Genomic DNA, 144,179 nt, shown 5'->3' with positions numbered 1-144,179 from the left:
TTCTATTGCCTAAATGTAACCGATCTATCCCCTTAACTTGAAGTAAATGGGATTGGTTGGGGTGATATTTGCGAAAATGTCTTGCTAAAGGTTTTAATTTTGATATAGCATTAATATCACTCATCTCAATCTTTTCTGCTGCTTTGATATCCTTAATATGCTCCAAAACTCGGACACGCAGTTCTCTTGTCGTCATACCCACATATATGCGGTCACAAGGACAAGTGGCTTGATAGATCACCATTGACGTACGACAATTTAAATGATGTAAGATTTTATATTCACGAGATCTCGTTGAATTATGAAAAACGTCTGTTTTTGTTATATATTTACAGGCCTTGCAGGAACCACAACTAAATGAACCCCATTTCGGACCTTTCGAATTGAAGATGAAATTGGACACTGGAGGAACATAATGACTGTGTACCAATGATTCACCCAGAGTCTTGCAACGTCTTGCGACGATAAGAGGTTTATTGGGTATCAATTTAGATATGGTTGGATCCTGCAAAAGAATAGGCCAAAACTTTGTAAATATACCAGTCATTTCTTTCCATCTTGAATGATAGTCAGTAACAAAGCGTATTTGTCCATCTGTTTCCTTAATTTTCTTCCGGGACGTAACTAAGGTCTGTCGATCAGTATTTTTTGCTCTAACATAAGCTCTATGTACAACATCATTCTTATATCCCCGTTTCAAAAATCTATTAGTAAGATCTTTGGCTTGTTGTTCAAACATTGTATCTTGATCACAAATACGCCTTGTTCTGAGAAATTGTCCCGTAGGAATTGCTCGGATGACATGCGCAGGATGGGCAGATTGAGCATGAAGTAGTGCATTAACACTGGTTTCTTTTCGATATATAGAAGTATGAAGATGACCAAATTCATCAATTCTGATTCCCAGGTCCAAGAAATTGATGGAATCCTGCTTCACCATCCAGGTAAGTCTTATATTGTTATCATTCCTGTTCAAGTATTGAAGGTACTTGTCCAGTTCATCTCGTGGACCCTGCCAAATAAACAAGATGTCGTCTATAAATCTCATCCACAGTATCACTGCACCAGTCATAGTATAATCCTCATTCTGAACATAATCATGTTCCCACGATCCCATAAAGAGATTTGCGTATGACGGCGCAAAAGCTGCCCCCATAGCCACGCCTCTTTTTTGTAGATAGAATCGGTCTTTGAAGACGAAATAGTTATAAAATAATGCGTACTCTAAGAGTTCCATCAAAAATTCAATAAGTGATCTATCAAGATTGCGACTAGACAAATATCGTCTTGCTGCTATTAGGCCAAATTTATGTGGTATTGACGTGTATAATGATTCGACATCACATGTAATAATGTGCATGTCAGGATTCATATGTACACCGTCTAACCTCTGAAGGGCCTCAGTGGTGTCCCTAATATATGATGGTAGTTCTGCCACAATCGGTTTCAAATAGAAGTCCAAAAATTTAGAAATTGGTTCCAACAAGCTCCCATTCCCAGATATTATAGGGCGTCCAGGAGGGTCGACCATACTTTTGTGGACTTTTGGTAGTAAATATAGCGTTGGGACTGTTGGTGACTCGGTCCTTAACCCCTCCCAAATTGACTTGGGGATTATACCATCCTCCAATGCGGAATCTAAGATATCAAATAACTTCTTCTGATATAAAGAAGTAGGATCCTGTGGCAAGCGTTCGTAACATAAGGGGTCATTTAATTGTCTGAATGCTTCTTTTTCATATTGTGTACATGGCCATACAACAATATTGCCACCCTTATCGGATGGCTTAAATACAATCTCCTTCATCTTAGTCAGCTCATCAAGTGCCCTCCTCTGTTCATATTGAAGGTTATCATATGGTCTTTTTGCAGATATTTTAGTAACCTCATCGCATACCATCTTAACAAACACTTCAATTGAGGAACTTTGTGACAGTGGAGGAAAAGTTTTTGATTTTTTCTTAACAAAATCAGGAAATTTACCTGGTGTATCCTCCTGTTCTGCAATTAAGGCTTCAAGCGCCTGTAAGGCTTCCAATTCCTCTTCTGTGGAGAAAGTATTGGACATCAATTTATCAGTATGGAATTTTTTTAAAAGAATCTTACGGGCGAATAAGAAGGTATCTTTAATAACCGAGAATTGTTCCAGTTTTGCTGTGGGGCAAAAACTTAATCCCAAAGATAATACAGAGACTTGTGCAGGTGTTAGTTGTATTTCTGATAAATTAATTACCTTTAACGTGCCCTCATTAGCAAAATCTTGATCTCGATGGTTCTTCCTTTTAACGCCCATAAATCTAGTATTGTATCCACTAAATGCCTCTGATGAGTCTCCAATTGAAGTGTTCGTTGCACTTGACGAGCTAATACTTGCCAATGATGCAGTTGATCCAGACCTTTTAACCCCCGGTTTGATACGCCATTTGTATATTCTCCCATTCTGATAGTCATTTAAATCTCTCTGGAACTTTGTCACCTTGAGTTTTTGGACTTCTGACTCCCATTTTGTAAAAGATGCATTAAGGTCATTATCAAAATTCGTAAGTTGTTCAACAGATAAATTTTTCTGAATCTTCTCTTGAATGGACTTAATGTCCACCTCTAGTCTATCCACAGTTCTCTTATCTATTTCAATCAATATTTCCATAAAAGTACGTGAACAAGTGTTGCACGCATCTTCCCATTTTTTCAAAAGTGCTTCATCATCCAATGAAAATGACGGGAATACCTGTATACGAAGACCGCGTGGTATCAAATTCCGCTGTACATATTGTTCAAGTGAACTTTTGTTCCACCAGGATTTGGTCCTTTTGTATAATAATTCCTTCAGGTGCGTCTTGTCCTCCTGAATATTGTCAGGTATCCCATCACATGTGTTCCTTCCCACTTCCTTAAAAATGGTATTTAATTGTGACAGCCAATTGGTGTCTCGATTCTTATAATCCATATCAATTGGTCTTTTCAACAAAACAAGCAAAGAAATCCTATATAGAAAAGAAATACCAAATAATATTGAAAAATATTCAAAAAAGTAAATATTCCACACTACGCAAATACCCAAAAGAAAATATTTACTGACCACAAATATCAAGACAATTTTTCAGAAATTCAATAAATTTTTATTATTATAAAACAGACATAACACAATCAATAGCATTTTTATTAAAATATATCCATATGTTTGGAATTTGTATACTCTAAAATAGAAAAACATACATATGCATGTGCAATATAGATCAGCATGTGGGGGGGCCAGGGCGTACAACACCTGATCGGTAAAAGTAAACCAGTATAAATAATATCACGGCTTCAACAACCATTCACATTAAAATGTATAAACACTATATATATATATAATTAATATTAAATAAATAACATTTCATGTGTTGGTATAAATAAATAATGAATTAAATAATTTGTGTAAGAAACAAAAAATAAAAAATAAAAAATAAAAAATAAAAAAATAAAAAAATAAAAAATTATAAATAAAAAAAAAAAAAAAAAAAAAAAAAAAAAAATCAATAAAGATTATCCAATTATAACTATGCGCATATCCATATGAAATGAGTCTGTATCCGATGCATGATTGATGAATTGACAGAAAAAATAAATATAAACCAGTGATATGTGTAATTGATTAACGTGATTTATAAAAAAATATATATATATTACAAACTATATGAATTAATTAATGTGCAAAAAATATATATATATAAATAAGTGTCAAAAAATGTTTGTCAACTAATTGAAGAAAAATTAATGAACAAAACGTGAAATAAGTGTATAAGTATTTGATATATGTATATATATTGTATATTAAAGTGATAAATTTAATGAAATAAAATGAACAATATGCATATAAACAGAATTAAAATGTGAAAGACTATATATGGATTATATCATTCATCAACCATGCATCAAACACAAAACATGTGACAAACGGTTTTAATTCACTTTGACATAAGTGTCACAATGGAACTGCACATAGGTATCCAAAGGGATAAGTGATGGATAATGCTCAGAGAAACAATAATAAATAAATAAAATAATACTAAACCGTGAATACCGACCAGGAGTGCGCGCCTCAGCTCCCCCACACACCACTCCAACGTACGTTTCGCAACCGCTTCGTCAGGGAGTGGTGTGTGTAGGGTGCGACCGCATTATATAGTGTGTTCACAGCTGCAGACTATTCCATAATCCGGGACGCCATAATTACATGGCGCCGAGACAAGGCACACGCCCGCTTCCATCACAAAAGCCGGAGACCGGAAGTGCGTCACCGAGTGCGACCGTGAGGTCACAGTCAGCGACGCACTGAGTCACCAGCTTCAGGACGGAGCGCGCGCATGCGCAGTTCGGCGCTCGACGTACCCACAGCCATGTTAGTGTAGGGAACAACTCCGGGCACAGTGAAATAATAATATTGATTGCAAAACCTGTTGGTATCCCACCTATCTAAAACATACTCTTATAATAAACATATTGTGCTGTAAAAAATTACCAAAAAAATTACAACATAACATGAATAATATATAAAATAATTAATAATAAATAACTTATACAAACACAGTTTATATATATATATATACAAAAACATATTTAAAAATAATATTTAATGCCGCCATTCATATATAATTAATCTACTATCAATAAAATAGAAAAAATTAAAAACAAATACTGAAAATAAAAGATAATGCAAAATATTTTAGCACTTAATTTATGCATAAAGTTTTATAATTAAAAAAGTATGTATTGAAAAAATTATTAAAAAATTTATTTATAAAATATAAAAATAAAAATAATGGAAACAAAAAAGAAAAAAGAAAAAGGGACAAGATATATGAGAAATAAATCAGAAAAGGAGGGGACAAAAAAATATATATAAAGAAAAAAATTTTTTTATTTTTATATTATTAATTTCAGCCAAAAAAATCCTAAATAACTGTATTTATTATAAAGTAATATCCAGAGGTCACAAGAAAAAATATGCAAATAAATGTTGTATTAATGCGATAAAAAGCAAAAATTGACCCTACAAACATAGGAAGGACACAGAAAATATTAGCAGTTTATTAAAAATAAAAATAAATAATGAAAAAATAAAAAAATAAAAAAAGAAAAAAAGGGGGAAAAGGATTTTTATTTATGTTAAGAAGGAAAATAAAATGAAAATAAATAAAAAATAATTAATAAATAATAAAAAATACAAATATATATACAAAAATAATGAAATCAAAAAACAAAAAAATAATAATATGTAATGTAATAGAAATTAATAATAATAAATAATGATAAGGGAAATAAGAGAACAAAAAATAAAAAATAAAAAATAAACAATTAATTAATATTAATACTAAATAAATTGAATAAGTAAAAAATAATTAATTAAAAGAAATCAATAGTGTAAATAGATGGGTAAAGATGACGGAGGAGAAAATCCAAACCAAGAGGTATATAGATGATGGGAGAAACTCTACTATCCCTAGAAACCAATAAGGGCACTGGTATATGTAATAATATACAATATCATCGATATTAAAGGGATCCAAAAAGAGAGATTATTAAAAAATTTATCCAACCAGAAGATAAGTTAAATAATATGGGAGAAGGTCCACAAATCAAAGAGACCCATGAAGGTAATATGTGGGAACACTATATACTAATAATAATAGATTACTGATGGATCAAAGCCAAAAAATCCTAAAAAATCATCCATCTAACTGATATGGAAATAAGTCCATGGAGACCAATAAGAGCTATACGGGATCTAAACAGAGAGATGTTAGGAGAGTCATAAGAAGGCTATAGAAAGCTGGAAAAACCCCATTGTTCATTAAGGCCTATGGGATTCATACTCTGTAATAAGGTGATCCATTTACACTCCTTCTGTGCGAGTCTCTTACTGGCATCCCCCCTTCTATTGCCTAAATGTAACCGATCTATCCCCTTAACTTGAAGTAAATGGGATTGGTTGGGGTGATATTTGCGAAAATGTCTTGCTAAAGGTTTTAATTTTGATATAGCATTAATATCACTCATCTCAATCTTTTCTGCTGCTTTGATATCCTTAATATGCTCCAAAACTCGGACACGCAGTTCTCTTGTCGTCATACCCACATATATGCGGTCACAAGGACAAGTGGCTTGATAGATCACCATTGACGTACGACAATTTAAATGATGTAAGATTTTATATTCACGAGATCTCGTTGAATTATGAAAAACGTCTGTTTTTGTTATATATTTACAGGCCTTGCAGGAACCACAACTAAATGAACCCCATTTCGGACCTTTCGAATTGAAGATGAAATTGGACACTGGAGGAACATAATGACTGTGTACCAATGATTCACCCAGAGTCTTGCAACGTCTTGCGACGATAAGAGGTTTATTGGGTATCAATTTAGATATGGTTGGATCCTGCAAAAGAATAGGCCAAAACTTTGTAAATATACCAGTCATTTCTTTCCATCTTGAATGATAGTCAGTAACAAAGCGTATTTGTCCATCTGTTTCCTTAATTTTCTTCCGGGACGTAACTAAGGTCTGTCGATCAGTATTTTTTGCTCTAACATAAGCTCTATGTACAACATCATTCTTATATCCCCGTTTCAAAAATCTATTAGTAAGATCTTTGGCTTGTTGTTCAAACATTGTATCTTGATCACAAATACGCCTTGTTCTGAGAAATTGTCCCGTAGGAATTGCTCGGATGACATGCGCAGGATGGGCAGATTGAGCATGAAGTAGTGCATTAACACTGGTTTCTTTTCGATATATAGAAGTATGAAGATGACCAAATTCATCAATTCTGATTCCCAGGTCCAAGAAATTGATGGAATCCTGCTTCACCATCCAGGTAAGTCTTATATTGTGGGGGTTAAAAGGTCTGGATCAACTGCATCATTGGCAAGTATTAGCTCGTCAAGTGCAACGAACACTTCAATTGGAGACTCATCAGAGGCATTTAGTGGATACAATACTAGATTTATGGGCGTTAAAAGGAAGAACCATCGAGATCAAGATTTTGCTAATGAGGGCACGTTAAAGGTAATTAATTTATCAGAAATACAACTAACACCTGCACAAGTCTCTGTATTATCTTTGGGATTAAGTTTTTGCCCCACAGCAAAACTGGAACAATTCTCGGTTATTAAAGATACCTTCTTATTCGCCCGTAAGATTCTTTTAAAAAAATTCCATACTGATAAATTGATGTCCAATACTTTCTCCACAGAAGAGGAATTGGAAGCCTTACAGGCGCTTGAAGCCTTAATTGCAGAACAGGAGGATACACCAGGTAAATTTCCTGATTTTGTTAAGAAAAAATCAAAAACTTTTCCTCCACTGTCACAAAGTTCCTCAATTGAAGTGTTTGTTAAGATGGTATGCGATGAGGTTACTAAAATATCTGCAAAAAGACCATATGATAACCTTCAATATGAACAGAGGAGGGCACTTGATGAGCTGACTAAGATGAAGGAGATTGTATTTAAGCCATCCGATAAGGGTGGCAATATTGTTGTATGGCCATGTACACAATATGAAAAAGAAGCATTCAGACAATTAAATGACCCCTTATGTTACGAACGCTTGCCACAGGATCCTACTTCTTTATATCAGAAGAAGTTATTTGATATCTTAGATTCCGCATTGGAGGATGGTATAATCCCCAAGTCAATTTGGGAGGGGTTAAGGACCGAGTCACCAACAGTCCCAACGCTATATTTACTACCAAAAGTCCACAAAAGTATGGTCGACCCTCCTGGACGCCCTATAATATCTGGGAATGGGAGCTTGTTGGAACCAATTTCTAAATTTTTGGACTTCTATTTGAAACCGATTGTGGCAGAACTACCATCATATATTAGGGACACCACTGAGGCCCTTCAGAGGTTAGACGGTGTACATATGAATCCTGACATGCACATTATTACATGTGATGTCGAATCATTATACACGTCAATACCACATAAATTTGGCCTAATAGCAGCAAGACGATATTTGTCTAGTCGCAATCTTGATAGATCACTTATTGAATTTTTGATGGAACTCTTAGAGTACGCATTATTTTATAACTATTTCGTCTTCAAAGACCGATTCTATCTACAAAAAAGAGGCGTGGCTATGGGGGCAGCTTTTGCGCCGTCATACGCAAATCTCTTTATGGGATCGTGGGAACATGATTATGTTCAGAATGAGGATTATACTATGACTGGTGCAGTGATACTGTGGATGAGATTTATAGACGACATCTTGTTTATTTGGCAGGGTCCACGAGATGAACTGGACAAGTACCTTCAATACTTGAACAGGAATGATAACAATATAAGACTTACCTGGATGGTGAAGCAGGATTCCATCAATTTCTTGGACCTGGGAATCAGAATTGATGAATTTGGTCATCTTCATACTTCTATATATCGAAAAGAAACCAGTGTTAATGCACTACTTCATGCTCAATCTGCCCATCCTGCGCATGTCATCCGAGCAATTCCTACGGGACAATTTCTCAGAACAAGGCGTATTTGTGATCAAGATACAATGTTTGAACAACAAGCCAAAGATCTTACTAATAGATTTTTGAAACGGGGATATAAGAATGATGTTGTACATAGAGCTTATGTTAGAGCAAAAAATACTGATCGACAGACCTTAGTTACGTCCCGGAAGAAAATTAAGGAAACAGATGGACAAATACGCTTTGTTACTGACTATCATTCAAGATGGAAAGAAATGACTGGTATATTTACAAAGTTTTGGCCTATTCTTTTGCAGGATCCAACCATATCTAAATTGATACCCAATAAACCTCTTATCGTCGCAAGACGTTGCAAGACTCTGGGTGAATCATTGGTACACAGTCATTATGTTCCTCCAGTGTCCAATTTCATCTTCAATTCGAAAGGTCCGAAATGGGGTTCATTTAGTTGTGGTTCCTGCAAGGCCTGTAAATATATAACAAAAACAGACGTTTTTCATAATTCAACGAGATCTCGTGAATATAAAATCTTACATCATTTAAATTGTCGTACGTCAATGGTGATCTATCAAGCCACTTGTCCTTGTGACCGCATATATGTGGGTATGACGACAAGAGAACTGCGTGTCCGAGTTTTGGAGCATATTAAGGATATCAAAGCAGCAGAAAAGATTGAGATGAGTGATATTAATGCTATATCAAAATTAAAACCTTTAGCAAGACATTTTCGCAAATATCACCCCAACCAATCCCATTTACTTCAAGTTAAGGGGATAGATCGGTTACATTTAGGCAATAGAAGGGGGGATGCCAGTAAGAGACTCGCACAGAAGGAGTGTAAATGGATCACCTTATTACAGAGTATGAATCCCATAGGCCTTAATGAACAATGGGGTTTTTCCAGCTTTCTATAGCCTTCTTATGACTCTCCTAACATCTCTCTGTTTAGATCCCGTATAGCTCTTATTGGTCTCCATGGACTTATTTCCATATCAGTTAGATGGATGATTTTTTAGGATTTTTTGGCTTTGATCCATCAGTAATCTATTATTATTAGTATATAGTGTTCCCACATATTACCTTCATGGGTCTCTTTGATTTGTGGACCTTCTCCCATATTATTTAACTTATCTTCTGGTTGGATAAATTTTTTAATAATCTCTCTTTTTGGATCCCTTTAATATCGATGATATTGTATATTATTACATATACCAGTGCCCTTATTGGTTTCTAGGGATAGTAGAGTTTCTCCCATCATCTATATACCTCTTGGTTTGGATTTTCTCCTCCGTCATCTTTACCCATCTATTTACACTATTGATTTCTTTTAATTAATTATTTTTTACTTATTCAATTTATTTAGTATTAATATTAATTAATTGTTTATTTTTTATTTTTTATTTTTTGTTCTCTTATTTCCCTTATCATTATTTATTATTATTAATTTCTATTACATTACATATTATTATTTTTTTGTTTTTTGATTTCATTATTTTTGTATATATATTTGTATTTTTTATTATTTATTAATTATTTTTTATTTATTTTCATTTTATTTTCCTTCTTAACATAAATAAAAATCCTTTTCCCCCTTTTTTTCTTTTTTTATTTTTTTATTTTTTCATTATTTATTTTTATTTTTAATAAACTGCTAATATTTTCTGTGTCCTTCCTATGTTTGTAGGGTCAATTTTTGCTTTTTATCGCATTAATACAACATTTATTTGCATATTTTTTCTTGTGACCTCTGGATATTACTTTATAATAAATACAGTTATTTAGGATTTTTTTGGCTGAAATTAATAATATAAAAATAAAAAAATTTTTTTCTTTATATATATTTTTTTGTCCCCTCCTTTTCTGATTTATTTCTCATATATCTTGTCCCTTTTTCTTTTTTCTTTTTTGTTTCCATTATTTTTATTTTTATATTTTATAAATAAATTTTTTAATAATTTTTTCAATACATACTTTTTTAATTATAAAACTTTATGCATAAATTAAGTGCTAAAATATTTTGCATTATCTTTTATTTTCAGTATTTGTTTTTAATTTTTTCTATTTTATTGATAGTAGATTAATTATATATGAATGGCGGCATTAAATATTATTTTTAAATATGTTTTTGTATATATATATATATAAACTGTGTTTGTATAAGTTATTTATTATTAATTATTTTATATATTATTCATGTTATGTTGTAATTTTTTTGGTAATTTTTTACAGCACAATATGTTTATTATAAGAGTATGTTTTAGATAGGTGGGATACCAACAGGTTTTGCAATCAATATTATTATTTCACTGTGCCCGGAGTTGTTCCCTACACTAACATGGCTGTGGGTACGTCGAGCGCCGAACTGCGCATGCGCGCGCTCCGTCCTGAAGCTGGTGACTCAGTGCGTCGCTGACTGTGACCTCACGGTCGCACTCGGTGACGCACTTCCGGTCTCCGGCTTTTGTGATGGAAGCGGGCGTGTGCCTTGTCTCGGCGCCATGTAATTATGGCGTCCCGGATTATGGAATAGTCTGCAGCTGTGAACACACTATATAATGCGGTCGCACCCTACACACACCACTCCCTGACGAAGCGGTTGCGAAACGTACGTTGGAGTGGTGTGTGGGGGAGCTGAGGCGCGCACTCCTGGTCGGTATTCACGGTTTAGTATTATTTTATTTATTTATTATTGTTTCTCTGAGCATTATCCATCACTTATCCCTTTGGATACCTATGTGCAGTTCCATTGTGACACTTATGTCAAAGTGAATTAAAACCGTTTGTCACATGTTTTGTGTTTGATGCATGGTTGATGAATGATATAATCCATATATAGTCTTTCACATTTTAATTCTGTTTATATGCATATTGTTCATTTTATTTCATTAAATTTATCACTTTAATATACAATATATATACATATATCAAATACTTATACACTTATTTCACGTTTTGTTCATTAATTTTTCTTCAATTAGTTGACAAACATTTTTTGACACTTATTTATATATATATATTTTTTGCACATTAATTAATTCATATAGTTTGTAATATATATATATTTTTTTATAAATCACGTTAATCAATTACACATATCACTGGTTTATATTTATTTTTTCTGTCAATTCATCAATCATGCATCGGATACAGACTCATTTCATATGGATATGCGCATAGTTATAATTGGATAATCTTTATTGATTTTTTTTTTTTTTTTTTTTTTTTTATTTATAATTTTTTATTTTTTTATTTTTTTATTTTTTATTTTTTATTTTTTATTTTTTGTTTCTTACACAAATTATTTAATTCATTATTTATTTATACCAACACATGAAATGTTATTTATTTAATATTAATTATATATATATATAGTGTTTATACATTTTAATGTGAATGGTTGTTGAAGCCGTGATATTATTTATACTGGTTTACTTTTACCGATCAGGTGTTGTACGCCCTGGCCCCCCCACATGCTGATCTATATTGCACATGCATATGTATGTTTTTCTATTTTAGAGTATACAAATTCCAAACATATGGATATATTTTAATAAAAATGCTATTGATTGTGTTATGTCTGTTTTATAATAATAAAAATTTATTGAATTTCTGAAAAATTGTCTTGATATTTGTGGTCAGTAAATATTTTCTTTTGGGTATTTGCGTAGTGTGGAATATTTACTTTTTTGAATATTTTTCAATATTATTTGGTATTTCTTTTCTATATAGGATTTCTTCACAGATGTGGGCTGAATCTAATCATGAATGGCCTGAACCTTAACCGGATCCATTTCTATAGATGAGGGAGAAAAAATGAAACCCAAAAAAGAAACCCTCTGCACTCCAAAGAGGCACTTTGACCCCTTCAAAAACAAAGCATTATTACGAAGGATCTGAAATACCATCCTGACCTGTTTCACATGAGACTCCCAATCATTGGAAAAAATCAAAATATCATCCAAATATACAACCATGAATTTATCAAGATAACTCCGAAAGATATCATGCATGAAGGATTGGAACACAGATGGGGCATTAGAGAGTCCGAATGGCATCACAAGGTATTCAAAATGGCCTTCGGGCATATTAAATGCAGTTTTCCATTCGTCACCCTGCTTGATACGAATAAGATTATATGCCCCTCGAAGGTCAATCTTAGTAAACCAGCTAGACCCCTTAATCCTAGCAAACAAATCAGTAAGCAAAGGCAAGGGGTATTGAAATTTGACCGTGATCTTATTCAAGAGGCGATAATCAATACAGGGTCTCAAGGAGCCATCCTTCTTGGCAACAAAAAAGAATCCTGCTCCCAACGGTGAAGAAGATGGCCGAATATGCCCTTTCTCCAAAGACTCCTTAATATAGCTCCGCATGGCGGTACGTTCAGGCACAGACAGGTTGAAAAGTCGGCCCTTAGGGAACTTACAACCTGGAATCAAATCAATAGCACAATCACAGTCCCTATGCGGTGGAAGGGAACTGGATTTGGGCTCATTGGATACATCCTGGAAGTCAGACAAAAACTCAGGAACTTCAGAAGAGGGGGAAGAGGAGATTGACATCAAAGGAACCTGATCATGAACCCCCTGACAACCCCAACCAGTCACAGACATGGATTTCCAATCTAACACCGGATTATGTAGCTGCAACCATGGAAAACCCACCACAATATCATCATGCAAATTATGCAACACCAGAAAACGACAATCTTCCTGATGGGCTGGCGCCATGCGCATGGTCAGCTGTGTCCAAAACTGAGGTTTATTTTTAGCCAACGGTGTAGCATCAATGCCCCTCAAAGGATTAGGGTTCTGCAAAGGCTGCAAGGGAAAACCACAACGTCTGGCAATTTCTAAGTCCATTAAGTTCAGAGCGGCGCCTGAATCCACAAATGCCATGACAGAAAATGATGATAATGAGCAGATCAAGGTCACAGATAACAAAAATTTAGGTTGTATAGTACTGATGGCAACAGAACTAGCGATTCTCTTAGTACGCTTAGGGCAATCAGAAATAACATGAGCAGAATCGCCGCAGTAAAAACACAACCTATTCTGACGCCTGAATGTTTGACGTTCTGCTCTAGACAAAATCCTATCACACTGCATAGGCTCATGGCTCCGCTCAGAGGACAACACCACAGTGTGCACAATTCTGCGCTCGTGCAAGCGCTGATCAATCTGAATGGCCAGAGACATAGAATCACTCAGACCAGCAGGCGTGGGGAACCCCACCATATCATCTTTAACGGATTCAGAAAGACCCTTTCTGAAAATTGCCGCCAAGGCATCCTCATTCCATTTAGTCAGTACAGACCATTTTCTAAATTTCTGGCAATACAATTCTGCCTCTTCTTGACCTTGACAAAGGGCTAACAAGATTTTCTCAGCCTGATCCACAGAATTAGGCTCATCATACAACAACCCCAATGCCTGAAAGAACGAATCAACATTAAGCAAAGCAGGGTTGCCAGATTCCAGGGAAAATGCCCAATCCTGTGGGTCACCACGCAGCAGAGATATGATGATTTTAACCTGCTGAATAGGATCACCAGAAGACCGGGGTCTTAATGCAAAAAACAGTTTACAGTTATTTTTGAAACTCAAAAATTTGGATCTGTCACCAAAGAATAAATCAGGAGTGGGAATCTTAGGTTCTAAGGCAGGAGTCTGAACAACGAAATCTGAAATACCCTGTACCCTAGCAGCAAGCCGGTCCTTCTGAGAAACTAACTCCTGAATATTCATGTTAATACTAGACTCCGTAGCCACCCAGAGGTTAAGAGGGAGGAACAGACCAAACAGGCTAAGGAAAAAAAATGGCTCAAAATCTTTCCACCCTTCTTCTGAGATGCAATTAACTCATTGTGGGCCAGTTATACTGTTATGATCTGGTGGCCTTGGAGCAGCATGAGACGTACTCTGCAGAAGGTGGTCCCTGTACTGACCGCAAACCCTGAACCTAGCAGCGCAACTAAAAGCAGCTGTGGGGGGTACCTAACACTCCCTAGACCCCTCGGCACAGCCTAAGAACTAACTACCCCTAAAGACAGAAACAGGAAACCTATCTTGCCTCAGAGAAAATCCCCAAAGGATAGATAGCCCCCCACAAATATTGACTGTGAGAGGAGAGGGAAATAACATATGCAGATATGAAATCAGATATTAGCATAGGAGGCCATACTAGTTAAAAAGAAAGAATAGAACAGAGTACTATGCGGTCAGTATAAAAACACTAGAAAATATCCACCGCAGAAAATACGGATCACCACATCTGAATAAAGACATGGGGGGTATATCTGCATCTCCAGAGAAATAGCTAGGCTGCAAAAAATCCTTCACAGACCAAGCTGAACAAAACAAAAACATGAAAATGCACAGAACTATAAGGTCCACTGCAGGTGGACAGCAAAAACAAAGCCAGGACTTATCTTTGTAGAAAAACACAGCAAACTGGAGAGACCAGCAGGGAAGTGAATCCTTCAAGAACAATGGACAACTGGCACTGACTAAAGGATCCAGCAAAGCTATATACCCCAGTCAGTTTTGCAATCAGCAGATACACCTGTCCACTCCTGCAGCCCAGGCACAACTGCATTACCCTCCACAACCACCGGAGGGAGCCCAAAAGCTGAATTCACAACAGGAGACTGCAGCAAAAAACAGGCCCTGTGTATTACACTACACAATGTAAGTGGCAGAACGTGGCTGGCAGATATTCGACAAACAGAACTGACGTATAGAAACTTGTTGTCAATTTAAATCTCCCTTTTTTTGGGGGGGGGGGAGAATGCAGCAAAAAACAGGCCCTGTGTCTTACACTACATAATGTAAGTGGCAGAACGTGGCTGGCAGATATACGACAAACAGAACTGACGTATAGAAACTTGTTGTCAATTTAAATCTCCTTTTTTTGGGGGGAGACTGCAGCAAAAAACAGGCATAGTGTATTACACTACACAATGTAAGTGGCAGAACGTGGCTGGAAGATATACGACAAATTAACAGAACTGACGTAGATCCACTAAGTGCCAATTTAAATCTCCTTTTTTTGGGGGGGAGACTGCAACAAAACTCAAGCATAGTGTATTACACTACACAATGTATTTGGCAGAACGTGGCTGGAAGATATACGACAAACTAACAGAAATTGCGTAGTTCTACTTAGTGGCAATTTAAATCTCCCTTTTTTGGGGGGGAGTCTGCAACAAAACTCAGGCCCAGTGTATTACACTACACAATGTAAGTGGCAGAACGTGGCTGGAAGATATACGACAAACTAACAGAAATTACGTAGTTCTACTTAGTACCAATTTAAATCTCCCTTTTTTGGGGGGGGAGTCTGCAACAAAACTCAGGCCCAGTGTATTACACTACACAATGTAAGTGGCAGAACGTGGCTGGAAGATGTACGACAAACTAACAGAACTGACATAGATCCACTTAGTGCCAATTTAAATCTCCCTTTTTTGGGGGGGAGACTGCATCAAAACTCAGGCCCAGTGTATTACACTACACAATGTAAGTGGCAGAACTTGGCTGAAAGATATATCAAAAAATACAAGGGCTGTAGTAGGGTTGAGCGAAACGGATCATTCATTTTCAAAAGTCGCCGACTTTTGGCAAAGTCGGGTTTCATGAAACCCGACCCGACCCCTATGTGGGGTCGGCCATGCGGTACGCGACTTTCGTGCCAAAGTCGCATTTCAATGACGCGAAAAGCGCCATTTCTCAGCCAATGAAGGTGGACGCAGAGTGTGGGCAGCGTGATGACATAGGTCCTGGTCCCCACCATCTTAGAGAAGGGCATTACAGTGATTGGCTTGCTGTCTGCGGCATCACAGGTGCTATAAAGGGGCGTTCCCGCCGACCGCCATCTTACTGCTGCTGATCTGAGCCTAGGGAGAGGTTGCTGCCGCTTCGTCAGAAGCAGGGATAGCGTTAGGCAGGGTCCATTAACCACCAAACCGCTTGTGCTGTAGCGATTTCCACTGTTCAACACCACCTTTTGTTTGCAGGGACAGTGGAAGCTACATTTTTTTTCCCTCAGCGCTGTAGCTCATTGGGCTGCCCTAGAAGGCTCCCTGATAGCTGCATTGCTGTGTGTACGCCGCTGTGCAAACCAACTGCTTTTTTCAAAGCACAAATCCTGTTGTTCCTTCCTTTCTGCACAGCTTTCTTGTTTGTTTGTCCACACTTTTTATTTAATTTGTGCATCAGTCCACTCCTTATTGCTGCCTGCCATACCTGGCTGAGATTACTGCAGGGAGATAGTAATTGTAGGACAGTCCTTGTTTTTTTTTTTAATTCTCCCTAAAAAAATAAGTTGTGGGAGATTAAGATTGGCATTTCTGCTAGAGTGCCATCCCTGTGTGTGCCATCTCTCTCACGTAGTGGGCCATAGAAAGCCTTTTTATTTTTCTGTTTTTTTTTGTGGGGTTTATAAATTCTCCCTGATAAAAAAAAAACAGTCGGAGATTAATATTGGCCTTTGGGCTTGTGTGCCAGTCCTGAGTGTGCCATCTCTCTCTCAAATAGTGGGCCATAGAAAGCCTATTTATTTTTTTTTATTTGGTTTCTAAATTCTCACTGAAAAAATAAAAAAAAATCAGTGGGAGATTAATATTGGCCTTTCTGCTTGTGTGCCACTCCTGACTCCTGGGTGTGCCATCTCTCTCTCTCTCAAATAGTGGGCCATAGAAAGCCAATTTTTTTTTTTTTTGGTTTCTAAATTCTCCCTGAAAAAATAAAAAAAAATCAGTGGGAGATTAATATTGGCCTTTCTGCTTGTGTGCCATTCCTGACTCCTGGGTGTGCCATCTCTGTCTCTCAAATAGTGGGCCATAGAAAGCCTATTTTTTTTTATTTGTTTTCTAAATTCTCCCTGAAAAAATAAAAAAAAATCAGTGGGAGATTAATATTGGCCTTTCTGTTATGATAAGGTAATTCAGTTCCACAATGGACATAGAGGTCAGAGCACATACAGTGACCTGACAATAACCCAAAAACATAGAACGAGCTCTGAGACGTGGGAACTCTGCTGACCGCAATCCCTAATCCTCTCCAACCACACTAGAGGCAGCCGTGGATTGCGCCTAACGCTCCCTATGCAACTCGGCACAGCCTGAGAAACTAGCTAGCCTGAAGATAGAAAATAAGCCTACCTTGCCTCAGAGAAATACCCCAAAGGAAAAGGCAGCCCCCACATATAATGACTGTGAGTTAAGATGAAAAGACAAACGTAGAGATGAAATAGATTTAGCAAAGTGAGGCCCGACTTTCTGAACAGAGCGAGGATAGGAAAGGTAACTTTGCGGTCAACACATAACCCTACAAAAACCACGCAAAGGGGGCAAAAACACCCTCCGTACCGAACTAACGGCACGGAGGTACACCCTCTGCGTCCCAGAGCTTCCAGCATGCAGAAAAAAACAAATAGACAAGCTGGACAGAAAAAAACAGCAAACAAAATAGCAAAGCAGAACTTAGCTATGCAGAGCAGCAGGCCACAGGAACGATCCAGGAGGAAACAGGCCCAATACTAGAACATTGACTGGAGGCCAGGATCAAAGCACTAGGTGTAGTTAAATAGAGCAGCACCTAACGACTTCACCACATCACCTGAGGAAGGAAACTCAGAAGCCGCAGTACCATTTTCCTCCACCAACGGAAGCTCACAGAGAGAATCAGCCGAAGTACCACTTGTGACCACAGGAGGGAGCTCTGCCACAGAATTCACAACAGTACCCCCCCCTTGAGGAGGGGTCACCGAACCCTCACCAGAGCCCCCAGGACGACCAGGATGAGCCATATGAAAGGCACGAACAAGATCGGGAGCATGGACATCAGAGGCAAAGACCCAGGAATTATCTTCCTGAGCATAACCCTTCCACTTAACCAGATACTGGAGTTTCCGTCTTGAAACACGAGAATCCAAAATCTTCTCCACAATATACTCCCAACTCCCCCTCCACCAAAACCGGGGCAGGAGGATCAACAGATGGAACCATAGGTGCCACGTATCTCCGCAACAATGACCTATGGAATACGTTATGTATGGAAAAAGAATCTGGAAGGGTCAGACGAAAAGACACAGGATTAAGAACCTCAGAAATCCTATACGGACCAATGAAACGAGGTTTAAACTTAGGAGAGGAAACCTTCATAGGAATATGACGAGAAGATAACCAAACCAAATCCCCAACACGAAGTCGGGGACCCACACAGCGTCTGCGATTAGCGAAACGTTGAGCCTTCTCCTGGGACAAGGTCAAATTGTCCACTACATGAGTCCAAATCTGCTGCAACCTGTCCACCACAGTATCCACACCAGGACAGTCCAAAGACTCAACCTGCCCTGAAGAGAAACGAGGATGGAACCCAGAGTTGCAGAAAAACGGCGAAACCAAGGTAGCCGAGCTGGCCCGATTATTAAGGGCGAACTCAGTCAAAGGCAAAAAGGACACCCAATCATCCTGATCAGCAGAAACAAAGCATCTCAGATATGTTTCCAAGGTCTGATTGGTTCGTTCGGTCTGGCCATTAGTCTGAGGATGGAAAGCCGAGGAAAAAGACAAGTCAATGCCCATCCTACCACAAAAGGCTCGCCAAAACCTCGAAACAAACTGGGAACCTCTGTCAGAAACGATATTCTCTGGAAAGCCATGTAAACGAACCACATGCTGGAAGAACAATGGCACCAAATCAGAGGAGGAAGGTAATTTAGACAAGGGTACCAAATGGACCATCTTAGAGAAGCGATCACAGACCACCCAAATGACTGACATCTTTTGAGAGACGGGAAGATCTGAAATAAAATCCATAGAGATATGTGTCCAAGGCCTCTTCGGGACCGGCAAAGGCAAAAGCAACCCACTGGCATGAGAACAGCAGGGCTTAGCCCGAGCACAAGTCCCACAGGACTGCACAAAAGAACGCACATCCCGCGACAGAGATGGCCACCAAAAGGATCTAGCCACTAACTCTCTGGTACCAAAGATTCCAGGATGACCCGCCAACACCGAACAATGAACCTCAGAGATAACTTTATTCGTCCACCTATCAGGGACAAACAGTTTCTCCGCTGGGCAACGATCAGGTTTATTAGCCTGAAATTTTTGCAGCACCCGCCGCAAATCAGGGGAGATGGCAGACACAATTACTCCAGTAGTGTATAATTCAGATGTTTCGTCAAACTCAATCTGACAGGTGCCCCGCCCCCTATCAAAGTGTATCAAAGTGTGTAACCCCTCCCCTCCCCTTGTCTGACGGCTGGTATCCAGCTGTCCCTCCTTGTTTGATTCCCCCTTTTGATATCGTTTAATATAGTTTAATTTGTTGTAGTTTTGATATTATTCCCGTATTTTGTGGAATAACACATGTTTATAATTATAGCCTAGTCGTGTATTTATTTTACACGTGGTTTATAACACCTTTCTCATTTGTTTTATATTAGATTTTATACGTAGCCCCGAGTTTGATTCTGTAAGCTTTGTTTTATTCACAGTGTATTCATATAGTCCAGAACTTAAAGCTGTTTATATGTGTCTCTACTGAACACTAGTACTAAATGGTGAACATTAACTAAATGTTTATTTTCACAAACAGAGAATCTGCTGTGGGTCAGCGGTTTATAACACCTAGGTCAATTGTTGTTGTATTTGCTATCCCTTCATGCTGTTTGGCGATCTTTGTGAAGCAGAACTTTGTTTTATAACACATTTGTACCTGTATTGTACCTGAAGGTTATGTAGGCTTATCTGCGGTTCAGAGGTTTAAAGAAAAGTTATTGTGTCCTGTAGCTGTCTATTTGTTTTTGTATTCGCTTCCTTAGAAAACTTATGTGTTTCGACGGATCATTAACAGTAAATTGTAAGCTGTGTTTATTCACAGTGTAGCAGATTTTCTCCTTGTGTCTGTATATATATACAACACACGCAAGTAAGAAGTGGTGTGTTTTATACGAATAAAAACCAAAGACACGATATTGTAAAAATGTAAAAAATTTTATTTCTCACAATAAAACAGCATCTCAAAGACATTTCAATACTATAAAAATTCTTACAGAATATAAAAAGTAAAAAACATTAAATAGTACAATGAACATACATCATTACACTTCTTACAAAATAATTAATATAGCGTTACAAGGCGAGTACAGCATTTTAGCCAGTACATTCTTTACATCGTGAGCCACATGGTTTGTAGCATCGGTAGAGACCTTTTTTTAGGTAGCAAAGTTCCACGTGTGGTACCTAATGACGGGGAATGTAAAGATTGAATTGTACGGGGTGCCGCCGCTAACTTCAGCGGTGTAGATACAGAGCGTGTCTCACTGTTGGTAATTTTTAATTCATCTAAAAGCTTCCTAAATGAATCCCAACCTGGCGGTAAATTTCTACTGTTCAGAGCATGACTCTGCGTTGTACTACGTACCAAATCCAGTAAGTTAGACCCGGGTATTACGGATCCTTTGAAAATAAATTCAGCATTATTATTCCATGCTGTGACATTTTTATTCTGCAGCAACCTGTTTAGTAAAAATTCAGCATTCTTTTTATATCTTTGGTTTATATGTCCGACAATTTCAGCGATCTCATGATTTTTATCAGAGTCGGTTTTTGTCTATTGCTGCTGACCAGGATCAGGAGGGCTAACGAGATTTAAAGCCATTACTTCTTTTGAGCTGTGCCTCGTATGTACCAAGTAGCGTTGTAGCACAGAGCTATACATTTTAATTTTCACATCATCGGGAATGTCACGACGCTGTAAAATGTCGCTAATTTCACCATCAAGGCGTCGAATAACACTGTCGCGTATGTTATCTGTAGTACCGGGTCTTAGTTTGTCTAGCTCCTGTTTGGGGACTAGATAAATTTTCGTTGCATGCTCCATTATCTTCCGGCGATCAGGCTTGTTAATATTGGAATTGCAAAAGCTAAAAGAGGGCCGATAAACCCGCCGGCCTGTTTTAGTAGGCGCTTCTTTTTCTTTATGGGCTGAGATCTGTCGCTCAGGGTTCTTATAGCTTTACGCCACTTCTTTAATATACCTTTTTGGCGCTCTTTCAGCGGAATCCTGCCTTTTAAGACATTTAAAGCAATCTCGCCTATGGCTGTAATTAAATCATTGCTTGCATCGCGCAAAATAGACTTTCTGACAGCGGGGGTTGCTTTCACTAGGGTTTTTAAGAGAGCCCAGTTACGCCGGAGCCTCTCAGACATCTTTACAGCACAACGCACACAGCGTAGAATGTCTGATACCGGGTAAAATTCACTTTTTAGAAGTGTTTTTCTTCTGAACATAGACAGCGGGCAACGCGGGTGGAAACAACCCAGTCCTTAAACGCAGATCCTCAGGAGTATTAGCTCTCAAATCTACAAGCAAATACCCGTAAGGCTCCCGCGTGGCATCCTCAAAAGCTTCTAGGAAAAAACGTGTTTTTCCGGGATACATCTGACGAGCTAGAGTTAAAATTTGTAATTTATCTCGGGGGTTATTAAAAAGCACCATGTACTTTGTGTTTAAATTTATCGTACGGCTTTTCTTACCCTGACAAAATATGTTTTGCACCAGGTAGAAAATGCTGAGATTTCTGTGGTGCACATACTTGGTAAAGGCTTTTTCTATCTCACAATTCTCACTAGCACTCTCCATGAGATCATCAACAATCGCCAAATTCACCTTCTCCGGTGGGAATAATTCGTCATCTACGAATGTATTCGGCAGACCCTCCACAAATCTGGCGTGGGGAAAAGAGAGAGAGATTTCATCATATAGTGTTTGCCAACACGAATAAAACCATACAATATTATCAGGTTTCTGAGAAAAATTAGCTTCAATATTATATAGCAGCTGTTTTACAAAATAGCTCTTTCCAGAATTAGACGGGCCTGCTAGAATGCACGAGAACGGGTGTTGCAGACGCGTATCCATCACAATACTCGACTAATACCCAAAAGGTAATGTTGTGAAATCGTCTAATAGTCGCCGCTTTGTATAAACGCACTTTTGTGTTTTGCGTAATGGCCTTGTTTCAATATCCCAGTACTTTTTATTTCTCACAATGGACGCCTGCTGTACGACAATACGTTTCTGAGTTTCTGCGGCAGAATTGCGCGGGTAGTCCAGAACTAGATCTTTCAGACTGTTGAAATTAATAGATTGAGAGTTACCAACATTTAGTGTTATCCCCTTAACTTTTAAGACAGTTTTACCGGTGTTGAGTTTGTAGCCGTAAGTTTTGGGGCCCGCGGATACAAATTCTGTGATGTGTGTACCATCGGGTATTTCACTGGTCAGCTCCCCCAGGTAATCGCCTAAAGGCGGTTGCCACTCAGCATCTCTCTGAAGAAAAATAACTGAATCTGTGTCGTGATAAAGGCACCTCTCCTGCAGCCGGTCCAGCAGCGAATAGAGCTCTAACCGAGCATACGCTGTTGTAAAACACGCTATAAAAATGTTTGTGTTTTTGTTGAGTGTGTGGTGGCCTTTTGCATATTTCCAGTTAATGGTTGCGGTGTCATCATCAAGGAAATGTAACATCGAAATGTCATAGTAAGGCAGGAACAAATACTTAAAAAGCTCATCTGGATCCCTAACAATGCTGGTACATGATAGATTAGATCTCTGAGCAAACTTTCCCCATAAAGAATTTAAGAAAAGCTTGGAGATCTGTCGCTTAGCAGGGTTGACAGCTATATTTTCAGACCGTAATTGGACACCTTCTTTTTCAAGAAAAGAGTCAATGTACTGCCGTTTCTTGGCGTCATCAGTGCACCAGCTAGGATAACCAGAGGCTTCCTGCTTATCCCTAAGATGTAATTTAATGTAAGGCGCAAACAGATCATCAGTGGTTTTAGGAAAATGCCATATTTCGTAGATGTGAGCGATCCGATACCCTTTTTCTATAGCCATCTCGAGCTCTATAGTGCACCAGGTGCCTGTCAGCGCCCGTTCTTCATCACTGTGGGCACAAATATCTGCCTGGGAATTTGCAGCGCATGTGTAGCAAAGGGGAAACATTAATTTTTTGTTGAGTTTTACCGGTAGAACTGGAAAAAATAAATCTCTCGGCAAGTAGACCTTGACTCTAGCAATGCTAAAGTATTTTTTAATGAATCCAAAATTGTCGTAGATGATGTCTGGATGGCCTACAGGGTATGTTTTAGTTTTGTTTACAAAGGGGTACAGACTGGTGAAATCGTAGTAGTGTAAAGTCTCCCCTTCTTCCAGATGGTGATAGAGCTTAATGGCGTTAGTTCGCCCGCCATAAAGCGCATCACGGGGGTCTAAAGGAACGGGGAATTCCATCTGGCGAAGAAATGTTTGAAGGTTAGAATCATTTTCAACCATTTCATTCCACTCATGTTCCCACATCAGTCTTACTCTGTACCCGGAGCACTGTAAGTAACGCTTTTTAGCTAAAAAGGTGTAATATAACTGGCCGTAGGACGTACTCGTGACCTTATTCGTGTCATTTTCATTATAGCACACGGGACAGCCGTGGTAAAAACACCCCTGAAATTCAAAGGCTATGTGCTGGCCGCTAACATAGGCATAGCCATCTAGAAAATACTTCCCAACCTGTTTTTCACCGCCTCTCAAAGCGTGCTGTATGTCGATGTTCTCAGAGTGGGCTACATACATGAGCCACTGTATAGCGGGTGTCGAGTAGCGCTTTTTTGCCTTGTGATAATTATCACCAGGTAAAATGGCGATTGTCTTTTTTGGAAGAAATTTAAAGCGGTACATTGTCATACACACCGAGGCCAGGGTGATGAGCTGAAAAGGATCAACACATCTGCTCACTACAATCCTTTGCTTTTGACGCTTACAGTATTTTTTAACATTTTTCTGCGTCATCTGCATAATACGCTCTCTATAGATCTCGCAGGCGTGTCTCAAAATTTCAACATCTTGTTTGCAATAAGATTTTAGCTCGGCCTTGAAGTCAAAAGTTGTATTTACCTGTGTCTCATACCACTCCAGGAACTCTACCTTCTCACCAGGTGACATGTACTCCAACCCATAATATTTTACATCAGGTATGGGACCTACATAGTTTTGGTTTACTCGGGTATTGAAAAAGTGTGGAAAATGCCCTTTGCCTCCTGAAAAGCCCATGGCCTGTGGTAATTTACTGAGTTTCATGGGGATAAAATTTAGAGAGTCTATGAACCTTATAGACAAATCGGGTAGCGACACACACAAGAGACAGCCACCTTGGGTTATCAACTGTACTTGTAGTTTTTCAGAAATCAGTTCCTTAACAATAAAGTATGAGTCGTATCTTCCACCATTGTGGGCAATAAATGTATGATCTGAAAATTTACCGCTTGTAAAGAACTGTACAAAGTCATGTGTACAGGTATCGCCCTCAAACTCCCAGGAGGGGTGGCCATACAGCGTTGTAGCATAAATGTAATTCGGGACGTGTGTGCCTGTCTCCTGCATACATTCAAAATCATAAAAGATATAACAATCTGACTCATCCTGTGCTACATAATAATAATAATAATAATAATTTTTATTTATATAGCGCCAACATATTCCGCAGCGCTTTACGCTTACGTTCCGCATGTAACAAAGATGGGCATCGAATTTATTTATATGTCTGCGACATACAGGACAGCGCAAACCATTACATTTATGCTCTGTTTCGCTATTTCTGGGGACAAAAAGGTTGCATTTATCACAAAATGTTTTAAGTCTGCAGAATGCCGGGTCGCCTAATCCCAATTGTTTGTGATAATCTAAGCACACGCTCGAGCGGCAATAAACTCTGCAAACAGGACATCTGGGCTGTTGGTCGGCACCGCTTTCTTCGCAATTCTCTCTCTGACAGGCTTTACAAAAATACTGGCAGGAGTGGTTGTTTTTGTGGTGAAACACTGAATTGCAGAGCTCACAAAAGTAATTAGCACCGATAAAACCCTTCATATTTTTGATACCGTAGTAGTGATTATCATGGAACAATATGAATACTGTTTTGCCATTAGGTGTATTACCGCTCTGAAAGTAACGCCAATCGCCCTGTCTATAGTACAGTACTTTAATGGTTACCCCCAAATATTTTTCAAATGCAGGGATGTCGCTAAAACTCACTAATTGATCATCAGGGATGCCCAGTGCTGCGTGTATGTTTTTAGAGCGGCTCAGTAAAACACCATCAGTGACATCCGTGTCGTCCATCAGGGCGCACACACTAGCAGCCAAACACAGATTTGTTGTGTAATTGTTAAAATCATACAGCCATTGTCTCTTTTGTTTAATGATCTGACTGCTCGCTATAGATTTCAAGCGCCTTTTTACACCACCGCGTCGGTTTTTAATGATGGTGACGACTAGCTTTAGCGAATTGGATGATATGCATTCACTGTTACTTTGAAGTGCGCGGGCAACAGCATTTAAAAAAGATTCAGAATTAAAATCTTCACGGGTTTGTTTTGTAGTGAAAATAGGGTCTAAAGTATCGCCGGCATCAAACCTTAACTGTACAAAGTCGCCAGGTTCAATGTCCCTGATGATTCTATCCAGTAATGCCTGAATGCCCTCATGAACAATATTCAAGCCCTCTTCAAATGATCGTACACGCTCTAAATTTACAAATCTAAAATGATCTGTATGTATATGGCCGTTGAAATTGCGGAGGGCTCTTTCATGATGATGGATGTGTTGCAAAAATACTGTATGATCGGGGCTCCGCACATTACCAGCAGCGTCAGCGTCTGAGGCTTGTGAATTTTGTGTAGATGCATGTGCGGCATCTGCAGAGCTGCCTGGACTATGTGTGTGTTGTTCTGACTCTTGTGACGACGTCTGTGGTGTCTGTAGAGGCACTGCATGACACATGCCACCACGACGCCTCCTAGAGCATAGCGCCCGTCTAGCGCTGACCAACAATTTTAGAGCCCTCTTTATAACTCTAGCCCTATTATACCTGGGTAGTGTTAGTTTAGGCGGTTTATGCATGCCGTAGCCGACCATATCTAGTCATAATGGGGTCGCTGTAGTTGTTATCTCGCCATCCAGCAGCAGGCTCCGAAGTGCGTATAGTTCGGACTTATTAGCCTGTGTTGGGCTTCGTGTTGATAATAATTTTTCAAAAGTATCGCAAAAAAACATTATTTTGGGGAGCCAGCGTTTGTAGCGTAAGTAGCGGACGAAGTGTTCCTGAAACACAAGCATTTCAACGGGGCCCCAGCTGCGGGATTCATGCGGCAGATCTATAGCTGGCGCATGAATCCGTGGCTTTTTACACACCTTAAGCTCTTTACACACCTTAACATCAGCCGGTCGCGACCTCTTTGACCGTTTCTTAACATTAACAGAGTTAGATACACAGACATGAGATATGTCACCCAAATTAGAGGGTCCTGAGGGTCCGACCCCAGAGGCATTAGCAGGCCCCGTTACACATGGCGCTGACGGTTGCATAGTGTGGGACATACGTATAATGAGCGGTTCTACGGATGGTTGCTTACCATCAGCGAGCTGATCAATCTCGCGATCATACTCTTCACGAGTCATCGTGGCTGTTGCACCCACGGCGCAGGATGCGGTTGGTGGCTCTGTAACATGTTTTGTTTTTCGCTTATGTTTTCGGGGTGCCTCGACCACTTCTGGATATAGTAGCGCGGGGTCATTCACACGGATTGTCGATGGCTGGCCGGTGCTTGAATGGGGTATTTCACGATGGTCCGACGGCACAGGGTTTCCTGCGTCCTGAACCACGCAGATCGGTGATAGCGGAGATGTTCTAACAGCTCCATTAGCCGTCTGTATCGCCGACCACGCTGGTGCTGCGCCATTCTCGGTGATCTGTAGCGGCTGTAGAGGTGCTGGAGGTGTTTTTCTCATGACTTTGCGCTTAGCTGCAGGAAAGATTATACATGTGTCAGATATGTGTGTGCCCTGGATCTCAATTGGTGAAGCACGTGTATCATTGATTGTACGGAGACTGTGCATGTATACCAAAATATACACTTACGGGATAGCGATGTGTGGTGAATGATTGCCGTGGCGTCTTCTGTAGCTTCTGCGAGGCTCTCCATTAGCTCCGGTATATTCTCTTTTGTGAAAATTCTTCTAGGCTTCAGTTTACAAGCTATAAATAAAGATATAGGCCTTAGTAGAGGCGTGGTGGATTTTCTCAGAGCGGTTGTGCAAAAACTTTTCATACGATTCTTATCTTTTCCTTTCCGGCACACCGGTCCGAGCTGTTTTTTAGGGGCTCTAGAAACAGGGCTGTTTCTCGGCGTGGGGTTCTGGTACATCAGTTCCTCAACAGGCAGCTGATTGTGTTCCGTTGTGGTTGGTTCTGGAAACATGTCGACATCTGTAAAGAATTAATATATATATTTACACGTCTAAATACTTAAAAGCTATATACACACACACACACATACATACACGCAGACACACAACGCACCTATGATGTCCTGAGTCAAATCCCACACAGCAGCGGCACCTGCATTAGTGTTACTATACTCAGCTCCAGGTGTATCACACTCCAGAGTAGGCACGCTGAAGCCGTTTAAAAAATCATCGCTGTAGTTGCTGATAAATTCATCTACAGCATCGGGGGTGTTCCTGGTAAATTCATTTAGATTATCGGGGAGGGTCCTGATTAATTCATCTTATACAAGAAAGAATAAACAATATAAAGATAATAAATAAAACAATCCTTACTTAGAATGGGCCACTAACAGATACATGTATATAAATCTTGCAACATACCTATTACAGAATCCTCAAAAACAGCTGCTATATAATATTGAAGCTAATTTTTCTCAGAAACCTGATAATATTGTATGGTTTTATTCGTGTTGGCAAAAACTATATGATGAAATCTCTCTCTCTTTTCCCCACGCCAGATTTGTGGAGGGTCTGCCGAATACATTCGTAGATGACGAATTATTCCCACCGGAGAAGGTGAATTTGGCGATTGTTGATGATCTCATGGAGAGTGCTAGGGAGAATTGTGAGATAGAAAAAGCCTTTACCAAGTATGTGCACCACAGAAATCTCAGCATTTTCTACCTGGTGCAAAACATATTTTGTCAGGGTAAGAAAAGCCGTACGATAAATTTAAACACAAAGTACATGGTGCTTTTTAATAACCCCCGAGATAAATTACAAATTTTAACTCTAGCTCGTCAGATGTATCCCGGAAAAACACGTTTTTTCCTAGAAGCTTTTGAGGATGCCACGCGGGAGCCTTACAGGTATTTGCTTGTAGATTTGAGAGCTAATACCCCTGAGGATCTGCGTTTAAGGACTGGGTTGTTTCCACCCGCGTTGCCCGCTGTCTATGTTCAGAAGAAAAACACTTCTAAAAAGTGAATTTTACCCGGTATCAGACATTCTACGCTGTGTGCGTTGTGCTGTAAAGATGTCTGAGAGGCTCCGGCGTAACTGGGCTCTCTTAAAAACCCTAGTGAAAGCAACCCCCGCTGTCAGAAAGTCTATTTTGCGCGATGCAAGCAATGATTTAATTACAGCCATAGGCGAGATTGCTTTAAATATCTTAAAAGGCAGGATTCCGCTGAAAGAGCGCCAAAAAGGTATATTAAAGAAGTGGCGTAAAGCTATAAGAACCCTGAGCGACAGATCTCAGCCCATAAAGAAAAAGAAGCGCCTACTAAAACAGGCCGGCGGGTTTATCGGTCCTCTTTTAGCTTTTGCAATTCCAATAATAACAAGCCTGATCGCCGGAAGATAATGGAGCATGCAACGAAAATGTATCTAGTCCCCAAACAGGAGCTAGACAAACTAAGACCCGGTACTACAGATAACATACGCGACAGTGTTATTCGACGCCTTGATGGTGAAATTAGCGACATTTTACAGCGTCGTGACATTCCCGATGATGTGAAAATTAAAATGTATAGTAACATAGTAACATAGTAACATAGTTAGTAAGGCCGAAAAAAGACATTTGTCCATCCAGTTCAGCCTATATTCCATCATAATAAATCCCCAGATCTACGTCCTTCTACAGAACCTAATTGTATGATACAATATTGTTCTGCTCCAGGAAGACATCCAGGCCTCTCTTGAACCCCTCGACTGAGTTCGCCATCACCACCTCCTCAGGCAAGCAATTCCAGATTCTCACTGCCCTAACAGTAAAGAATCCTCTTCTATGTTGGTGGAAAAACCTTCTCTCCTCCAGACGCAAAGAATGCCCCCTTGTGCCCGTCACCTTCCTTGGTATAAAAAGATCCACAGCGAGATATTTGTATTGTCCCCTTATATACTTATACATGGTTATTAGATCGCCCCTCAGTCGTCTTTTTTCTAGACTAAATAATCCTAATTTTGCTAATCTATCTGGGTATTGTAGTTCTCCCATCCCCTTTATTAATTTTGTTGCCCTCCTTTGTACTCTCTCTAGTTCCATTATATCCTTCCTGAGCACCGGTGCCCAAAACTGGACACAGTACTCCATGTGCGGTCTAACTAGGGATTTGTACAGAGGCAGTATAATGCTCTCATCATGTGTAGCCAGACCTCTTTTAATGCACCCCATGATCCTGTTTGCCTTGGCAGCTGCTGCCTGGCACTGGCTGCTCCAGGTAAGTTTATCATTAACTAGGATCCCCAAGTCCTTCTCCCTGTCAGATTTACCCAGTGGTTTCCCATTCAGTGTGTAATGGTGACATTGATTCCTTCTTCCCATGTGTATAACCTTACATTTATCATTGTTAAACCTCATCTGCCACCTTTCAGCCCAAGTTTCCAACTTATCCAGATCCATCTGTAGCAGAATACTATCTTCTCTTGTATTAACTGCTTTACATAGTTTTGTATCATCTGCAAATATCGATATTTTACTGTGTAAACCTTCTACCAGATCATTAATGAATATGTTGAAGAGAACAGGTCCCAATACTGACCCCTGCGGTACCCCACTGGTCACAGCGACCCAGTTAGAGACTATACCATTTATAACCACCCTCTGCTTTCTATCACTAAGCCAGTTACTAACCCATTTACACACAATTTCCCCCAGACCAAGCATTCTCATTTTGTGTACCAACCTCTTGTGCGGCACGGTATCAAACGCTTTGGAAAAATCGAGATATACCACGTCCAATGACTCACCGTGGTCCAGCCTATAGCTTACCTCTTCATAAAAACTGATTAGATTGGTTTGACAGGAGCGATTTCTCATAAACCCATGCTGATATGGAGTTAAACAGTTATTCTCATTGAGATAATCCAGAATAACATCCCTCAGAAACCCTTCAAATATTTTACCAACAATAGAGGTTAGACTTACTGGCCTATAATTTCCAGGTTCACTTTTAGAGCCCTTTTTGAATATTGGCACCACATTTAGTATATGTATATATATAGCTCTGTGCTACAGCGCTACTTGGTACATACGCGACACAGCTCAAAAGAAGTAACGGCTTTAAATCTCGTTAGCCCTCCTGATCCTGGTCAGCAGCAATTGCCAAATACCGACTCTGATAAAAATCATGAGATCGCTGAAATTGTCGGACATATAAACCAAAGATATAAAAAGAATGCAGAATTTTTACTAAACAGGCTGCTGCAGAATAAAAATGTCACAGCATGGAATAATAATGCTGAATTTATTTTCAAAGGATCCGTAATACCCGGGTCTAACTTACTGGATTTGGTACGTAGTACAACGCAGAGTCATGCTCTGAACAGTAGAAATTTACCGCCGGGTTGGGATTCATTTATGCAGGCTATGGCCGAGCTAAATATGCCGTCTACAGTTGTGGGTAACCCCGCTACTAGGAAGCTTTTAGATGAATTAAAAATTACCAACAGTGAGACACGCTCTGTATCTACACCGCTGAAGTTAGCGGCGGCACCCCGTACAATTCAATCTTTACATTCCCCGTCATTAGGTACCACACGTGGAACTTTGCTACCTAAAAAAAGGTCTCTACCGATGCTACAAACCATGTGGCTCACGATGTAAAGAATGTACTGGCTAAAATGCTGTACTCGCCTTGTAACGCTATATTAATTATTTTGTAAGAAGTGTAATGATGTATGTTCATTGTACTATTTAATGTTTTTTACTTTTTATATTCTGTAAGAATTTTTATAGTATTGAAATGTCTTTGAGATGCTGTTTTATTGTGAGAAATAAAATTTTTTACATTTTTACAATATCGTGTCTTTGGTTTTTATTCGTATAAAACACACCACTTCTTACTTGCGTGTGTTGTATATATATACAGACACAAGGAGAAAATCTGCTACACTGTGAATAAACACAGCTTACAATTTACTGTTAATGATCCGTCGAAACACATAAGTTTTCTAAGGAAGCGAATACAAAAACAAATAGACAGCTACAGGACACAATAACTTTTCTTTAAACCTCTGAACCGCAGATAAGCCTACATAACCTTCAGGTACAATACAGGTACAAATGTGTTATAAAACAAAGTTCTGCTTCACAAAGATCGCCAAACAGCATGAAGGGATAGCAAATACAACAACAATTGACCTAGGTGTTATAAACCGCTGACCCACAGCAGATTCTCTGTTTGTGAAAATAAACATTTAGTTAATGTTCACCATTTAGTACTAGTGTTCAGTAGAGACACATATAAACAGCTTTAAGTTCTGGACTATATGAATACACTGTGAATAAAACAAAGCTTACAGAATCAAACTCGGGGCTACGTATAAAATCTAATATAAAACAAATGAGAAAGGTGTTATAAACCACGTGTAAAATAAATACACCACTAGGCTATAATTATAAACATGTGTTATTCCACAAAATACGGGAATAATATCAAAACTACAACAAATTAAACTATATTAAACGATATCAAAAGGGGGAATCAAACAAGGAGGGACAGCTGGATACCAGCCGTCAGACAAGGGGAGGGGAGGGGTTACACACTTTGATACACTTTGATAGGGGGCGGGGCACCTGTCAGATTGAGTTTGACGAATAATCTGAATTATACACTACTTACTCCCTCTTTGAGGATACCCGCCGGCTCAGATAAACCCGGAGAGTCGGGCACAAAACTCCTAGACAGAGCATCCGCCTTCACATTTTTAGAGCCCGGAAGGTACGAAATCACAAAGTCAAAACGGGCAAAAAACAGCGACCAACGAGCCTGTCTAGGATTCAACCGCTTGGCCGACTCGAGATAAGTCAAGTTCTTATGATCAGTCAATACCACCACGCGATGCTTAGCTCCTTCAAGCCAATGACGCCACTCCTCGAATGCCCACTTCATGGCCAGCAACTCTCGATTGCCCACATCATAATTTCGCTCAGCAGGCGAAAACTTCCTGGAAAAGAAGGCGCATGGTTTCATCACCGAGCAATCAGAACTTCTCTGCGACAAAACAGCCCCTGCTCCAATCTCAGAAGCATCAACCTCGACCTGGAATGGAAGCGAAACATCTGGTTGACACAACACAGGGGCAGAAGAAAAACGACGCTTCAACTCTTGAAAAGCTTCCACAGCAGCAGAAGACCAATTGACCACATCAGCACCCTTCTTGGTCAAATCGGTCAATGGTTTAGCAATACTAGAAAAATTGCAGATGAAGCGACGATAAAAATTAGCAAAGCCCAGGAACTTTTGCAGACTTTTCAGAGATGTCGGCTGAGTCCAATCATGGATGGCTTGGACCTTAACAGGGTCCATCTCGATAGTAGAAGGGGAAAAGATGAACCCCAAAAATGAAACCTTTTGAACACCAAAGAGACACTTAGATCCCTTCACAAACAAAGAATTAGCACACAGGACCTGAAACACCGTTCTGACCTGCTTCACATAAGACTCCCAATCATCCGAGAAGATCAAAATGTCATCCAAGTACACAATCAGGAATTTATCCAGGTACTCTCGGAAGATGTCATGCATAAAGGACTGAAACACTAATGGAGCATTGGCAAGTCCGAATGGCATTACAAGATACTCAAAATGGCCCTCGGGCGTATTAAATGCAGTTTTCCATTCATCGCCTCGCTTAATACGCACAAGATTATACGCACCACGAAGATCTATCTTGGTGAACCAACTAGCCCCCTTAATCCGAGCAAACAAATCAGAAAACAACGGCAAGGGGTACTGAAATTTAACCGTGATCTTATTTAGAAGGCGGTAATCTATACAAGGTCTCAGCGAACCATCCTTCTTGGCTACAAAAAAGAACCTTGCTCCTAATGGCGACGATGACGGGCGAATATGCCCCTTCTCCAAGGACTCCTTCACATAACTCCGCATAGCGGCGTGCTCAGGCACAGATAAATTAAACAGTCGACCTTTTGGGAATTTACTACCAGGAATCAAATCGATAGCACAATCACAATCCCTATGCGGAGGTAGGGTATCGGACTTGGGCTCATCAAATACATCCCGGTAATCAGACAAGAACTCTGGAACCTCAGAAGGGGTGGATGACGAAATAGTCAGAAATGGGACATCACCATGTACCCCCTGACAACCCCAGCTGGACACAGACATGGATTTCCAATCTAATACTGGATTATGGACTTGTAGCCATGGCAACCCCAACACGACCACATCATGCAGATTATGCAACACCAGAAAGCGAATAACCTCCTGATGTGCAGGAGCCATGCACATGGTCAGCTGGGTCCAGTACTGAGGCTTATTCTTGGCCAAAGGCGTAGCATCAATTCCTCTCAATGGAATAGGACACTGCAAGGGCTCCAAGAAAAACCCACAACGCCTAGCATACTCCAAGTCCATCAAATTCAGAGCAGCGCCTGAGTCCACAAATGCCATGACAGAATACGATGACAAAGAGCAGATCAAGGTAACGGACAGAAGAAATTTTGACTGTACCGTACCAATGGTGGCAGACCTAGCGAACCGCTTAGTGCGCTTAGGACAATCAGAGATAGCATGAGTGGAATCACCACAGTAGAAACACAGCCCATTCAGACGTCTGTGTTCTTGCCGTTCAACTCTGGTCAAAGTCCTATCGCACTGCATAGGCTCAGGTTTAAGCTCAGGTAATACCGCCAAATGGTGCACAGATTTACGATCACGCAAGCGTCGACCGATCTGAATGGCCAACGACATAGACTCATTCAGACCAGCAGGCATAGGAAATCCCACCATGACATCCTTAAGAGCTTCAGAGAGACCCTTTCTGAAAATAGCTGTGAGCGCACCTTCATTCCATTGAGTGAGTACGGACCACTTTCTAAATTTCTGACAATTTACCTCTATCTCATCCTGACCCTGACACACAGCCAGCAAATTTTTCTCTGCCTGATCCACTGAATTAGGTTCATTGTACAGCAATCCGAGAGCCAGGAAAAACGCATCGATATTACTTAATGCAGGATCTCCTGACGCAAGAGAAAATGCCCAGTCCTGAGGGTCGCCACGTAAAAAAGAAATAATGATCCTAACTTGTTGAACTGGGTCACCAGAGGAGCGAGGTTTCAAAGCCAGAAATAGTTTACAATTATTTTTGAAACTCAGAAATTTAGTTCTATCTCCAAAAAACAAATCAGGAATAGGAATTCTCGGTTCTAACATAGAATTCTGAACCACAAAGTCTTGAATATTTTGTACTCTTGCCGTGAGCTGATCCACACATGAAGACAGACCTTTAATATCCATCGCTACACCTGTGTCCTGAACCACCCAAATGTCTAGGGGAAAAAACCGGCAAAACACAGTGCAGAGAAAAAAAAATGGTCTCAGAACTTCTTTCTTCCCTCTATTGAGAATCATTAGTACTTTGGGCCTCCAGTTCTGTTATGATAAGGTAATTTAGTACCACAATGGACATAGAGGTCAGAGCACATACAGTGACCTGACAATAACCCAAAAACATAGAACGAGCTCTGAGACGTGGGAACTCTGCTGACCGCAATCCCTAATCCTCTCCAACCACACTAGAGGCAGCCGTGGATTGCGCCTAACGCTCCCTATGCAACTCGGCACAGCCTGAGAAACTAGCTAGCCTGAAGATAGAAAATAAGCCTACCTTGCCTCAGAGAAATACCCCAAAGGAAAAGGCAGGCCCCACATATAATGACTGTGAGTTAAGATGAAAAGACAAACGTAGAGATGAAATAGATTTAGCAAAGTGAGGCCCGACTTTCTGAACAGAGCGAGGATAGGAAAGGTAACTTTGCGGTCAACACAAAACCCTACAAAAACCACGCAAAGGGGGCAAAAAGACCCTCCATACCGAACTAACGGCACGGAGGTACACCCTCTGCGTCCCAGAGCTTCCAGCAAGCAGAAAAAAACAAATAGACAAGCTGGACAGAAAAAACAAACAAAATAGCAAAGCAGAACTTAGCTATGCAGAGCAGCAGGCCACAGGAACGATCCAGGAGGAAACAGGTCCAATACTAGAACATTGACTGGAGGCCAGGATCAAAGCACTAGGTGGAGTTAAATAGAGCAGCACCTAACGACTTCACCACATCACCTGAGGAAGGAAACTCAGAAGCCGCAGTACCACTTTCCTCCACCAACGGAAGCTCACAGAGAGAATCAGCCAAAGTACCACTTGTGACCACAGGAGGGAGCTCTGCCACAGAATTCACAACACCTTTCTGCTTGTGTGCCAGTCTTGACTACTGGGTGTGCCATCTCTCTCTCTAAATTAGTGTGCCATAGAAAGCCTTTTTTTTTTATTTGGTTTCTAAATTCTCCCTGAAAAAATCATTTTTTTAATTTGGTTTCTAAATTCTCCCTGAAAAAAATCATTTATTTTAATTGGTTTCTAAAGTCTCCCTGTAAAAATAAAAAAAAAACAGTGGGAGATTAATATTGGCCTTTCTGCTTGTGTGCCATTCCTGACTCCTGGGTGTGCCATCTCTGTCTCTCAAATAGTGGGCCATAGAAAGCCTATTTTTTTTTTATTTGGTTTCTAAATTCTCCCTGAAAAAATAAAAAAAAATCAGTGGGAGATTAATATTGGCCTTTCTGCTTGTGTGCCAGTCTTGACTCCTGGGTGTGCCATCTCTCTCTCTCAAATAGTGTGCCATAGTAAGCCTATTTTTATTATTTGGTTTCTAAATTCTCCCTGAAAAAATCATTTTTTTTTATTTGGTTTCTAAATTCTCCCTGAAAAAATCATTTTTTTTAATTTGGTTTCTAAAGTCTCCCTGTAAAAATAAAAAAAAATCAGTGGGAGATTAATATTGGCCTTTCTGCTTGTGTGCCATTCCTGACTCCTGGGTGTACCATCTCTGTCTCTCAAATAGTGGGCCATAGAAAGCCTATTTTTTTTTATTTAGTTTCTAAATTCTCCCTGAAAAACAAAAAAAAAATCAGTGGGAGATTAATATTGGTCTTTCTGCTTGTGTGCCAGTCTTGACTCCTGGGTGTGCCATCTCTCTCTCAAATAGTGTGCCATAGAAAGCCTATTTTTTTTTAATTTGGCTTCTAAATTCTCCCTGAAAACCCATGTGCCATTCCTGACTCCTGGGTGTGCCATCTCTGTCTCTCAAATAGTGGGCCATAGAAAGCCCATTTTTTCTTTTTTTTTTTTGGTTTCTAAATTCTTCCTGAAAAAATCATTTTTTTTTATTTGGTTTCTAAATTCTCCCTGAAAAAAATCATTTATTTTAATTGGTTTCTAAAGTCTCCCTGTAAAAATAAAAAAAAAACAGTGGGAGATTAATATTGGCCTTTCTGCTTGTGTGCCATTCCTGACTCCTGGGTGTACCATCTCTGTCTCTCAAATAGTGGGCCATAGAAAGCCTATTTTTTATTTATTTGGTTTCTAAATTCTCCCTGAAAAAATCAGTGGGAGATTAATATTGGCCTTTCTGCTTGTGTGCCAGTCTTGACTCCTGGGTGTGCCATCTCTCTCTCTCAAATAGTGTGCCATAAAAAGCCTATTTTTTTTTTTATTATTTGGTTTCTAAATTCTCCCTGAAAAAATCATTTTTTTTTATTTGGTTTCTAAATTCTCCCTGAAAAAAATCATTTATTTTAATTGGTTTCTAAAGTCTCCCTGTAAAAATAAAAAAAAATCAGTGGGAGATTAATATTGGCCTTTCTGCTTGTGTGCCATTCCTGACTCCTGGGTGTACCATCTCTGTCTCTCAAATAGTGGGCCATAGAAAGCCTATTTTTTTTTATTTGGTTTCTAAATTCTCCCTGAAAAACAAAAAAAAAATCAGTGGGAGATTAATATTGGCCTTTCTGCTTGTGTGCCAGTCTTGACTCCTGGGTGTGCCATCTCTCTCTCAAATAGTGTGCCATAGAAAGCCTATTTTTTTTTAATTTGGCTTCTAAATTCTCCCTGAAAACCCATGTGCCATTCCTGACTCCTGGGTGTGCCATCTCTGTCTCTCAAATAGTGGGCCATAGAAAGCCCATTTTTTCTTTTTTTTTTTTGGTTTCTAAATTCTTCCTGAAAAAATCATTTTTTTTTATTTGGTTTCTAAATTCTCCCTGAAAAAAATCATTTATTTTAATTGGTTTCTAAAGTCTCCCTGTAAAAATAAAAAAAAACAGTGGGAGATTAATATTGGCCTTTCTGCTTGTGTGCCATTCCTGACTCCTGGGTGTACCATCTCTGTCTCTCAAATAGTGGGCCATAGAAAGCCTATTTTTTATTTATTTGGTTTCTAAATTCTCCCTGAAAAAATAAAAAAAAATCAGTGGGAGATTAATATTGGCCTTTCTGCTTGTGTGCCAGTCTTGACTCCTGGGTGTGCCATCTCTCTCTCTCAAATAGTGTGCCATAAAAAGCCTATTTTTTTTTTATTATTTGGTTTCTAAATTCTCCCTGAAAAAATCATTTTTTTTTTATTTGGTTTCTAAATTCTCCCTGAAAAAAATCATTTATTTTAATTGGTTTCTAAAGTCTCCCTGTAAAAATAAAAGAAAATCAGTGGGAGATTAATATTGGCCTTTCTGCTTGTGTGCCATTCCTGACTCCTGGGTGTACCATCTCTGTCTCTCAAATAGTGGGCCATAGAAAGCCTATTTTTTTTTATTTGGTTTCTAAATTCTCCCTGAAAAACAAAAAAAAAAATCAGTGGGAGATTAATATTGGCCTTTCTGCTTGTGTGCCAGTCTTGACTCCTGGGTGTGCCATCTCTCTCTCAAATAGTGTGCCATAGAAAGCCTATTTTTTTTTAATTTGGCTTCTAAATTCTCCCTGAAAACCCATGTGCCATTCCTGACTCCTGGGTGTGCCATCTCTGTCTCTCAAATAGTGGGCCATAGAAAGCCCATTTTTTCTTTTTTTTTTTTGGTTTCTAAATTCTTCCTGAAAAAATCATTTTTTTTTTATTTGGTTTCTAAATTCTCCCTGAAAAAAATCATTTATTTTAATTGGTTTCTAAAGTCTCCCTGTAAAAATTAAAAAAAAACAGTGGGAGATTAATATTGGCCTTTCTGCTTGTGTGCCATTCCTGACTCTTGGGTGTACCATCTCTGTCTCTCAAATAGTGGGCCATAGAAAGCCTATTTTTTATTTATTTGGTTTCTAAATTCTCCCTGAAAAAATAAAAAAAAATCAGTGGGAGATTAATATTGGCCTTTCTGCTTGTGTGCCAGTCTTGACTCCTGGGTGTGCCATCTCTCTCTCTCAAATAGTGTGCCATAAAAAGCCTATTTTTTTTTTTATTATTTGGTTTCTAAATTCTCCCTGAAAAAATCATTTTTTTTTTATTTGGTTTCTAAATTCTCCCTGAAAAAAATCATTTATTTTAATTGGTTTCTAAAGTCTCCCTGTAAAAATAAAAAAAAAACAGTGGGAGATTAATATTGGCCTTTCTGCTTGTGTGCCATTCCTGACTCCTGGGTGTGCCATCTCTGTCTCTCAAATAGTGGGCCATAGAAAGCCTATTTTTTTTTATTTGGTTTCTAAATTCTCCCTGAAAAAATAAAAAAAATCAGTGGGAGATTAATATTGGCATTTCTGCTTGTGTGCCAGTCTTGACTCCTGGGTGTGCCATCTCTCTCTCTCAAATAGTGTGCCATAAAAAGCCTATTTTTTTTTTATTATTTGGTTTCTAAATTCTCCCTGAAAAAATCATTTTTTTTATTTGGTTTCTAAAGTCTCCCTGTAAAAATAAAAAAAAAATCAGTGGTAGATTAATATTGGCCTTTCTGCTTGTGTGCCATTCCTGACTCCTGGGTGTACCATCTCTGTCTCTCAAATAGTGGGCCATAGAAAGCCTATTTTTTTTTATTTGGTTTCTAAATTCTCCCTGAAAAACAAAAAAAAAAATCAGTGGGAGATTAATATTGGCCTTTCTGCTTGTGTGCCAGTCTTGACTCCTGGGTGTGCCATCTCTCTCTCAAATAGTGTGCCATAGAAAGCCTATTTTTTTTTTATTTGGCTTCTAAATTCTCCCTGAAAACCCATGTGCCATTCCTGACTCCTGGGTGTGCCATCTCTGTCTCTCAAATAGTGGGCCATAGAAAGCCCATTTTTTCTTTTTTTTTTTTGGTTTCTAAATTCTTCCTGAAAAAATCATTTTTTTTTATTTGGTTTCTAAATTCTCCCTGAAAAAAATCATTTATTTTAATTGGTTTCTAAAGTCTCCCTGTAAAAATAAAAAAAAAACAGTGGGAGATTAATATTGGCCTTTCTGCTTGTGTGCCATTCCTGACTCTTGGGTGTACCATCTCTGTCTCTCAAATAGTGGGCCATAGAAAGCCTATTTTTTATTTATTTGGTTTCTAAATTCTCCCTGAAAAAATAAAAAAAAATCAGTGGGAGATTAATATTGGCCTTTCTGCTTGTGTGCCAGTCTTGACTCCTGGGTGTGCCATCTCTCTCTCTCAAATAGTGTGCCATAAAAAGCCTATTTTTTTTTTTATTATTTGGTTTCTAAATTCTCCCTGAAAAAATCATTTTTTTTTTATTTGGTTTCTAAATTCTCCCTGAAAAAAATCATTTATTTTAATTGGTTTCTAAAGTCTCCCTGTAAAAATAAAAAAAAAACAGTGGGAGATTAATATTGGCCTTTCTGCTTGTGTGCCATTCCTGACTCCTGGGTGTGCCATCTCTGTCTCTCAAATAGTGGGCCATAGAAAGCCTATTTTTTTTTATTTGGTTTCTAAATTCTCCCTGAAAAAATAAAAAAAATCAGTGGGAGATTAATATTGGCATTTCTGCTTGTGTGCCAGTCTTGACTCCTGGGTGTGCCATCTCTCTCTCTCAAATAGTGTGCCATAAAAAGCCTATTTTTTTTTTATTATTTGGTTTCTAAATTCTCCCTGAAAAAATCATTTTTTTTATTTGGTTTCTAAAGTCTCCCTGTAAAAATTAAAAAAAAATCAGTGGTAGATTAATATTGGCCTTTCTGCTTGTGTGCCATTCCTGACTCCTGGGTGTGCCATCTCTGTCTCTCAAATAGTGGGCCATAGAAAGCCTATGTTAGGGCTAGCGGAACGCACCAAATAATAAGACAGATAGAGTATGGTGCATTCGCAGCCCGGGGTCCACCGTGCAGAGATGGAACCTGCTGCCAAGTAATGACGGACTATATGGCGGTACTCATAAGTATACACACGTGGGTTAAACTTCACCCAGCGTGAAGGATGCGATCCTGTTGCGTCACAGGACCGCGGTACCGCACATAGAGCGCGAGCAAGTAGTCAGCGAACTCAACCCCAACTAGGATTGAAGTCCGATTAGACCCTTGCTGGCACAACACCGCAACTGGGTGTGTAAGGAAACTCAATAACAATATTAAGGCATAAGAGTGCATGCGGTGCCGCACTGACGAACGCCACTAACCACCCAGGCTTGGGTAAGGAAAGCACAGAGGAAGTGCACGGCGCCGTACTGGCGGTCACAGCAACTGGACGCTGTAATGTGTGATTAGTGCTGTAGGATAAGTCGGGCGCTAGATAGCAAACATACACCTTCCGCGAACAGACATTCAATAGGGTAGGGGTATCCAAGGACGACTTGCACTCACAACATACACACATTAACAATTGTACACTAGCGCATGGCCGTGCGGTCATGTGCAGTTTATATAGTTGCAGCACAGGAAGTGGCCACAGAAACTTTGCCCTTCCAAGACCTGCCAAGAGGACCAATGGAATGTGCTGCAGAGCCTGAGCACATGACCCTCGATCTCCAACGGGAGATCTTGCCCTGGGCATGCTCAGTGTGTGCAGACAAGGACTTAGTGACAGAGAAGTCCGCTCGCTGCTGACCAGCACTGGCTTTAATGGCAGAAGCTGAAGAAGCAGCAGTAACTCTCTGTACAGAGTGAGACTGAGCAAGACACTGGGACCGACGTCCCTGCTGAGCAGACTCCACTGCGGCTGGATAAGAATGGGAGACCACAGCGGAGATGGCTCGAGATTCCCCCTGTGCAGAAGCGGGAACTCGAGACCTAACATTACCCCCCCTCCTAGGGCCCCCCCTCCTTGGGCCTCGCTACGCTCGAAGGCAGCAATGAGCTGTGGGGCCCGAATGTTTTCAGCAGGCTCCCATGACTTGTCCTCTGGGCCATAACCCTTCCAATCCACCAGATAGAACTTTTTGCCGCGTACCACCTTGCACCCCAAAATAGCGTTCACCTCGTAATCGTCCGTAGACGAACCCGATGTCCCGGCAGATGACTCGGAAAACCGGGACATGTATACGGGTTTCAAGAGGGACACATGAAAGGTGTTGGTGATACCCAAGCGTGGAGGAAGAGCCAAATGGTAGACCACAGGATTAACCCGTTCGAGAACCTTGAAGGGACCCAAGTAGCGAGGAGCAAACTTAGTGGACTCAACTCGCAGCCTGATGTTACGGGCAGAGAGCCACACCAAGTCGCCAGGAGCAAAGGTCGGAGCGGGGCGCCGATGAACGGCGGAGGACCTCATTCTCTCCTTGGAGGCCCGAATGGCATCCTGCGTGCGGTCCCAAATGTCCCGTGCCTCCACAGCCCAGTCTGCCACCCTGGAGTCAGCAGAAGACACAGGCATGGGCACAGGAACACGCGGATGCTGGCCATAATTTAGGAGGAATGGAGTCTGACCGGTGGAGTCGGCTACGGCATTGTTAAGTGCAAACTCTGCCCACGGTAGCAAGGATGCCCAGTCATCCTGCCTGGCAGAAACAAAATGTCGTAAATATGTGACCAAGGTCTGGTTGGCCCTCTCTACCAACCCATTCGTCTCGGGATGATATGCCGAAGAGAGATTCAACTCAATACTGAGCAGACGACAAAGCTCTCTCCAGAATCGAGACGCAAACTGGGCACCCCGGTCACTAACAATTTTGTCTGGCATACCGTGTAGACGAAAGATATGCTTGACGAACAAGACAGCCAACGCCCGTGCAGAAGGTAGCCGTGGAAGAGGCACCAAGTGCACCATTTTGGAAAAATGGTCGGTGATCACCCAGATAATGGTGCAGTTACGAGACTTGGGTAAGCCCACCACAAAGTCCATCCCGACCATCTCCCAGGGCCTGTCCGCCACCGGCAGAGGATAAAGCAAACCAGCTGGCCGTTGCCGAGGAGTCTTGTTCTTGGCGCAAGAGACACACGCCCGAACATACTCTGCGACATCACGAGCCATATGCGGCCACCAGTATGTCCTCGCCAGTAACTCAGATGTCCTTTTGGTACCAAAATATCCACCCACCCTGGACGAGTGTGCCCAAGAGAGAACCTCTGGTCGCAAACTGGATGGAACAAAAGTCTTGCCCGGGGGCACAGACTCTAGCGAAACCGGGGCCACAGTTCTCAAGCTCTCGGTGGGGACAATAAGCTGAGGCTCCTCCTCCTCCTCCGCAGATGACACAACGGAGCGAGAGAGAGCGTCGGCCCGAATGTTCTTCTCCCCAGAAAGAAAATGGAGGGTGAAATGAAACCGGGAGAAGAATAAGGACCATCTGGCCTGGCGAGAATTCAACCGCTGGGCTGTCTGCAGGTACACAAAATTTTTATGGTCTGTGAAGACTTGGAAGGGAAAACGTGCTCCCTCCAAGAGATGTCTCCACTCCGAGAAAGCCAACTTCATGGCTAGCAACTCCCTGTCCCCGATGGAATAATTCCTCTCTGCTGGTGAGAAGGTCTTGGAGAAAAAGAAGCAAGGATGCTTCCGACCTTGAGCATCCTTTTGAAGAGGACTGCTCCAGCACCAACAGAAGAGGCATCCACCTCCATGATAAATGGCTTATCAACATCGGGACGATGTAGGATGGGAGCGCTAGCGAAGTGTGACTTTCTAGAGTTAAAGGCCTTGGAGACCTCCTCAGACCACAATTTGGGATTCGCCCCCTTCTTGGTGAGGGCAACCAAGGGAGCTACCAAAGTTGAGAAGTGCGGAATGAACTGGTGATAATAATTAATGAACCCCATAAAGCACTGCACCGCTTTAAGAGAATGGGGTTCCTGCCAGTCCATCACAGCCTGTAGTTTGGCAGGATCCATAGCCAATCCCTGGGCAGAGATGATGTAGCCTAGGAAAGGTAAGGACTCCTGCTCAAACATACACTTCTCCAACTTGGCATAGAGGGAGTTTGCCCGTAGGAGGTCGAAGACTTTGCAAACATCTCTCCGGTGGGAGTCAATATCTGGAGAGAAGATGAGAATATCATCCAGATAGACTACGACCGAGGTGGAAAGCATATCCCGGAAGATATCATTCACAAAGTCTTGGAAAACGGCTGGGGCATTACAGAGCCCGAAGGGCATCACCAGATATTCATAGTGCCCATCCCTGGTGTTAAAAGCCGTCTTCCATTCGTCCCCCTCACGGATGCGAATCAGGTTGTAAGCACCCCGCAGATCTAGTTTAGTAAATACCCTTGCTCCCCGAAGCCTATCGAAGAGCTCAGATATCAAGGGCAAAGGATACTTATTTTTAACGGTGATGGCGTTAAGACCCCTATAGTCTATGCATGGACGTAGTTCCCCATTCTTCTTCTGCACGAAGAAGAACCCTGCCCCAGCAGGTGACACTGACTTCCTAATGAATCCTCTTGCCAGATTTTCCTGGATGTACTGTGACATGGCCTCCGTCTCCGGGAGAGATAGCGGATAGACTCGACCCCGGGGAGGCTCAGCACCAGGCAAGAGATCAATAGGACAGTCATAGGGGCGATGGGGCGGAAGGATCTCCGCCGCCTTTTTGGAGAACACGTCTGCATAAGACCAATACTGCTTGGGGAGAGAGGAAAGATCTGCAGGTACCTCTGTAGTAGCAACCTGAACGCACTCCCTCTGACACCTACCCCCACAAGATTCGCCCCATCCCAGGATTCTGCCAGAGGACCACTCGATATGAGGAGAGTGGTACCGTAGCCAAGGTATTCCCAACAGGACCTCATCAATTCCCTCAGGAATGACGAGCAGAGATATAATCTCCTGATGAGATGGCGACATGGACAGAGTAAAAGGGATGGTCTGGTGTGTTATCTGTGAGGGCAGTGTCGACCCATTCACCACTCGTACCGTTACTGGTTGAGCTAGCATAACCAGGGGTATTGCGTGACGTTGGGCGAAGGCAGAAGACATAAAATTGCCCTCCACCCCAGAATCCACGCAGAGCTCTACCGAGTGGGAGAATGAGCCTATAGTAATTGTCCCCTTAAAGGACAATTTAGAGGCAAACGTCGCCGTGTCTAGTGTACCTCCACCTACTACCACTAGACGCTGACGTTTCCTCGACCGCTGAGAACATCTGGTGGCTAGATGTCCTGACTGCTGGCAAACATGACAGACCTTGAGTGCACAAGCGGTCCAGGACTTAGATCCCGCTTGTGACACTTCCCTGGCCTCATGTGACTCAGGAACCAGGACCGGAGATTCCAGAGGTTTGGCGAAGGTAGGAGCCAGCCGAAACCTCTGCCTACACTGGGCTCGCTCTAACCTCCGCTCATTAAAACGGAGGTCAATTCGAGTGGAGACAGTTATTAACTCCTCCATTGTGGCAGGAATCTCGCTAGTGGCCAGAGCGTCCTTAACGTGGTCAGCCAGGCCCCTCCAAAATATGGGGATAAGAGCTTTATCCGACCAATCCAGCTCAGAAGTTAAAGTGCGGAATTGGACGGCAAAATGACTGACCAAGGACTCACCCTGAGTTAATGCCAGCAGTTGGAGCGCAGTATCATGGGTGACTTGAGGTCCTAAAAAGACCTGTTTCAGAGTGCTCAGAAACAGCGGAGCAGTCTGCACCACATGATCGCCACGCTCCCACAGCGGCGTAGCCCATTCCAACGCCCTGTCCGACAAGAGAGACACTATAAATCCCACCTTAGCCCGCTCTGTGGGAAAACGTGCAGCCAGGAGCTCGAGTTGAATAGAGCACTGACTCACAAATCCCCTACAAAATTTGCTATCACCAGAAAATTTTTCTGGCAGCGGGAGGCGAGAAAATGTCGGAGCAGGGGTGGCAATGGACAGGGTTGCTGCAGCCACGCTAGCAGCCTGTACAGCAACTGCGGTAACATCCACAGCTGAGTTTGCGCTCTCAAGAGCCGCCAACCTACCCTCCAGCTGCTGGATATACCGCAAGGATTGCTGTTTGTCTGTCATTACTAGCCAGACCCTGGCGCTAGTGTAATGTTAGGGCTAGCGGAACGCACCAAATAATAAGACAGATAGAGTATGGTGCGTTCGCAGCCCGGGGTCCACCGTGCAGAGATGGAACCTGCTGCCAAGTAATGACGGACTATATGGCGGTACTCATAAGTATACACACGTGGGTTAAACTTCACCCAGCGTGAAGGAAGCGATCCTGTTGCATCACAGGACCGCGGTACCGCACATAGAGCGCGAGCAAGTAGTCAGCGAACTCAACCCCAACTAGGATTGAAGTCCGATTAGACCCTTGCTGGCACAACACCGCAACTGGGTGTGTAAGGAAACTCAATAACAATATTAAGGCACAAGAGTGCATGCGGTGCCGCACTGACGAACGCCACTAACCACCCAGGCTTGGGTAAGGAAAGCACAGAGGAAGTGCACGGCGCCGTACTGGCGGTCACAGCAACTGGACGCTGTAATGTGTGATTAGTGCTGTAGGATAAGTCGGGCGCTAGATAGCAACCATACACCTTCCGCAAACAGACATTGAATAGGGTAGAGGTATCCAAGGACGACTTGCACTCACAACATACACACATTAACAATTGTACACTAGCGCATGGCCGTGCGGTCATGCGCAGTTTATATAGTTGCAGCACAGGAAGTGGCCACAGAAACTTTGCCCTACCAAGACCTGCCAAGAGGACCAATGGAATGTGCTGCAGAGCCTGAGCACATGACCCTCGATCTCCAACGGGAGATCTTGCCCTGGGCATGCTCAGTGTGTGCAGACAAGGACTTAGTCCCAGAGAAGTCCGCTCGCTGCTGACCAGCACTGGCTTTAATGGCAGAAGCTGAAGAAGCAGCAGTAACTCTCTGTACAGAGTGAGACTGAGCAAGACGCTGTGTCCGACGTCCCTGCTGAGCAGACTCCACTGCGCCTGGATAAGAATGGGAGACCGCAGCGGAGATGGCTGGAGATTCCTCCTGTGCAGAAGCGGGAACTCGAGACCTAACAGCCTATTTTTTTTTATTTGGTTTCTAAATTCTCCCTGAAAAACTAAAAAAAAATCAGTGGGAGATTAATATTGGCCTTTCTGCTTGTGTGCCATTCCTGACTCCTGGGTGTGCCATCTCTGTCTCTCAAATAGTGGGCCATAGAAAGCCTATTTTTTTTTTTTTTTGGTTTCTAAATTCTCCCTTAAAAAATCATTTTTTTATTTGGTTTCTAAAGTCTCCCTGTAAAAATAAAAAAAAATCAGTGGGAGATTAATATTGGCCTTTCTGCTTGTGTGCCATTCCTGACTCCTGGGTGTGCCATCTCTGTCTCTCAAATAGTGGGCCATAGAAAGCCTATTTTTTTTTTATTTGGTTTCTAAATTCTCCCTGAAAAAATAAAAAAAAATCAGTGGGAGATTAATATTGGCCTTTCTGCTTGTGTGCCATTCCTGACTCCTGGGTGTGCCATCTCTGTCTCTCAAATAGTGGGCCATAGAAAGCCTATGTTAGGACTGGCGGAACGCACCTAGAATAAGATGTAATATAAATAGATGCGTTCGCAGTCCGGGGTCCACCGTGCAGGTGAAAACCTGCTGCTAATAAATGGCAGCGTAATATGGCGGTGGAAGCGAACCCAGTTAAGCCACTGGTCCGCAGTACCGCACCAAGGAGTGCTAGCAAGGAGTCAGCGAACTCAACCCCAAGACACAGGATTGATGTCTGATCTGACTACTAGCACACAACACCGCAACTGGGTGTGTTAGGTAACTGAAATAATTAGAGCACCGAAGTGCAAACTGTGCCGTGCTGTCAGACACCACTAAGCACCCAGAGGTGGGTCAGGAGGCGCACTACTGGCGCGTGGCGCCGCACTGGCGGTCACAGCAATAGACGCTGATACGTGTGTGACACGTTGAGTGGTTAGTCGGGCGCTAGATAGCAGCCATACTCCATTCACGAACAGTCATACAATAGGGTAGGGGTATTTAATGAACGACTTGCACTCACAACAATCACACGTATACAATTGTACACTAGCACATGGCCGTGCGGTCATGCGCAGCTTATATAGCTGCAGTACTTTCAGGACCTTCAAATAAAGGACCAATGGGCAGCTGCCACAGAAGTTAGCCCTTTCAGGACCTGCCAGGAGGACCAATGAAAACCACTGCAACATCTGAGCATGTGACCCTCGGTCTCCAATGGGAGATCTCACCCTGGGCATGCTCAGAAGGGAAAAAGCAGGACTTAGTCTCAAAAGCGTCCACTCGCTGCTGCTCAGCACTGGCTTTAATGGCAAAAGCTGGAGAAGCAACAGCAAGTCGAAGCACAGAGTGAGACTGAGCCAGACGCAATGACCGTTGTCTCTGCTGAGCAGGTTTACCTGCGGCAGGAGAGGAATGGGAGACCGCAGCAGAAGTGGCCCGAGATTCCCCCTGTGCAGAAGCGGGAACTCGACCCCTAACATGGCCCCCCCTTCCTTGGGCATCGCTACGTTCGAAGGCAGCAATGAGCTGCGGAGCCCGAATGTGCTCGGCAGGCTCCCAGGATCTATCCTCAGGGCTGTAACCCCTCCTGTCTACCAAATAAAATTTTCTGCCACGAACCACCTTGCACGCCAAAATAGCGTTCACCTCGTAATCGTCCGTAGACGAACCCGACGTCCCGGTAGATGACTCAGAAAACCGGGACATGTACACGGGCTTAAGGAGGGACACATGAAAGGTGTCAGTGATACCTAGGCGTGGAGGAAGGACTAGACGGTAAACCACAGGATTAACCTGTTCGAGAACCTTGAAGGGACCCAAGTAGCGAGGAGCAAACTTAGTGGACTCAACACGCAGCCTGATGTTACGAGCGGAGAGCCACACTAAGTCACCTGGAGCAAAGGTCGGAGCAGGGCGCCGATGTGCATCGGCAGAGGACCTCATTCTCTCCTTGGAGGCCCGGATGGCATCCTGAGTGCGGTCCCAAATGTCTCGTGCCTCCACCGCCCAGTCTGCCACCCTGGAGTCAGCAGAAGACACGGGCATAGGCACTGGAACACGCGGATGCTGGCCGTAATTAAGGATGAAAGGAGTCTGACCGGTGGAATCGGCTACAGCGTTGTTAAGGGCGAACTCTGCCCATGGTAACAAAGATGCCCAGTCATCCTGCCTGGCAGAGACAAAATGTCGCAGATATGTGACCAAGGTCTGGTTGGCTCTCTCCACCAACCCATTCGTCTCGGGATGATAGGCAGAAGAGAGATTTAACTCAATACTGAGAAGATGACAAAGCTCTCTCCAGAACCGAGACGCAAACTGAGGACCCTGATCACTGACAATTTTGTCCGGCATACCGTGAAGGCGGAAGACATGTTTAATAAACAACGCTGCCAAGACCCGTGCAGAAGGTAGCCGAGGAAGCGGCACCAAATGCACCATTTTAGAAAAATGGTCGGTGATTACCCAAATGACAGTACAGCCACGTGACTTGGGCAAACCCACCACAAAGTCCATCCCGACCATCTCCCAGGGCCTGTCTGCCACCGGCAGAAGATATAACAATCCAGCTGGCCGTTGACGAGGAGACTTATTTTTGGCACAGGAGACACATGCCCGAACATAGTCTCTGACATCACGAACCATATGCGGCCACCGGTACATTCTCGCCAGCAACTCAGATGTCCTCTTTGCCCCAAAGTGTCCACCCACTCTGGACGAATGGGCCCAAGAGAGAACCTCCGGTCGCAAATTGATGGGAACAAAAGTCTTGCCCGGAGGCACAGACTCTAGCGAAACCGGAGCTACGGTTCTCAGACTCTCTGAAGGGACAATAAGCCGAGGCTCCTCTTCCTCCTCCTCAGTTGACACAAGGGAGCGAGAGAGAGCGTCAGCACGAATGTTTTTCTCCCCGGCGAGATAATGGAGAGTGAAGTGGAACCGGGAGAAAAACAAGGACCATCTAGCCTGACGAGAATTCAGCCGCTGGGCTGTACACAAATAGACCAAATTTTTGTGGTCCGTGAAGACTTGGAAGGGAAACCGAGCACCTTCCAAAAGATGTCTCCACTCCGAAAAGGCCAACTTCATTGCTAGCAACTCCCTGTCCCCGATGGAGTAATTTCTCTCCGCTGGTGTGAAGGTCTTTGAGAAGAAGAAGCCATGGATGCTTCCAACCTTGAGCATCCTTTTGATAGAGGACTGCTCCAGCACCAACGGATGAGGCATCCACCTCCATAAGGAATGGCTTATCCACATCGGGACGATGTAAGATGGGAGCGCTAGCAAAATGGGACTTTATAGAAGTGAAGGCCTTGGAGACCTCTTCCGACCACAATTTGGGATTCGCTCCCTTCTTGGTGAGGGATACTAAGGGAGCTACCACAGTTGAGAAGTGGGGGATGAACTGGCGATAGTAATTTATGAACCCCATAAAGCACTGCACCGCTTTAAGAGAATGGGGTTCCTGCCAGTCCATCACAGCCTGTAGTTTGGCAGGATCCATAGCCAATCCCTGGGCCGAGATGATATAGCCCAGGAAAGGTAAGGACTCCTGCTCAAACACACACTTCTCCAAATTAGCATAAAGGGAATTCGCCCGTAGGAGTTCGAAGACTCTGCCAACATCTCTCCGGTGGGAGTCAATATCTGGAGAGAAGATGAGGATATCATCCAAATAGACTACAACCGAGGTGGAAAGCATATCCCGGAAGATATCGTTGACAAAGTCCTGAAAAACGGCTGGGGCATTACAGAGCCCGAAGGGCATCACCAGATACTCATAGTGCCCATCCCTGGTATTAAAAGCCGTTTTCCATTCGTCCCCCTCACGGATGCGAATCAGGTTGTAGGCACCCCGCAGATCTAGTTTGGTGAAAACCTTTGCTCCCCTTAGCCTGTCAAAGAGCTCAGATATCAGGGGCAACGGGTACTTATTTTTAATGGTGATAGCATTAAGACCCCTGTAATCGATGCAAGGACGTAATTCCCCGTTCTTCTTCTGTACGAAGAAGAATCCCGCCCCTGCAGGAGACACTGACTTCCTAATGAACCCTCTTGCCAAATTCTCCTGAATGTATTGAGACATAGCCTCCGTCTCTGGGAGAGAGAGGGGATATACCGTTCCCCGAGGAGGTTCAGCTCCAGGCAAGAGGTCAATAGGACAGTCGTAGGGGCGATGAGGTGGTAGAGTCTCAGCAGCCTTTTTAGAGAATACGTCAGCATAGCACCAATAGCACTTGGGAAGAGAAGAAAGGTCTGCGGGTACCTCGGTAGTAGAAACCTGTACACACTCACTCACACACCTGCCCATACAAGACTTACTCCAACCCAATATTCTCCCTGAGGACCACTCAATATGTGGGGAGTGGAAACGGAGCCAGGGTATTCCCAGCAAAATCTCATCCATTCCCTCGGGAAGAACAAGAAGGGAAATAATCTCCTGGTGGGAAGGGGACATGGACAGCGAGAATGGAACTGTCTGGTGTGTGATTTGCAGTGGAAGTGTCGCCCCATTCACAACTCTAACTGTTACAGGTTTGGCGAGCATGACTAGTGGTATAGCGTGGCGCAGAGCAAAAGCAGAGGACATGAAGTTTCCCTCTGCTCCTGAATCCACACAAAGCTCGACTGTTAGAGTGGAGGAGCCTAACTGGATTGTCCCTTTAAAGGACAGTTTGGAGGAAAATGCAGCTGTGTCTAGTGAACCTACCCCAATGGTGACTAGACGCGATCGTTTCCCGACCGCCGCGTACATTTATTGGCGTAATGTCCTAGTTGATGACAGTTTTTACAAACCACAGGTACTCGAGCGGCCTGAGACTTAGGTCCCGCTCGAGAAACCTCCATGGCCTCATGGGAGTCGGACGCCAAGACAGGAGATTCAAGAGGTCTGGCGAAGGTGGGAGCCAGCTGAAACCTCTGCCTACACTGGGTCCGCTCTAACCTCCACTCGTGAAAGCGGAGGTCGATGCGGGTAGATACAGAAATAAGTTCCTCCAGTGTGGCGGGTATCTCCCTGGTGGCCAAGGCGTCCTTCACATGGTCTGCCAGTCCCCTCCAGAACACTGGAATAAGAACTTTGTCTGGCCACTCTAACTCTGAAGCTAGAGTCCGGAACTGGATGGCAAACTGGCTGACCACGGACGAGCCCTGAGTAATAGACAAGAAGTGGATCGCGGTATCGTGGGTAACACGAGGTCCTAAAAAGACCTGCTTCAGAGCGTCCAAGAAGAGAGGAGCACTCTGTACCACACGATCATCTCGCTCCCAAAGTGGCATTGCCCACTCCAACGCCCTGCCTGACAAGAGAGATAGAATAAATCCCACTTTCGCCCGTTCCGTAGGGAAACGTGACGCCAGGAGCTCAAGGTGTATGGAGCACTGGCTCACGAATCCGCGACATTGTTTACTGTCGCCAGCAAACTTGTCAGGAAGCAGAAGACGGGATACAGTCGGAGCAGGGGTGGCAGCGGACAAACTGGCTGCGGCTACACTTGCAGCCTGAACAGCGACAGCAGTGACATCCACAGCTGAGGTTGAACGCTCAAGAGCCGCCAACCTTCCCTCCAGCTGCTGGATGTACCGCTGTAAACGCTGATCGTCCGCCATTTACTAGCCAGACCCTGGCGCTAGTGTTCTGTTAGGACTGGCGGAACGCACCTAGAATAAGATGTAATATAAATAGATGCGTTTGCAGTCCGGGGTCCACCGTGCAGGTGAAAACCTGCTGCTAGTAAATGGCAGCATAATATGGCGGTGGAAGCGAACCCGATAAAGCCACAGGTCCGCAATACCGCACTAAAGAGTGCAAGCAAGGAGTCAGCAAACACAACCACAAGACTCAGGATTGAAGTCCGATTAGACCACTTGCTGACACAACACCGCAACTGGGTGTGTTAGGTAACTATTATAATAAAAGCACCGAAGTGCAATATGTGCCGTGCTGGCAGACACCACTAAGCACCCAGACGTGGGTCAGGAAGCGCACTACTGGCGCGTGGCGCCGCACTGGTGGACACAGCAATAGACGCTGATACGTGTGTGACACGTTGAGTGGTTAGATAGCAGCCATACTCCATACGCGAACAATCATACAATAGGGTAGGGGTATTTAATGATCGACTTGCACTCACAACAAACACACGTATACAAATGTACAATAGCGCATGGCCGTGCGGTCATGCGAAGCTTATATAGCTGTAGTACTTTCAGGACCTTCCAATACAGGACCAATGGGCAGCTGCCACAGAAGTTAGCCATTTCAGGACCTGCCAGGAGGACCAATGGGAACCACTGCAGCATCTGAGCATGTGACCCTTGATCTCCAACGGGAGATCTCACCCTGGGCATGCTCAGAAGGGAAAAAGGAGGACTTAGTCCCAAAAGCGTCCGCTCGCTGCTGCCCAGCACTGGCTTTAATGGCAAAAGCTGGAGAAGCAACAGCAAGCCTCAGCACAGAGTGAGACTGAGCCGGACGCAAGGACCGACGTCTCCGCTGAGCATGTTTAGCTGCGGCAGGAGAAGATTTGGAAACCGCAGCAGAAGCGGCCCGAGATTCCCCCTGTGCAGAAGCGGGAACTCGACCCCTAACACTCTCTCTCAAATAGTGTGCCATAGAAAGCCTATTTTTTTTTTTTTTGGTTTCTAAATTCTCCTTGAAAAAATCATTTTTTTTAATTTGGTTTCTAAATTCTCCCTGAAGAAATCATTTTTTTTTTTATTTGGTTTCTAAAGTCTCCCTGTAAAAATAAAAAAAAAAATCAGTGGGAGATTAATATTGGCCTTTCTGCTTGTGCGCCAGTCTTGACTCCTGGGTGTGCCATCTCTCTCTCTCAAATAGTGGGCCATAGAAAGCCTATTTTTTTTATTTGGTTTCTAAATTCTCCCTGAAAAAATAAAAAAAAATCAGTGGGAGATTAATATTGGCCTTTCTGCTTGTGTGCCAGTCTTGACTCCTGGGTGTGCCATCTCTCTCTCTCAAATAGTGGGCCATAGAAAGCCTATTTTTTTTTTTATTTGGTTTCTAAATTCTCCCTGAAAAAATCATTTTTTTATTTGGTTTCTAAAGTCTCCCTGTAAAAATAAAAAAAAAACAGTGGGAGATTAATATTGGCCTTTCTGCTTGTGTGCCAGTCTTGACTCCTGGGTGTGCCATCTCTCTCTCTCAAATAGTGGGCCATAGAAAGCCTATTTTTTGTTTTGTTTTGTTTCTAAATTCTCCCTGAAAAAATCATTTTTTTTTATTTGGTTTCTAAATTCTCCCTGAAAAAATCATTTTTTTATTTGGTTTCTAAAGTCTCCCTGTCAAAATAAAAAAAAAAATCAGTGGGAGATTAATATTGGCCTTTCTGCTTGTGTGCCAGTCTTGACTCCTGGGTGTGCCATCTCTGTCTCTCAAATAGTGGGCCATAGAAAGCCTTTTTTTTTTTTTATTTGGTTTCTAAATTCTTCCTGAAAAAAATCAATTTTTTTTATTTGGCTTCTAAATTCTCCCTGAAAAAAAAAAAAAAAAAAGTGGGAGATCAATATTGACATTTGTGCTTGAGTGAGAGTCCTGCGTGTGTGGCATCTCTCTCATTTGGTGCCACAGAAAACAGAGTGTGTAACATTGTGCCTGATTTTCCTTGCGGTCTCACCCACCTGTAAAGGGATATCTAAATCATACTGAAGTTATAGCTCACCGTGTAAGTTGTTTGACAGCAACAAATAACGTTACTTTGGTTAAGTTTTTAAAACAATGAGAAAGTCTGGTGGAAGAGGTCGTGGCCGTTCATTGTCAGCTGGTAATGATGGTAGTGGTAGTGGAGCATCAGGTGGTCGTGGGAAAAAAAATATTGCACCTAAGTCTGAAGCTGTGGAGCCAGGTTCGTCGTCTGGCTACAGAAGGCCTCGAACGCTCCCTTTTCTGGGAGTAGGAAAACCGCTTTTAAAGCCGGAGCAGCAAGAGCAAGTTTTGGCTTACCTTGCTGACTCAGCCTCTAGCTCTTTTGCCTCCTCTTTTGAACGGGTAAATGTAAAAGCAGCGCGTCGTTAGTGGATGTTCACGGTCAGGGACAAGTCGCTTCCTTGTCCTCTTCAGCAAAAACAACAACAGAGAAGGATGCAGCAGGCGACACAACGGGTTACTCCATGGAGCTCTTTACACATACCGTCCTTGGCTTAGAAAGTGAAACAGTTAACAGGCCATGCCCATTACAAGTTGAATCTGACATGGAGTGCACTGATGCACAGCCACAGCCAGACTACTATGCTGGTCCTTTGACTCAGACCACAACATTGCCCTCGCAGGGTACTGATCCAGAACGCTCTACCACCGACTTACACGGTGACACAGATGAAGTTGCGCACGAGCTAGAAGTGGAGGTTATAGATGACCCAGTTGTTGACCCCGATTGGCAGCCATTGGGGGAACAGGGTGCAGGCGGCAGTAGTTCTGAAGCAGAGGAGGAGGGGCCGCAGCAGGCATCAACATCGCATCAGGTTCTATCTGCCGGGCCCGTAGATGGGACAAAACGCGTGGCAAAGCCAAAACCTGTTGGAGGACAGCGTGGCCATCCGGTTAAAGCTCAGTCTGCAATGCCTGAAAAGGGATCCGAGGCTCGAAAGAGTGCAGTCTGGCATTTTTTTAAACAACATCCAATTGATCAGCGCAAAGTCATCTGTCAAAAGTGTTCAACTACCTTAAGCAGAGGTCAGAATCTGAAAAGTCTCAATACAAGTTGCATGCATAGACATTTAACCACCATGCATTTGCAAGCCTGGACTAACTACCAAACATCCCTTAAGGTTGTAGCACCCTCGGCCAATGAAGCTAGTCAGCAATGCTACATCCCTGCCGTCACTGTAAGGCCACCATTTTCCGCACCACCTGCAGTATCTGAGCAGGTTTCTTTGCCAGGCTAAAGCACTCAGGGTCAGGGAATCACCAGTTTCATAGTAGGAAACACTGCATGTAGGGCACCGGCGGCAACAATACCATCTCCAACCGTCTCTCATTCTGCCATGTCCACCGGCACACCCGCTAGTTCCACGATCTCCAGCTCTCCAGTCCAGCTCACCATACATGAGACTCTGGTTAGAAAAAGGAAGTACTTATCCTCGCATCCACGTACACAGGGTTTGAATGCCCACATAGCTAGACTAATCTCGTTAGAGATGATGCCCTACCGGTTAGTTGAAAGCGAAGCTTTCAAAGCCCTGATGGACTACGCTGAACCACGCTACGAGCTACCTAGTCGACACTTCTTTTCGAGAAAAGCCATCCCAGCCCTCCACCAGCATGTTAAAGAGCGCATCGTCCATGCACTCAGGCAATCTGTGAGTACAAAGGTGCACCTGACAACAGATGCATGGACCAGTAGGCATGGCCAGGGACGTTACGTGTCCATCACGGCACACTGGGTGAATGTGGTGGATGCAGGGTCCACAGGGGACATCAATTTCGGGACAGTTCTGCCTAGCCCACGGTCTAGGAAACAGTTGGCTGTAGGTGTTCGCACCCCCTCCTCCTCCTCCTCCTCGTCCTTCTGCAGAAGCGAGAGCTCGTCCACAGACCGCCGTCGGCAAACCACTTCATCCGCAGCTGCCACTGTTGCACACCAGTTGTCCCATTATGGGCCAGCTACTGGCAAGCGTCAGCAGGCTGTATTGACTATGAAGTGTTTGGGTGACAACAGACACACCGCGGAAGTTCTGTCCGAGTTCTTGCAGAGAGAAACGCAGTCGTGGCTGGACACAGTAGATCTTGAGGCAGGCAAGGTAGTGAGTGATAACGGAAGGAATTTCATGGCTGCCATCTCCCTTTTCCAACTGAAACACATTCCTTGCCTGGCTCACACCTTAAACCTGGTGGTGCAGTGCTTCTTGAAAAGTTATCCGGGGTTATCCGACCTGCTCCTCAAAGTGCGCGGACTTTGCTCACCTATCCACCGTTCGCCCGTACACTCCAGCCGTATGCAGACCTATCAGCGGTCTTTGAACCTTCCCCAGCATCGCCTAATCATAGACGTTGCAACAAGGTGGAACTCAACACTGCACATGCTTCAGAGACTGTGCGAACAGAGGCGGGCTGTTATGTTTTTGTGGGAGGATACACATACACGGGCAGGCAGTAGGATGGCAGACATGGAGTTGTCAGGTGTGCAGTGGTCGAAGATACAAGACATGTGTCAAGTCCTTCAGTGTTTTGAGGAATGCACACGGCTGGTTAGTGCAGACAATGCCATAATAAGCATGAGCATCCCCCTAATGCGTCTGCTGATGCAAAGTTTGACGCACATAAAGGAGCAGGCATCTGTAGCCGAGGAAGAGGAAAGCCTTGATGACAGTCAGCCATTGTCTGGTCAGGGCAGTCTACAGGACGAGGTAGCGGGCGAACAGGAGGAGGAGGACGAGGAGGATGATGGGGATGAGTATTTTTTTAATGAGGAAGCTTCTCCGGGGCCACTGGAAATTGGTGGCGTGGCAAGGCCGGGTTCTGGGTTTTGAGGGACACAAGTGATGTAGATTTGCCTGAAACTGCCCCTCAACCAAGCACAATCGCAGATTTGACAACTGGAACTTTGGCAGACATGGTGGATTATGCCTTACGTATCCTCAAAAGGGACACACGCATTACGAAAATGATGAACGATGACGATTACTGGTTGGCCTGCCTCCTTGATCCTCGCTATAAAGGTCAAATTGCAAAATATAATGCCACATGAGAACTTGGAACTAATGTTAGCAACCAAACAATCAACTCTTGTTGACCGTTTGCTTCAGGCATTCCCAGCACACAGCGCCCGTGATCGTTCTCACACGAGCTGCAGGGGGCAGCAGACCAGAAGTGTTAGAGGTGCAGAAATCCGAAGTGGCGTTGGACAGAGGGGTTTTCTGACCAGGTTGTGGAGTGATTTTGCTATGACCGCAGACAGGACAGGTACTGCTGCATCAATTCAAAGTGACAGGAGACAACATTTGTCCAGTATGGTTACTAACTATTTTTCATCCCTTATCGATGTTCTACCTCAACCGTCATTCCCATTTGATTACTGGGCATCCAAATTAGACACCTGGCCAGAATTGGCAGAATATGCATTGCAGGAGCTTGCTTGCCCGGCAGCTAGTGTCCTTTCAGAAAGAGTATTTAGTGCTGCAGCTTCAATATTAAACGAAAAAAGGACTCGTCTGGCTACCCAAAATGTTGATGATCTAACCTTCATTAAAATGAACCACAACTGGATTTCGAATTCTTTTGCCCCACCTTGTTTGGCCGACACCTAGCTTTCCTATGAAAAGGTCTTGCCTGTGGACTACTCTGAATGACTTTTCCAATCTCGTAATTTGCAGCAGCTGATTGTCCAGCATACGACATGTTTACACCTCCCCAAATGGCCAAACTCCGCACAAGGGGCCGTGGTATCGCCACTTGGCGCAAGCACCCGTGAGAGTGCTGTTTGTCTGAAGAGGTGGGTGTGCCCGCTTTTGGTCGACGGCACTGCCACTGGGTCCCTCATAGTACAATAAAGTGTCTCTGGAGATGGTGGTGCGCACCCAACGTCAGACACACTGTTGTAACATGAGGGGCCCTGGGCCTGTACCGCCGGCCACAAGAGAGTTCCCCCACCCCCAGCTCAAACATTGCTCTACCACTTGCACAATTATCTCTCACAGTTCCACCAATGTTTAGTCTATGCGCTGACATCCGTAAATTCCTGCCACTGACAATACCATTGTATTGACATGTATGATGGTACTTAACATAGTCAGGGGCAGTGTCCTATATTTACCCAAGTAAATACTTTGCGCCAAATTACTAGGTCTGAAACTACGCAGAGGAGCCCACCCCTGTACCTAATGATTGCACCCTTTTGTGGTTTCGTTTTGTTGTAATGCGAGACATTAACATGTATTTATTGTTTGGGACTACTAACTGGCAGACACTCATTACAATCGGCCTCCGCTGACAACACCAATGGTGCCTGTGTACCCCTGCAAGAGAATTCAAAGTGCCTACAGCTCAATTTTATTATGTTAGGCCTTCGAAGCCTGTCTGCGGTCCGTCCTTCCACTAGTCCTCCACTGACCTGTCTACTGCTGCCCGTGTACCCCTGGAACCAATTATAAAGTGCCTACAGCCCAATTTTATTATGTTAGGCCTTCGAAGCCTGTCTGCGGTCCCTCCTTCCACTAGGCCTCCACTGACCTGTCTACTGCTGCCCGTGTACCCCTGGAACCAATTATAAAGTGCCTACAGCCCAATTTTATTATGTTAGGCCTTCGAAGCCTGTCTGCGGTCCCTCCTTCCACTAGGCCTCCACTGACCTGTCTACTGCTGCCCGTGTACCCCTGGAACCAATTATAAAGTGCCTACAGCCCAATTTTATTATGTTAGGCCTTCGAAGCCTGTATGCGGTCCGTCCTTCCACTAGTCCTCCACTGACCTGTCTACTGCTGCCCGTGTACCCCTGGAACCAATTATAAAGTGCCTACAGCCCAATTTTATTATGTTAGGCCTTCGAAGCCTGTCTGCGGTCCGTCCTTCCACTAGTCCTCCACTGACCTGTCTACTGCTGCCCGTATACCCCTGGAACCAATTTTAAAGTGCCTACAGCCCAATTTTATTATGTTAGGCCTTCGAAGCCTGTCTGCGGTCCCTCCTTCCACTAGGCCTCCACTGACCTGTCTACTGCTGGCCGTGTACCCCTGGAACCAATTTTAAAGTGCCTACAGCCCAATTTTATTATGTTAGGCCTTCAAAGCCTGTCTGCGGTCCCTCCTTCCAATAGTTCTCCACTGACCAGACCAATGCTGGCCGTGTACCCCTGGAACCCAGCTGAAAGTGCATGGAGCCTCCTTTTTTTCTTTGTTTTATACTTAGAAAGCCCAGATGAACTACGCTGTACCACAGTTCAAGCTACCCAGTCGACATTTCTTTTGCGAGAAAAGCCATCCCAGCCCTCCACCGGCATGAAAAAGTCTGCATTGTCATAGCACTCAGGCAATCAAACAGTAGAAAGGTGCACCTGACAAGAGACGCATGGACCAGTAGGCATGTCCACAAAAAGTTACGTGTCCATTACGGCGCACTGGGTTAATGTGTTGGATGCATGGTCCACAGGGGACAGCCTACAAAGTCTGTCTGCAGTCCCTAATTCAAATTGTCCTCCGCTGACCACACCACTGCTGCCCGTGTACCCCTGGAACCAATTTTAAAGTGCCTACAGCCTAATTTTGTTATGTTAGGCCTACTACGCCTGTCTGCGGTCCCTCCTTCCAATACTCCCCCACTGACCACACCACTGCTGCCCGTGGACCCCTGGAATCTATTTTTAATTGCATAGAGCATCCTTTTTTTAATAGTAGGCGTACAAAGTCTGTCTGCGGTCCACTATTGAAATTGTCCTCCACTGACCAGAGCAATGCTGCCTGTGTACCCCTGTAACCTATTTTTAAACTGCATTGAGCCACATTTTTGGTTTAAGGCCTACTACCTGTGTCTGTCTGTGCCACTCAATACAGCTGTCCTCCTTTGAAAAAAGCAGATCGTCAATAGTCTTGTTTTCAGCCTCTAGGAATTTGAAAACTGCATTGGGGCTACTACTTCGGTAGGGCCTACTAACGGTGTCTGCCACTCCAAGGTGTTCCCCAGGTTTCCTCGCCATTGCTTCAATCTTCTGACTCTCGTTTAGTAGTTGTTGAAAACTACACTGCATTAGGCCTACAAATTGGGTATGGGGTGTAGAGACGGTGTGTTCTACTCCAAGGTGTTCCCCAGGTTTCCTCTTCATTGCTTCGGTCTTCCGACTCTCGTTTAGTAGTTGTTGAAAACTACACTGCATTAGGCCTGCAAATTGGGTATGGGGTGTAGAGACGGTGTGTTCCACTCCAAGGTGTTCCCCAGGTTTCCTCTCCATTGCTTCGGTCTTCCGACTCTCGTTTAGTAGTTGTTGAAAACTACACTGCATTAGGCCTGCACATTGGGTATGGGGTGTAGAGACGGTGTGTTCCACTCCAAGGGGTTCCCCAGGTTTCCTCTCCATTGCTTCGGTCTTCCGACTCTCGTTTAGTAGTTGTTGAAAACTACAATGCATTAGGCCTACAAATTGGGTATGGGGTGTAGAGACGGTGTGTTCCACTCCAAGGTGTTCCCCAGGTTTCGTCTACATTGCTTCGGTCTTCCGACTCTCGTTTAGTAGTTGTTGAAAACTACACTGCATTAGGCCTGCACATTGGGTATGGGGTGTAGAGACGGTGTGTTCCACTCCAAGGTGTTCCCCAGGTTTCCTCTCCATTGCTTCGGTCTTCCGACTCTCGTTTAGTAGTTGTTGAAAACTACACTGCATTAGGCCTGCAAATTGGGTATGGGGTGTAGAGACGGTGTGTTCCACTCCAAGGTGTTCCCCAGGTTTCCTCTCCATTGCTTCGGTCTTCCGACTCTCGTTTAGTAGTTGTTGAAAACTACAATGCATTAGGCCTGCAAATTGGGTATGGGGTGTAGAGACGGTGTGTTCCACTCCAAGGTGTTCCCCAGGTTTCCTCTCCATTGCTTCGGTCTTCCGACTCTCGTTTAGTAGTTGTTGAAAACTACACTGCATTAGGCCTACAAATTGGGTATGGGGTGTAGAGACGGTGTGTTCCACTCCAAGGTGTTCCCCAGGTTTCCTCTCCATTGCTTCGGTCTTCCGACTCTCGTTTAGTAGTTGTTGTAAACTACACTGCATTAGGCCTGCACATTGGGTATGGGGTGTAGAGACGGTGTGTTCCACTCCAAGGTGTTCCCCAGGTTTCCTCTCCATTGCTTCGGTCTTCCGACTCTCGTTTAGTAGTTGTTGAAAACTACACTGCATTAGGCCTGCACGTTGGGTATGGGGTGTAGACGGTGTGTTCCACTCCAAGGTGTTCCCCAGGTTTCCTCTCCATTGCTTCGGTCTTCTGACTCTCGTTTAGTAGTTGTTGAAAACTACACTGCATTAGGCCTGCACATTGGGTATGGGGTGTAGAGACGGTGTGTTCCACTCCAAGGTGTTCCCCAGGTTTCCTCTCCATTGCTTCGGTCTTCCGACTCTCGTTTAGTAGTTGTTGAAAACTACACTGCATTAGGCCTGCACATTGGGTATGGGGTGTAGAGACGGTGTGTTCCACTCCAAGGTGTTCCCCAGGTTTCCTCTCCATTGCTTCGGTCTTCCGACTCTCGTTTAGTAGTTGTTGAAAACTACACTGCATTAGGCCTACTAGTTGGGTTGGGGCCTTCTATCTGTGTCTGCCGCTCCTTGCTGTTCTCCTCCAGTGAACAAAGCTGTGCCGCCGGTTTACTACTGTTGGCAATTTTGAACTGCATTTAGAATACTTACTGATTTGGGCCTACTCTCTGTGTCAGCCTCTCATTCCAGTTGACCTCCACTGAACAAAGCAATGCCCCCTGGTTAGTCCTGTTACCAATTTTGAACTGCATTTAGCCCACTTTATTCTTTGGGCCCATATCTGTTTCCCCCTCATCCTGCCCATTGCCCAGCCAGTGATAGATGAGTCTGCTGGTACATTGACCCATAATGCAACATTCCCCGTGCACGCTACACTGCAAGATTGTGACCCTGCTGAAAGTCAGGTCCCCCTTCCCGCATACCATACGACATTACACGGGGACAAAGAGGAAGGTGCAGATGAAGGTGCAGGTTCCTTCATCAGGTGGGGGGAGGAATACTCGTTGGCGACGTCACTGGCACAGGGCCTCTCATAGTACGCAAAAGTGTTGCTGCCGGTGGGAGGCGCCCCCGCCGTGCACACACCGCTGTACTTTGAGGGGCCCTGTGCCAGTGCCAATGCCAACGAGTGGGCTCCCCCTGCTTGCTCAGGATCACAGCACTTGCAAAGTTGAAATACTTACCTCTCCCTGCTCCACTGCCGTGATGTGGTCCAGATTTACTGGGCACACCAATTACTTGAACCAGCCCTACCCCCCACAACTTTAGCCAAATGACCCCCAATTTCAAATGCCTTACAATTATTATAAGCTAAATTACGATTGACAAGCTTCAGTAGCAAGAATGGATGTTTTTGCCAATACAATGGGCTCTGTACATGTTTTCCTGGCCTCTACTCACTGCCGACTATGCTCCCCCATTGACTTGCATTGGGTTTCGTGTTTCGGTCGATCCCTGACTTTTCGCGATAATCGGCCAATTCCACTCGACTCGACTTTTGAGATAGTCGGATTTCGCGAAACCCGGCTCGACTCTAAAAAGGTCAAGGTCGCTCAACTCTAGGCTGTAGTACAATTTCAATCTTTCTAAAATGATCAAAGAACAAGTACGGCAGCAATAAAAAGGACTGCTGCACACAAAAATGTGGACAAATAAACAAGATAACTGTGCAGAAAGGAGCAACAGGATTTTTGCTTTTAAAAAAGCAGTTGGTTTGCACAGCAGCGTACAAACAGCAATGCAGCTATCAGAGAGCCTTATAAGGCAGCCTAATAAACTACAGCGCTGATGCACAAAAATATAAACTCCACTGTCCCTGCAAAGAAAAGGTGGTGTTGGACAGTGGAAATCACTACAGCACAAGCAGTTTCAGGGCTTAATCTTCCCTCCCTAACTATATCCTTTCTCCTGATGCAGCTGCAGCAACCTCTCCCTATGCTAAGATCGGCAGAAGTAAGATGGCGGTCGGCGTGCACGCCCCTTTATAGCCCCTGTGATGCCGCAGAAAGCAAGCCAATCACTGTCATGCCCTTCTCTAAGATGGTGGGGACCGAGACCTTTGTTATCACGCTGCCCACACTCTGCGTCCTCCTTCATTGGATGAAAAATGGCGCTGAAAACGTCATACAAAACACGACTTTGGCGCGCTGATTGCCGACCTCATGGCCGATCCAACACTAGGATCGGGTTGGGTTTCACGAAACCCGACTTTGCCAAAAGTCAGCAATTTTCAATTTGTCCGATCCATTTCACTCAACCCTAGTGCACAGTGAACAAGTCTGTAGGAACATGCTCACACACCACCAAGAAACTTGAAGACACAAAAGAGCATAGTAGAACCAAAAACACTCAGTTTCCAAAAATCACAGTAATCCGCAAGTGCTAGTAAAAAGATGTAAAAAAACAGGGTATTTGGTTGATAAGTTTTTTTCAAAAAATGTATACTAAGCTGCTCCACCAAACGTCAAGGTATACCCATATCAGAGCAGTCCTAACTGATGTATGCAATCCCTATCTGATGTATTTAAAAACCGGATCATCTGTATATTACCTGTGTGAACAGGGTTCAGAGAGGAAAAGTCCATGTGGACATGCTGAGTGGAACAGCTTTTGTGCAGATAGCCCAAGAGAAGTGGTAGGTAACTCCATAGTCTTGTAGACACAAGAGAACAATTATGGAAGCAGGAACACATGGGCTACGTGCACAGTGAACAAGTCTGTAGGAACGTGCTCACACACCACCAAGAATCTTGAAGACACAAAAGAGCATAGTAGAACCAAAAGCACTCAGTTTAAAAAAATCACAGTAATCCGCAAGTGCTAGTAAAAAGATGTAAAAAACAGGGTATTTGGTTGATACGTTTTTTTCAAAAAATGTATACTAAGCTGCTCCACCAAACGTCAAGGTATATCCATATCAGAGCAGTCCTAACTGATGTATGCAATCCCTATCTGATGTATTTAAAAACCTGATCATCTGTATATTACCTGTGTGAACAGGGTTCAGAGAGGAAAAGTCCATGTGGACATGCTGAGTGGAACAGCTTTTGTGCAGATAGCCCAAGAGGAGTGGTAGGTAACTCCATAGTCTTGTAGACACAAGAGAACAATTATGGAAACAGGAACACATGGGCTACGTGCACAGTGAACAAGTCTGTAGGAACATGCTCAGCCTTATGAATTTGCAGTTGATGTTGGCTGTGGAATAGGACAAAACACAAAAATTCTGGCTTCGCACTTTGAGAAGGTTTTGGGAATTGATATTAGTGAAGCTCAAATTGAGGAGGCCAAGATTTCAGTTAATCTTCCAAACACAATGTTCAGGTTCGAGCTTTTATAGAGTAGAATAAATCATTGCTGTGGTAAAGGTTACATTTTGAGAAATGGAGTATGAAAATAATATACAAGATCTAATATATGGGAAAACTGAAATAAAAGTTGAGGTTTTTCAGAGTAACCTGGGCTAAAAAAATGAAAGCCGTAATTGGAATACAGATCACACTCGTAGGGATTAGGGTTGAGCGACTTTTAGTTTTTTAGGGTCGAGTCGGGTTTTGCGAAACCCGACTATCTCAACAGTCGAGTGGAATCGGCCGATTATCGCGAAAAGTCGGGGATCGACCGAAACACGAAACCCAATGCAAGTCAATGGGGGAGCATAGTTGGCAGTGAGTGGAGGCCAGGAAAACAGTGCCCATTTTAATGGCAAAAACATACATTCTTGTTACTGAAGCTTGTCAATCTTAATTTACCTTATAATAATAGTAAGGCATTGGAAATTGGGGGTCATTTGGCTAAAGCTGTGGGGGTAGGGCTGGTTCAAGTATTTAGTGGGCCCAGGAAATCTGGACCACATCACGGCCGTGGAGCAGGGAGAGGTAAGTATTTCAACTTTGCAAGTACTGTGATCCTGAGCAAGCAGGGGGGGCCCACTCATTGGCATTGGCACTGGCACAGGGCCCCTCAAAGTACGGCGGTGTGTTTGCACGGCGGGGGCGCCTCCCACCGGCAGCGAGACTTTTGCGTACTATGAGGGGCCCTGTGCCAGTGACGTTGCCAACGAGTATTCCTCCCCCCACCTGATGAAGGAACCTGCACCTTCATCTGCACCTTCCTCTTTGTCCCCGTGTCAGGTGGTATGGTATGCGGGAAGGGGAACCTGACTTTCAGCAGGGTCACAATCTTGCTGTGTAGCATGCACGGGGAATGTTGCGTTATGGGTCAATGTACCAGCAGACTCAGCTATCACTGGCTGGGCAATGGGCAGGATGAGGAGGAAACACAGATATAGGCCCAAAGAATAAAGTGGGCTAAATGCAGTTCAAAATTGGTAACAGGACTAACCAGGGGGCATTGCTTTGTTCAGTGGAGTACAACTGTAATGAGAGGCTGACACAGTGAGTAGGCCCAAATCAGTAAGTAGGCTAAATGCAGTTCAAAATTGGTAACAGAAGTAAACAGGCGGCACTGGTTTGTTCAGTGGAGGAGAACATCAAGGAGCGGCAGACACCGATAGTAGGCCCCAACCCAACTAGTAGGCCAAATGCAGTCTAACATTAACAACTACTTAACGAGAGCCTGAAAATGGAATTTCAGGACAGGAAACCAGGAGAACAGCAAGGAGCGGCAGACACTGTTAGTAGGCCCCAACCCAACTAGTAGGCCAAATGCAGTTGTTCCATTTAACAACTATTTAACAAGAGCATGAAGATGGAAGCTCAGGAAAGGCAACCAGGAGAACACCTTGGAGCGGCAGACACTGTTAGTAGGCCCCAACCAAACTAGTAGCCCCACTGCAGTTTTAAAATTCCGATAGGCTGAAAACCTGATAATTGCAGGTCATTTTTTTAAAGAGAACAGCTGTATTGAGTGGCGCAGCCAGACACTGCAAGTAGGCCTTACACCACAAAGTTGGCTCGACGCAGGTTAAAAAAAGGTTACATGGGTACACGGTCTTCATTGGTGTGCTCAGTGGAGGACAATTGGAAGGAGGGACCGCAGAAAGACTTAGTAGGCCTAAAATAACAAAATAGGCTCTATGCAGCTTCGATTATGTGGCAACCTGGAGAACACCTTGGAGCGGGATACACCGTCTCTACAAGCCAGACCCAACTTGTAGGCGTAATGCAGTGTTGTTTCAACAACTACTTAATGAGAGCAAGAAGATAGAAGCTATGGAGAGGCAACCCAGAGAACACCATGGAGAGGCAACCTGGAGAACACCTTGCAGCGGGAGACACCGTCTCTACAACCCAGACCCAACTTGTAGGCCTAATGCAGTGTTGTTTTAACAACTACTTAACAAGAGCATGAAGATTGAAGCTATGGAGAGGCAACCTGGAGAACACCTTGGAGCGGCAGACATCGTCTCTACAACCCAGACCCAACTTGTAGGACTAATGCAGTGTTGTTTCAACAACTACTTAACAAGAACTTCAAGATAGAAGCGAAGGAGAGGCAACAGAGAGAACACCTTGGAGTGGAAGACTCAGTATGTAGACCACAACGAAACTTGTGGCCCCAATGCAGTTTTATAATTCTGACAAGCTGAAAATCCCCCATTTTTTTTTTGAGGAGGACAGCTGTATTAAGTGGCGCAGACAGACACTGCTAGTAGGCCTTACACCACAAAGTAGGCTCACTGCAGGATGACAAAAAGTTACATGGGTACACGGTCGGCATTGGTGTGCTCAGCGTAGGACCGCAGACAGACTTAGTAGGCCTAAAATAAAAAAAATTAGGCTCAAGGCAGTTTCAATTATCTTGCAGGGGTACACAGGCAGCATTGTGTTCAGCGGAGGACAATTGGAAGGAGGGACCGCAGACAGACTTAGTAGGCCTAAAATAAAAAAATTTGGCTCAAAGCAGTTTGAATTATCTTGCAGAGGTACACAGGCAGCATTGGTGTGGTCAGCGGAGGACGATTGGAAGGAGTGTCTGACACAGTTAGTACTCCCAAAAAATAAATAGATGTTAATGTCTCGCAAAACAACAAAACCAAAAAACAAAAGGGTGGCATACTTAGGTAAAGGGGTGGACTCCTCTGCTGAGTTTCAAACATAGTAATTTGGCGCTAAGTATTTACTGGTGTCAATATAGGACACTGACCCTGACTATTTTAACTAGCATCATACATGTCAACAAATTGGTATTGTCAGTGCCAGGCATTGAAGGATGTCAGCGCATAGACTAAACATTGGTGGAGCTGTGAGAGATAATTTTGCAAGTGGTAGAGCACTGTTTGAGCTGGGGGGGAACTCTCTTGTGGCAGACTGAGAGAGGGTTGGAGATGGTATTCTTGCTGGTGCCCTACATGCAGTGTTTCCTACTACGAAACTGGTGATTCCCTGACTGCTTTGGCCTGGCGACGAAATCTGCACATTTACTGCAGGTAGTGCGGGAAATGGTGGGCTTACAGTGATGGAAGGGATGTAGCGTTGCTGACTAGCTTCATTGGCCGAGGGTGCTACAACCTTAAGGGACGTTTGGTAGTGAGTCCAGGCTTGCAAATGCATGGTGGTTAAATGTCTACGCATGCAACTTGTATTTAGACTTTTAAGATTCTGACCTCTGCTTAAGGTAGTTGAACATTTTTGACAGATGACTTTGCGCTCATCATTTGGATGTTGTTTTCAGGCATTGCAGACTGAGCTTCTTTAACTGGATGGCCACGCTGTCCTACAACTGGTTTTGGTTTTGCCACGCGTTTTTGGCCAGATACAGGCCTGGCAGATGGAACCTGTTGAGATGTTGATGCCTTCTGCGGCTCCTCCTCCTCCGCTTCAGAGCTACTGCCGCCTGCACCCTGTTCCCCCAATGGCTGCCAATCAGGGTCAACAACTGGGTCATCTATGACCTCCTCTTCTATCTTGTGTGCAACTTCGTCTGTGTCACCGTGTAAGCCGGTGGTATAGCGTTCGTGAAGGGGCACTATAGTCTCATCAGGGTCTGATTCTGAATCAGTACACTGCGAGGGCAATGTTCTGGTCTGAGTCAAAGGAACAGCATAGTAATCTGGCTGTGGCTGTGCATCTGTGCACTCCATGTCCGATTCAACTTGTAATAGGCATGGCCTATTAACTGTTTCACTTTCTAACCCAGGAATGGTATGTGTAAAGAGCTCCATGGAGTAACCCGTTGTGTCGCCTGACACATCCTTCTCTGTTGTTCTTGGTGAAGAAGACAAGGAAGCGACTTGTCCCTGACCGTGAACATCCACTAACGACGCGCTGCTTTTACATTTAGCAGTTTCAGAAGAGGAGGCGAAAGAGCTAGAGGCTGAGTCAGCAAGGAAAGCCAAAACTTGTTCTTGCTGCTCCTGCTTTAACCCCTTCCCGACCTGTGACACAGCGTATGCGTCATGAAAGTCGGTGCCAATCCGACCTGTGACGCATATGCTGTGTCACAGAAAGATCGCGTCCCTGCAGATCGGGTGAAAGGGTTAACTCCCATTTCACCCGATCTGCAGGGACAGGGGGAGTGGTAGTTTAGCCCAGGGGGGGTGGCTTCACCCCCTCGTGGCTACGATCGCTCTGATTGGCTGTTGAAAGTGAAACTGCCAATCAGAGCGATTTGTAATATTTCACCCATTATAACGGGTGAAATATTACAATCCAGCCATGGCCGATGCTGCAATATCATCGGCCATGGCTGGAAATACTAGTGTGCCCCCACCCCACCCCACCGATCGCCCCCCCAGCCCCCCGATCTGGCCGGTACACTGCTCCGGCTCCCCTCCATCCAGTGCTCCGCTCCCCCCCGTGCTCTTGTCCGCTCCCCCCGTGCTCCAATCACCCCCCCTGCATTCAGATCCACCCCCCCCCGTGCTCCGTTCCACCCCCCCATGCTCCGTTCCAGCCCCCCGTGCTCCGTTCCACGCCCCCCGTGCTCCGTTCCACGCCTGCCGCGCTCCGATTCCCCCCCGTGCTCCGATCCCCCCCCCCCGTGGTCCCCCCCACCCCATCATACTTACCGATCCAGCCGGGGTCCCGTCCGTCTTCTCCCTGGGCGCCGCCATCTTCCAAAATGGCGGGCGCATGCGCAGTGCGCCCGCCGAATCTGCCGGCCGGCAGATTCGTTCCAAAGTGCATTTTGATCACTGAGATAGATTATATCTCAGTGATCAAAATAAAAAAAATAATACATGACCCCCCCCTTTGTCACCCCCATAGGTAGGGACAATAAAAAAATAAAGAAAATTTTTTTTTTCCACTAATGTTAGAATAGGGTTAGGGTTAGGGCTAGGGGTAGGGCTAGGGGTAGGGTTAGGGTTAGGGGTAGGGTTAGGGTTAGGGCTAGGGGTTAGGGCTAGGGTTAGGGGTAGGGGTAGGGCTAGGGTTAGGGTTTCGGTATGTGCACACGTATTCTGGTCCTCTGCGGATTTTTCCGCTGCGGATTTCATAAATCCGCAGTGCTAAACCGCTGCGGATTTATGGCGGATTTGCCGCGTTTTTTTCTGCGCATTTCACTGCGGTTTTACAATTGCGATTTTCTATTTGAGCAGTTGTAAAACCGCTGCGGAATCCGCACAAAGAAGTGACATGCTGCGGAATGTAAACCGCTGCGTTTCCGTGCAGTTTTTCCGCAGCATGTGTACAGCGATTTTTGTTTCCCGTAGGTTTACATTGAACTGTAAACTCAAGGGAAACTGCTGCGGATCTGCAGCGTTTTCCGCAGCGTGTGCACATACCTTTAGAATTAGGCTATGTTCACACGGTGCGGATTTGGCTGCGGATTGGCCGCTGTGGATTCGCAGCAGTATTCCATCAGGTTTACAGTACCATGTAAACATATGAAAAACCAAATCCGCTGTGCCCATGGTGCAGAAAATACCGCTTGGAAACGCTGCGTTGTATTTTCCGCAGCATGTCAATTCTTTGTGCGGATTCCGCGGCTTTTTACACCTGTTCCTCAATAGGAATCCGCAGGTGAAATCCGCACAAAAAACACTGGAAATCCGCGGAAAATCCGCAGGTAAAACGCAGTGCCTTTTACCCGCGGATTTTTCAAAAATGGTGCGGAAATATCTCACACGAATCCGCAACGTGGGCACATAGCCTTAGGGTTAGGGTTGGAATTAGGGTTGTGGTTAGGGTTGTGATTAGGGTTATGGCTACAGTTGGGATTAGGGTTAGGGGTGTGGGGGGGTTAGTGTTGGAGGTAGAATTGAGGGGTTTCCACTGTTTAGGCACATCAGGGGTCTCCAAACGCAACATGGCGCCACCATTGATTCCAGCCAATCTCGTATTCAAAAAGTCAAATGGTGCTCCCTCACTTCCGAGCCCTGAAGTGTGCCCAAACAGTGGTTTACCCCCACATATGGGGTATCAGTGTACTCAGGATAAACTGCGCAACAATTATTGGGGTCCAATTTCTCCTGTTACCCTTGTGAATCTAAAAAAATGCTTGCTAAAACATCATTTTTGAGGAAAGAAAAATGATTTTTTATTTTCACGGCTCTGCGTTGTAAACGTCTGTGAAGCACTTGGGGGTTCAAAGTGCTCACCACATATCTAGATAAGTTCCTTGGGGGGTCTAGTTTCTAAAATGGGGTCACTTGTGGGGGTTTCTACTGTTTAGGCACACCAGGGGCTCTGCAAACGCAATGTGACGCCCGCAGACCATTCCATCAAAGTCTGCATTTCAAAAGTCACTACTTCCCTTCTGAGCCCCGACGTGTGCCCAAACAGTGGTTTACCCCCACACATGGGGTATCAGCGTACTCAGGAGAAACTGGACAACAACTATTGGGGTCCTATTTCTCCTGTTACCCTTGGGAAAATAAAAAATTCTGGGCTAAATAATTATTTTTGAGGAAAGAAAACGTATTTATTATTTTCACGGCTCTGCATTATAAACTTCTATGAAGCACTTGGGGGTTCAAAGTGCTCACCACACATCTAGATAAGTTCCTTTGGGGGTCTAGTTTCCAAAATGGGGTCACTTGTGGGGGGTTTCTACTGTTAAGCCACATCAGGGGCTCTGCAAACGCAACGTGACGCCCACAGAGCATTCCATCAAAGTCTGCATTTCAAAATGTCACTACTTCACTTCCGAGCCTCGGCATGTGCCCAAACAGTGATTTACCCCCACATATGGGGTATCGGCGTACTCAGGAGAAACTGGACAACAACTTTTGGGGTCAAATTTCTCCTGTTACCCTTGGGAAAATAAAAAATTGCAGGCTAAAAGATCATTTTTGAGAAAATAATTTTTTTTTTAATTTTCATGGCTCTGCGTTATAAACTTCTGTGAAGCACTTGGGGGTTCAAAGTCCTCACCACACATCTAGATTAGTTCCTTTGGGGGTCTAGTTTCCAAAATTGGGTCATTTCTAGGGGATCTCCAATGTTTAGGCACACAGGGGCTCTCCAAACGTGACATGGTGTCCGCTAATGATTGGAGCTAATTTTCCATTTAAAAAGCCAAATGGCATGCCATCCCTTCCGAGCCCTGCCGTGTGCCCAAACAGTGGTTTACCCCCACATATGGGGTATCAGCGTACTCAGGACAAACTGGACAACAATATTTGGGGTCCAATTTCTCCTATTATCCTTGGCAAAATAGGAAATTCCAGGCTAAAAAATCATTTTTGAGGAAAGAAAAATTATTTTTTATTTTCATGGCTCTGCGTTATAAACTTCTGTGAAGCACCTGGGGGTTTAAAGTGCTCAATGTGCATCTAGATAAGTTCCTTGGGGGGTCTAGTTTCCAAAATGGGGTCACTTGTGGGGGAGCTCCAATGTTTAGGCACACAGGGGCTCTCCAAACGCGACATGGTGTCCGCTAACAATTGGAGCTAATTTTCCATTCAAAAAGTCAAATGGCGCGCCTTCCCTTCCGAGCCCTGCCGAGTGCCCAAACAGTGGTTTACCCCCACATATGAGGTATCGGCGTACTCGGGAGAAATTGCCCAACAAATTTTATGATCCATTTTATCCTACTGCCCATGTGAAAATAAAAAAATTGAGGCGAAAAGAATTTTTTTGTGAAAAAAAAGTACTTTTTCATTTTTACAGATCAATTTGTGAAGCATCTGAGGGTTTAAAGTGCTCACTAGGCATCTAAATAAGTTCCTTGGGGGGTCTAGTTTCCAAAATGGGGTCACTTGTGGGGGAGCGCCAATGTTTAGGCACACAGGAGCTATCCAAACGCGACATGGTGTCCGCTAACGATGGAAATAATTTTTCATTCAAAAAGTCAAATGGCGCTCCTTCCCTTCCGAGCCTTACCATGTGCCCAAACAGTGGTTTACCCCCACATGTGAGGTATTGGTGTACTCAGGAGAAATTGCCCAACACATTTTAGGATCCATTTTATCCTGTTGCCCATGTGAAAATGAAAAAATTGAGGCTAAAATAATTTTTTTGTGAAAAAAAAGTACTTTTTCATTTTTACGGATCAATTTGTGAAGCACCTGGGGGTTCAAAGTGCTCACTATGCATCTAGATAAGTTCCTTGGGGCGTCTAGTTTCCAAAATGGGGTCACTTGTGGGGGCGCTCCAATTTTTAGGCACACGGGTGCTCTCCAAACGTGACATGGTGTCCGCTAAAGAGTGGAGCCAATTTTTGATTTAAAAAGTCAAATGGCGCTCCTTCCCTTCCAAGCCCTGCCGTGCGCCCAAACAGTGGTTTACCCCCACATATGAGGTATCAGCGTACTCAGGACAAATTGGACAACAACTTCCGTGGTTCAGTTTCTCCTTTTACCATTGGGAAAATAAAAAAATTGTTGCTAAAAGATAATTTTTGTGACTAAAAAGTTAAATGTTCATTTTTTCCTTCCTTGTTGCTTCTGCTGCTGTGAAGCACCTGAAGGGTTAATAAACTTCTTGAATGTGGTTTTGAGTACCTTGAGGGGTGCAGTTTTTAGAATGGTGTCACTTTTGGGTATTTTCAGCCATATAGACCCCTCAAACTGACTTCAAATGTGAGGTGGTCCCTAAAAAAAATGGTTTTGTAAATTTCGTTGTAAAAATGACAAATCGCTGGTCAAATTTTAACCCTTATAACTTCCTAACAAAAAAAATTTTGTTTCCAAAATTGTGCTGATGTAAAGTAAACATGTGGGAAATGTTATTTATTAACTATTTTGTGTCACATATCTCTTTGGTTTAACAGAATAACAATTCAAAATGTGAAAATTGCGAAATTTTCAAAATTTTCGCCAAATTTCCATTTTTATCACAAATAAACGCAGAATTTATTGACCTAAATTTACCACTAACATGAAGCCCAATATGTCACGAAAAAACAATCTCAGAACCGCTAGGATCCGTTGAAGCGTTCCTGAGTTATTACCTCATAAAGGGACACTGGTCAGAATTGCAAAAAACGGCAAGGTCTTTAAGGTCAAAATAGGCTGGGTCATGAAGGGGTTAAAAGCGGTTTTCCTACTCCCAGAAAAGGGAGCGTTCGAGGCCTTGTGTAGCCAGACGACGAACCTGGCTCAACAACTCGAGACTTAGGTGCTATATTGTGTGGGAATATAGCTCATCAGGGATCTCTGCTTTGGCCCAAGCAGGTGGCTATGGAGTCACAACGAACAATAGCAGGCTAGCGAGTTCCACACAGGTATGTGTCAGGTGTATTTATTGTACACATTTGCCGTACAATGTTACACGTGCCAAACATGAAATAAAATGTCTAAGGCCGTCTGGCCACTAACTAACAACAAGATACTAACTGCAAAATAGACCTATACAACAAGAAAGAAGTTTGTGCAACCTTACTGTGTCAGCTCCTAGACCAGCAGATGAGAGACTGAGATCCCAGCAGTTCCTTGATTATATCAGCTGAAGCAAAAGCTGGATCGTATGTGTGGAAGGGAAGCACCAGAACTTTCAGGCTGATCACTAAAGAAACCAGGACCGGATTACAGAGAAATAAACAGCTTCACAATCAATACCGTGATACATATGAAATGAAACGGGGAGAAATATATCTGTTTTCTAGTACTTCTCCCCTTGGCACCTCACATACCCCCTTCCTCTGTTCGAGCCTGTAGGGTCGGACACGATGAGTCACTATGCAGTGTGTTCTGGATAACGCATCTGCATTCCCGTGCGCTGTGCCTGCCCTGTGCTCAACGGAAAAGTTAAAAGGTTGTAATGCCAAGAACCAGCGTGTCACCCTCGCATTGCCCTCTTTTGCGCGGGACATCCATGTTAGGGGTGAATGGTCCGTTACTAGCCTAAATTGGCGACCTAGTAAATAATAGCGTAAGGTGAATAGGGCCCATTTCACAGCCAGGGCTTCGCGCTCAACCACGCTATAATTCTTTTCTGCCCTGGTAAGCTTCCTACTCAGATAGCTTACTGGGTGTTCCTCGCCATTCACTTCCTGTGACAACACTGCACCGAGGCCGACACCAGAGGCGTCCGTTTGGACAATAAACTCCCGTTTAAAGTCAGGGGCAACCAACACTGGTTGGTCACAGAGGACCGTTTTCAAATACTGAAAGGCCTTCTCTGCTTCTGCGTTCCACTTTATTGTGATAGATTTTGAGCCCTTGGTAAGCTCTGTGAGAGGGGCCGCGATGGTGGCAAAATTTTTAATGAAGCGCCTATAATAGCCAACGATCCCTAAAAAGGCTCCGACCTGTTTTTTGTTGACCGGTCGTGGCCAATTCTGAATAGCGTCCACTTTATTGGTCTGTGGCTTTACGACTCCTCGCCCTATGCTATATCCCAGATAGCGAGCCTCTTCCAATCCCAAGGTACATTTCTTAGGATTGGCAGTTAACCCAGCAGTTTTTATCGAGTCTAAGACGGCTTGTACTTTTGACAAATGTGTGTCCCAGTCATCACTAAAGACAATGATATCGTCCAAGTATGCGGACGCATACCGGACGTGGGGTTTAAGGACAATATCTATTAGACGTTGGAAGGTGGCTGCAGCACCATGCAACCCAAATGGCATATCACGGTACTGGAACAGTCCCTGGGGCGTTACAAAGGCCGTTTTCTCTTTGGCTGAATCCGTGAGGGGAATCTGCCAATAACCTTTTGTTAAGTCGATAGTAGATATGTACCTGGCCGAACCCAGTCTCTCTATAAGTTCATCAACTCTCGGCATCGGGTAGGCATCGAATTTTGATACTTCATTTAATTTCCGAAAATCATTACAAAACCTAATAGTCCCATCGGGTTTGGGCACTAGCACGATTGGGCTAGCCCAATCACTCCGGGACTCTTCAATGACACCAAGTTCTAACATTTTCTCGACTTCCTGGGCAATGGCTTGTCTCCGAGCCTCCGGAATTCGATATGGTTTTAGTCGTACACGGACCTGTGGATCAGTAACAATGTCGTGTTTAATTAAGTGAGTACGACCAGGAAGCTCTGAGAAAACCTCTGCGTTTTTCTGTATAAATTCCTTAGTCTCTCGTTTCTGACTTTCGGATAGTGTCTCTGCAATACCCACCTCTGGCAATGCTACCTGGGGGTCATTTACCACAGATGGGGGTGCCCTACGAGGTCCATCATTAAGGGTGGCTTTTGTCATTAGACTCTCCCTATCCCGCCAGGCCTTAAGCAAGTTTATGTGGTAGATTTGTTCGGTTTTCCTCTTGTCTGGTTGATATATCTTATAATTCACTTCACCTATTCTCTCCAACACCTCGTATGGGCCCTGCCACTTCGCAAGAAATTTATTTTCTACAGTGGGTACTAATACTAACACCCTGTCTCCAGGTTGAAAGACTCGTGTTTTAGCCGCTCGGTTATATACCGTGCTTTGGGCCTGTTGCGCACGTTCTAAACATTCTTTAACTATTGGCATGACAGCCTCAATTCTATCTTGCATAAGCATTACGTGTTCAATTACACTGCGATAAGGAGTCACCTCTTGTTCCCAAGTCTCTTTAGCAATATCTAACAGGCCTCTAGGACATCGCCCGTAAACTAACTCAAAAGACGAAAAGCCTGTGGAGGATTGGGGTACTTCCCGTATAGTGAACAGGAGATATGGTAGGAGAGCATCCCAATCCCTCCCGTCCTTATCTACCACCCTTTTCAACATTCCCTTCAGGGTTTTATTAAATCGCTCCACCAACCCGTCAGTCTGAGGGTGATATACTGAAGTACGCAAGTGGGAGATTTTTAGTAGCTTACATAAGTCCTTAAGTATTCGAGACATAAAGGGGGTTCCCTGATCTGTTAGTATTTCTTTCGGAATGCCGGTGCGAGAAAACATATTAACAAGCTCCTTTGAAATTGCTTTCGCATTGGCATTCCGCAGAGGCACTGCTTCAGGGTAACGAGTGGCATAATCTAGTACTACCAAAATGTACTGATGTCCCCTGGCAGATTTAACTAATGGACCCACTATATCCATTGCTATCCTCTCGAAGGGCACCTCTATTATTGGTAAGGGCACAAGGGGGCTTCTAAAATGTGACATAGGTGTGGTCAATTGACACGTAGGACAGGACTGACAATACCGGGTCACGTCCCCCCCTAGACCCGGCCAAAAGAAACGCTGCAGAATACGGTGTTTTGTTTTTTCTCCGGCCAGGTGTCCCCCCAAGGGATGTTTATGTGCCAGTTCCAAAACTACCTGGCGAAAGGACTTGGGCACCACTAGTTGCTCTACCGCCACCCCCCGCACTTTGTCTATATGATACAGCATACCCTGTTGCACAGCTAGGTGTGGGAACTCATTTTGAGCCCCTGGGTACAATGGTCTTCCCTCAGAGACCTTTACATTTTCCCATGCCCTTGCCAGAGTAGGGTCCTGGTGTTGAGCGGTCCCGAACTTACCACGGGCCACCTCAAGACCTGGCATTTCTATAGCCTCCTCTAGTTCACTTGCGTCGCCTGCATATACAGCCAGAGGTGAGTCTACAGATTCTGGAGTTACCTCTGAGATGGACTCCCCCCCCCTCTTGCTGCAATAGCTCAGGGGTTAGCCCCACGGCACCCTCCTCAACTAGAGTGCTCATGCCATTTTTAAGGTTCCACAAGTCCCAAAATAAGGGAAAGTCTCTCCCCAATATTACATCATGTCCCATAGACTTTAGGACTGCCGATTGATGTCTTTTGGTTCCTACTGGCGTGGCAAGGGTGACCCAGGCAGTGGGGTAGTTTTTTATATCGCCATGGATGCAACTAATGCCCAGGGTTGAGTTCGTTAGGGCTCTAGGGTCCACCAAACTGGCATGTACCGGAGTTACTTGACTGCCGGAATCCAAGACGGCATTCACACTATGGCCGTCGACCTCGAGGCAACACACGTGTCGTTCATTTCCTGTGAGGACCTCTGCAACACAGACTGACTGTACATATAACGAAAGGCGTCTCATAGCGTTACAGTCCATTGGCTCTGTAGTCATTGGGCAGTTAGCTGCTACATGGCCAAGCCCGCGACATCGCCAACATTGTATAGGTCCTTGCTTCCTCGCCGGAGACGCCTGATAGGGTCTGCTGAATTGCTGTGAGACTGTACCGCCTCCATAGTTCTTTGTGGGTCTGCTACCCTTTATTGCAACGTTCTCTTCTTTTGAAGATGAAGTAGGTCTCGCAGTATTTTCTGGCGATTTCTTGGGAGCCCAGCGAGGTGATAACGTCCCTTGGAGTAGGCTTTCGGAAGCATTGTAGCGTTCGACCATATTCACCAACTGGTCGGCTGTATATGGGTCACCTTGTCCAACCCACCTCTGTAACTTAGGGGGCAAGGACCGCAGGTACTTGTCTAGAACAACACGTTCCACCATCTCTGCAGATGTCAAAATCTCTGGTTGCAGCCATTTTTTTACTAGATGGATAAGATCATGCATTTGTGAGCGGGCTGGCTGATCTTCCACAAAAGTCCATAAATGTACCCTCTGTGCTCGTACATATGTGTTTACTCCCAGCCTTGCCAGGATTTCGCTTTTTAATTTGGTATAGTCCATAGCATCCACTCCACTTAAATCGTAATAGGCCTTTTGTGGATCTCCACTCAGAAATGGCGCAACCACTTCAGCCCACGTGTCCACCGGTAAATGCTCACGTTCTGCAATACGTTCAAATATGGTGAGATACGCTTCTACATCATCGTCAGCAGTCATTTTAAGCAGGGTTTTTTGTACGGCTTTCCGTGCACCAGCAACACTTTGTGCATGATCTCTCTCATCTCGGGGCTGCCGAATCAAAGCCTGCTTTATTGCATTCAACTGCTCTTGCTGAATCTGGTTTTGCTGGTCCAGGGCTTGCTGGAAGTAAGTATTGGTCTGCTGTTGTTGCACATTTGCCTGAAATAACTGTTTCACTAGTTCCTCCATATTACTGGACTCTTGGCTCTTCAAAAGCACATGAGCTTTCAGCCAGGACATACACAGAGCACTTTATCTGCAGTCACAGTCCAACAGCCACTATGCCCGCATTCTCAAAACCATTTGTGGGAATATAGCTCATCAGGGATCTCTGCTTTGGCCCAAGCAGGTGGCTATGGAGTCACAACGAACAATAGCAGGCTAGCGAGTTCCACACAGGTATGTGTCAGGTGTATTTATTGTACACATTTGCCGTACAATGTTACACGTGCCAAACATGAAATAAAATGTCTAAGGCCGTCTGGCCACTAACTAACAACAAGATACTAACTGCAAAATAAACCTATACAACAAGAAAGAAGTTTGTGCAACCTTACTGTGTCAGCTCCCAGACCAGCAGATGAGAGACTGAGATCCCAGCAGTTCCTTGATTATATCAGCTGAAGCAAAAGCTGGATCGTATGTGTGGAAGGGAAGCACCAGAGCTTTCAGGCTGATCACTAAAGAAACCAGGACCGGATTACAGAGAAATTAACAGCTTCACAATCAATACCGTGATACATATGAAATGAAACGGGGAGAAACATATCTGTTTTCTAGTACTTCTCCCCTTGGCACCTCACAATTGCTTTTCCCACAACCACCTGATGCTCTACCACCACTACCATCATTACCAGCTGGCAATGACCGCCCACGGCCACGACCTCTTCCACCAGACTTCCTCATTGTTTGAAAAACGTAACCAAACTAACGGTATTTGTTACTGTAAAACCAGTTACAAGGTGAACTCAAACTTCTGTTGGATTTATATATCCCTTTATAGGTGGGTGAGACTGCAGGGAAAATCAGGCCCAATGTATAACAGTACACAGCTTCAGTGGCAGACAGATATGCCACTAACAGGACTGACGCTTATGCAGACACTAACAATTAAAATCTCCCCCTTTTTATTTTTTCTGGAACAATATTGAAGAAATGTGGCCCACTCTTATACAGTATATGTTCTGTGGCACAAAATTAGAGACAGATGCCACACACAGCACTGGCACTGAGGCAGAATTGCCAATCTTAATCTCCCACTATTTGTTTTTTTTTCAGGGAGAATTTAAAAGAAATCTGGCCCAGTTTTACACACTAGGTTTAATGTGGCGCAAAATTTGAGACAGGTGGCACACACAGCACTGGCAATGAGGCAGAAATGCAAATCTTAATCTCTCACTATTTTTATTTTTTCAGGGAGAATTGAAAAGAAATCTTTACCCAGTATTACACACTAGGTTTAATGTGGCGCAAAATTTGAGACAGGTGGCACACACAGGAGTGGCACTGAAGCAGAAATGCCATTCTTAATCTCCCACTTTTTTTTTTTTCAGGGAGAATTGAAAAGAAATCTGGCCCAGTTTTACACACTAGGTTTAATGTGGCGCAAAATTTGAGACAGGTGGCACACACAGCACTGGCAATGAGGCAGAAATGCAAATCTTAATCTCTCACTATTTTTATTTTTTCAGGGAGAATTGAAAAGAAATCTTTACCCAGTATTACACACTAGGTTTAATGTGGCGCAAAATTTGAGACAGGTGGCACACACAGCACTGGCAATGAGGCAGAAATGCCAATCTTAATCTCCCACTATTTTTATTTTTCAGGGAGAATTGAAAAGAAATCTGGCCCAGTATTACACACTAGGTTTAATGTGGCGCAAAATTTGAGACAGGTGGCACACACAGGAGTGGCACTGAAGCAGAAATGCCAATCTTAATCTCCCACTACTTTATTTTTTTTTTTCAGGGAGAATTTAAAAGAAATCTGGCCCAGTATTACACACTAGGTTTAATGTGGCACACAATTTGAGACAGATGGCACACACAGGAGTGGCACTGAAGCAAAAATGCCAATCTCAATCTCCCACAATTTTTTTTTTTTCAGGGAGAATTTAAAATAAATCTGGCCCAGTATTACACACTAGGTTTAATGTGGCACACAATTTGAGACAGATGCCACACACAGCACTAGCACTGAGGCAAAATTGCCAATCTTAATCTCCAACTATTTTTTATTTATTTATGGGAGAATTGGCAAGAAATCAGGCCCACTGTACTGTTAGACTGTATGTTTTCTGTGCGAGAAAATGATACACAGATGCCACACACAGGACTGCCACTGATACAGATTTGCCAATTTTAATCTGCACCTTTTTTTTTTTTTTCCTTCAGGGAGACTAGTGAATAAATGTGGGTTACTGTATTAGAGTATATTTTCTGTGGCAGAAAGTGGCTTGAAGAGATATAACGAATCAAAAAAAAAAAAAAAAAAAGGGACTGTCCTACAATTACTATCTCCCTGCAGTAATCTCAGCAATGTATGGCAGGCAGCAATAACAAGGAGTGGACTGCTGCACAAAAAAGTCAAAAGTGTGGACAAACAAACAAGAAAGCTGTGCAGAAAGGAAGGAGCAACAGGATTTGTGCTTTGAAAAAAGCAGTTGGTTTGCACAGCAGTGTACAAACAGCAATGCAGCTATCAGGGAGCCTTCTAGGGCAGCCCAATGAGCTACAGCGCTGAGGAAAAAAAAATGTAGCCTCCACTGTCCCTGCAAACAAAAGGTGGTGTTGGACAGTGGAAATCGCTACAGCACAAGTGGTTTGGGGGTTAATGGACCCTGCCTAACGCTATCCCTGCTTCTGACGAAGCGGCAGCAACCTCTCCCTATGCTCAGATCAGCAGCAGTAAGATGGCGGTCGGCGGGAACGCCACTTTATAGCCCCTGTGACACCGCAGACAGCAAGCCAATCACTGCAATGCCCTTCTCTAAGATGGTGGGGACCGAGACCTATGTCATCACGCTGCCCAGACTCTGCGTCCACCTTCATTGGCTGAGAAACGGCGCTTTTCGCGTCATTGAAATGCGACTTTGGCACGAAAGTCGCGTACCGCATGGCCGACTCCACACAGGGATCGGGTCGGGTTTCATGAAACCCGACTTTGCCAAAAGTCGGCGACTTATGAAAATGAACGACGCGTTTCGCTCAACCCTAGTAGGGATGGCTTTCAGCATAACCATTATACTATGCTTACCTTCTGTTTCCAACACACATGGAACAACTAAGACAGTAGATGTCTACTGCTATACCTGGTATCAAGATAATGTTGAACTGTGACTTCCAAATATTATATTACTAATGCTAGTATAGTGTCCGACCCTTTTTGTAACAATGATTAAATATCCTTTTACAGAGTCTCACCAGCTGAGGAAGTTCCAGTAGATAATGCCTCGGTAGATCTAATAGCTGCGCATGCTGCTGTCCATTGGTTTGACATTGGAAAGTTTATGAAAGAGGTAAAATGAAAATTTTCATAAAGCAAAGAAAAATGACTCTCCTTGATTTCTTTCGGCAAATGATAACTTCTATATTTTTCTGCATTATTCTTTTCTGAGGTAAGCCTGTCAGAGAAACACAAGATTAATATCTGCTCTGTTCTCTTGCTGTAAGAAACTCCTCACTGTGATAACCTTTAAAGAAAATTATTATACTATAGACATTTGCTTGAAATTAATTTTTTCTCTGCTTAACTTTATTTCTACACATGCTTTATCAGTGACAAAGATGGTAATTCAACAACAGTGTGAACCTGTGTATAGGCTGTTATGTATAAATAGGACACAAAAATACCATAAATGCAAAACATCAAATCAAGCTGCAATTATAGCTTGGCAACACGTTTCATTAGATTTTTGTAAACTATATATACAGGACCTAGTTTTAACCTTCCTCTCATTTATAAGCAGACACCTGATTTATGTTTTGTGCTTTTTCACATATAAAAGTGTTTAAAACCCCTTCACGACATGCCCCGTACTAGTACGGCGCATGTCGTGTCTCCTCCTTTGATGTGGGCTCCGGCGGTGAGCCCACATCAAAGTCGCGACATGTTTTGTACAGCTGACATGTGCGCGCAATAGCGGCGGGTGAAATCGCTATTCACCTGCAGCTATTAACCTGTTAAATGCCGCTGTCAAACGCAGACAGTGGCATTTAACCGGCGCTTCTGGCCGGGCGGCCGGAAATGATGTCATCGCCGACCCCGTCACATGATCGGGGGTCGGTGATGCATCTGGAAGGTAACCATAGAGGTCCTTGAGACCTCTATGGTTACTGATGCAGGCCTGCTGTGAGTGCCTCCCTGTGGTCGGCGCTCACAGCACACCTGCATTTCAGCTACATAGCAGCGATCTGATGATCGCTGCTATGTAGCAGAGCCGATCAGGCTATGCCAGCTTCTAGCCTCCCATGGAGGCTATTGAAGCATGGCACAAGTAGAAAAAAATGTTTTTAAAAATATGAAAACAATATAAAAAATATAAAAGTTTAAATCGCCCCCCTTTCGCCCCATCCTAAATAAAACAATAAAAAAAAAACCCTACACGTATTTGGTATTGCCGCGTTCAGAATCGCCCGATCTATCAATAAAAATAAAGCATTAACCTGATCGCTAAACAGCGTAGCGAGAAAAAAATCCGAAACGCCAGAATTACGTTTTTTTGTCGCCGTGACGTTGCATTAAAATGCAATAACGGGCGATCAAAAGAATGTATCTGCACCGAAATGGTATCATTAAAAACATCAGCTCGGCACGCAAAAAATAAGCCCTTGCCTGACCCCAGATCACGAAAAATGGAGACGCTTCGAGTATCGGAAAATGGCACTTTTTTTTTTTTAAGCAAAGTTTTGCATTTTTTTTCACCACTTGGATAAAAAATAACCTAGACATGTTAGATGTCTATGAACTCGTAATGACCTAGAGAATCAGCAAGAAGATTGTTGGGTACAGCCGGGACCAGCTGCTTGGAAAGCATCACCAAACCAGGGATTCAAGCTTGAGGAGGAAAATTTGCATATTTCAGGTGCCTTCTGGGAAAAGCGAAGAGTCTCCCTCAGCAAGAAGATCGTTGGGTACAGCCGAGACCAGCTGCTTGGAAAGCATCACCAAACCAGGGATTCAAGCTTACAGCGAGCAAATTTTTGCCTTTATGACATTATTGCAAGAAAGCTTGGCTGAGTAGATTACACAAGAAGGAAAACACACAGCAAGTCAGCAGGATCTAGGAGCAACATGGCAGATGTGACAACCTACATGGTGAGCTGCGGCATGTGCTACATGTTCACAGATCGACCAGAAGAAGAATCCAATTTCACCTGTCAGAAGTGTAGACTAGTGGCCTTTTTAGAAGAAAAGGTGCTAGGTCAGGAAGAAAGAATAGCAACTTTGAAACTCATCAAAGAGAATGAAGACTTCCTAGACAGAACAGAAGCATCTCTTCTGGTCACAGAAGGTGAAAAAAGTGTCAGAGAACCTCCAAAAGCAGATGAGTGGAAGCATGTGACCAAAAGAAGCAAGAAGACCATGGAGAAATCGCCAACCACACAACTGAAGAACCGATATCAAATCTTTGTAGAGGATGAAGATGGCACACCTAAGGATGAAGCAATACCAGCAAGCAAAAAAGAAAAGGGCACACAGCAACAAGTGACAGCAAAAAGTACAGCCAAGAAGCAACGAAGAGTGGTGGTGGTGGGAGACTCACTACTGAGAGGCACAGAAGCAGCCATCTGCAGACCGGACATAACTGCAAGAGAAGTATGCTGCCTTCCAGGTGCGATGATCAAGGATGTGACCGATAGGATACCAAAGCTCTTCAGCTCCAAGGACGTCCACCCATTTCTTCTGATACATGTTGGCACCAATGACACGGCAAGGAAGGACCTACCGACAATTTGCAAGGACTTTGAAGAGTTGGGGAAGAAAGTAAAGGAACTGGATGCACAGGTAGTTTTTTCTTCTATCCTTCCAGTAGACGGGCATGGCACCAGAAGATGGAACAGGATCCTTGATGCGAACAACTGACTAAGACGATGGTGCAGACAATAAGGATTCGGATTCCTGGACCACGGTGTGAATTACTTGTACGATGGACTCCTCGCCAGAGACGGACTACACCTCAACAAACCTGGGAAACACACATTCACCAGAAGACTCGCTACACTCATCAGGAGGGCGTTAAACTAGAAGAAGAGGGGACGGGAAAAAAAACATTAGACTCGAACAAAGAAGACCCAGGAAAACACACTCAGAAGGGAGGTAAGAACATTTCTAAAACAATCCACAGCGAGGAGATTGGAACAAAACAAAATCCTCTAAACTGCATGCTCGCAAATGTCAGAAGCCTGACAAACAAGATGGAAAAACTAGAAGTAGAAATATCTACAGGTAACTTTGACATAGTGGGAATAACCGAGACATGGTTAGATGAAAGCTATGACTGGGTTACAGAAAGGATCGTAAAAATCGGAGAAGAGGAGGGGTTTGTCTCTATGTAAAGTCTTGTCTAAAGTCCACTTTAAGGGAGGATATTAGCGAAGGGAATGAGGATGTCGAGTCCATATGGGTCGAAACTCATGGAGGGAAAAATGGTAACAAAATTCTCATTGGGGTCTGTTACAAACCCCCAAATGTAACAGAAACCATGGAAAGTCTACTGCTAAAGCAGATAGATGAAGCTGCAACCCATAATGAGGTCCTGGTTATGGGAGACTTTAACTACCCGGATATTAACTGGGAAACAGAAACCTGTGAAACCCATAAAGGCAACAGGTTTCTGCTAATAACCAAGAAAAATTATCTTTCACAATTGGTGCAGAATCCAACCAGAGGAGCAGCACTTTTAGACCTAATACTATCTAATAGACCTGACAGAATAACAAATCTGCAGGTGGTCGGGCATCTAGGAAATAGCGACCACAATATTGTACAGTTTCACCTGTCTTTCACTGGGGGGACTTGTCAGGGAGTCACAAAAACACTGAACTTTAGGAAGGCAAAGTTTGACCAGCTTAGAGATGCCCTTAATCTGGTAGACTGGGACAATATCCTCAGAAATAAGAATACAGATAATAAATGGAAAATGTTTAGGAACATCCTAAATAGGCATTGTAAGCGGTTTATACCTTGTGGGAATAAAAGGACTAGAAATAGGAAAAACCCAATGTGGCTAAACAAAGAAGTAAGACAGACAATTAACAGTAAAAAGAAAGCATTTGCACTACTAAAGCAGGATGGCACCATTGAAGCTCTAAAAAACTATAGGGAGAAAAATACTTTATCTAAAAAACTAATTAAAGCTGCCAAAAAGGAAACAGAGAAGCACATTGCTAAGGAGAGTAAAACTAATCCCAAACTGTTCTTCAACTATATCAATAGTAAAAGAATAAAAACTGAAAATGTAGGCCCCTTAAAAAATAGTGAGGGAAGAATGGTTGTAGATGACGAGGAAAAAGCTAACATATTATACACCTTCTTCTCCACGGTATTCACGGTGGAAAATGAAATGCTAGGTGAAATCCCAAGAAACAATGAAAACCCTATATTAAGGGTCACCAATCTAACCCAAGAAGAGGTGCGAAACCGGCTAAATAAGATTAAAATAGATAAATCTCCAGGTCCGGATGGCATACACCCACGAGTACTAAGAGAACTAAGTAATGTAATAGATAAACCATTATTTCTTATTTTTAGGGACTCTATAGCGACGGGGTCTGTTCCGCAGGACTGGTGCATAGCAAATGTGTTGCCAATATTCAAAAAGGGCTCTAAAAGTGAACCTGGAAATTATAGGCCAGTAAGTCTAACCTCTATTGTTGGTAAAATATTTGAAGGGTTTCTGAGGGATGTTATTCTGGATTATCTCAATGAGAATAACTGTTTAACTCCATATCAGCATGGGTTTATGAGAAATCGCTCCTGTCAAACCAATCTAATCAGTTTTTATGAAGAGGTAAGCTACAGGCTGGACCACGGTGAGTCATTGGACGTGGTATATCTCGATTTTTCCAAAGCGTTTGATACCATGCCGCACAAGAGGTTGGTACACAAAATGAGAATGCTTGGTCTGGGGGAAAATGTGTGTAATGGGTTAGTAACTGGCTTAGTGATAGTAAGCAGAGGGTGGTTATAAATGGTATAGTCTCTAACTTGGTCGCTGTGACCAGTGGGGTACCGCAGGGGTCGGTATTGGGACCTGTTCTCTTCAACATATTCATTAATGATCTGGTAGAAGGTTTACACAGTAAAATATCGATATTTGCAGATGATACAAAACTATGTAAAGCAGTTAATACAAGAGAAGATAGTATTCTGCTATAGATGGATCTGGATAAGTTGGAAACTTGGGCTGAAAGGTGGCAGATGAGGTTTAACAATGATAAATGTAAGGTTATACACATGGGAAGAAGGAATCAATATCGCCATTACACACTGAACGGGAAACCACTGGGTAAATCTGACAGGGAGAAGGACTTGGGGATCCTAGTTAATGATAAACTTACCTGGAGCAGCCAGTGCCAGACAGTAGCTGCCAAGGCAAACAGGATCATGGGGTGCATTAAAAGAGGTCTGGATACACATGATGAGAGCATTATACTGCCTCTGTACAAATCCCTAGTTAAACCGCACATGGAGTACTGTGTCCAGTTTTGGGCACCGGTGCTCAGGAAGGATATAATGGAACTAGAGAGAGTACAAAGGAGGGCAACAAAATTAATAAAGGGGATAGGAGATCTACAATACCCAGATAGATTAGCGAAATTAGGATTATTTAGTCTAGAAAAAAGACGACTGAGGGGCGATCTAATAACCATGTATAAGTATATAAGGGGACAATACAAATATCTCGCTGAGGATCTCTTTATACCAAGGAAGGTGATGGGCACAAGGGGGCATTCTTTGCGCCTGGAGGAGAGAAGGTTTTTCACCAACATAGAAGAGGATTCTTTACTGTTAGGGCGGTGAGAATCTGGAATTGCTTGCCTGAGGAGGTGGTGATGGCGAACTCAGTCGAGGGGTTCAAGCGAGGCCTGGATGTCATCCTGGAGCAGAACAATATTGTATCATACAATTATTAGGTTCTGTAGAAGGACGTAGATCTGGGGATTTATTATGATGGAATATAGGCTGAACTGGATGGACAAATGTCTTTTTTCGGCCTTACTAACTATGTTACTATGTTACTATGTTACAATGGCAGGTTAGTTTTACCATTTAATGAACTTAGCAAAAAAGCCACACAAAAAACAAGTGTGGGATTGCACTTTTTTTGCAATTTCACCGCACTTGGAATTTTTTTCCCATTTTCTAGTAAAAGACATGGTAAAACCAATGGTGTCTTTCAAAAGTACAACTCGTCCCGCAAAAAATAAGCCCTCACATGACCATATTGATGGAAAAATAAAAAAAAGTTATGGCTCTGGGAAGGAGGGAAGTGATAAATGAAAACGCAAAAACGAAAAAGGGCCGCGACTTGAAGGGGTTAAAGAAAATCCTCACCGCTACTAAAAAAAAACATCACTTTACTTTAGCAAGGAATTCAGCAGTTCAATATCCTTCATCTCATTTGCCAAAAAATCAGGGTAGAAGCAAAATCTGTAATCAACCTAAGATAAAAACTTATTTTACAAAAGTCTCAGGGGAAAAAAATGAACTAGCATATCTTCATTTCCTTCAACTGCCATTGCTTAGTTCAAAGTTGTGATAACATTGCTTTAGGGTAAGTTCAAACATTGTAAAGTTCAAACATTGTAGGTTTCCACTGGGCTCTTTCTGCCGCTGATCTGCACGTGTCCACATGGATCTTAGCAGCTGTATACAGTGGGGAAAAAAGTATTTAGTTAGCCAGCAGTTGTGCAAATTCTCCTACTAAAAAAAAATTAACATCATAGATAGACCACAACTATGAGAGTCAAAATGAGAAAACAAATCCAGAAAATCACCTTGTCTGATTTGGCAAGATTTATTTTGCAAATTATGGTGAAAAATAAATATGTGGTCATTAACAAAAGTTTTTCTCAATATTTTGTTATATACCCTTTGTTTGCAATGACAGTGGTCAAACGTTTTCTTTAAGACTTCACGAGGTTGGCACACACTGTTGGTGGTATGTTGGCCCATTCCTCCATGCAGATCTCCTTTAGAGCAGGGAGGGCAACATGGACTTTCAACTCCCTACAAAGGTTTTCTATGGGTTTAGATCTGTAGACTGGCTAGGCCACTCCAGGACCTTCATATGCGTCTTACGAAGCCACTCCTTCATTGCCCTGGCAGTGTGCTTGGGATCATTATCATGCTGAAAGACCCATCCACGTTTCATCTTTAATGCTTTGCTGACAGAAGGAGGTGTGCACTCTAAATCTCACGATACATGGCCCCATTCATTTTTTCATGGACACGGATCAGTCGTCCTGGTCCCTTTGCAGAGGAACAGCCCCAAAGCATGATGTTGCCACCCCCACGCTTCATAGTAAGTATGGAGTTCTTTGGATGCAACTCAGCATTCTGTCTCATCCAAACACGAGTTTTGTTTTTACCAAAGAGTCCTACTTTGGTTTCATCAGACCATATGACATTCTCCCATACTCTTCTGGATAATCCAAATGGTCTCTTGCAAACTTCAGAGGCACGGACATGTACTGGCTTAAACGGGTACACATCTGGCACTGCAGATCTGAGTCCATGGCGACGTAGTGTGTTACTGATGGTAGCCTTTGCTACGGTGGTCCCAGCTCTATTCAGGTCATTCACTAGGTCCCCCCAGGTGGTTTTGGGATTCTTGCTCACTATTCTTTTGATGATTTTGACCCCACGGGGTGAGATCTTGTGTGCAGTCCCAGATCGAGGGAGATTATCAGTGGTCTTGGATGTCTTCTATTTTCTTATTATTGCTCCCACAGTTGATTTCTTCACACCAAACTGCTTGTCTATTGCAGATTCAGTCTTCCCAGCCTGGTGCAGGGTGTGGCACCCCTAGGGGTATTTGCCACAAAAATAGTTACTGACAGTAAATACAAATACTAAAATAGCAAGACTGCACTACCACCTCCGGCCAGAAGGGGGAGCTCCAGAGACTCCCCTTGATCCAATCTGGGCTGAGAGAAGAACTGGCAGTTGGGCTAAGGAGCTGATAGTGAGAGGTCATACAGCTGAATTTCTAACAGCCCTATGACGGTTTCCAGGCCCAAATCACCGGCCTGAGGAGAAGAGGGACAGAGACAAGGGACATTGTGAGAACCGGGTAGCATTAATCACTACCCAGAACAGGCGCAAAGACGGATACCGGATCCGTGGCTGTATTCATTACATATAATACAGCAACCGGAAAAACGTGAGGTGATATCAGCTTCACTAGGGCCGGACGCAGCAACAGACACAGAGTTCAGCGGTACTCCCGGAGGGGGTAAGCCGATAAAAGGACTCGGGTTGCCCGTCAAACCAGGACCCGGAGGGGACAGATTGAGCCGGCAGCCAGTTCACATACAGCAGCAGGGCCACACAGAAATTGCGCACAATAAGAGGCGAAGACCCCGGCAGGGTCAAAGTAACTCAGAGTTCCCATACAGACTCCGGTGACAGGACTGGTTGTAAATCCTTTTATGTTAAAGTAAACTGGTTAAACGTTTCAGTGCCTCAGTCTTTCATTTGGACAATAGCCATCTATCCAGGATCGGGATCATCACCGCTGGGAGAACCTGCTGCTGATCAAGTAAGTACCTGTCCCCTCACAATACCCCTTACACTGTGCATTGCCTGAGGCCACAGCACCGGGTCAAGCCACCTGTGACATCCCCCTCAAGAGACAGACCCCATTGGTCCGGTGCTGGGTATCCCGGTCTCCTGGGCGTCACAATTGGCGTCACGAACAGGATGTAGCCAGCCCGTATACCGGGTATTGTGTGCCGTGATTGGAGCCCAAAACTGTGAAAACTTGGATGAAAAATCTTGAAAATTGACTTTATTAAAGAAAAATCCATTCCCCATTGAAAACTATTGAAAGTGACTTTTCCCCATTGGTTATAATGGAGTAAAGATGGCCGCCATCCCCTGAGGTAATCACCTCATAACCATTAGGCACGAGACTGTTAATTGAGCTACGCCATCACCTGAGCCCCAGACTAACTGAAAAACTTCAGAATCCACCATTACAGAGCGCGCGGCCGGCAGGAGCAGCAGGGGGCGTGTTATTGTGGGCGGCACCAAGCTGAGCGCTCTGACATCAGAGCATGGGGAAAATCGATCCTGCTGCACAGCGGAACGAATCTACACTATCCCGACGGAAGCGGAGGACCGGAAGGGTCCGGATTAACTAAGGGGGCAGAGTATGTCGCAGCACGGAGACGCCGCAGCATCCGGCGACGCTAATGCAGCTGAAAGACAGAGTGTCGATAGAGAGTCCGGTAGCGCAGCGGTGCATGGAGTGGCGCCCATCATGCCGGTGCTGATGCCATATACCCCGGGTGGCCCATGGCTTCCAATGTATGAAGGTGAGCCTAATACCCTTGACGATTTCAGAGAAAAGATGCTGGCCCATTTTGACATGTTCCCCGTGGGTGAAGTTCAGCGTGTTAGTCTCCTGATGATGCAGTTAAGTGGCCATGCTAAGCGAGAAGTCACAGCATGGGCAGCTGATCTAAAAGGCACTGTTGAACGCATATTTGCTGGATTAAAAGCTACATTTGAAACCACTGCCAGCAGCAAAGCTAAAGTACGATTCTTTAATTGCAAACAAAAAGTTAATGAGGGCGTGAGAGACTTTGCCTTAAACCTGCAGGAAGCCCTTAAATCACTTACACTGGCTGAACCCATTTTTAACACCGGAGCGGATAAACTGCTAAGAGATCAATTTATTGAGGGACTCTACACCCCTTCTCACCGGGGGCATGTGAGCATGCTTGTTTTTAAGAACCCTGAATTGACATTTGCCCAATTAAAGGAGAGCGTTATACGTCTCCAGCTGGCAGAGGCACCTCGGGATCAGGAGCCTGCGCAACTCAAGGCAGAGGCTCCTCAACAACATGGAGTACCAGTGACATCAGCTATGTCCGGGGCCATTGCTAAGCCCCTGGGGCCCAGTACTAATGAGGCTCTTCAACAAAAGCTTGACTCTTTAACTGATGTTGTTGCTTCAATGGCTAAAACCATGCAGGAGATGAGAGGACCCAAGATGGAGTTGTCAAACCGTAGGGAAGGTGTTCCATGAATGAGACCCCGGAGATACCCGACATGGAGAGGACGACCCCGCGACCGCTACCAACCGGATGGACAGCCCATTTGCCGCCGTTGCCAGCAGCCAGGCCACTTTGCACGAGATTGTGATTTAAACGGGAATCCCCTGGGAATGCGGGCCGCTTCGCAGGAATGAACTTTCAAGGCACAACACCCTGGCACGACAGGTACATCGGAGGACGACCCATTATCCCTATCGTGCTGGACGGAATGCCCCTCAACGCTTTGCTGGACACAGGTTCCCAGATTTCATCTATACCGTATATCCTTTATAAGAGGTACTGGGCTGATGCAGATATTGATAAAGGGCCCTCTGATGTTGAACTAGATATATGGGCCAGTAATGGTAAGTTGGTACCGAAACTAGGATTCAGGGAGATGACCATAAAGATTGGTAAAGTAGAATTGAAGAAACAGGGTATAATTGTTGTTGATGTTGACCGGCGGAACTGTGAACCAACTGTATTGATAGGAATGAATGTGTTAGAGAACTGTTTTTCCGAAGTCATTTCTGTCTTACAGCAAATTGCTGAAACTGCCCAATCCTGCCAGCAGAGAGTTCTCCAGAGGGAAATAAAAGTATTGATGTTAAGGCAACAGGTAGAAGTTGCAGGTGGAGAAATCGGCAGTGTGAGGGTAAGTGATCCAACGTCTATTGTAATCCCATCAAAAACAGAAATGCTGGTATGGTGTAGAGCAGCCATTGGTACTAAGGGACGAGATTATCAAGCCTTAATAGAACCAGTGTACACCGACAGCAGGCCCACTATACTCACAGCACGAGGGATAGTCGAGGTACACCAGGGACGAGTGCCGGTACGACTTTTGAACTGTGGAGAGGAAGAGGTCACTTTGCCAAGGTATGCTACAATGGCAAAGCTATATACTGTTGACAACAATGCCATCACAACCATTGAGCCCTTAGAACCAACCTGTCAGGTGGAAGGCAATGGCTCAGATGGAGAAATGGAGGATTGGTGCCAACAGCTACACGTGGGCATAAATTCAACACCTACCCATCAAAAACAAGGGGTGTATAGGCTAGTGACGGAATATGAACAAGTCTTCAGTAAACACCCATTGGACTTCGGACGGATAGAAGGGGTAGAACACACAATCCCCACAGGTGACCATCCCCCAATAAAAGAAAGATATAGACCCATACCGCCCGCTCACTATCAATGTGCAAAAGATATGCTGAGGGAAATGAAACAGGCCGGGGTAATAAGAGACAGCTGTAGCCCCTGGGCGGCCCCTCTAGTGATTGTCAAAAAAAAAGATGGAACTATGAGAATGTGCGTAGACTACCGGCAGATTAATAACATCACCCATAAAGATGCCTACCCCTTGCCTAGGATTGAAGAGTCCTTGACTGCTTTGAAATCTGCTAATTATTTTTCCACCTTAGACTTAACAAGCGGGTATTGGCAAGTCCCTGTGGCTGAGAGAGATAAGGAAAAGACGGCATTCACCACACCAATGGGTCTAAGTGAATTTAATCGCATGCCGTTCGGACTCTGCAATGCATCCGGTACCTTCCAGCGGCTGATGGAATGCTGCCTTGGACACAAGAACTTCGAGACCGTCCTCCTGTACCTAGATGATGTGATCGTCTACTCAAAGACTTACGAACAACACTTAAAAGACTTGGCAGAAGTGTTCGAAGCCTTATCCAGGTATGGCATGAAAGTCAAGCCATCCAAATGTCACCTTCTCAAGCCAAAGGTACAGTACCTGGGACACATCGTGAGTTCGGAGGGAGTAGCACCGGATCCCGAGAAAATAACCGCCATAAGGGATTGGCTGAGACCTACCAGCGCAAAAGAAGTGAGGCAATTCCTGGGATTGGTGGGTTACTATCGCAGATTTATAAAAGGATTTACCAAGTTGGCAGCACCCTTGCAAGACGCCTTGGTAGGACAGACGAAGAAACCTTCAAACCGAAACCCTCCTTTCCAGTGGAACGACGAAAGGGAAGACTCCTTTGAACAACTAAAGAAGGCACTAACCGGAGAAGAGGTTCTGGCATACCCAGATTACCATCAACCTTTCATCCTCTACACCGATGCCAGTAATGTGGGACTAGGAGCGGTGCTGTCACAAAAGCAAGAAGGTCGGGAGAAAGTCATCGCCTTTGCAAGTAGAAAGCTCCGGCCTACTGAAAGAAATCCAGAAAATTATAGCTCCTTCAAATTGGAACTACTGGCAGTAGTTTGGGCTGTGACGGAACGTTTCAAACACTATCTGGCCGCTGCAGAATTTATTGTCTATACTGACAACAATCCGTTGACCCACCTGGACACAGCCAAATTAGGTGCGTTAGAACAGCGATGGATAGCCCGGTTATCTAATTACAACTTCAAGATCAAATATCGAGCAGGTCGCAAGAATGGAAATGCCGATGCCCTATCCCGGATGCCACACTTGAGAGATGTAGAAGAAGAAACGGGGGAGCTTGAAGAAATTGAACTACCAGCCTTCCATCATCCCAAGGCAAAACATCATCAGTCAAGTACCTATCAGAAACAACAAGAGGTGAATTTTAATCCGTTAGCACGCCATAGATGGGCTGACACCCAAGACAGCAATCCGGCTGTGAAGTTGGTGAAAGAACTGTTAACTGAGCAAAGTGCATATCCCGATGAGGATGCCCCAGAAGAGACGCATCAACTCTGGAAAGAGAGAGGCAAAATGTTCCTGTATCAAGGGAAGCTCTGTAGAAGGTACACCAATCCGAAAACACATGAATTGGTTTGGCAGATTATCGTGCCTAAACAAGATGTCAAGATGGTCCTCGAAGCTTACCATAATGGTGCTGGTCACTTTGGTTGGAAAAAGTTAGAAGTACTTCTAAGAGAAAGATTTTATTGGGTCGGGATGAGAAAATCAATCGAACAGTGGTGCAGAAATTGTGGCCCGTGCAACCTCAGAAGAAACGATCAAAAGAACCAAAGAGCACCACTGCAGCCCATAATCACCAAACAACCACTTGAACTTGTAGCCATAGACCACGTGAAGTTAATACCAAGCCGGTCCGGCTATATCTATGCCTTGACCATTGTGGACCATTATTCACGCTTCTTGGTAGTAGTACCCGTAAAAGATCTGACAGCAAAAACAGCAGCCAAAGTGTTCCAAACGTACTTTTGTAGACCCCATGGATATCCAGAACAGGTTCTCACCGACCAAGGTACAGCCTTTGAATCAGAGATCTTCAGAGAATTCTGTAATATGTATGGTTGCAAAAAGATCAGGACGACAGCCTATCATCCACAAACAAACGGCTTATGCGAGAAGATGAACCATATTGTAATAGACCTACTAAAGACTTTACCTGAGACAGAAAGGAATCAATGGCCAGAGAAATTGCCTGACTTGGTGGATCTGTATAATCATGTCCCGGTGAGCTCCACCAACTGCACCCCAGCTTATCTTATGCGTGCAAGACCCGGCCAATTACCAATCGATCTAGAAATGGGAATTCTGAAACCAGACGCAGAAGTTCAAGACTCCAATTGGGATATCATACGGCAAAAGCAGTATCGCCAAGTGCATGAGAGTGTGGAAAGAAGCCTTCAGCAAACTAGAGAAAGACAAGAGCGAACTTTCAACCAGAATGCTCTAGCGACCCCATTAACCCCTTCCCGACCCATGACGCCACGTAGGCGTCATGAAAGTCGGTGCCATTCCGACCCATGACGCCTATGCGGCGTCATGGAAAGATCGCGTCCCTGCAGATCGGGTGAAAGGGTTAACTCCCATTTCACCCGATCTGCAGGGACAGGGGGAGTGGTAGTTTAGCCCAGGGGGGGTGGCTTCACCCCCTCGTGGCTACGATCGCTCTGATTGGCTGTTGAAAGTGAAACTGCCAATCAGAGCGATTTGTAATATTTCACCCATTATAACGGGTGAAATATTACAATCCAGCCATGGCCGATGCTGAAATATCATCGGCCATGGCTGGAAATACTAGTGTGCCCCCACCCCACCCCTCCGATCGCCCCCCCACCCCCCCGATCTGGCCGGTACACTGCTCCGGCTCCCCTCCGTCCTGTGCTCCGCTCCCCCCCGTGCTCGTGCCCGCTCCCCCCGTGCTCCAATCACCCCCCCGTGCTCCAATCACCCCCCCTGCACTCCGATCCACCCCCCCCCGTGCTCCGTTCCACCCCCCCGTGCTCCATTCCAGCCCCCCCGTGCTCCGTTCCACGCCCCCCGCGCTCCGTTCCACCCCTCCCGCGCTCCGATTCCCCCCCCGTGCTCCGATCCCCCCCCCGTGGTCCCCCCCCACCCTATCATACTTACCGATCCAGCCGTGGTCCCGTCCGTCTTCTCCCGGGCGCCGCCATCTTCCAAAATGGCGGGCGCATGCGCAGTGCGCCCGCCGAATCTGCCGGCCGGCAGATTCGTTCCAAAGTGCATTTTGATCACTGAGATATAATCTATCTCAGTGATCAAAATAAAAAAAATAATAAATTACCCCCCCCCCCCTTTGTCACCCCCATAGGTAGGGACAATAAAAAAATAAAGAATTTTTTTTTTCCACTGTTAGAATAGGGTTAGGGGTAGGGTTAGGGTTAGGGGTAGGGTTAGGGTTAGGGGTAGGGTTAGGGTTAGGGGTAGGGTTAGGGGTAGGGTTAGGGGTAGGGCTAGGGGTAGGGTTAGGGGTAGGGTTAGGGTTAGGGTTAGGAATGTGCACACGTATTCTGGTCCTCTGCGGATTTTTCCGCTGCGGATTTGATAAATCCGCAGTGCTAAACCGCTGCGGATTTATGGTGGATTTACCGCGTTTTTTTCTGCGCATTTCACTGCGGTTTTACAATTGCGATTTTCTATTGGAGCAGTTGTAAAACCGCTGCGGAATCCGCACAAAGAAGTGACATGCTGCGGAATGTAAACCGCTGCGTTTCCGTGCAGTTTTTCCGCAGCATGTGTACAGCGATTTTTGTTTCCCATAGGTTTACATTGAACTGTACACTCATGGGAAACTGCTGCGGATCCGCAGCGTTTTCCGCAGCGTGTGCACATACCTTTAGAATTAGGCTATGTGCACACGGTGCGGATTTGGCTGCGGATTCGCAGCAGTGTTCCATCAGGTTTACAGTACCATGTAAACATATGAAAAACCAAATCCGCTGTGCCCATGGTGCGGAAAATACCGCGCGGGAACGCTGCGTTGTATTTTCCGCAGCATGTCAATTCTTTGTGCGGATTCCGCAGCGTTTTACACCTGTTCCTCAATAGGAATCCGCAGGTGAAATCCGCACAAAAAACACTGGAAATCCGCGGAAAATCCGCAGGTAAAACACAGTGCCTTTTACCCGCAGATTTTTCAAAAATGGTGCGGAAATATCTCACACGAATCCGCAACGTTGGCACATAGCCTTAGGGTTAGGGTTGGAATTAGGGTTGTGGTTAGGGTTAGGGGTGTGTTGGGGTTAGTGTTGTGGTTAGGGGTGTGTTGGGGTTAGGGTTGTGATTAGGATTATGGCTACAGTTGGGATTAGGGTTAGGGGTGTGTTGGGGTTAGTGTTGGAGGTAGAATTGAGGGGTTACCACTGTTTAGGCACATCAGGGGTCTCCAAACGCAACATGGCGCCACCATTGATTCCAGCCAATCTCGTATTCAAAAAGTCAAATGGTGCTCCCTCACTTCCGAGCCCTGACGTGTGCCCAAACAGTGGTTTACCCCCACATATGGGGTACCAGCATACTCAGGACAAACTGCGCAACAATTACTGGGGTCCAATTTCTCCTGTTACCCTTGTGAATCTAAAAAAATGCTTGCTAAAACATAATTTTTGAGGAAAGAAAAATGATTTTTTATTTTCACGGCTCTGCGTTGTAAACGTCTGTGAAGCACTTGGGGGTTCAAAGTGCTCACCACATATCTAGATAAGTTCCTTGGGGGGTCTAGTTTCTAAAATGGGGTCACTTGTGGGGGGTTTCTACTGTTTAGGCACACCAGGGGCTCTGCAAACGCAACGTGACACCCGCAGACCATTCCATCAAAGTCTGCATTTCAAAAGTCACTACTTCCCTTCTGAGCCCCGACGTGTGCCCAAACAGTGGTTTACCCCCACATATGGGGTATCAGCGTACTCAGGAGAAACTGGACAACAACTTTTGGGGTCCAATTTCTCCTGTAACCCTTGGGAAAATAAAAAATTCTGGGCTAAATAATTATTTTTGAGGAAAGAAAACGTATTTATTATTTTCACGGCTCTGCATTATAAACTTCTATGAAGCACTTGGGGGTTCAAAGTGCTCACCACACATCTAGATAAGTTCCTTTCAGGGTCTAGTTTCCAAAATGGGGTCACTTGTGGGGGGTTTCTACTGTTTAGGCACATCAGGGGCTCTGCAAACGCAACGTGACGCCCGCAGAGCATTCCATCAAAGTCTGCATTTCAAAACGTCACTACTTCAATTCCAAGCCCCGGCATGTGCCCAAACAGTAGTTTACCCCCACATATGGGGTATCACCGTACTCAGGAGAAACTGGACAACAAATATTGGGGTCAAATTTCTCCTGTTACCCTTGGGAAAATTAAAAAATTCTGGGCTAAATAATTATTTTTGAGGAAAGAAAACGTATTTATTATTTTCACGGCTCTGCATTATAAACTTCTATGAAGCACTTGGGGGTTCAAAGTGCTCACCACACATCTAGATAAGTTCCTTTGGGGGTCTAGTTTCCAAAATGGGGTCACTTGTGGGGGGTTTCTACTGTTAAGCCACATCAGGGGCTCTGCAAACGCAACGTGACGCCCACAGAGCATTCCATCAAAGTCTGCATTTCAAAACGTCACTACTTCACTTCCGAGCCCCGGCATGTGCCCAAACAGTGATTTACCCCCACATATGGGGTATCAGCGTACTCAGGAGAAACTGGACAACAACTTTTGGGGTCAATTTCTCCTGTTACCCTTGGGAAAATAAAAAATTGCAGGCTAAAAGATCATTTTTGAGAAAATAATTTTTTTTTTTTTTTTCATGGCTCTGCGTTATAAACTTCTGTGAAGCACTTGGGGGTTCAAAGTCCTCACCACACATCTAGATTAGTTCCTTTGGGGGTCTAGTTTCTAAAATGGTGTCATTTCTGGGGGATCTCCAATGTTTAGGCACACAGGGGCTCTCCAAACGTGACATGGTGTCCGCTAATGATTGGAGCTAATTTTCCATTTAAAAAGCCAAATGGCGTGCCATCCCTTCCGAGCCCTGCCGTGCGCCCAAACAGTGGTTTACCCCCACATATGGGGTATCAGCGTACTCAGGACAAACTGGACAACAATATTTGGGGTCCAATTTCTCCTATTATCCTTGGCAAAATAGGAAATTCCAGGCTAAAAAATCATTTTTGAGGAAAGAAAAATTATTTTTTATTTTCATGGCTCTGCGTTATAAACTTCTGTGAAGCACCTGGGGGTTTAAAGTGCTCAATATGCATCTAGATAAGTTCCTTGGGGGGTCTAGTTTCCAAAATGGGGTCACTTGTGGGGGAGCTCCAATGTTTAGGCACACAGGGGCTCTCCAAACGCGACATGGTGTCCGCTAACAATTGGAGCTAATTTTCCATTCAAAAAGTCAAATGGCACGCCTTCTCTTCCGAGCCCTGCCGAGTGCCCAAACAGTGGTTTACCCCCACATATGAGGTATCGGCGTACTCGGGAGAAATTGCCCAACAAATTTTATGATCCATTTTATCCTACTGCCCATGTGAAAATGAGAAAATTGAGGCGAAAAGAATTTTTTTGTGAAAAAAAATTACTTTTTCATTTTTACAGATCAATTTGTGAAGCACCTGAGGGTTTAAAGTGCTCACTAGGCATCTAAATTAGTTCCTTGGGGGGTCTAGTTTCCAAAATGGGGTCACTTGTGGGGGAGCGCCAATGTTTAGGCACACAGGAGCTATCCAAACGCGACATGGTGTCCGCTAACGATGGAAATAATTTTTCATTCAAAAAGTCAAATGGCGCTCCTTCCCTTCCGAGCCTTACCATGTGCCCAAACAGTGGTTTACCTCCACATGTGAGGTATTGGTGTACTCAGGAGAAATTGCCCAACACATTTTAGGATCCATTTTATCCTGTTGCCCATGTGAAAATGAAAAAATTGAGGCTAAAAGAATTTTTTTGTGAAAAAAAGTACTTTTTCATTTTTACGGATCAATTTGTGAAGCACCTGGGGGTTCAAAGTGCTCACTATGCATCTAGATAAGTTCCTTGGGGCGTCTAGTTTCCAAAATGGGGTCACTTGTGGGGGAGCTCCAATTTTTAGGCACACGGGGGCTCTCCAAACGTGACATGGTGTCCGCTAAAGAGTGGAGCCAATTTTTGATTCAAAAAGTCAAATGGCGCTCCTTCCCTTCCAAGCCCTGCCGTGCGCCAAAACAGTGGTTTACCCCCACATATGAGGTATCAGCGTACTCAGGACAAATTGGACAACAACGTTCGTGGTTCAGTTTCTCCTTTTACCATTGGGAAAATAAAAAAATTGTTGCTAAAAGATAATTTTTGTGACTAAAAAGTTAAATGTTCATTTTTTCCTTCCATGTTGCTTCTGCTGCTGTGAAGCACCTGAAGGGTTAATAAACTTCTTGAATGTGGTTTTGAGTACCTTGAGGGGTGCAGTTTTTAGAATGGTGTCACTTTTGGGTATTTTCAGCCATATAGACCCCTCAAACTGACTTCAAATGTGAGGTGGTCCCTAAAAAAAATGGTTTTGTAAATTTCGTTGTAAAAATGACAAATCGCTGGTCGAATTTTAACCCTTATAACTTCCTAACAAAAAAAAATTTTGTTTCCAAAATTGTGCTGATGTAAAGTAAACATGTGGGAAATGTTATTTATTAACTATTTTGTGTCACATATCTCTCTGGTTTAACAGAATAAAAATTCAAAATGTGAAAATTGCGAAATTTTCAAAATTTTCGCCAAATTTCCGTGTTTATCACAAATAAATGCAGAATTTATTGACCTAAATTTACCACTAACATGAAGCCCAATATGTCACGAAAAAACAATCTCAGAACCGCTAGGATCCGTTGAAGCGTTCCTGAGTTATTACCTCATAAAGGGACACTGGTCAGAATTGCAAAAAACGGCAAGGTCTTTAAGGTCAAAATAGGCTGGGTCTTGAAGGGGTTAAGACCGGGTGACCAAGTGCTCAAGAGAAATCGTCGAACCAATAAACTGGACAATCAGTGGGAAGCCGTACCCTACACAGTTTTACCAACAAGAGTGGATAATCCTAAAATGTGTCTCATTAGCAAAAACGGAGGCTTAACATCTGTACTAGTGTCAAGAGACAATCTTAAATTATGCCCGGAAGCATTGAAAGAGCCAGACTTTGTCCAGCCAGAACCAGAAGTTATTCAATCCATTCAGGTTCAACCAGTAAAGGAAAAAGAAGAGGAAGTGTATCACACCTGTATAGGAGACTTTCCCAAAACCCTACTAACATACCATGGTGCAGTAGTGGTTCCCATGGTGGCCTTTTATCCAACACCGAACCCAATACCAGAAGTCCCAAGACAGGAAGAGGCTGACCCCGTACTACAGGAGGTTCCAGGCCAGGAAGAACAGATTCCTGAAAAGAGTAATCCCATTCACGGTGGACTTGCCAACTCCATAGTTATGGAATTATCTTTAGCAGAGTGGGCAGATACTACATCCGCAGTAGACAGTAGTACACCACATGAAGAGATACCGTTATTACGTAGATCACAGCGTAGTACCCAGGGTCAATTACCGGCCAGGTATGCAGATTACCAACTATAAAGCTCATAATGTGAATTGTATATATGTTATGCCGTATATAGTTAAACAGAAAACGTAGTATAGTCATTGTTATCAGTCTGCAACGTTTAAGCCCAGTACCTACAGAGACTTGTCTGTATGAACTTCTTGCATATTCTTGAACTTTTTATCAGCCCGGAGGCACTAAATCAAAGCTCCGGAAAGACTGCTTTTTGAACTTTGCTTTTTGCTCTTTTTGAACTTTCTTTAGACTTTATATTGGTAACTCCGTTGGAAAAATGGAACTAAATTCCTGGACAAAAAGTGCAGTGCCTTTCCTAGTGCCTTCAAGGATAGAACTGTATTAATGGACGCTATTTGAAGTGACTTTTTACAGAACTCTATTTTTGTTTCCTTGAGTGGTGTTTGTAACTTTTCATTTTTAAGACTCTGTACATATTAATTGTTATTTCAAAATGTTATTGTCCCACAGTCCCGGAGTACTGTTCTTAACTAAGGGGGAATGTGGCACCCCTAGGGGTATTTGCCACAAAAATAGTTACTGACAGTAAATACAAATACTAAAATAGCAAGACTGCACTACCACCTCCGGCCAGAAGGGGGAGCTCCAGAGACTCCCCTTGATCCATTCTGGTCTGAGAGAAGAACTGGCAGTTGGGCTAAGGAGCTGATAGTGAGAGGTCATACAGCTGAATTTCTAACAGCCCTATGACGGTTTCCAGGCCCAAATCACCGGCCTGAGGAGAAGAGGGACAGAGACAAGGGACATTGTGAGAACCGGGTAGCATTAATCACTACCCAGAACAGGCGCAAAGACGGATACCGGATTCGTGGCTGTATTCATTACATATAATACAGCAACCGGAAAAACGTGAGGTGATATCAGCTTCACTAGGGCCAGACGCAGCAACAGACACAGAGTTCAGCGGTACTCCCGGAGGGGGTAAGCCGATAAAAGGACTCGGGTTGCCCGTCGAACCAGGACCCGGAGGGGACAGATTGGGCCGGCAGCCAGTTCACATACAGCAGCAGGGCCACACAGAAATTGCGCACAATAAGAGGCAAAGACCCCGGCAGGGTCAAAGTAACTCAGAGTTCCCATACAGACTCCGGTGACAGGACTGGTTGTAAATCCTTTTATGTTAAAGTAAACTGGTTAAACGTTTCAGTGCCTCAGTCTTTCATTTGGACAATAGCCATCTATCCAGGATCGGGATCATCACCGCTGGGAGAACCTGCTGCTGATCAAGTAAGTGCCTGTCCCCTCACGATACCCCTTACACTGTGCATTGCCTGAGGCCACAGCATCGGGTCAAGCCACCTGTGACATCCCCCTCAAGAGACAGACCCCATTGGTCCGGTGCTGGGTATCCCGGTCTCCTGGGCGTCACACAGGGCTACAATTTTGTTTCTGGTGTCCTTCAACAGCTCTTTGGTCTTCACCATAGTGGAGTTTGGAGTGTGACTGTTTGAGGTTGTGGACAGGTGTCTTTTATACTGATAACACGTTCAAACAGGTGCCATTTTTACAGGTGATAAGTGGGGGGCAGAGGAGCCTCTTAAAGAAGAAGTTACAGGTCTGTGAGAGCCAAAAATCTTGCATGTTTTTAGGTGAGTCTCATAGTTGTGGTCTACCTATGATGTTACAGGCCTCTCTCATCTTTTTAAGTGGGAGAACTTGCACAATTGCTGGCTGACTAAATACTTTTTCTCCACTGTATCTGCACAAAATGTGCTGCTCTTACTGAGGAATTACCTATGACTAGCAGTGTATTTGAAAAATTTGAGAACTTGCGGACATAGGTACTTGGTAGAGTGATCACACATGCTGACAGAAGAATTAGATTTTAAGCCGATCAAATTAGAAACAAAACAATTTTTTGGGAATGAGAAAACTGAATAGGTCTTTATGCAGATGACATGATCTTGTTCATTTCCTACTTTTTTCTTCAATCAGTACAAAAAAATGTGATGTTTCAATCCACAGTATTGCTATTTATCTAGCTTGTATGAAAAAAGACCTACTGAATATTGTGGATTAAAACGTCGCATTTTTTGTATTGATGAAAGAACAAAATGGGAGAGTTTTCTGCAACCTATTGGAATGCAGTCGCTCCCTTTTTTTCTATTTTATTTTGAGCAGATTACTTGCCGCAGTGATTGTACACTCCCAACAAAGTGCGTATGGTATACTTTTAATTTCTCTGCTCTAAATTTTGTTTTGTGCTCATGATCTTCTTCATATCATAACCAACTACCATCCTATTATACAACATTGCTATGATTAATTAGTTTGATTTTCTAGACTATAAGTGAAGTGGGACAAATCAGAGCTTATGCGATGTTAATAGTGGAAACTTTTATTAATGGGGTTTCCCAACAATTAATTTTAATCAATAGATCTAGGAATATAAAGAAGTTCCACAATTGCATGTGTTTAAATAAAATGTTCCTGTGCTGAGATAATCTTATAAATGTGCCCCCGCTGTGTACTGTGTAATGGCTGTGTCTGACCGTGCAGAAACTTGGTCTGATCATAGCACAGCTCCTGGGTAGGGGTGGGGGGAGAAAAATAGTATACAGACAGAACAGGAGGGGATCACAGCTAAATCTTTTTGTGAGATAAAACATTTCCCTTAGTGTATTAAAAAAATATTTTACATCAAATAAAGAATTATTTGTAATCCCATACTATAATGCCTGTATACTCTGTTGTGTCCTCCCCTGCCCAGGAGTCGTGGTATGATGAGACCATGTTCCTGCACAACCATTATGCAGCACACAGCAGGGGCACATGTATAAGATTATCTCGGCACAGGAACATTTAATTTAACACATCCAATAGTGGAATTTATTATTATTCCAAGCCCTATTGATTAAAATGAACTTAAAGAAGCCCTAAAGTATAATATGTCTCCACCGATTTCCCATATTCAAGATAAATATAAATTTGAAAAAACCGTACCTATATCAGTAGTTGGCTATATTACACTAACAAAATTGAGTATACTCCAGTCTCCAAAGGAGTATTTCATTTTTTGTATAATTTTTTTATGGGAGCACATCCATTCAACGATGAGCCTGCAAACTGTTGATTGGGATTCCCAGATTATTATCTATAGTTTTCAGCTAGTGAACTCTGGCATTCGTGGGTTCTAGTGCATTACCAATCCAACTCTGAGCATCATTTGTTAATTTTGTAAGCAAATGTGTATTCTTTTATGGCAAGGAGTGCTTGTTTGTGGATAATTATGTCCCCTTTAAATATAGGAAAGAGTGGCCCTTCATGACAGGACAATGTCCACACTCATTAAGGGCAAAAAGAAAAAAGACAGACACCATAAACAGTATAAGTTTTTTGACATAAGAAAACACATTGGACTTTTATTTGTGACACCATAAAAAGCCAGTAGATCTATCAGATGCTCCTTGTTTATTTTGACACAGTCTCTGTGTCATTCTTAATAAAAACCTATTTTCTCATCATTGTACAAACTCACTCTGGTGTAGCTCTCTTATCCCTACTTCCTGTTGGTGGCTAACCTTCATGTTGTTGGGCACTATTCACTGCTATAGTGCGTCTCTCTACTACTTATTGCTTGTCCTCTCATCAGTGGTGGTACTCTCTCTTGCAGGTAGATTGGTCTTCCTCACCAGGGACAAAGTACAATTATGGCAGTGTAAGTTAAAGCATCCTACGTCATTTTGAGCCCTCTTACAAGCACCTAAAGAATAATTTATTGCATCCAATTAATACGTATAGGAGTAAAGCATGAAGCAGGTGTTTAAACACTTGGTGAGATTTATAAATGTATCTAAGCTTTACTGGCCTACTAGGGATATTTGGTATTCCTAGAATTTACTTCTACTCTGCCAATCCTCTATCCCCAAACAACGTTTTCAAATTACTATGCTCAAAGTCCCAGAGGCCTAGTGTCTGCTATACCTAATGACCTGATACAAGTTAATAAACAATGCTCTGAGAGATATATTGATTATATAATATTTATACTATCTCCTAATTAACAAAATTTTCACCTTCTTGATGGATCAAGCCCTTATGTGAAACCAACAAACTACAACGGTCAATGCCTTATTTATACCACATGTATAAACCTTGTGAACATATGCCACCTGTAATGATATTTATCTTTCTTCTAGTCTGTGGATGCTATATACCCAATCATTTTGTATATGTAGACAGTGATGGTTCAGTTTTCCTTCATTTTATACAGTTTTTGAGCCCCCAAATTTTCTTTACTGCTTATCGATTTTTTTCCAATTTTGTCCACAAAATGCTTTTTGTATTATTTAAATGTTGAACATGTGAATCTACATTATACTAGTATACTAAGTCTTATTTTATATCTTTGTAGCACTAATCTTCAATCCATTTTTAGCTTTATCATAATTTTTTAATTCATTATCAATTAAATGAGATTTAAAAGAGAAATAAATAATTTCAGATGGACCAGATTCTTAAACCTGGTGGATGCCTTGCTTTGTTTTGTTACTATCTACCAACAGAAGTATACTATAAAAACCATTCAGAACAGATGTCAAAAGTTAACTCTGAGGTCAGTATGGAAATTTGAAATAATTTCTATATATTTCTTTTAACTAACTTTATTTTTAAAAGTTATAAAAATGCTTATGAGTCTATGAAGTCTTATGCACACCATTGTTTCATGGATTTTTAAATATGATTCACATCACCATTGATTTTATATGGCAGCTTAGGAATTTCTTTTTATTTCAAAGAATTTTACAGAAATTGCAAAAAGGAGGAATCCAGCTTTACCAGATATAACTTACCTTTATTAGTCAATGAACTCAAATCCAAAAAGTGAAAATAATAAACATGAAATATTGTCAATTCTTCAAATGGGTGTATCACCAAAAACGCGTTGATCACCTATTCGCATCAGCTCTTTGACTATGAACTTTACATGACAATATTTCAGGTTTTTATTTTCACCTTTTGGACATAAGATCATTCACCAATTACGTTTTATCCCATGAAACTGGATTTCTTATTTTTGCCATTTCTATTGTGTAACAACAAAGACCCTTTTCCATACTCTGGGATCATCTAGATATTGATTGCGGTGAGATGGCATTCTCCTTCTTTGCTTATTCTTAATGAAAGCATAAGAAGAAAAATCATTGTATGTTCCTTTACCCTCCCATTTTATAAAGCTTTTCTTTCCCAAAAACATGGTTTTAGAGGATAGTACAGTATTTTATAGGAGCCACACACTGGAGCCAAAGCACTTTTGGCTCAGCAATAACTACACATAGGAACTTGGTGTACTGCTGAACAGTATTGATTCACATGGATGCCTAAAATAACAGCGTTGTTAAACTTGTATTAAGTCCATACTTCCTTCTAAATAGGGACAATGTATAAAGTGATGCATTAATTGTTGGCAGATATGCAACAGATATAGACTTGCATTCAGGAGGAGTTTACACTTTTCTGACAGTAGATGGTGATGTTGTTACTGTTATATGCTTAGTTGAATGTCATGCATATACTTGTACTTTGGTTTCATTTTCTCTCTGGTAAAAGGTGCTTTAGACTTCCTGTTATGCTGTATAAAGTGTTCTGTGTAGATAAAAGTTGATTTACCCCATATAGTCTATTCTTCCAAGTTTCTTCTGTGACCAAACTATGTAACAGGTTATAGGCCCATCATAGAAGACAAAAAGGACTTGGTGAATGCAAAAGAATACTTCAGAGCAATTTTCTCCAAACAAGTAAGAAAAATAAGCTAAAGATGAACAATGAGAACTATCAGTTATGGAAATTTAAAGTGGAGATGTTATTGTCTAAAGATGATTTATGGGAGGTAATCACTACAGACAGACCCAATGATAATATTCAGAGATGGGATAAGAAAAACAGACAAGCAAGAGCTACAATCAGCTTATTAGCGGAGGATGATCAGTTAATCCACATAAGGAATGAGAATACAGCAAAGGGAATATGGGAAGCATTGAGAAAGCTACATGAAAGATCAAGTATAAATCACAAACTATTCCTGCTAAGAAAATTTTACAAGATGAGATTAAGTGCAAGGAAAGATATGCAGAAGCATATAAACTTCATGATGGTGGTGGTAACACAGCTGAGATCAGTTGGTGAAGACGTTAAAGGGAACCAGTCACGCCCAAAATGGAAGTTGAGCTAAGGCCACCGGCATCAGGGGTTATCTACAGCATTCTGGAATGCTGTATGTTAGATAAGCCCCCGATGTATTCTGAAAGATGAGAAAAAGAGGTTATATTATACTCACCCGGGGTGTTCCCACTGCGGTCCGGTCCGATGGGCGTTGCGGTCCGGTCCGGGGCCTCCCATCTTCTTACGATGACTTACTCTTCTTGTCTTCACGCTGCGGCTCCAGCACAGGCCCTGTTGAGGGCAGAGCACAGTACTGCAGTGCGCTGGCGCCGGGCCTCTTTGACCTTTCCTGGTGCCTGCGCACTGCAGTACTTTGCTCTGCCCTCAACAGGGCACACAAAGCACGCCTGCACCAGAGCTGCAGCATGAAGATAAAAGGAGGATGTGATCATAAGAAGATGGAAGGCCCCGGACCGGACCAAGACGCCCACCGCAGCGGGACCACCCATGGTTGAGTATAATCTAACCTTTTTCTCATCTTTCAGGTTACATCGGGGGCTTATCTACAGTATTCCAGAATGCTGTAAATAAGCCCCTGATGCCAGTGGGCTTAGCTCAACTTCCATTTTTGGGATGACAGGTTCCCTTTAACCCCTTCATGACCTTGGGATTTTCCATTTTTCCGCGTTCATTCTCCCCCCCCCCCACCTTCCCAGAGCCATAACTTTTTATTTTTCCGTCAATATGGCCATGCAAGGGCTTATTTTTTGCAAAACAAGTTGCACTTTTGAACAACATCATTGGTTTTAGCATGTCATGTACTGGAAAACGGGAAAAAAATTCCTAGTGCGGTGATATTGCAACAATAGTGCAATCCCACACTTGTTTTTTGTTTGGCTTTTTTACTAGGTTCACTAAATGCTAAAACTGACCTACTATTATGATTCTACATGTCATTACGAGTTCATAGACACCAAACATGTTTAGGTTCTCTTTTATCTAAGTAGTGAAAAAAAATTCCAAACTTTGCTAAAAAAAAAGAAAATTGCACTATTTTCCCATACCCGTAGCATCTCCATTTTTCATGGTCTGGGGTCGGTTGCGGGCCTATTTTTTGCATGCCGAGCTGGTGTTTTTAATGTTATCATTTTGGTGCAGATACATTCTTTTTATCGCCCCTTATTGCATTTTAATACAATCTCACGGCGACCAAAAAAAGTAATTCTGGTTTTTGAATTTTTTTCTCGCTACGCCTTTTAGCGATCAGGTTAATCCTTTTTTTCATTGATAGTTCGGGTGATTCTGAATGCAGCGATACAAAATATGTGTAGGTTTGATTTTTTTTATTGATTTATTTTGAATGGGGCGAAAGGGGGGTGATTTAAAATTTTATATTTTTTTTATTTTTTTCACTTTTTTTGTCACTTTTTTTTAACTTTTGCCGTGCTTCAATAGCCTCCATGGGAGGCTAAAAGCTGGCACAACTCGATCGCCTCTGCTACATAGCAGCGATCATCAGATCGCTGCTATGTAGCTTAATAACAGGCTTGCTATGAGCACCGACCACAGAGTGGCACTAGCCGGGATCAGTAACCATAGAGGTCTCAAGGACCTCTATGGTTACCATTCTGATGCATCGCTGACCCCCGATCATGTGACGGGGGTCAGCGATGCGCTCATTTCCGGCCAGAAGGCCGGAAGCGCCGGTTAAATGCCGCTGTCAGCATTTGACAGTGGCATTTAACTAGTTAATAGCGGTGGGTGAATTGCGATTTCACCCACCACTATTGTGGGCACATGTCAGCTGTTCAAAACAGCTGACATGTCCCGGCTTTGATGCGGGCTCACCGCCGGGGCCCTGCATCAAAGAGGGGGATCTGACCTTGGACGTACTATCCCGTCCGTGGTCAGAAAGGGGTTAAGGAAAGCCATATAGCAGCAATATTATTGTGCAGTTTACCAGATTCATACACTGCTCTGATAAATGCACTAGAGAAAAGACCTGAAGCAGACATTACACTAGAGTTGGTAAAGACCAGACTTATAGATGAATATCATAGGAGGAAAGAGCAAACAAATGATGAAAGGGATAGTGAAAATGCTCTTAAAGCGACAGACAAGAAGCCCCATAATACAGAGACAAAAGAATGTTTCAGTTGTAAGAAAAAGGGACATTTAAAGAAAGACTGTACTATATGGAATGCAGAACAAGAAAAATTACACCAAAAGGAGAATAAACAGAAAATAAAAAGCACAATTTCTAACCCACATGCAGATCACTGGAGTGGTACATTTAAAGTAACTGATAAAGAGTCATCATCAGGCTGGTTTATTGACTTAGGAGTAACAAGTCACATGACTAGTGTTGAGCGATACCGTCCGATACTTGAAAGTATCGGTATCGGATAGTATCGGCCGATACCCGAAAAATATCGGATATCGCCGATACCGATATCCGATACCAATACAAGTCAATGGGACATCAAGTATCGGAAGGTATTCTCATGGTTCCCAGGGTCTGAAGGAGAGGAAACTCTCCTTCAGGCCCTGGGATCCATAGGGATGTGTAAAATGAAGAATTAAAATAAAAAATATTGATATATTTACCTCTCCGGCGGCCCCTGAACTCAGCGCGGGTAACCGGCAGGCTTCGTTGTTCAAAATCAGCGCTTTTAGGACCTGAGAATCACGTCCCGGCTTCTGATTGGTCGCGGGCCGCCCATGTGACCGCCACGCGACCAATCACAAGCCGCGACGTCACCGCAAGCTATTAACGCGCTCATTTTTAAAAATGAGCGCGTTAATGGCTTTCAAAGACGTAGCGGCTTGTGATTGGTCGCGGCCACGCGACCAATCACAAGCCGCGACGTCACCGCAAGCTATTAACGCGCTCATTTTTAAAAATGAGCGCATTAATGGCTTTCAAAGACGTAGCGGCTTGTGATTGGTCGCGGCCACGCGACCAATCACAAGCCGCGACGTCACCGCAAGCTATTAACGCGCTCATTTTTAAAAATGAGGGCGTTAATGACTTTCAAAGACGTAGCGGCTTGTGATTGGTCGCGTGGCGGATATAGTGACCAACAGAATCACAGCAAATAACAGTTTAACATTCATTTAAGATCTATAGAAACGACAGTGATACAACTGCAGAAACATCTAATAAGAAAGAAGTGGAAATCGATGAAAATCAAAAAACTGTATGGAGATACAGCTCCATATAGACACAGAACCAAGACGCTCAATAAGAGAAAACAAGGGAAGACCACCTCAATGTCTTTCATACAAGGCAAGTACAAATAAAATTTATGACCTTACATCTTGGAAGGACATATCTCAACTTTCTTAAGAATAGGCCAACAAATGGATAAAGGCTGCAGAAATAGAAATAAAATCCATGCATGATTCAAAGACAAGGATACTGACAGAACTGCCAAAAGGAAATAAGGCTATAGGATGTAAATGGGTTTTTAAAGTAAAATACCAAGCAGATGACACAGCTGATCGATAATGAGCAAGACTTGTAGCTAAAGGCTATTCTCAGAAATATGGAGAAGAATATGATGAGACATTTTCTCCAGTTGTCAAATACAACACAATCAGAACTTTGTTTGCAGTTGCAGCAATGAAACAAAAGCAGTTGAAATATCTGGATGTAAAGGCAGCATTTCTGAATGAAGACTTAACAGGAGACATTGACATGGAACAACTACCCAGGATTAAAGGATAAAAGGAAACCAAACATGGCTTGTAAGCTACGGAAAAGTATATATGGTTAGAACAAGCCGCTAAAGCAAATTAATTGGACTAATAAGAAACAATCAATAGTAAAACTGTCATCGACAGAAGCAGAATATGTCGCTGCAGCACATGCCAGCCAAGAAGTTCTATGGTTAAGATAACTGCTAACAGACTTAGGACAACAACAATTGGGACTAATAAAGATGTAGGAGGACAATCAAGGATGTCTAGTTCTTGCTCAGATGGAAAGAGTTAATCCAAGAACTAAACACACTGATGTGAAGTTTCACTTCTTGGGAGATCACCAGGAGCAAGGAATCCTAAATTTAGAGTACTGCCCAACTGAAGATATGACAGCAGATTTTTTCACAAAGGCATTGAATGCTGACATCAGAGACTGGTGAAGAAATTAGGCTTAACTGAATAAGTTCTTACTGTTGAGAAAGGGTGTTGGCAGTTATGCAACAGATACAGACTTATTTGTGTGCAGGAGGAGTTTTCTGACAGTAGATGGTGATGTTGTTACTGTTATATGCTTAGTTGAATGTAATGCATATACTTGTAATTTGATTTCACATTCTCTCTGGTAAAAAGTTCTTTAGACTTCCTATTAAGCTGTATTAAGAAGCTGATGCATGTACCTCATGTTCTGTGAAGATAAAAGTTGAATTACCCCATATAACCTACTCTCACAAGTTTCTTCTGCGACCAAACTATGCAACAATAATATGCTCAAAGTGATATCTCAGATAATACACAGATTGCAGTGAGTTTCAGGTTGTGTTGCAGCTAAAGAATATAAACTTTAAAATCTCTAACAGCATATGAAATAATAAAGTTTGTTTTAAGTATGGTTTGGCTGAAATGTCACTTGAGAGCCAATGAACTTACATCCAGTGACTTTAGAAGGGAGTTATTTGTATTAATTCACCATTGATATTTTCTTGTTTATATGCTGGTGTTTGTGCAGTCCTCCATTTTTGACAATGTCATTCAATTAAAATCTTGTCGCATATAGGCAATTCTTGGCAAGCCATTTGAGGGTGTATATAGCTGTGTGAGATGTATGCATGTGTACATTTGGAAGCTCAGATATTAAATCTAAATGAGCAACTTGCAACACTGAGATCCATTGACCCATTGACAATATGGAAAGGAATTTGCTGCTCACTGAACAGATACGGAAGATGAAAAACACAACTTCATGAGAAGCATGCCCATATAACAGTTGTAAAGTGAATGATGTATAATCCAATGTTAGATATTAAATATGGGCCATTACGGACATGTCTATGGGAAAATCGCAACTTAGAGATAAACGACCATAGAAAACACGATCAAAAACACTCAAATAGAAAGTCATATAAATCCTTTATTAAATATGAATAAAAAACGGTATTTAATACGGCCAGGGAGGGAAGAAGGAAAAAACTCAGGTCACAATGTGCACCATGAAATGGCCAGGGGTACAGGCATGAAGACCACATAGACAATAGTAATCAATATCTAAGTCCTAAATGAGGATAGCTAGAAATGGCCATCGCAGGAAAGCAGTATCCAACTTGGAAATACATCTAAACAATACAGCGGTAATACTAACTGAACAAATCCATCATATTTACCTGCACAGGCACAAAGTATACCCCGGTCCACAGCTTGTACCCACCCCAACGCGCGTTTCGGCGTGATGAGCCTTTCTCAAGGGGTAACAAGGTAGGGGAAGTGACAAGCTTAAAATACAGAGCAACCACCAATCACTGCTACATGCATCAGCTGAATGTTATAGTTCCAATCAAAGGTATGCTGGGAACATGATGTCATGAATGCGCCCATAGGACATGCTACCATGGCGATGAATAACGCTGAACCACATTACCATCTAGTCACAATGCTGCCGCCATTGCTGTGTACCTCGTTTGGCCGCCACTGCTGAGACCCGCCTCCCACTGATGACGCGTACATCACCAAGGCAGCACAGGACGCTGGGCGGCGCCGGCGTCTGACGCCGAGGGGAGGGAACAACTCCCTCACACCACAGCGAAGGAAGACGCCGGAGACCGGACAGCGTGCCGAGCGCCGCGGTGCGCACGCGTCAAGGTGACGAGCCCACCAGTGAAAGTGCATGCCAACAGGGAAGATATATAGGAACAGCAGACATATATCGTAATACTAAGGACAAAATATATATTGACTAACATAGGACTAAGCATATAACACTGCATATATATGTTCATGTATAATAATATCATAGCCATAATATCATAGCCATCAGACTTCAATATAAATGCATAGTAAACAAAATAATAATAATCATAAAAAGAAGCAGATGGCGATAGAGTGTGACTCCATACGGAAGATGTAGGACAGAATGGCAGCATAGAAGTTTAGGACAATAAGGCACCTAGCTGGATGATTGATGGCATGGTAGAGCGAAGAGTATTATATAGAATAGTCCTGATCTGAAACAACCTCTCAAGTTTGTTAAGTTGACAGATGAGGGGGCTGTCAGTACAAGAATCCCACTGCTGCAGTAAAACTCTTCCTCTGAAATCCAGGGGATTGTCTGCTCTGGTAAAGAGAGGAATAGGGAGGCAGGGAAAGCCAGACAGGTGCTGATACTGAGGAATTCCGTTATTAGGGAAACAGGCAGGGAAATCTGTAATAAAGACCATTGAACAATGTATGGTTTTTGTGGTGATAGAGTTTGACATTAAAGTTGAATGTTGACAAATGTAAGATGCAGATTGCCTCTTTTAAGAAAAAGAGGACATAACTCTTATAGCGCCACCTGTTGGAAGTAGCGATCCTACAAGTCACAATCAACTCTTTAACGAGTCGTGCAATATGACTTAGGATAAAAGCCAAATTTATATCTCAATTCGCAGACACGGTGTTTCAGGCTGTTGGCCCTCGTCAGTACGAAGCATGAGAACTAATTTGGCTAGGTGAGAGGCTCTGGACTGGGGTCTAAGGGGTATCGTTTCTCCTTATGGAGAGTGACATACCAGCTCTGGCTTGTCAAGGTAAGGAGGCTTATTCGCCGTGCAATGCTCCTCAGGGAAATATAATATTGCCTCTTTTAAGAAAAAGAGGACTTAACTCTTATAGCGCCACCTGTTGGAAGTAGACAAATGTAAGGTCATACAATTGAACCAGGGAATAAAAATGTACAATTATATACTAAACGGTAAAGCACTGGATGAAACTGTCACTAAAATAGACTTGGACGTATGAGTGGAAGGCAAATTCAACTTTAGTGACCAGTGCCATTTAACTACTGTCAAGAAAAATTAAATCTTAGGCTATACTAAAAGAAGCATAAATGCTCATGACAAGAATATGATTTGCCTCTACCCAAGTCACTAGTGCAGCCACACAAAATACTGTGTACAATTTTGGGCTGCAGGTTATGAGAATGACATGGCTGAACTAGAACAGATGCAGACACAAGCAACCAAGGTTATTAAGGGAATGGTTGAGCTGCAATACCAAGATAGGTTATTAAACTTGGGATTATGTAGTTTGGAAAAAATGAAGGCTTAGTGGCGATCTTATACTATTGTATAAATAGAGTCAGACTGGGGTGCCTAGGCCCTCCAGGGTAATTATCTTAAGGGGCCCTCTCTACAGGTTCATTTTTTCTTATTAGCCATGATAAAAATGAATAAAATTGAGCTAAATTTTCCATTATTGTAACAAATATCTTTTTTTATTTTTACATAGCTTAATACTAAATAAATTGGTGAAACACTTCTAATATAAAAATGCTCATTACACCACAAGACTAATTTCTTGTGAGGTGTAGTTTTTCTTTAGGGATTTTCTGCTGTTCTAGCAATTCAGGGGCTATGCAGGTTATGCCCAAAAGCTACTATCAACAAATTTGTAGTCCAAAGTCAAATAGTGAGTCTTTCGAGACCCACCTAATACACAAACTGAAGTTTTCAACCACTTGTTCAGTATTAATGCATTTCTGAAAAATTGCTTTTCAAATGAGTGGGAATATTTTCTTCTATTATGAAGTGAAAGTGATAAAATTGTGACTAAAAGAATATTATAGTGGAAAAAAGCAAAAGTTTTCCACAACCCAGACTTATAAAATTCGTTGAAGCAACTGTTTGATCAAAATGCTCACCACACCTCAAGTAAATTCATAAATTCGTTGAGAAGTATAGTTTCTGAAATGGCATACCTTTGAGGGTTTTCTGCTGTATTGGCAGTTTTTGGACAAATTTGCAGTCTAAAGGCTGAATAATGTTTTTTGCCCTCGTTGTCCTCTCATGTGCCTAAACAGTAGTTTTTCAGCATGCATAAAGAACTACTGCATTTGGGAGAAATTGCTTTACAAATTATGGGGTCCATTTTGTCCTATTAACCCTTTTGAAGATTAAATAAATTTGAGGATAAAGCATAATTTAAGACGACAAAAAGATAGGTTTTCATTTTCATGTCCCTATAGAATAATCCGTTGTAAAGTGCCTGTGTCCAGAAAGGTCACTTCATTTCTAAATATATTTCTTGAGGGGTTTTGTGTCCAAAATTGGGTTACTTTCAGGGTTTTCTCATGTTTTAGCTCCTTTTAGGGCATTGCAAATGCAATATGTAGTGATGAGCAAGCACTAAAATGCTCAGGTGCTTGTTGCTCGGGTCGGGCAAATTGGAATACTCGGGAACTCGGCCAGAACAACGAGCCCAATGTAAGTCTATGGGAAACCCAAGTATTTTTACCGCGATCCCCCCGGGGGTCCATTTAAGGTCTCAAAACATGAGAAAATGATGGAAACACTGCTCAAATGACACAGTATTATCATGGAGATCGCCCCTGGAAGCATTCCTGACTCCTAGGTAATAGCTGTAAACAATATTGTCAGAGTTTCACGCCATTTTTACAGGTGTGTTATGGCTGGCAATCAGGCAACACAGCGTGCAGTAATCAGCGCACATACAGAGATCTGGCAATAACCAAAAACAATAGGACGAGCTCTGAGACGTGGAATCTCTGTAGACTGCAGTACCTGATCTATCCTCACACAACTGTAAGCAGCAGTGGATTGCGCCTATCAACTACCTATGCAACTCGGCACTGCCTGAGGAGCTGACTAGCCTGAAGATAGAAATACAAGCCTGACTTACCTCAGAGAAATACCCCAAAGGAATAGGCAGCCCCCCACATATAATGACTGTTAGCAAGATGAAAAGACAAACGTAGGAATGAAATAGATTCAGCAAAGTGAGGCCCGATATTCTAGACAGAGCGAGGATAGCAAAGAGAACTATGCAGTCTACAAAAAACCCTAAAACGAAAACCACGCAAAGGGGCAAAAAGACCCACCGTGCCGAACTAACAGCACGGCGGTGCACCCCTTTGCTTCTCAGAGCTTCCAGCAAAAGTTAATAGCAAGCTGGACAGAAAAAACAGAAAACAAACTAGAAGCACTTATCTAGCAGAGCAGCAGGCCCAAGGAAAGATGCAGTAGCTCAGATCCAACACTGGAACATTGACAAGGAGCAAGGAAGACAGACTCAGGTGGAGCTAAATAGCAAGGCAGCCAACGAGCTCACCAAAACACCTGAGGGAGGAAGCCCAGAGACTGCAATACCACTTGTGACCACAGAAGTGAACTCAGCCACAGAATTCACAACACAGGTGCACCAAAAAACATACAAAAACATAACCAAAATGGATTTTGCTGGAAAATATGTTAAGTCACCTCCTTTCCAGGCTAATGACTTGTATATAAGGCAGAATTCAAGCCTGAAAGAATGATCACGACTTGGAATTGATTACATTGGTTTAGTGTATAACCTTGTCAAAGTCTGTTAAATTTTCCTGCACATATATACCAGATGTGTCTACTCTTACCTTTTGCTGAATTTCATGGATGACTCAAATTTATGACAATATAAATTCAAAATAATATTACAGCATGCTAGCAAAACCTGCCAAAGGTTGAAATCCATATCTCGCAATAGAGATTTACAAAAACTATTTCATTCACAGGGGCGGTGCCGGCGTTGGTTCAGTCATCGCTCTGAGTGTACAGAGCGACAGATATAACCGTGCCCCCGGCCCTGACTGACAGCTGACCCTTATACAGAACCAATATTAGCCAGGGGCGGCGGCGCCATTACGGTCATCGTTCTGTATTCTCAGAGCTGTGACTGAATCGGTGCCATCCCCATGACTGAAATCTGAATGCTGCCGGATCACATAAAGTTAATTTTCTCTCTTCAGCATTTGGCAAAGTGCGGGCACCAGGCAGATTAGTAACACTCTAAAGGAAAAAAAAAGGTTGTTGTTCCAGCGTCTGGTAAAATAGTTCTTTCTTTTTTTTTTTAAGTGCATTACAAATTTACAAAAATGACAAAGGCTGTACATTTGTAATTGTATGCGTTCGAAACGCATCTTGCTCCCTTGCCCTGTCTATGCAACCTTTGTAATTTTTGTAAATTTTTAATGAACTTAAAATAAAGAAAGAACCATTTTACCAGAAGCTGGAAAAACAACTTTTTTTTCCCTTGAGTATATTATCTGGGGTGGATCCACCTGGTTCTGTGCAAGCTGGACGTCAAGTACTAGGTGAGCTGGCTTTCTCTTTACTATATGTGAGGTTAGTAACACTCTTACCCCGAAGATTAACCTCATGTATGCAGGATAATAGCATTTTTTTCTGATGACAGGTTCCCTGTAACCCTTTCTGACCTCGGACGGGATAGTACATCCGAGGTCAGAACCCCCGCTTTGATGCGGGCTTCGGCGGTGAGCTCCCATCAAAGCCAGGACATGTCAGCTGTTTTGTACAGCTGACATGTGCCTTCAATAGCCGCAGCTGGAATCGCGATCCACCCTCTGCTTTTAACTAGTTAAATGCCGCTGTCAAACGCATTTAACTAGCGCTTCCGGCCATCAGGCTGGAAATGAGCGCTTCGCTGACCCCCGTCACGTGATCGGGAGTCAGCAATGCATAGGCCTAACAACAAGAGGTCTTCTTGAGACCACTGGGGTTGTTGATTAAGGATTTCTATGAGCGCCACCCAGCAGTCGGTGCTCATAGCATTGTAGTAAATCTACTACATAGGAGCGATCTGAGCTTTGCTCCTATGTAGCAGAGCTGATCAGGCTATGCCAGCTTCTAGTCTCCCATAGAGGCTATTAAAGCTTGGCAAAAGTGAAAAAAAAGTTTAAAAAAATATATCAAAAATAAAAAAATATAAAAGTTTAAATCACCCCCTTTTCGCCCCATTCAAAATAAAACAATAAAAAAACACAACAAATATACACATATTTGGTATCTACGCATTCAGAACCATCCAATCTATCAATACAAGAAAGATTAACCTGATTGCTAAACGGCGTAGCAAGAAAAAAATTTGAAACGCCAGAATTATGTTTTTTTGGTCGTCACGACATTGCATTAAAATGCAATAATGGGCAATCAAAATAACATATCTGCACCAAAATTGTATCATTAAAAACATCAGCTCAGCTGCTTATCCAACCCAAGAACACGAAAAATGGAGACGCTAGGGGTATCAGAAAGTGGCACAATTTATTTATTTATTTTTTTCAGCAAAGTTTGGAATTTTTTTTTACCACTTAGATAAAAAATAACCTAGACATATTTGGTGTCTGTGAACTCTTAATGACCTGGAGAATCACAATGGCAGGTCAGTTTTAGCATTTAGTGAACCTAGCAAAAAAGCCAAACAAAAAACAAGTGTGGGATTGCACTTTTTTTGCAATTTCACTGCACTTGGATTTTTTTTTTCCCGTTTTCTAGTACATGACATGGTAAAACCAATGATGTCATTCAAAAGTACATCTTGCCCGAAAAAAGTAAGCCCTCACAAGGCCATATTGACAGAAAAATAAAAAAAATTATGGCTCTGGGAAAGAGGGGAGTGAAAAATGAAAATGGAAAACCGAAAAAAGCTGGTTAAACCATCTCTAATGTTATATTTCTACAATGTGTATTTGGTAAGGTTTTGATGTAGCAAAAATCTAATTAAATATGCGTGTAATCCGCACATGACTACAGTATATCAATAAAGTTTAGACAATGTTAAATAACAAAGCCAAATACCAGTAAGTTTACAAAACAAAGCAGCTTTATTTAAAACTTGATATAATGAAAATAGACATAAAATGCATAAAAAACATAAAAAACATGCATATTAAAAAGTGCAATTTAAACAATGAACTTCACGTAATAGGTGCAGAAATGTAGAAAATCTGCAACATCAAAAACTCTCAAAATACTCATTATGGGACTGTAGCCAAATAAACAAAGAATACAGAGCACTTTCATTGAAAATATTGATAATTTTTCCTCATTTGGCGAGGCATGTTAGGCACTTCTCTGTTTCTTACACACACCGTCTGAATGGTTCATTGTAGATCAACATTTTGCACCAAAAGTAGCTCAGATAATAAATGAAGCATATTTACATATCCTTTAGTAAGTTTTGTCTATTTTGTTGTACCTTGTGCCCTTGACAAGGAAAGTGGCACCTTTTATATGTTGTGTTGAATCAATTATCCACTGCTTTGCACCTGGTCAAAGTTTTAAAAAATGTTATAAAGTTATAAAATGTATTACATTTTTGATGACAAAGTAGAAATATTAGGATCATATTTTAATCTTTGAAACTGAAGAACAATAGGTTCCTAGGGAAATATTGAGGAGTGAAGAAATTACTAGCAGTGCATACCATGCATAAGGGAAATTCCGAAGCTTAGAGAATCATGCAGAGATTTATATGTTCATTTTGATTTAAAGTAGGATACATATTTTTACAGCAGGGGTACAGTAGCTGAATATAGCCGAGTTTAAACCAAATTTGTCATTTTTTTTCTACATAATCCTCATAGTCTTAAAGGGAACATCTCATCTTTTTTCAGGAGTCCAGCGGTCGCCTGCCTCCTGGCTTCTTGTTTTCGGGGTGCAGAGGAGTACATTGCTGGGGGGAAGAGTGGTATATGCCTCCTGGGTCACTTCCATAAGCTATTTATTCATCAGCTAGGGTGGCACTGCGCATTTGCTGGAGGGTGGGGTGCCCGTGCCAGCGCCTATTTTAGCTGTATGTCAATCCAAGGACACATATACAGCTGAAATTTACTGCAGCATGTGGGGTAAGCGACATAGCTTATCAGAAGAACTACACTGCATTTATAATTGGAGGTATTTGCTAATATTATTATTATTATTATTACACCTTCTACATTCTGGGATAGGATTTTGGAGATGAGAATACCACTTTAATTTACATACTTTTTCATTCCAAAGACCAATGGAGTTTATATTGTAAACTCCGATTCAGTTGCATGGACTTAAATACAGCTCTGGCAAAAATTAAGAGACCACTGCAAAATGTTCAGTTTGTCTGATTTTTCTCTATATAGGTATATTTTTGAGTAAAATGTAAATTATTATTTTATTCTATAAACTTCTGACAACATGTCTCCGAAGTTCCAAGCAATAAATGTATTTTTTTCTGACAAAGAAAAGTGGTCTAAAATTAACCCCTTCCCGACCTTTGACGCCACGTAGGCGTCATGAAAGTCAGTGCCAATCCGGCCCATGACGCCTATGTGGCGTCATGGAAACATCGCGTCCCTGCAGATCGGGTGAAAGGGTTAACTCCAATTTCACCCGATCTGCAGGGACAGGGGGAGTGGTAGTACTGCTCAGGGGGGTGGCTTCACCCCCCCGTGGCTACGATCGCTCTGATTGGCTGTTGAAAGTAAAACTGCCAATCAGAGCGATTTGTAATATTTCACCTATTATAACTGGTGAAATATTACAATCCAGCCATGGCCAATGCTGCAATATCATCGGCCATGGCTGGAAACACTGATGTGCCCTCCCCACCCCACCGATGGCCCCCCAAGCCACCGATCAGTCCTGCACACTGCCCCGCTCCCCTCAGTCCTGTGCTCTGCTCCCCCCGTGCTCCTGTCCGCTCCCCCCGTGCTCCAATCCCACCCCCATGCTCCGATCCAACCCCCCTGCACTCCGATCCACCCCCCGTGCTCCGATCCACCCCCCGTGCTCCGATCCACCCCCCATGCTCCGATCCACCCACCATGCTCCAATCTACCCCCCCGCGCTCCGATCCACCCCCCATGCTCCGATCCACCCCCCCATGCTCCCTCCCACCCCATCATACTTACCGATCCTCCCGGGGTCCGTCCGTCTTCTCCATGGGCGCCACCATCTTCCAAAATGGCGGGCGCATGCACAGTGCGCCCGCCGAATCTGCCGGCCGGCAGATTCGTTCCAAAGTGCATTTTGATCACTGAGATAAAACCACAGTGATCAAAATAAAAAAAATAGTAAATGACCCCCCCCCTTTGTTACCCCCATAGATAGGGACAATAGTAAAATAAAGAATTTTTTTTTTTCCACTAGGGTTGGGGTTGGGGTTGGGGTTGGGGTTAGGGTTATGGTTACGATATGTGCACATGTATTCTGGTCCTCTGTGGATTTTTCTGCAGCGGATTTGATAAATCCGCAGTGCTAAACTGCTGCGGATTTATGGCGGATTTACCGCGGTTTTTCTGCTCATTTCACTGCAGTTTTACAACTGCGGTTTTCTATTGGAGCAGTTGTAAAACCGCTGCGGAATCCGCAGAAAGAAGTGACATGCTGTGGAATGTAAACCGCTGCATTTCCGTGCAGTTTTTCTACAGCATGTGTACAGCGATTTTTGTTTCCCATCGGTTTACATTGAACTGTAAACTCATTGGAAACTGCTGCGGATCCGCAGCATTTTCCGCAGCATGTGCACATACCTTTAGAATTAGGCTATATGCACACGGTGCGGATTTGGCTGCGGATCTGCAGCGGATTGGCCCGCTGCGGATTCGTAGCAGTGTTCCATCACGTTTACAGTACCATGTAAACCTATGGAAAACCAAATCCGCTGTGCCCATGGTGCGGAAAATACCACGCAGAAACGCTGCGTTGTATTTTCCGCAGCATGTTAATTCTTTGTGCGGATTCCGCAGCGTTTTACACCTGTTCCTCAATAGGAATCCGCAGGTGAAATCCGCACGAAAAACACTGGAAATCCACGGTAAATCCGCAGGTAAAACGCAGTGCCTTTTACCCGCAGAATGGTGCAGAAAAATCTCACACGAATCCTCAACGTGTACACATAGCCTTAGGGTAAGGGCTGGAATTAGGTTTGTGGTTAGGGTTGTGGTTAGGGTTATGGCTACAGTTGGGATTAGGGTTAGGAGTGTGTTGGGGTTATTGTTGGAGGTAGAATTGAGGGGTTTCCACTGTTTAGGCACATCAGGGGTCTCCAAACGCAACATGGCGCCACCATTGATTCCAGCCAATCTTGTATTCAAAAAGTCAAATGGTGCTCCCTCCCTTCCAAGCCCCGACGTGTGCCAAACAGTGGTTTACCCCCACATATGGGGTATCAGTGTACTCAGGACAAACTGTGCAACAATTACTGGGGACCAATTTCTCCTGTTACCCTTGTGAAAATAAAAAATTGCTTTCTAAAACATAATTTTTGAGGAAAGAAAAATTATTTTTTATTTTCACGGCTCTGCGTTGCAAACGTCTGTGAAGCACTTGGGGGTTCAAAGTGCTCACCACACATCTAGATTAGTTCCTTTGGGGGTCTAGTTTCCAAAATGGGGTCATTTGTGGGGGATCTCCAATGTTTAGGCACACAGGGGCTCTCCAAATGTGACATGGTGTCCGCTAATGATTGGAGCTAATTTTCCATTTAAAAAGCCAAATGGCGTGCCTTCCTTTCCGAGCCCTGCTGTGCGCCCAAACAGTGGTTTACCCCCACATATGGGGTATCAGCGTACTCAGGACAAACTGGACAACAACATTTAGCATCCAATTTCTCCTATTACCCTTTGGAAAATAGGAAATTCCAGGCTAAAAAATCATTTTTGAGGAAAGAAAAATTATTTTTTATTTTCATAGCTCTGCGTTATAAACTTCTGTGAAGCACCTGGGGGTTTAAAGTGCTCAATGTGCATCTATATAAGTTCCTTGGGGGGTCTAGTTTCCAAAATGGGGTCACTTGTGGGGGAGCTCCAATGTTTAGGCACACAGGGGCTCTCCAAACGTGACATGGTGTCCGCTAACAATTGGAGCTAATTTTCCATTCAAAAAGTCAAATGGCGTGCCTTCCCTTCCGAGCCCTGCCGTGTGCCCAAACAGTGGTTTACCCCCACATATGAGGTATCGGCGTACTCGGGAGAAATTGCCCAACAAATTTTATGATCCATTTTATCCTATTGCCCATGTGAATATGAAAAAATTGAGGCGAAAAGAATTTTTTTGTGAAAAAAAAGTACTTTTTCATTTTTACAGATCAATTTGTGAAGCACCTGAGGGTTTAAAGTGCTCACTAGGCATCTAGATCAGTTCCTTGTGGGATCCAGTTTCCAAAATGGGGTCACTTGTGGGGGAGCTCCAATGTATAGGCACACAGGGGCTCTCCAAACGTGACATGGTGTTTGCTAACGATGGAGATTATTTTTCATTCAAAAAGTCAAATGGCGCTCCTTCCCTTCCGAGCCTTACCATGTGCCCAAACAGTGGTTTACCCCCACATGTGAGGTATCGGTGTACTCAGGAGAAATTGCCCAACAAATTTTAGGATCTATTTTATCCTGTTGCCCATGTGAAAATGAAAAAAATTGAGGCTAAAATAATTTTTTTTGTGAAAAAAAGTACTTTTTCATTTTTACGGATCAATTTGTGAAGCACCTGGGGGTTTAAAGTGCTCACTATGCATCTAGATAAGTTCCTTGGTCCATCTAGTTTCCAAAATGGGGTCACTTGTGGGGGAGCTCCAATTTTTAGGCACACGGGGGCTCTTCAAACGTGACATGGTGTCCGCTAAAGAGTGGAGCCAATTTTTCATTCAAAAAGTCAAATGGCGCTACTTCCCTTCCAAGCCCTGCCGTGTGCCTAATCAGTGGTTTACCCCCACATATGAGGTATCAGCGTACTCAGGACAAATTGGCCAACAACTTTCGTGGTTCAGTTTCTCTTTTTACCATTGGGAAAATAAAAAAATTGTTGCTAAAAGATCATTTTTGTGACTAAAAAGTTAAATGTTCATTTTTTCCTTCCATGTTGCTTCTGCTGCTGTGAAGCACCTGAAGGGTTAATAAACTTCTTGAATGTGGTTTTGAGCACCTTGAGGGGTGCAGTTTTTAGAATGGTGTCACTTTTGGGTATTTTCACCCATATAGACCCCTCAAACTGGCTGCAAATGTGAGGTGGTCCCTAAAAGAAATGGTTTTGTAAATTTCGTTGTAAAAATGAGAAATCGCTGGTCAAATTTTAACCCTTATAACTTCCTAGCAAAAAAAAATTTTGTTTCCAAAATTGTGCTGATGTAAAGTAGACATGTGGGAAATGTTATTTATTAACTATTTTGTGTCACATAACTTTCTGGTTTAACAGAATAAAAATTCAAAATGTGAAAATTGCGAAATTTTCACAATTTTTGCCAAATTTCCGTTTTTATCAAAAATAAATGCAGAATTTATTGACCTAAATTTACCACTAACATGAAGCCAAATATGTCACGAAAAAACAATCTCAGAACCGCTAGGATCCGTTGAAGCGTTCCCGAGTTATTACCTCATAAAGGGACACTGGTCAAAATTGCAAAAAATGGCAAGGTCTTTAAGGTCAAAATAGGCTGGGTCATGAAGGGGTTAAACAAAAATAGTGCTTTTAGACCTCTAATAATGCAAAGAAAACAAATTCATAATCAATTAGAAACAACAATACTAATGTTTTAATTCAAGAAGAGTTCAGAAATCAATATTTTGTGGAATAACCATGATTTTTAATCACATGCATCTTGGCATGCTTTCACACTGCTTCTGGAGCAATAATATAAGCAGTTCTTCTTTGCTTGACGGCATGTGACTATCCATCATTCTCTTGATTACATTCCAGAGGTTTTCAATGGGGTTCAGGTCTGGAGATTGGGCTGCCCATGACAGGGTTTTGATGTGGTGGTCTCTTAATTTTTGCCAGAGCCGTAATTATAAGTATATACAGCGGGGAAAATAAGTATTTGATCCCTTGCTTATTTTATAAGTTTGCCCACTGACAAGGACATGAACAGTGTATAATTTTAAGGGTAGGTTAATTCTAACATTGAGAGATAGAATATTAAAAATAAAATCCAGAAAATCACATTGTGTAAATTATATAAAGTTATTTGCATTTTGCAGTGAGAAATAAGTATTTGATCCGCTACCAACCATTAAATGTTCTGGCTCCTACAGACTAGTCAGACACCCCTAATTAACTCGTTACCTGCATTAAAGACAGCTGTCTTACATAGTGACCTTTATAAAAGACTCCTGTCCACAAACTCAATTAATCAGTCAGTCTTTAACATCTCCAACATGGGCAAGAACAAAGAGCTTTATAAGGATGTCAGGGACAAGATCATAGACCTGCACAAAACTGGAATGGGCTACAAAACCATAAGTAAGATTCTGCCTGAGAAGGAGAGAACTGTTGGTGCAATAGTAAGAAAATGGAAAAAATACAAAATGACTGTCAATCAACATCGATCTGGGGCACCATGCAAAATCTCAACTTGTGGGGTATCCTTGATCATGAGGAAGATGAGAGATCAGCCTAAAACTACATGGGAGGAACTTGTTAATAATCTCAAGGCAGCTGGGTCCACAGTCACCAAGAAAACCATTGCTAACACAACATTTCTCCCCCAAGGTCTTGTTTGCCAGAGGGATCAAATACTTATTTCTCACTGCAAAATAAATTTATAGAATTTATACAATGTGATTTTCTGGATTTTATTTGTGATATTCTATCAATCAATGTTAACAATAACCTACTCTTAAAATTATAGACTGTTCATGTCAGACTGTTCATGTCTGTCAGTGGGCAAACTTACAAAATCAGCAAGGGATCAAATACTTATTTCCACAACTGTACAACGTACAGTACTTCCCCTCCCATTATCTGCATCTGTCTTGTCAGTGATACATCTCAACTATAGTTATGTAAATTAAATAATTTCAGATCCCTTTTTTCCAAAAAACAGCATATAAAACTATTTTTGTATTTTGTTTTTTGTAGTTTGTGCAAACTAGGACATTGCTTCTCCTTTTTGAGTTGGGCATTTTCTCTATATTGCATCTCATGGGCAGGTATCTGAACATTTTGTTTTCATCTTTGGTAAACACAGCACACAGTATAAGCAATTATGTAATATGTTATCTTAAATAATTTTGTCTTTCTTTTTTTAAGGTTTAAGGTTTCTAGAAATTATGGAAGTTCCCTCCAGTGAAACGGAATTTGATGTCTGTTTTAAATATGTTCTGTTTCTGGCTTCTAAGCCAAAGAAAGAGCAATACTGTATTCTATAATGCATTGCTGAAACATTTACCAAATTATATTCACTGAACAAACCATATAACATAAGTTTGTGAAGTGATTGATTTCTGTGTTTTGCCTGAATATACTTTTGTATTTTGCTGCATATTTTGTCTCTGTATTAAACTAAATCACTAGTTTACCCTTCTATCTCTTGCATGATTATACTAGAATCTTAAAGCATATACTGGTCCAGTCATTAGGTCACGAAATGAAAACACTGTCATAAGAACTTAATGCAAACCTGTCAGCAGGATTTTGCTCAGTAAACTTCAGACATTGTCAGTTTGGCACCATAACACTGATTAAAATGATACCTTGGTTGATGGAATCCGTCTTGTGGTTGTTGTTTAATCTTTATTTGTAGTTTTCAGTTAATGAGATTCTTGTGCTTCTAGGCGGCCTGTGGGCAGGTCTGTGGGCAGGGATTTATGTGGCGCTCTGCTCACATTTGCATCCTTATGGGATTGTAACCAGTCACTGATTCCTCACTGACCTGCCCCCTATTTTACATACTTCATATAATAGTGTAGGAAAAAAAATGAAAGCCCAAAAATGGAAGTTGGCCACATCGGGAAAGTGTTAAATACCAAGAGTATACTTTTGGCCTACATTTGAGAACTTTACATCTAAATACTTTTTAATGACAATATTGAGGAGCTTGCTCTAAAACACTATTCCATGTGTTGAAATGATGGCCTGCCAACCCAGTCCACAACATATAGTGCTGAAGCAATATTTAATTTATGTACTGTTGTAAATAGCATTGTGATCTCCAGCCTGCCATGATATTGGCAAAATTGATCCAAGAAGCGACATACAACCTATGTTGCTGTTGTCAGCCAATTGGACCCGCCAGGAAGCTGAAGCTGCAATAGATAAGAAAGCATTGCTGTAGCCAAGTGCTGCTTATAAATGGGCATGATAGTCTACCGTAGCCCCATACCAAACTGTAGAACACTTCCCAATGAGCACTTTCATCAGCCATAGTGTGATTGAAATCCCTCAGGGTAGGCTCTGGGATCTGCTGCTTGCTTAACTCACCACATTGGTGCATGAAATATTCTCATGCTGCCTGACATGAGGAACCAATACTTTGATACCTGGCGTATCTTTTAATCCTTTCATCTGTGTCCTGTGCTCTTCCATGTGACCGGAGTATTTTGCAACTCACTGTTTATTCCACTCCTGAGGCACCCGGCAGGAGTTGCATTGGACCTTTCTCAATCAATATCTCCCCTGACCGCCAGCCTGGCGCTCCGTTAGCCTGTCTTTTGTGTATCTATTTGCTGGTTTTCACAGTGGCATTGCTTTCCTCATGGGGAGAGTGATGTCACACTAGGAAGCGATGGAGGATTCCTTTTAACAGGTAATTATCACATACAACACCATTCTGACTCCAGGCCAGAAGGGGGAGCTCTACTTCGACTTCAGGGGAGCTGCTCTCTCTGGTTGGGAGGAGGAGATAGTTGCTAGGCAGTTGCTAGGCAGTTGGGAACAATTAGTCAGATGGTGCCAGACAGCAGACTGGAGCAGTCTGAGGCAGAAGGATGGGTGAGGGGCTGTACAGCCTGAGGTGCTGTAGCTCTTAGATAGCGAGATACAGAAGGAAGAACAGACTTTAGGTAACGTGTTGGAGAGCGAAGCACAGAAGAGTGACAACAAGGGAGAGTAGCAGCGATTAGGCTACCTCCCTGACAGAGCACAGATACCAGTAACCGGAAGACCGAGGTTGTGTCATTCTCTAGGAGGCACAGCAGAAACTGGTAGGACAGCTAGGACTACATGTAACTTGTCCACTCTAACACCCAGGAGACACAGTGACACATAGAGCCCGGGTCGTGATAGAGACCGTGTAAAAAGGCTCGACTCACCTGTCATACAGGTTTGTGTCCCACTTCACTTATGGATAAAGATAACTGAGAGGACCTTGCTAAGAAGCCATAGGCAGTAAGGGACTACAACAACACAGCACTAGAAGGAAGGCTTTTAACTCCACCTGGTAAAGCTGGACTCTGAACTTGCTTCCAAGCCGTCCGGACCCTGCCTGTACCTGTGATCTGGTCCCTGGACTGTGGCTGCCCACTACCATCAGTAAACCAGGTAAAAAAGACTGCAAACCTGCGTCCTTCTTTCTTTACTGCACCACTCACCATCTTCCATCTATTCACCAGGAGCCCTGGGGACCTACTTCACCTGTGGGAAGTTATACCATCTGGCTGCCATAACATCACCCCAAAGGACCCCTTTAAGCAATGTTGGTCACCTCTGACCTAATACCACAGGTGGCATCACAAACTTTCTTTATTTCAAAAACCCCTTTAAAAACCGTCCCTTTTACTTGGGCGCCCAGGGCCACGGACCGGGTCGCTGCCATTGTGACCACCCCTTTAATTGCGACTGGACCCGGTACTGAGTACCCAACAGCCCTGGCGGGTATTACAGTAAGAAATGGAACATCGGTATGTTTATTGGCAAACCATTGGGTATTTCTATTAAGAACGTCATCTGTAGAAAATTACCCATTTTAAAAAAAAGTCCAAAAAAGGTTACAAGGTTTCACATTTATAGGGGCCATAAAGTAAGATAAAACTCATTGTAATCATTTTTCAGATTCATTGCAATGATGTGCTGTGTTCTGTAAACTATATATCTTTTTCTAATTTATTAGATTTTACAAAGAAGGATGTTAAGGAAACACACAGCAAACCAATTATTCTAATGGCTGATGGAGGATTATTTTACATGAAATATAATCTTAGTACTTAATTGGTATTTGATATTAAACCTCAATGACTTTTCTAGTGTCCTGTCATCTTTTATAAAGCTTCGTAATTATATCTTGACAATGTACAGAATTTCTGTGAGCCAGCTTACAAAAAAAGATATATTTTATATGTCATATGTCCAAAACAATTCTTGATTTAAAGTAATCTATTCGCAGCAGGTATTCTGAAATATCACCAGATAATACATGTGAGTCCTCTTAGTAGATAATGTCAATTTAAATTATGATTCCACTGGATATGGATTATTAGACTATGATAATATCAATGCCTATTGCAATATTTAAGGTTACACAGTTAACCCATAGAGATTAGGAATTTCATACAGAAATATGGGTAGTTTTCAGGCTGAAAATATCTAATTGAAAAAAATAATGGTTTAGGCTACCTTGCATTGCTTCAGTTCTGTGGATTTCAAGCAAATGAATCATTTTTGACAATCAAAAATGTTGTTCCGTCCTAACAGTTTGTCAACCTGCACCAGAGCTTTAAATTGAAGAGCCTCAATATTTTTAAATGATGGATATCGTCCCATTATTATCAGTAGGTCCTTTGTGAAAGTGAGGGAAAAAAATCAAGCTTTATAGAGAAAAATATACTCTATTCTTGTATATTTGGAAGTGCGCCATATCTAATCAGATAGGAAATAAGCCTTAAAATACATTCTTTGGTTCTGCTTCTTGATGGACTCCATCACAAATAGTAATACAATAAAAACTAAATATTAGCACTAGTATATAAATGAAAATAGCACTGCAGCTAGGACTGTTCTTGAGATGGAACCCAAGTCATTGTGGTTCAAGCAAGGACAGACATATCACCGATGCAACCCCAATGGTAAGGGGATCCATTTCCACCTCCAAAATAGGTGAAATTATAAATTATGAGCTATTGAACTGCAAAGAGCCATAAACTGTTATTGCACAGAGGCTTCTTCTGTTTGTGTCCATCCCTTGGTTTTGAGGAATGAGGCTTATTTGGATGCTTCGCTTTTTACATTATAAACAGTAGCCACAACAGTACATTGTGAATGCAGCATAGGAAATTTGATATTTAAAAAAAATATAACATTATCTTATTTCAGATACGATCCACATTGATTCCCTCTTTTAAACTAGTTTTCACAATATTTCTATTTAATATTTTGAACTTTTATCGCTACTTTCCTGATTCTGAGAGCCAGTTCGTTTTTATACGCTAGTAATAATAAAACGGAGGAACAAGGTGACTTGGGCCATTGTCAAGATAGCTAATCAAAAGTCAGACAAACTGCAAAAAAAATTGCTAGCTTGATTTATTTTTTGCATTTCTTATTTAGATCTTTATACTCCTGAAATGCTATTACAGGATTCTTGGCTTTCAATGCTTTGAATGCTCTTTGATTTTGTTTTATTAAACTTTGTATGGTTTTAGTTATCCATAATGGATTCTTTTTATTCCTTGACATTTTATTGCCAGAGGGTATGCGTTTCCTGAAAAATTCTAGTAATATTTCCTTAAAAATGCCCCATTTATGTTCGGTATCTCCAGTTACCATGACGTTGTCCCAGTCTATACGATTAAGCTATTCCCTTATTTTGTTGAAATCGGCTTTCCTAAAGATCCAGGTTTTGGCATTTCCCCTTTTGAATGTTTGATTGAGAATTACATTGGGACTTACCATATTATGGTCACTGCTTCCCAAATGCTCCCTGATCTGTAGATCTGACATTGTATCTGATCTATTTGACAGAGCCAGATCCAGTATATTACCTCTCCTGGTTGGTTCATCTACCAGCTGAGAGAGGTAATTGTAAGTGTGGATAAGAACTTGTAGCTTTTAGCACACCTAGAAGATTCTATGTCCCATTGAATGTCTGGATAGCTACAATTCCCCATTATAAGAATCCTTTTACTGTTTGCTGCTTTTTTAATTTGTTGCAGCATTTCATCCTCTACCTGTTCAGCTATATTAGGAAGCTTGTAGGAAAATTCCAACTAGCAGCTTTCCATTATTGCCATTCCTATGTATATTTACCCATAGTAACTCTACATTGCTGTAACTTTCCACAATGTCTTCATTGAGCACAGCTTTTAATTTGAATTTTACTAAAATGCATCCCCCGCCTTTTTATCTTCCCTGTCCTTTTTAAATGTAGTGTAACTCTATACGTCTGTTACCCAATCATGGCTCTCGTCAAGCCAGGTTTCCGTAATACCCACCACATCGTAGTCTGTGACCGACATAAAAGTCTCCAGTTCATTCATTTTGATAGCAAGACTTCTTTAATTTGCCAGCAGACATTTAAAATTATTAGCACATTTGTTACTCATACTCAGCTCCCCGCTTTCCTTGCATATCCCAGCTCCCCTAAATCCTCATTAACCCTTAGTATACCACTCCCTTTGTCTACTCTATCTATCTCTTTATTAGCACAACTACCCTTCCTCCCAGCAGATCCTAGTTTAAAAGCTCCTCCATTATCTTACCGTTTTTTGAGGTGCTGCTCCTCCCTACCGTAGAGCCTGTAGCTGACAGAAGTCTGTACCAATTTCTAAGCCACTTATTTATCTCCTTAAGCTCCTACTGTCTTTCCAGTGATGCTCGTGGCACCAGCAGTATTTCTGAAAACACCACCTTGGAGGTCCTAACCTTCAGCTTCTTCAGTTCACTGTAATCATTCTTAAGGACCTTCCACCTCACTCTAACTTTGTCATTAGTACCGATATGTACCATGACCGCTGGGTTTTCCCTAGCCCCTCCAAGAAGTCTATCTATCCGATCTGCAATATGTCGAACTCGAGCACCCAGCAGACAACACACTGTTCGGCATTCACAGTCTCAGCGTCAGATGACCTTGTCTGTATACCTAATTATAGCGTCTCCTACCACCAACATATTCTGGACTTCGCTGCACTTCTATTTCCCTCCTTCTTACAGCAGTCGGTTTCCAGGTCTCTAGGAGCAACGTCCTGCTGTAGTGATCCCAGTCCTGGGCTTCATTACTAATATCAGCCAACCAGGCATATTTGCTAAGTTGTGCCAGATCAGAACTGAGCTCCCTGGCACTTTTCTCCCTACTCCTTCCTGTAACATTACTCAGTTAGGCTACGTTCACATTAGCGTTGCGCCGCCGTGCGTCGGCGACGCAACGCGCGACGCACGCTAAAACGCGCGCAAAAGCGCGCAAACGCGCGCGTTTTGCGACGCGTGCGTCGTTTTCCGACGAAAATCGGACGCACAGAAAATGCTACATGTAGCGTTTTCTTGCGTCCGACGCTAGCGTCGGAAACGACGCACGTGGCGAAAAACGCCACCAAAACGACGCACGCGTCCCCTATGTTAAACATAGGGGCGCGTCGCCGCTGCGTCGCCGCTGCGTCGCCGGCGCAACAGCGACGCACATTGTGAACGTAGCCTTATGTAATTCTCTGTCCTGATCTTCTCCACCTCCACCCTCCTCCATATCACTGGCCCCAGCCAGCACAATCTCAGTGAGCTCTAAACTCCTCTCCAGGTTTACAATGCTCCTGAGTGTTGCAAGCTGCACATGTAAATCCATTACCTGGGCTTCCAAACATGTAACTCGCTGGCATCGAGTGCAGATATATTCACCCTCAAATGGCTGTTTAAGGCATGGATATATCTCACAAGATGCACACCTGGTAGCATGGTCCATAGAGCACATATTAAAAACGGATAAACCATACAGATAAAAGCATAACAAACAATGGAAATCTAGTAAGGAAAACACCAAACTATGCTCTTGTGTTAAACTTTGATATCACTTTAACTATGCACCTATCTATAGCCCTGGACTTAAGGGCAGCCGTCATTCTGCTCAGCAGCCATCGCTTAGAGTATCTGTAACTCAACAGCACAGTACAGGTGTTTAAAAAGAGGAAGACTTGCATGTAGACCAGCTGTAGATGAAGGAAGAAAGACAGACACAGTGATGCCACCTAGCATCATTTTCTCAGCGAGGATTTGGTCATAATAAGGAACAGGAGGAACAGGAAGAGGAACAGTAGATGGTTGACTGTGCTGCAGAGGTTACTACTCCCACCAGCTTAAAGGGACACTGTCACCTGAACTTGGAGGTAACAATCTTCAGCCATGGAGGCGGGGTTTTGGGGTTTTTGATTCACCCTTTCCTTACCCGCTAGCTGCATGCTGGCTTCAATATTGGATTGAAGTTCATTCTCTGTCCTCCATAGTACATGCCTGCGCAAGGCAAGATTACCTTGTGCAGGCGTGTACTACGGAGGACAGAGAATGAACTTCAATCCAATATTGAAGCCAGCATGCAGCCAGCGAGTAAGGAAAGGGTGAATCAAAAACCCCAAAACCCCGCCTCCATGGCTGAAGATTGTTCCCTCCAAATTCAGGTGACAGTGTCCCTTTAATCCCATGTATTCAGCATGGATTGGCTGAATAGGATGAGGAGTAGAGGGATGAGGAGGAAGAGATGAAGAGTCACCCTCTTGGTGTGGACAAGGAAATCTTGTCTGTTGAGAGTTTGGCACACATTGTTCACCCTTTTCACCCCACACTACAAGGAGAACTTTCTATCTCTCCTTCCTGCGGCAGAGAGGGATAGTAAAATGGTCCAATAACAGAAGGCTCTAAATTAACAAATAGTACAAAAATTCCCATCTAACAATGCTTGTGCACTATCAAAGGTTTGGGACAGTTTCATTAGACGCCCCCAGCGCCCAGGTACTGATGTGCGGGGTTGTCTGACCAGGAGATAAAAGTTTTGAAAGATGGTGAAGGAGTACCTAGTCGACAGTATCAGCATTTCTGCTGTGCCATACAACTATTGGGTTTCCAAGCTGGATATATGGCATGAACTATCCCTCTATACTTTGGAGGTGCTGGCCGCCCTGCCGCTAGCATTTTGTCAGAGCAAGTTTTTAGTGCTGGCACCTGATAGGTGCATTTGCCTGTTAACTGAAAATGCTGACAAGCTGACTCTTATTAAAATGAACAAGGCCTAAATTTACCTAAACTTCTCAACCCCACTGGATGTTAGCAGCGGAGCATAAAACCAAATCAAATGTTCCCTTTTTTGTGATGAATTCCCATGCACCCCTTGCCATTCAAAAAAAGGAATGAATTCTATTTCTTGTCCTCCTTCTCTTTCTCTACCACAGCAACAGGGTCACCAGACTTCCCTCACTCCAAATTTTTACAGGGTTATCATGCGGCACTTACTCCAAATGTTTAAGGGGTCTTCATATTGCTCCCATATGGGTTACCATAAGGCACTCGCATCATGACACATTTCAGAATCTAAATCGCTTGTGCCAATAGTGTGGGCCAGACACCAGACCACATTTCCAAACCATCTCTAGGTGAGAGCCAGAAAGAGCATGTGCTCCAGTGGTTGGCAAGCACTGCATCAAGTAGCCTCTCCTCTTCTACCTCCACTTTAACATAACACACAGTACAATGCTCAGAGGTGGCACCCCAATTAGAGACCATTACTAAGATTCTGCAGTTATCCCGTTATCCCCTGGGATTCCTTTCTGTGTTTCAAACTAGGGATGAGTGAAACGTATCGGACAAATTCAAAAATCGCCGACTTTCGGCAAATTCGGGTTTCATGAAACTTGACCCGATCCTAGTGTGGGATCGGCCATGAGGTCGGCGATCTTCGCTCCAAAGTCGCATTTCGTATGACGGTATCAGCGCCATTTTTTAGCCAATGAAGGAGGACGCAGAGTGTGGGCAGCGTGATGACATAGGTCTCGGTCCCCACCATCTTAGAGAAGGGCATGACAGTGATTGGCTTGCTTTCTGTGGTGTCACAGGGGCTATAAAGGGGCGTGCACGCTGACCGCCTTCTTACTTCTGTCGATCATAGCATAGGGAGAGGTTGCCGCAGCTTCATCAGAAGAAGGGATATAGTTAGGGAGGGAAGATTGAGCCCCAAAACTGCTTGTGCTGTAGCGATTTCCAACACTGTTGTGAATTCTGCTCTTAGGCTCCCTCCGGTGGTTATGAGTGGTAGTGCTGCGGTAGTTGGATCGCAGCATTTATCAGGTGTATCTATTTTTTGCAATTTGGGCTGGGCTATATAGCCTTGCTTGATCCTTTAGTCTGTGCAAGTTGTCCATTGTTTTTGGAGGATTCACATCCCTTCTGGTCTCTCCTGTTTGCTGTGCTTTTCTTCAAAGATAAGTCCTGGCTTTGTTTTTGCTGTCCACCTGCTGTGGACCTTATAGTTCTGTGCATTTTCATGTTTTTGTCTTGTCCAGCTTAGTCTGTGAAGGATTTTTTGCAGCCTAGCTATTTCTCTGAAGATGCAGATATACCCTCCATGTCTTTAGTCAGATGTGGTGTTTTGTATTTTCTGTGGTGGATATTTTCTAGTGTTTTAATACTGACCGCATAGTACTCTGTTCTATTCTTTCTTTTTAGCTAGTATGGCCTCCTATGCTAATTCCTGATTTCATTTCTGCGTATGTTATTTCCCTCTCCTCTCACAGTCAATACTTGTGGGGGGCTGTCTATCCTTTGGGGATTTTCTCTGAGGCAAGATAGGTTTCCTGTTTCTGTCTTTAGGGGTAGTTAGTCCTTAGGCTGTGTCGAGGGGTCTAGGGAGTGTTAGGTACCCCCCACGGCTACTTCTAGTTGTGCTGTTAAGTTCAGGGTTTGCGGTCAGTACAGGTGCCACCTTCTCCAGAGTACGTCTCATGCTGCTCCAAGGCCACCAGATCATAACAGTACAACTGGCCAACAATGAGTTAATTGCATCTCAGAAGAAGGGAGGAAAGATTTTGAGCCATTTTTTTTTCCTTAGCCTGTTTGGTCTGTTCCTCCCTCTTAATCTCTGGGTGGCTGCGGAACCTAGTAAAAACATGAGTGTTCAGGAGTTAGTTTCTCGTGTGGATCAGCTTGCTGCTAGGGTACAGGGTATTTCAGATTATATTGTTCAGACTCCTGCCTTAGAACCTAGGATTCCCACTCCTGATTTATGCTTTGGTGACAGATCCAAATTTTTGAGTTTCAAAAATAACTGTAAACTGTTTTTTGCATTGAGACCCCGGTGTTCTGGTGATCCCATTCAGCAGGTTAAAATCATCATATCCCTGCTGCGTGGTGACCCACAGGATTGGGCATTTTCCCTGGAATCTGGCAATCCTGCTTTGCTTAATGTTGATTCTTTCTTTCAAGCATTGGGGTTATTGTATGGTGAGCCTAATTCTGTGGATCAAGCTGAGAAAATCTTGCTGTGTCAAGGTCAAAAAGAGGCAGAATCGTATTGTCAGAAATTTAGAAAATGGTCTGTACTGACTAAATGGAATGAGGATGCCTTGGCGGCAATTTTCAGAAAGGGTCTTTCTGAATCCGTTAAAGATGTTATGGTGGGGTTCCCCACGCCTGCTGGTCTGAGTGATTCTATGTCTCTGGCCATTCAGATTGATCGGCGCTTGCGCGAGCGCAGAGTTGTGCACACTGTGGCGTTGTCCTCTGAGCGGAGCCCTGAGCCTATGCAGTGTGATAGGATTTTGTCTAATACTGAACGTCAAAGATTCAGGCGTCAGAATAGGTTGTGTTTTTACTGCGGCGATTCTGCTCATATTATTTCTGATTGCCCTAAGCGTACAAAGAGAATCGCTAGTTCTGTTACCATCAGTACTGTACAACCTAAATTTCTGTTATCTGTGACCTTGATATGCTCATTATCATCATTTTCTGTTATGGCATTTGTGGATTCAGGCGCCGCTCTGAACTTAATGGACTTAGAATTTGCCAGACGTTGTGGTTTCCCCTTGCAGCCTTTGCAGAACCCTATTCCTTTAAGGGGCATTGATGCTACACCGTTGGCTAAAAATAAACCTCAGTTTTGGACACAGCTGACCATGCGCATGGCGCCAGCCCATCAGGAAGATTGTCGTTTTCTGGTGTTGCATAATTTGCATGATGATATTGTGCTGGGTTTTCCATGGTTACATCTACATAATCCGGTGTTATACACAAGATATACGAGTCAAATAATTGCCATGAGTACTACTAGCAAAATATATTTATTAGATTTTCACTGAAAATCATACATATCATATATGGTATGTGTTGCCCCTGAGAAAGCGGCAACACATACACGCGAAACGCGCGTTGGGGTTCATCCAGGAGCCAGACAGGACACAAACTATGGGTAATTAACTCTTTACTTTGCTAACTAGCTGTTTATATAATGCGGTCTATGTATACTTAATGTGTCGCAGTTACATGAGGCATTATCAGGATTACTATGTATAGATAACACCCACCTTGATGTTTTGTCTGCCACACACATGGGCTATTTGCATTTTTGTATACCTCAATATTATGTATGCATTGTAACTTATTGTGTTTTTGTCGGCTATACCTGGACTTTTTGCACCTGTGGATGCAGTCACATCCTTTTATCTATTTTCTACCATATATGATATGTATAATTTTCAGTGAAAATCTAATAAATATATTTTGCTAGTAGTACTCATGGCAATTATTTGACTCGTATATCTCGTGTATAGCATTAATATTGAGTCGCTTTGTATATATTACTTACTGACGCCTATGTATATATAATCCGGTGTTAGATTGGAAATCTATGTCTGTGACTAGTTGGGGTTGTCAGGGGGTTCATGGTCACGTTCCTTTGATGTCAATTTCCTCTTCCCCCTGTTCTGAAATTCCTGAGTTTTTGTCAGATTTCCAGGAAGTATTCGATGAGCCCAAATCCAGTTCCCTTCCACCACATAGGGACTGTGATTGTGCTATTAACTAGATTCCAGGTTGTAAGTTCCCTAAGGGCCGACTTTTCAACCTGTCTGTGCCAGAAATTGCCGCCATGCGGAGCTATATTAAGGAGCCTTTGGAGAAGGGGCATATTCGGCCATCTTCTTCACCATTGGGAGCAGGTTTTTTTTTTGTTGCCAAGAAGGATGGCTCCTTGAGACCCTGTATTGATTATCGCCTCTTGAATAAGATCACGGTCAAATTTCAATACCCGTTGCCTTTGCTTACTGATTTGTTTGCTAGGATTAAGGGGGCTAGCTGGTTTACTAAGATTGACCTTCGAGGGGCATATAATCTTATTCGTATTAAGCAGGGTGACGAATGGAAAACTGTATTTAATACGCCCGAAGGCCATTTTGAATACCTTGTGATGCCATTCGTACTCTCTAATGCTCCATCTGTGTTCCAATCCTTCATGCATGATATCTTTCAGAGTTATCTTGATAAATTCATGGTTGTATATTTGGATGATATTTTGATTTTTTTCGATGATTGGAAGTCTCATGTGAAACAGGTCAGGATGGTACTTCAGATCCTCCGTAATAATGCTTTATTTGTGAAGGGGCCAAAATGCCTCTTTGGAGTGCAGAAGGTTTCTTTTTTGGGCTTCATTTTTTCTCCCGCATCTATAGAAATGGATCCGGTTAGGGTTCAGGCCATTCATGATTGGATTCAGCCACATCTGTGAAGAGCCTTCAGAAATTCTTGGGCTTTGCTAATTTTTATCGTCGTTTCATTGCCAACTTCTCCAGTGTGGTTAAACCTCTGACCGATTTGACGAAGAAAGGCGCTGATGTGACGAATTGGTCCTTTGCGGCTGTTTCTGCCTTTCAGGAGCTTAAACGCCGATTTACTTCTGCCCCTGTGTTGCCTCAGCCGGATGTTTCTCTTCCATTTCAGGTTGAGGTTGACGCGTCTGAGATTGGGGCAGGGGCCGTTTTGTCTCAGAGGAATTCTGATGGTTCCTTGATGAAACCGTGTGCCTTCTTTTCTCGGAAGTTTTCACCTGCGGAACGCAATTATGATGTCGGCAATAGGGAGTTGTTGTCTATGAAGTGGGCATTTAAGGAGTGGCGACATTGGCTTGAGGGGGCCAAGCACCGTATTGTGGTCCTGACCGATCATAAGAATCTGATTTACCTCGAGTCTGCCAAACGGCTGAATCCTAGACAGGCTCGATGGTCCCTGTTTTTCTCCCGTTTTGATTTTGTGGTCTCGTACATTCCTGGTACTAAAAATGTTAAGGCGGATGCCCTCTCTAGGAGTTTTTTTCCTGATTCCCCTGGGGTTCTTGAGCCGGTCGGCATTCTGAAGGAAGGGGTGATTCTTTCTGCCATCTCCCCAGATTTACGACGGGTTCTTCAGGAGTTTTAGGCTGATAAACCTGACCGCTGTCCAGTGGGGAAACTGTTTGTTCCTGATAGATGGACTAGTAAAGTGATTTCGGAGGTTCATTGTTCTGTGTTGGCTGGCCATCCTGGGATTTTTGGTACCAGAGATTTGGTTGGTAGGTCCTTTTGGTGGCCTTCTTTGTCGCAAGATGTGCGTTCTTTTGTGCAGTCCTGTGGGATTTGTGCACGGGCTAAGCCTTGCTGTTCCTGCTTTTGCCTTTGCCGCTCCCTGAGAGACCTTGGACACATATTTCTATGGATTTTATTTTAGATCTCCCGGTTTCCCAGAGGATGTCGGTTATCTGGGTGGTTTGTGACCGGTTTTCTAAGATGATTCATTTGGTACCTTTGCCTAAATTGCCTTCCTCTTCTGATTTGGTTCCGTTGTTTTTTCAGCATGTGGTTCGTTTGCATGGCATTCCGGAGAATATTGTGTCCGATAGAGGTTCCCAGTTTGTTTCTAGGTTTTGGCGGGCCTCTTGTGCTAGGCTGGGCATTGATTTGTCTTTTTCTTCCGCATTTCATCCTCAGACAAATGGCCAGACCCAGCGAAATAATCAGACTTTGGAAACTTAATTGAGATGCTTTGTGTCTGCTGATCAGGATGATTGGGTGGCTTTCTTGCCATTGGCTGAGTTTTCCCTTAATAATCGGGCTAGTTCTGCTACCTTGGTTTCGCCTTTTTTTTATAATTTTGGTTTTCATCCTCGTTTTTCTTCAGGGCAGGTTGAGCCTTCTCATTGTCCTGGTGTGGATTCTGTGGTTGACAGGCTGCAGCAGATTTGGGCTCATGTGGTGGACAATTTGGTGTTGTCTCAGGAGGAGGCTCAACGTTTTGCTAACGGTCGTCGGTGTATTGGTTCCCGGCTTCGGGTTGGGGATTTGGTCTGGTTGTCTTCCCGTCATGTTCCTATGAAGGCTTCTTCCCCTAAGTTCAAGCCTCGGTTTATTGGTCCTTATAGTATTTCTGAGATTATCAATGCAGTGTCTTTTCGTTTGGCCCTTCCAGTCTCTTTTTACATCCATAATGTGTTCCATAGATCTTTGTTGCGTAAGTATGTGGTGCCCGTTGTTCCCTCTGTTGATCCTCGGGCCCCGGTGTTGATTGATGGGGAGTTGGAGTATGTGGTTGAGAAGATTTTGGATTCTCGTTTTTCGAGGCGGAGGCTTCAGTATCTGGTCAAATGGAAGGGCTATGGCCAGGAGGATATTTCTTGGGTTGTTGCCTCCGATGTTCATGCTGACAATTTGGTTTGTGCCTTTCATTTGGCTCGTCCTGATCAGCCTGGGGGCTCTGGTAAGGGTTCTGTGACCCCTCCTCAAGGGGGGGTACTGTCGTGAATTCTGCTCTTAGGCTCCCTCCGGTGGTTATGAGTGGTAGTGCTGCGGTAGTTGGATCGCAGCATTTATCAGGTGTATCTATTTTTTGCAATTTGGGCTGGGCTATATAGCCTTGCTTGATCCTTTAATCTGTGCCAGTTGTCCATTGTTTTTGGAGGATTCACATCCCTTCTGGTCTCTCCTGTTTGCTGTGCTTTTCTTCAAAGATAAGTCCTGGCTTTGTTTTTGCTGTCCACCTACTGTGGACCTTATAGTTCTGTGCATTTTCATGTTTTTGTCTTGTCCAGCTTAGTCTGTGAAGGATTTTTTGCAGCCTAGCTATTTCTCTGGAGATGCAGATATACCCTCCATGTCTTTAGTCAGATGTGGTGTTTTGTATTTTATGTGGTGGATATGTTCTAGTGTTTTAATACTGACCACATAGTACTCTGTTCTATTCTTTCTTTTTAGCTAGTATGGCCTCCTATGCTAAGTCCTGATTTCATTTCTGCGTATGTTATTTCCCTCTCCTCTCACAGTCAATATTTGTGGGGGGCTGTCTATCCTTTGGGGATTTTCTCTGAGGCAAGATAGGTTTCCTGTTTCTGTCTTTAGGGGTAGTTAGTCCTTAGGCTGTGTCGAGGGGTCTAGGGAGTGTTAGGTACCCCCCACGGCTACTTCTAGTTGCGCTGTTAAGTTTAGGGTTTGCGGTCAGTACAGGTGCCACCTTCTCCAGAGTACGTCTCATGCTGCTCCAAGGCCACCAGATCATAACACAACACCACCATTTGTTTGCAGGGACAGTGGAGGCTATATTTTTGTGCATCAGCTCTGTAGCTTATTAGGCTGCCTTATAAGGCTTCCTGGTAGCTGCATTGCTGTTTGCATGCCACTGTGCAAACCAACTGCTTTTTTAAAAGCAAAAATCCTGTTGCTCCTTTCTGCACAGTTATCTTGTTTATTTGCCACACTTTTGTGTGCAGCAGTCCTTTTTATTGCTGCCATACTTTTCCTGAGATCATTGTAGGGAGATTGAAATTATACTACAGTATTTTTTCATATATCTTCCAGCCACTTTCTGCCACTTACATTGTGTTGCTTTATACACTGGGTCTGAGTTGTGGTTGTCTCCCCAAAAAGAAGTGAGATTCAAATTCTCACAAAGTGGATATACTTCTGTCCTATTAGTATGTCGTATATCAGCCAGCCACTTTCTGACACTTAGATTGCATTGTTATATACACTGGGCCTAAGTTGTGGTTCAGTCTCCCAAAAAAAAGGGGAGATTCAAATTGTCACAAAGTGGATATACTTCTGTCCTGTTAGTTTGTTGTATATCAGCCAGCCACTTTCTGCCACTTAGATTGCGTTGTTATATACACTGGGCCTAAGTTGTGGTTCAGTCTCCCCCACAAAAAATGGAGATTCAAATTCTCACAAAGTAGATATACTTCTGTCCCGTTAGTTTGTCGTATATCAGCCAGCCACTTTCAGTCACTTTCATTGTGTTGTTTTTTGCACAGGACCTGATTTTTTGGTCAGTCTCCCCCCAAAAAAGGGAGATTTAAAATCTCAACACGTTTATACACACCTTTTACCTTGTTTTACAGTACCATATAATGGTTGTTATTTTGGTTAGATTTTCCAAAAAATGAGGCAGTCAGGTGGAAGAGGCCATGGGCGGTGGTTGCGAGCTGGTACTGATGGTGGTGGTGGTGCATCTGGTGGTAGTGGCAAAAGCACAATAGCACCTAAGGCTGGAGGTGTTGAGCCAGCGTCATTGTCTGGCAACACAAGGCCTAGAAGGCTCCCTTATCTGGGAGTAGGAAAATGGCTTTTAAAGCTGGAGCAGCAGGAAAAAGTTTTGGCTTTCCTTGCTCACTCAGCCTCTGGCTCTTTCGCCTCCTCTTCAGAAAGTTCCAAATATAAAAGTAGCGAGTCGTCAGTGGATGCTCCCGGTCAGGAACAAGACGTTTCCTTGTGTCCTTTACCCAAACCAAAAGTGAAGGATGCGTCAGGCGACACTACAGGTCACTCCATGGAGCTCTTTACGCATTCCGTGCCTGGGTTAGAACGGGAAATTGTTAACTGCCCATTACAAGATGAATCGGACATGGAGTGCACTGATGCACAGCCACAGCTTGATTATAATGCTGTTCCATTGACTCAGATCACTACATTGCCCTTGCAGTGTACTGAGCCAGAATCTGACCCTGATGAGACTATGGTGCCCAGTCCTGAACACTATAGCAGCTTACATGGTGACACAGAGGAAGGTGCACATGACATTGAAGAGGAGGTGATAGATGACCCATTTGTTGACCCAGATTGGCAGCCATTGGGGGAAGACATCCGCTGGTCTCCCGTACACTCCAGCCGTATGCTGAACCATCAGCGATCGCTGAATCTTCCCCAGCACCGCCTAATAATCAACGTTGCAACAAGGTGGAACTCCACACTGCACATGGTTCATAGGCTGTGCAAACAGAGGCGTGCTGTGATTAATTTATGGGAGGATACACATACACGGGCAGGCACTTGGATGGCAGACATGAAGTTGTCTGGTGTGCAGTGGTCGAAGCTACAAGACCTCTATCAAGTCCTTCAGTGTTTTGTGGAATGCACATGGCTGGTAAGTGCAGACAACGCCAACACAAGCATGAGCATCCCACTAATGCGTCTGCTGATGTAAAGTTTGACGCACATTAAGGAGCTGGCACCTGCAGCCGAGGAGGAGGGAAGCCTTGATGACAGTCAGCCATTGCCTGCTTAGTGAACTCTCCTGGATGAGGTGATGGATGAAGAGGAGGAGGAGGATGATGGTGATGAATATTTATGGGAGCAGGATGCTTCTCAGGGGCAATAGAAACTGGTGCCG

At 43.2% G+C, this 144,179-nt stretch overlaps 1 protein-coding gene and 2 long non-coding RNA genes across 3 annotated transcripts; 2 read left to right on the top strand and 1 right to left on the bottom strand.

Moving 5' to 3' along the window:
- Positions 1–339: 339 nt before the first annotated feature.
- Positions 340–2,711, bottom strand: LOC138645902 (uncharacterized). The gene is made up of 3 exons (XR_011314805.1): positions 2,234–2,711; positions 1,984–2,046; positions 340–1,012 (listed from the first exon to the last, which is right to left on the bottom strand). It is a non-coding gene; the product is annotated as an uncharacterized lncRNA (long non-coding RNA).
- Positions 2,712–6,919: 4,208 nt separating this feature from the next.
- Positions 6,920–8,947, top strand: LOC138645901 (uncharacterized). The gene is made up of 3 exons (XR_011314804.1): positions 6,920–7,053; positions 7,241–7,303; positions 8,275–8,947. It is a non-coding gene; the product is annotated as an uncharacterized lncRNA (long non-coding RNA).
- A 54,275-nt stretch (positions 8,948–63,222) lies between these two features.
- LOC138646118 (demethylrebeccamycin-D-glucose O-methyltransferase-like) lies at positions 63,223–127,027 on the top strand. Its single transcript, XM_069735580.1, has 6 exons — positions 63,223–63,237; positions 64,804–64,955; positions 82,123–82,225; positions 106,220–106,330; positions 125,954–126,119; positions 126,909–127,027. Exons 1-6 carry the CDS (start codon positions 63,223–63,225, stop codon positions 127,025–127,027), a joined length of 666 nt encoding a protein of 221 aa, XP_069591681.1.
- Positions 127,028–144,179: the final 17,152 nt, after the last annotated feature.

This window comes from Ranitomeya imitator, chromosome 7 (assembly GCF_032444005.1).
Source record: "Ranitomeya imitator isolate aRanImi1 chromosome 7, aRanImi1.pri, whole genome shotgun sequence".
Lineage (NCBI taxonomy): Eukaryota > Metazoa > Chordata > Amphibia > Anura > Dendrobatidae > Ranitomeya > Ranitomeya imitator.
This window is presented reverse-complemented; position numbering and strand designations above follow the sequence as displayed.

Coding starts and splice junctions, on each gene's coding strand:
- LOC138646118 (XM_069735580.1), top strand. Junction 64,956..82,122: donor CTTCCAAACACAATGTTCAG/GTTCGAGCTTTT, acceptor ATCCTTTTACAG/AGTCTCACCAGCTGAGGAAG. Junction 126,120..126,908: donor AATGGGCTACAAAACCATAA/GTAAGATTCTGC, acceptor TCTTTTTTTAAG/GTTTAAGGTTTCTAGAAATT.